The sequence below is a fragment of the Buteo buteo genome, chromosome 5 (genome assembly GCF_964188355.1).
Source record: "Buteo buteo chromosome 5, bButBut1.hap1.1, whole genome shotgun sequence".
NCBI lineage: Eukaryota > Metazoa > Chordata > Aves > Accipitriformes > Accipitridae > Buteo > Buteo buteo.
Genome location: NC_134175.1, coordinates 34,751,337 through 34,857,615, shown reverse-complemented (window position 1 = coordinate 34,857,615; position 106,279 = coordinate 34,751,337). Strand labels below are relative to the sequence as shown.

General features: G+C 37.1%; 3 protein-coding genes across 11 annotated transcripts; all 3 read right to left on the bottom strand.

The window, feature by feature from the left end:
- Positions 1-1,161: 1,161 nt before the first annotated feature.
- Positions 1,162-21,802, bottom strand: GCG (glucagon). 7 transcript variants are annotated; one of them, XM_075028572.1, is made up of 9 exons: positions 21,633-21,802; positions 19,324-19,463; positions 16,651-16,835; positions 8,487-8,587; positions 7,929-8,090; positions 6,980-7,033; positions 5,226-5,363; positions 2,912-3,055; positions 1,162-1,892 (listed from the first exon to the last, which is right to left on the bottom strand). In XM_075028572.1, exons 4-9 carry the CDS (start codon positions 8,582-8,584, stop codon positions 1,868-1,870), a joined length of 621 nt encoding a protein of 206 aa, XP_074884673.1. In that variant the 5' UTR covers positions 8,585-8,587; positions 16,651-16,835; positions 19,324-19,463; positions 21,633-21,802; the 3' UTR covers positions 1,162-1,867. The 7 variants fall into 7 exon arrangements, with proteins under 7 accessions (XP_074884673.1, XP_074884676.1, XP_074884675.1 ...); XM_075028571.1 differs by having other exon boundaries at positions 1,163-1,892; positions 16,666-16,835; XM_075028575.1 differs by lacking the exons at positions 16,651-16,835; positions 19,324-19,463; positions 21,633-21,802 and adding an exon at positions 16,884-17,120.
- Positions 21,486-64,694, bottom strand: FAP (fibroblast activation protein alpha). The gene is made up of 26 exons (XM_075028569.1): positions 64,486-64,694; positions 64,126-64,210; positions 56,764-56,859; positions 54,759-54,853; positions 54,535-54,609; positions 54,290-54,342; positions 53,074-53,146; positions 51,360-51,480; positions 50,651-50,805; positions 49,475-49,578; positions 48,418-48,553; positions 44,919-44,963; positions 43,089-43,193; positions 42,928-42,998; positions 42,269-42,322; positions 41,810-41,934; positions 40,536-40,583; positions 37,560-37,658; positions 36,760-36,829; positions 35,333-35,527; positions 30,936-30,990; positions 27,565-27,664; positions 24,481-24,545; positions 23,527-23,599; positions 23,195-23,268; positions 21,486-21,820 (listed from the first exon to the last, which is right to left on the bottom strand). Exons 1-26 carry the CDS (start codon positions 64,489-64,491, stop codon positions 21,719-21,721), a joined length of 2,280 nt encoding a protein of 759 aa, XP_074884670.1. The 5' UTR covers positions 64,492-64,694; the 3' UTR covers positions 21,486-21,718.
- A 787-nt stretch (positions 64,695-65,481) lies between these two features.
- IFIH1 (interferon induced with helicase C domain 1) lies at positions 65,482-99,309 on the bottom strand. 3 transcript variants are annotated; one of them, XM_075028564.1, is made up of 17 exons: positions 98,807-99,309; positions 96,865-97,021; positions 94,430-94,606; positions 88,517-88,597; positions 84,867-85,087; positions 83,802-84,012; positions 80,498-80,715; positions 78,850-78,966; positions 78,235-78,358; positions 77,912-78,145; positions 75,596-75,852; positions 73,974-74,123; positions 73,214-73,375; positions 72,689-72,879; positions 71,157-71,250; positions 69,888-71,049; positions 65,482-65,809 (listed from the first exon to the last, which is right to left on the bottom strand). In XM_075028564.1, the coding sequence occupies exons 1-16, from the start codon at positions 99,254-99,256 to the stop codon at positions 70,867-70,869; spliced, it is 3,027 nt and encodes a 1,008-aa protein (XP_074884665.1). In that variant the 5' UTR covers positions 99,257-99,309; the 3' UTR covers positions 65,482-65,809; positions 69,888-70,866. The 3 variants fall into 3 exon arrangements, with proteins under 3 accessions (XP_074884665.1, XP_074884668.1, XP_074884667.1); XM_075028567.1 differs by lacking the exons at positions 65,482-65,809; positions 71,157-71,250 and having other exon boundaries at positions 70,129-71,049; XM_075028566.1 differs by lacking the exons at positions 65,482-65,809; positions 88,517-88,597 and having other exon boundaries at positions 70,129-71,049.
- Between the last annotated feature and the right edge of the window lie 6,970 nt (positions 99,310-106,279).

Sequence of the window (106,279 nt, the reverse complement as noted above, 5' to 3'; positions counted from 1 at the left end):
CACTAAATATCCTGGACATAGTGGAATAAAACATTTTAAAGACAGTTGCTCAATCTATGGAAACAGAAGAGTTAGCTGTTTGTACCATTTCAGCCTGGACCATGTGGATCCAACTGTGTATAACTGAATCTTTTTCAGCTCCGGAAGCACTTGGAACCAAAGCACTGTGTACAAATGGGATTAAACAAACAACAAATATGTATACATTCTTCCCCCCCCCCCCCCACCTTTTTTTTAATCTCCAGTGGTATTTTGGATGCTATGGTGGTTTTTTTTAGTGCAAAGTTCTACTGAGTTGTTTAAAGTTGGAAAGTTAAAACAGCTTTCTGTTGCTGTGAAGGAGCTGTTCTAGATGCCAAGTTGGGTATGATCAGTCCTGATCTGAAATCAAAGAATACTGGTTCCTGTAGCATTTTGGGAGGACAATCTAATGTTATTTTTCCAGAAATTTTAGACCATCAGTGAAAGTTTCAGATGCCTTTGAAAAACAAATAAGACACAAAACAATACTAGTTATTCCTAGCAAAAGTTACCGGTGCTAATTCTGATTCAACAATGCTCCTGCTTCACATCAACTTCTACTAGATACTTGCTAAGCCCATTTGGCTTTCTCTTAAACCACTTGCCCTTTCGGACATTTTAATATAGATACCTGGCATATTGCTGTTATAGCAAGGGGAGAAAAGGGGGCTCAGGGAGTCATCAGAAGAGGTACATAACCACCTGTGGCTACTTGAGAGTTGCAGCTACTACCATACCTAAAAAACCGTGCCCTGGCCAGCTGAGAGTATAACAGTTTGAGTTGCTAGAAACACTGAGATCTGCAAGCAAAATGTTCTGTCACCATAATGGAGAAGGTACAGATTACTGAAATGACAGTTATGCTTGTAAGTTACAGTAGAATGTTGCTAGATGCAAGAGTTGATGGACAAAGCGGTTCTCAGAGGAAGAAGGAAGAAAAGAATACAACACAGATTAGAGTGACCCCAGGGCCATTTGAGTTGGCTTTACTTGGCGATCTTATGAAATTTGAAGACGCTATGTGGCAGTTTCCACTACTAATGGAGTATATTGTACTTAATGTTTTTCAAAGCTGTCCTCCTGCTTTTGCTGAGAAACAAGAATTTATGCTAATGAAGAATACTTGTCTGTTAAGTCTTGTTTCCCCCTCTGGCTTCATCTTACATGATTTCTTTTTCAACTAAAGATAATTCAAAGTTCAGATAGTTCTTTTCTGAGAATTATTATGGAGAAAATGTGACAAAACAAAATATTGAGTTTGTTTTATCATTCCAAACAAACCACTCTAAGATCTCAGTGACACTACAGTATTAGAATAAAATGAAATGGAGTGCAAAGAGGCACAAGTGATATACACATGAAAAGTCAACAGAAAAGAAGCTTGAAAAAATTTATTTAAGGCTATCATTTAATATCCTTAAAGCTTAGCCTTTTTATAACAAAGGTTTTAAGAGGGATATTCACTTCTCAGGCATTTGTAACTGCCAGCCCCTTACAAATAACACATATAATTGGTGATTGAATCCTTTGTGTGTAGAAGTCAACTTTTTAGAAAAATAATTTTATCATTAAATATAAATGGAGTTACTTCAGTCCTAATAAATGGAAAATATGAAGATATGGAACTTTCATAGTCTTAAAGCTGTTAAGATAACCATCCCTTAGACAATAAGTTTTCCATATATAAACCTTTGGCAACACTATAGTACAATTATTTCCTGGCATGCAAGGTGACATAGCTTTGTTACACCCAATGTAAATGACAGAATACAGATTTCAGAATCTCTTAATAACTGGCAGTTGATGCAATGAAGATCTTCATTTATCCCATTTTTATTCTGCATTTTTACTGGTATTCTCCCAAAAGGTCCCTGTAAAAGAAAGCAGCAGCAATTAGGACATATTATAAATCTCCCAAGATTTATGAAATATGTGTGGAACGTATTTTTTCTGTTTAAGAGTTAGCAGATGTTAGTTCCACAGACCCCTCAATGCCTCTGTCTAATAACAGATTGAAAACAATTATTCCTAAAGGAAAAGGTTTTTAATAGTTTCTAATAGATTGTTTGTTTCAAAACTGAACTACAAACACAAAAATATTAAAATGTTAATAAAAACTGTACTTTACCTATAGCTTCTAAATTTTTTGAGACAATGTTTTTTTTCAGATTTCCAAGATCAACTAGTCATTTTGGGTGCTTCAGTAGTCAAAAGACTAGAAGTAATTCATTTTTACAGAGTGGACATCCAACATTTTAAAAAATCTGACCACTCACATGAGCCTTGATTTGGCATTTTATTATTTTTGAAACGCTTTGTTAATGTTTACAAATAATTCTTAAATATTAACCTGCTCACAGAGCTCAGGTAGAAAATGTTGCAATTCCAACAGGATTTGCCTATATACAGGCAAGCTAAAGCAGGGTTCTTAAATAGTTAGCTATCAGGAGCTCAGATTACAGTACCCTATTGCCTAATGACAAGCCACAATTTAAGGCACTGTTTTACATCACGGTCTTGAAAGAAATAATCAAATTGGTGTAATTTTACCAATAAAAATTTCTTATCTTATAATGCCCATGCAAAGGAAAGTTTTATTTTTCAATAATTTAATATAACCTCACTTCTGGTAACCTTCAGTAACAAAACTCCCCTCAATTTAAATAGGAAACTATTAAATAGGTTTACCACTGATACAAAATACAAATTATATTTGGAATGAGTTCTGTTTAGTGTCTTATCATTGTTCAGTACTGTCTGTAATAAAGTTTGTAACACAGTTAGAGAGATGTCAATAGTTAAGAGAAAAATTAGCAATATTTTCCCTATGTGTGACAAATACATTTATAACTCCAGTATATTAAGAATAACACAATAAAAATTCAGGCACCTTTGAGTAACTTTTGTGTTAATCAGCCATTTTAGGAACTCTTTGGCAGCCATGTCATCAAGGACTTTGTTGATATCACTTGTGAAAGTGCCATCTGCATGTCTTCGGCCCATTTCTTCAGCTACAAGAGCTTTTTCTGGGAAACTTTAAAGGGAAGAAATTATCAAACAATTTGCAGATCAAAATAAACAAACTGTTTAAAAGGGCCTCATTACAGGATTCTAATACACTGCACATTTCCAGTGATTTTAAGCAGTTAAGCGTTGAGCATGATGTTATGGCTCAGTACAGTTCGATGTATATCAGAATATCTTTTGAGGCATTATTTTAACAACAGAATAAAACATGGAAGTCTCCCTTTACCAGATGAGGACTGTTACTTCACGTGAGTCTAAATTCCTTTCTAGCATTTTTTGGAAAAGCCATACAAGCAAAAACATATCTCAGTCTGTAATGTCTGTGCCAAGTAGACTAGACATCAATGAAACTCAAAGTAGATTTACTAAGAATTGCTATTTAAGAAATATCACTACTAAAACATAGTCAAATTTTCATACGTTTTTTCTGTTTTAATTGGACTTACACCCTAGTTATATACTTACAATTAGATTGCATAAGTATTTAGATATTAAGAACAGCAACTTTTGGGGGGGCTTAGAATAACTCAATTACAACACCTGTATAAAATCTATGTGCTTGTTTTCTGTACAATAGCATTTTATATTTGGAATCAGATCCTCATTCTTGCTCTATCATTTTTTGACCATTCGAATACCATTATGCCAAGGGCCTGGTTTAGAAACCTTTCCTCTCTTGTTTCCTCCCATCAAAACCAGGACGATTTTAATGAATTCCTTTAAGGTGGGCTGACACAGAAGCATGCTGTGCTCTGGGATCAATGACAGGCAGACTGGTTCTTTTCATGCAATAATTTCAGGGAAGGCTATATATAAGTTCGACCACAAGTAATACTAAATATTGGAAAGCAGAAGGGTAGTCTGCATTTAATTATCCATCTAGGTTTCTAAGCTTAGCTCATCACACCTAGGTTGTAATCTCTGTCTCTTACAGATACTGAAATACCCTATTTCTGCTCATGAAAATAAAAAATGACAGAAAAACAACTGCAAATCTGAACATCACTATGAAGTGGCAACAGCCTTTCCCTTCTCTATATAGCTGACCTCATTTATTTAACTCTGTTTTTTCAGGCAATTGTCATTATTTACAAAATTTACTTTTACCTATTTAGTCTTCCTTGACTACAACACACAATCTTGTCTTACAGATTATATTTTATTGTTATTGTTATTTATTATTTTTATATAGTGTGAGAGACTTACATAGTACTTTACAGCTGGTAGCATATATAATCAGAGGATGAACTGAAATCCCTGCCCCGAAGAGCTTACAGTCTAAAGGCATAAATAAGTACAGAACAGTTAAAAGGTGTGGAGTGGCATGTGCATTGTGTAGCCCCTACACATGCAGAGTTGGAAATATGATGAGATAGAAGGTGACTGCAGAGACTGAAGGTAAGGCCTTTCTAAGTGTAAGACTCTCATAAAAAAAGATGTAAAGTCATGAGTGAATAGATGAAGTGAATAGGCTTGAGAAATCTGCAATGAGTATGTGGAGAACATGATATTAATGGAAAAAATCAGAGACATAGGTAGGTCAAAACAGTGGAGCACGGTGTGCAGGAAACTGTGAACAATAGCAAAAGAAGTAGAGGTGTCTTAAAAAGGAAAATAAGTCACAGTTGTAGGAAATTGTCGTTATTTTGGCAGCAGCAACTTGGGGAGACTCTGGGGGCATGGGAAGAGGCAAAGAGGTCATCAGTTACTGCTGGGAAAGATCACCAGCACAGAGAGTACAGCTGATGACATTGGTACAAATTTAATCTTGGAAATATTGCAGAAGAAAAGATTGACTGTGAAAAGGAAAAAAAGAGAAAGTAATTTAAGATGACACTGACTTGAATCATTTCAATGATAGTTAAGGAGACTGTAAGCAATGTTATGTGAAGGGGGAAAGGTGGTAGAGGAATGCTTGGTTTAGTTTTAAATATATTCAGCTTAAATATAACTTGACCTTTTAGAGTGTAACAGCATAGTGAACAGGTTTGTTTTAATCTGTATTTGAACTTAATAATTTAAAGTGGTAGTCTAACACCCACAGAATATCTTCTATTACAAAAGAAAAACATGAAGTACAGCAAGAATGATCAAAAACACATCAAGGTTTCATCAGAGTTGATTTCTAACCTCAAAAGCAAGGCAAAATTTAATAATAGGAATGGATGGATTCTTACTCTCTTCTTCCTCGTCCGTTCACTAACCAAGCAATGAACTCTTTGGCAGCTTGACCTTCCAAATAGGAGGTGATATCACTGGTGTAGGTGCCTTCAGCATGTCTCTCGAATTCAGCATGACGTTTGGAGATCGCATTGCTGAAAGAAGAGCAATACTCTAGAAGCAGGCTGCATAATGACTTAATTTTTTTTCAACCTTTATTGATTTCTATTTCCCACCCACCAGACTAGCATTTCCTATTAGGGAGAGGGGTTTTTTTGCTTCTCAAATTACCCTTGATATTTTTTTCTTGATATCTTTCAGTTCTGAAGGCATTGTCTGTGCTATGCAATACAGTTTTGTGCAGAGATGCCTGAACTAGTTCTGAACAAATCAAATCAGGTGCTGAAAGCAAATATAGCTGCATTGGAATGGTCTGCTAGATTAATCAATTAGCTATGATCAACAAACTGTATTGTATTCTACAGACATATTTCTTGTTACCTCTTGTGTTAACCTAAAAATTTCCATTAAGCCACTCCTCCTACATTCATCTTCTTTATTTCTTAGCCAAACTGTTCAGACTTAATTCCTTTTGAATTTACATTTTGAATTGTTTTGTGAACACCCTTTTAATCATCATTCTGATCAAGTGATAATCTTGGAACAATTTCAAGCCTGGTCATCTTCTCAGCCTAATAGAGAAAGACGATTTCCTTCTCCCTCCCTATACCTTATTGCGCTTCTTTCTCTGATATAGCACAAAATTATGTCACAGTGCCCCTTAGTAAGGCAAGCTGCACTGAGAAGTAGACATATTATGGAAAATTTTCCACAAACAAGTTCCCTAGCATTTCTATTTCAGAATTTGCTAATTTCCACCCAATTTTCAGGGCTTCTAGCTCTTTCTATTATTTTTTATCTTCTTGGGATTTCACCATTCCTCCTAATTTAGTACCATCTGCACTCTTCATCAGCATGCTAACTAAAGTTGTTTGGAACATTATGATGAAACATTAATTTTGTTGAGATATGCTGTTTCATTGAAGCAGAAACTTTATTACAGATTTGTTACTGATATTGACTGTGTTTTGAATGGAAGGATCTTCGTGATCCGGGCTATCCTCTTTGAAATTTCTGACAAAAAGAAGAACGAATATAGGTATGTCAATCTGTTTTGCAAAAACACTGGGGTTTTGTTTTATTTGTTTCAAATTTCCAACTTCCCAACCCCGTCCCAAAAACATTGTCAAGAAACAAAATTCCGGCCTCCAGCAGGTCTTGTGCTCTCCTTTCCTGTAATGAGTGGTTTATGTAACATGGGACTGAGTGCTTAGGGCTGAGCATTGTATCATGTTTTATCAGCTCTCTGCAAATTGGTGCCTGGCCATTTTCCTTTCATTAGTCTTCTCACTGGTTTTCTTTTCCTCAACATAATAGTTTTTTTTTTTTCTTCAGCCTTTTCCTATACCAAGTTTTTCTTTTTATCTTATTCTCTACTCTCCTTTATTACTTGGAATGTCCTTTCCTGAAATCTATTCTCATCCTGTTGCATTCCTTGAAGCCATTGCACACAGCTATCGAACACAGGTACAGGAGTAAATAACATAGAGGCATTTCCTCTTTCCTTGTGAAAAGTAGGTGCGAGATAATTTCTTTTGATAGGTATTTTTTGGGTTATGGTAACATTGTAAAGAATACTAGTTTTCTTTCTTGTTTAACATAAAATGAGCTCAAACTGGTTTTGAGTAACAAGTTGTGGCAACTAGAATACCTTGAGAGCTGGTCCAGGATTTTGTCATTTTCTTTGTCCTCCTGTCCTTGTTGGCTGCAGTGGAATTCCACAGTCATTAGATCATTATTGCCAGTACATTGCAGAGCATGCATAAACTGATAAGACTTTATTGGTTATTATTTAAATATTATGATAAACAACCATGACCGATAGATGAATATTGCAAATAATTTTGGGCTTATAAATTTAAGTTAATACAATATCTGGAAATAATTACTTTAAAGACTTCCATAGGGATTTAAAAGCATTAATATAAGAGATTTTTGAATTCTGTGGAAATACCTTCTCTAGAACACAGGGCATAGACTTACATGCTTTTACATTATTCTTGCTCTCAGCTTGGTAGCTTGTATTTAATCAAAGCTTGTATTTTCAAAAAACATGCCAACTCATGCCTTAACATTATACTTGTGATACCAGTAAAGTATCCAGTGGTCAACAAAACTTAAACCTTAGCTCCCTTTTCACAAATGAAACTTCAAGATTAGAGTACCCATAGATAGGAAAGTTTTATTAAGGCCCAATGGCCCAGATGTTCAAATTGTATTTATATATCTTATTCCTATTGAACTTAATTCATTCACTGAAACAATCTGTCCCAAAGAAGCTGAGATAGTCTTTTTAGATGGCATATCAGCTAATACACTGATACTACACTTGATTTATCCAAATACTTTTGACTGATTTTGCATATATTCCCCATTTTTAATAACATATTAATTGTGTGTATCTATTATAAATTATATATTATTAAATTATATGAATATATATATTATTAAATTATATATAATTTTTCCTTAAGTACTTTACTTATTGGAGGGTTATGCATGGTCTGTGATGGGAAGCTGAAATTAAGAAACTGAATTCAGCTAGATTTTTGGCTGTTTCTGTATGTGGAGATCTATAGCAATGTGACCAAAATGCTTACCCATTTCTTTTAGTGCTCATTAACCATTGCACAAAGTCCTGAGCTCGTCTAGTGTCCAAGTACTTGCTGTAATCACTGGTGAATGTGCCTTGTGAGTGACGTTTCACTTCATTCAGCTGTCTAGATTCATCTAATGGTTCAGACTGGGAAGCTTTGAATGATCTGTGAAAAGTTTATAACTTGTTAATTGGCAGTGGTTATAGTACATTCTACAGGTGCATTGACTTTTCTTTTAAAAATACTGTTTTAGACTCTCACAAAGTAAAAGCAAGTGGCATATTGATCACTAGCTGCCTAGTAAAATGAATCAACATAACGGATTGGATACTGCACAATTACAAGGTCTTCTTAGGTAACTAAAGCAGCTATTTGTAATACCAAAAACTTCTATGCTATCCTTTGCAATATGAAAACCTTTTGCCAATTCCAATGGTAGATTAAGTACTGTGTAATAGTATACAAAAAAACTATCTTTAAGTCACAGTATGTTTTGCTTCAAACTATAAGAAAACAAAGTTCATGCCAAATGTTTCTAGAAGTTTGATCTAACGAATTTACCTTGATTTCTCCTCTGTATCCTGAAGAGGATTTTGCCAGCTGCCTTGAACTATCATTAAAAGAAGCCCAGCAATAAAATAAACACTTTTCATTTTCATTGCCTGTCAAAACAGAAATATGGCAACAAAGAAAAATGTAATCATCTTTACATATGTCTGAATCAATTACATTGAAAAGAGACATCCTTAATGCTGATCTAAACTTGATGATATTGAGAACCTGTGAGGACAAGGTCCATGTCCAGTGGATGGAAACTGTAGTGCCTTGGGTAGGCATTCAAAAGGCATAGTCTTTTCTATAGACTTTTCTAGTCTTTAGGCTCTAGTCTCTATTCTAGAATGCAAGGTGAGCTGAGAGCAACTGCATCCTCACTTTCTTCAGTAATACGAAGATAAAGGTCTGTATCTCCTTTGTTCTGTGTACTGCTGATGGCAAACATTAGATCTGTTTATACAATATTGTTTTATTGCAAAACTAGGGTATTGGTGTGACTTTTATTTTTTCCAGCTCATTCACTAGACAAAAGATAAAGCAAATCTGTCAAGAATACTGTCACATTAGCACCTCTCCATTCTTTCCTTCTGGCCCTCCACCCTCCTTTTAAATTTTTTTTTTTTTTAAATAACAGACATTGCAGCAGTAGGCCTCTGGACTTAATGATGACTTATGAATAGGTGTGACACCTTAGGAAAAAACCAACCACCAAACCACACACTGGCATGTGTTCAATTAATGACATGATATGTCAAGTTTTGCTTGTTGCACTATTGACATGATACTTTATTTCAGCTTAAGGGCTTCCATTATGGGACTATATGGGATATACAAGATGTGGGGTATATAGTTCATATTAATGGTAAACCAAAGCAGAAAACATTGTCTCCCAGATGTAATTCTTACTGTTACAGGTCATTCTGTTGGCTTCAACCATGTAACAGAAATGGCTACATTATTACATGTGTCTTCATCACACACACTGGAATAACTTCGACCAGTCTCACTGACTTTAATGTGAGATTACTCAATGTAAACTAGAGTATTACAGTCTGTACAAATACTTTGGTGATCCACAGCCAATCTGTGATTCCCTTACTTGCATTAATGACTGGTTTACTTATGCAAGTAGTACAGTTCTAACTTTTAGTGAATAGTTACCAATGGGAATAAGGCATTCTCTAATCCCCTAATTATGTGTGCTACAATTTTCATTATTTACTGTAGTAGTATTAGTCTATTGACACGTGATCCCCTATAGGACAAACTCTGCTGAACAAAGAAATGCTATTCACTTTAGGCTCACAAAACTCTATGCAAAAGGGACTATGAGCAGCTAATGGCTAATAGACTCAAAAGTGCTTTGCATAAACAGGAAATGAGAGGAAATCTACTTACAAAATCAACTAGTATATATTGTTTATTTGTAATTATTTTGGATCACTTTAATTTATGGAATGAATGTATAGAAAAGGAAAAGATTTTAAAATTTGGTTATGTACTTTTGACCTTGACAAAAAATTGAGCATGCCATTCATTCAATGGCTGAATGCTCGTTTGTTCTAACTTTAAATTTAATCAGTGTGGATCACAATTTTAATCTGCTGTAAAGCAACAGAAGTTGCAATGAGTTCACATCAGCAAAATGTCACTGGAAATAATTTCATCATGTACTTGAACTGATATTTGTGTATTTGAAAGACCTCTTCTGTCATCCATGACACTTTCCTATGGAGGTTTATGTTACAGTCTGAAAAACAAGGGGAGATAGGAAAGATGAGTGCATTGAAGTAAAGTGGTAGCTGGCAAGGTAAGACCCAGGAAAAACCACCCTCTCCACTAATAATCTCCACCAAACTCCTCTGGCTCTAATGGAGGAGTTATTTATTGAAATTCAATAATTTATAAAATAAGGCAGTCTCAGTGAAAACATATCTATTCTCTATTTTAATGCCTTGTCACAGTAGGCTGAATTTAAATATACTATGGCCTGGAGGAAGCCATAAGAAAGTTATGAAGGAATGATGTGTAGAGAAGGTGCAGATTACTCTGTCTTGAGATTTAGAGTTGGCTCTGCACTAAGCAGTGCGAATGGGGGATGGGTGGGGCTATATGAACATCTCTGAAAAAGTAAACTTCTGCATCAAAAAACTTACTGCTGTAAGACTTCTATTCTGCGCCAGTAGTCTGCCCAGTTTCAGAGCAGATTTTTTATGAAATCTCTTTCTTCCTTTTATTATAAAATAACTTATAGTTGGAGACGCAAAGCTTGACTGTTGGCAGGAATTTACTTATCGTTAAGAAGAATGTATTGCTTCTGGTACTTTGTAAGGCCTAATTTTTAAGAAAATCTTGATGAATAATATAAATATTTTACTAGAATACCTCAGTGTCAGTATCAAAATATTTAAGGCAATCAAAGTCTTAATCAAATCTTAATCAAAACCATGAAAAGAAATGGAATATAAGATTTTCTGGTGGATTGTACTATTAAGCAATGGAGTCAATTTCCTTCTCTCCACCAGAAGCCACTGTCAGTGTTGCTCATTTTTTCATCAGCATGTATGGAGACTCTTTTCTGCCTTCTGTATGTCCTGATATATGACATTTGATTTCTACACTTGCACATTTTCTGCTATAGTACCAATAAATACCGTGGTGGCCATGTAGTCAGTCCTATTGTAACCCTAACTATAGTATTGAACTTTACACTGTTTCATTTGGAGCTGTAATTTCGTGGTGCAACACTGACATCCAATGCTTATCTCAAAGAATGCACAATTTCACATTTCATAGGCTGGAACAAAAACTCTGCCTATTCTTTGGGAGATGACTCTGCTGTGGACAAAAAAATGGCTTGATTGTAATGTAGTGACCCCCATGCTAGCTGGTACAACTGTAAATGAGTTAACCTAGACACCGAATAAAGTCTGGCTATTGCACCATACATAAGTAAATTTGCCCTGCTTAATGGTATGCTAGCAGTTTGGTATACTTTTACTTAACCTGAAAAACTAAAGAAAAATAGTTTACAGCTGCCTGTAGCTTTGTTAAACCATGATACAGATTAGACATAAACCTAAAGCACTGAGGTGGAATGAAAGAAATAGTCTAGTCATTAATGCAGCCTCCTTATAGCAATATCAGATACCAAAAGCTATTCTTTTGTATAAAACTTTTATGAAAAAAACAAATTCAAAGCCTCCTGTAGTCAGTAAACAGATTTTTGATGATTTCAATATATCTTGGGTCTAACTCTTATGCGTCAGTCCTATAGAGCTTTCAGATGTGAACAGTCCCACTGGCTACTTTATGCCTTAAGAATATGTTTAAAGTTAAATGCAGTTTTACCTTCTTTCTAAGTTTTTCAGAATCAAAATCTGGGGACATTACTAAAAAGAAAGATGCATAAATGCAGTTTTTTGAAATGAATACAAATTTCAAGTAAGAGAATCCTTATTAATAAAATAAGTACTTTCAAAAGCTATTGAACTTCTGTCCAACATGTTCTTTTAAAAATTAGAATCAATTTTGTCTGTTCAACATTTAGTACTTCCTATTGGTAACCCAAACCAGCAACAGCAGTTTTCAACAAGTTAAAGAAGCTACAGTTTTTAAAGAAGAAATTTCTATTTTATCCTTGGGAACACAAACTTGTTTTGTAAAGAAAAAGAGATGATCAGCAAAATAATATTTGTTTAGTTTATTCCTGCTAATCAATTAATTTCCCAATCAGAAGAAAGGTTTTATTTGCTCTAAGTTATTAAGGTCACCAGTAGATACTGCTAAAATCTGTGCAATCTTATTGTCAAGGTGCAGGAAAATTAAGGCTAATCTTACACAAAATATTTTTGTTCATATGCATAATAGACTAATGGAAATGTTTTAATTTCTTTCTGATTGGAGATGAAAAATTAACACATCTTACTTTGAACCACCAGAAAGTATGTTAGAAATATGTCTCTCAAATCTTGATCGGAAACTTACTGGAATATTATTTCTTTGATCAACATGTTTTTGCTAGTTTTTCCAATATATATTACTGCAGAGGTCTTTTGTACCTATGTGCAATTTTAACTAGCTTAATTTCATTGAGTTTTCAAAAAAGAATCTTTCAAAGGTCTGATTTGTATCTCCAGTTTAAAAATACAAATTATGCAGTTACAATAGTTAAGGGAATATTTTCCTATGAAAAGGCATGAATGAATAATACAGATTTCTATTGACATGAAACTGTTTGCAAATAGCATTTATTTCTAATAATAAATATATTACTTTTTCAGGTAGATGTACTTTATATCTAATTTACCTACCACGCTGTAATGCCTGGTGGAAAATTCTGTAAAATATAATGGTTCTAGTCTAAGGAAATCCATAGTAGGATGGAAGACTAAATTAAATTTTATACAATAATCACAATAACTATTGAAAGGCTTTAATTTTCACTTTTGTGCTATGTAATTTCCTTTTCAGATCTTACAGTGATATGAAAAAAATAGTTGCTTGGACAAAATAATCTAAAGGTAGGGCAGTGGAGTGGCAATCTGTAGGGTGATGGAGTGACAATCTGCCTTGGACAGCTTTAAATCAGTGTCTATATAAACCCACTTAATTTGTTTGCATTCTGCTAATTTAATCCCCATTGATTCTTAATTAGGCAGTATCTATAAGGAGTGAATATTTCAAAAATCACATTCATTAAATATCTCTAGAGAAGATACTAAAGGAGATAAAAATACAAAAATCAGTAATTATGTATCTCACATTTAAATGCTTTCTACAATGCATGACTTTCATGTTCTCATGGCTAATCTTCCTTCTCTCAATTGCTTCTGCAACCCAAACAGTTGATTTCCCTTTTTCAGATCATTCTCTGTTGAACTAATTCAATACATTAAAAGATTTAAATGATGATGTCATTAACTGCAGACATGGGTGAGTACAACCACAGAAGAAAACACCAATTTGCCGCACCTCTATTGCAAACTTTGGGCAATACAATTCAGACAATGCACTCAGTTTTCTCAAACAAATTGTACTGGTAGTTCATATAAATCTTACCTTTTTATACTTTGAAGTGATATGTAGCAGTTGTAGAAAGACCTGCTACTCTCTCTTCTGGAACTATGGCAAGCCTTGAGGATCCTGAGATCTGCCTAGCTGCCTCTTTTGCACAGACTTATATATATACTGTTCAGCTCTAGTAAGCATTACGAGAGTGCATCATTGCTGACAGTTTCCTTATTCAACTTAAAAAAAAAAGTCATCATATTTGCTATTCATTTCATTTGATAATTTTACAAGCAATTTCACACATTCATTCTGCTTACTTTATGACATCAATGCTAACATGGATTTGCAAAAGGAGTGAGGTAGCAATGTCCAAAGAAGTAAATATCAAACAGAAGGGCATTAGGATGACAAAGAGTGGGCTAAAGGTGCCTGGGATTAAGGCAGCAATTTCTCCAAATTCTGATTTGCCACATTTAACATTTAGAATCCTGGTCTTGTTGACATCAATAACATCAACTTCACCTATCAATTTTAAATCAAGGTTTATAAATTTAATACACTGTTAACAATAACTAACATGACTTCCCCAAAGCCGTGAACGATTCTTCAAGTAATCTTGTGCCAATATAATGAATGTGGAGAGATGTGAAGTGCTGCAGTGATGGCTACCCACTACGAAAAGCCTAGCACAGGTCAAATTTAACAAAAATATTTGATTACCTTAGTTGTAAAATGCTAACTTTGTAAATTCTTTTCTATGAAAATTCATACTTACGGGAGAACTGTATGGCAAACATTCATTATAAATTGAGTTTCACACTGTGGCCTACAGATTTAGGCAAGATAAGACTTTTGGTCATGTCTCCATTCCCTACAAAGAAAAAAAATCCAAAATCCAAACCAGATTTGAGCTTTGTAGCTGTGTATGTTCTATGCAACTATTGTCAAGGTCCTAAACCATCCAGTAACAGGGGCAATTTCATAGCTGTGGTGAGGCAGCATTGCCAAAGAAGACTATGTTAAGCCATCTGGTGACTACAGGTAGGAGAGATTGACAGAAAGTTTGTCAATGGCCCTGGCAGCTGAAAAAATCTGCCAGTCAGGAATATGGGTCTTTTATCCTCCTATGAAGCAACAAGTGAGATATCCCCCTCCAAGAAAGTTCCGAAGTTTTCCTTTATGGACTTCTTCATACGTCATGATAATCCTTTGTAAAATGCAAAAGGGCACAAAAATGAAATGTGATTATTACATATGTAAGGTGCCAGGCAGTCCAGGAGACACATTAAATATGAAGGACTCCACCTTGAGTTTCAGTTCTGCTCAGTAGAGGGAAGGGTCTGGAATCTCAGTGGACATCTCACTCAACATTAACGACAGCCTGTGCTCCAGTCTGGAGTGGCCCATGGTCTAATTTGTGGTACAGAGCATACACATTACAGCAAACTCTCTTATTTCCCCTAACAATACTCCATGAAGCCAGCAAAGAATTTTCTTCAGTGAGTTTATTTTCTGCTGGCTGACCACAACCAGATTGGTATAGCCCATATGATACAATTGAGGCAGTGTATAAACTTAATAACCCTAGTGTTACAGTGGCAAACAAAATTTAATGGATCCTTCCTAGACTTCTATCCTAAATACATTGCTGTGGTACCACAGTATGGGTTTAGGGAAACATTAAGTCTCACTACATAGTCCACATAATCAATTTTAAATATATTTTTGGTGTTAGTATAATTTTTCTCTGCTCTTGGATCCATCTACTGAGAGTCATGGTCCATTTTTGTCATTTTTAGCTACAATGCAAGTGTCTACTAATGGTGCTACTGAAAACTTAAGAGCACAGCTTCTGTCCCTCTCGTCATTGCCTTCTGTTTGTACCTTCAGTCATTTCTGAGAGCCTTATTTTGCCTTTTTGTTATTCTCCTTTTTAATTACTACTTCTTTTCCCATCTTTTCCACATGTTCTCTTCCCCATGTCCTCTTTCTTCCTCCTCCTAATTGTATTTTTCACATCCATTCAAAGGCATGGATTCCCAGTCATTGATTGGCATAGGATATACAAACTTTCATACATATGTATCAAACTTGGCTTTTCAGATTTTTTTTTGTTTGAAATGACCGGAATTACCATCTCCATATACCAACCTTCTCTAGGCAAACAACTGTGTAACATCTAAGACATGGTACCAAAGGAGCCAAAATAAGTCAGGAAACAATTATACCCCAAACCTACTTATTTTCATGAAGTGCTGATTTCATTGAGATACTTTGTCATCTTTATCTCAGAATTATTTTAAAATCTACTTTCTACTTAAACTTTATGAGCATTATAAAGGGGATGCAAAATCACAGTTTAAATGTAAGTCCAGCACTAGAGCATTAGAAGGTACTCTCCATGAAGTTGGTCAACTCTGCAGCTCTTGCGGGAGAAGGCAGGCTGCCCAGCCCTGCAGTACCCCGACAGGACAGCAGATGGTGATCAAAGGGCCGTTTAGACCTTTTTTACACCAGGATGACACATACACAGTTGTTGAAATGGATTGCTACAGACAATTATCTCACTGCATGTTGAGTTAAAGATACATAGTTTTCTAAACAGGCAATACAGAATGTAAGACAATATCATCTCCTCCAGGAAACAGGCAGTTTTTTTCTTTTGTTTAGCTCTGTTTGTTTTTTTGTGTCAGATAAAGTTCCTTGTTTACAGTAGGATGATTTCAGAAAAAAATATATGAGATGGAGCAGCTCAGTGCACCTGGCTGGGCAGGTTGTTACACAGGCTATATCATCTAGCAGGTCATCTAGCATCTAGAAGGTGACTGATTATTTGTTTTTCAAGTGATATACAGACAATAAAAAGTACAGGAAAGAAGTGAACTGCCATCAAGAACCATGCAACCTACAGTTGCTATAACTTACTCTATAGTAATATATATTTCAAGAGCACAGCTAACGAGTTACCAAACAGAAGTAGAAAATTGTAATGAATGTATGAAACATGCATATATACTCAGTTTTTTTCCTCTCACATTGTAAAATACAATAGTTAGATGGCACCTTTTGGCAAAAGTCAAGGGCAATCTCACTCTCCTCTATATTATAGTTCACATATGAGACAGTACTTCTACTGAGGCAGACTAAGAGACAGAACCTGAAAGTGACCTGCCTTCAGGAAAGTTTCATCTTGATGTTTTTCATGATTCACTTGGAGTAATTAAAATTCTGTATCTTGGGTTCACTGTGTTTGGAGCTGATCAGAGTTTCCTGCACCATCATCTCAGCAACAGGTAATGGCTGCTATTAAGGACAGTGTAGAGCACTCACTGGACAAAAAATCTGTGGGGAAAGTTACAGAAGAGGTAAAATAAGAAGCACAATTCTTACCAGCTGCACACTGAACCTGATGCTCTAGCAGTGACAATTCCAGTTGGCATGGCTTTTTAGAAAAATAGGAGCAATGTATTTGTTATAACTGGCTAGCTTACTCTGAATATCATAATTTTCTGGGAGGTTTCTCTCAAGTCTTTAACTGCTGGTACAAGAAAAAAAAATTTAAAAAGTTTAAATTGTCAGGATTTGAACATTTCAATGAATTAGGAAGTTGCTGACTTTTGAAAGCAAAGAAGTAAAAAAATCCCCAACAAATGCTTTCAAAAAAGTGACACCCCCCCCCCCATTTTTCTATGTATTTCTTCATTACATATTTATTGCTATTATATTATTATATTTTTATCCATTACATATCTAAAGAACATGGGAGGGAGGAGGATGTTTCTTGGTGTATGACTACAGGCCCACACCCTTTTCTTCCTTACATTACACAGAAAGCATTCTCTCCCTAACTTGTCAACCATGAGTTCAGAGGCTGGGCTGTGCAGCCCCTTTTATTTTCCAATCCTTGCTACATGGTAATCAGTTAAAAGAGCCATGCATTCCCCTTCTGAGAATTAGTGCAACATATAGAGGAAGAACACGTGTACACACATACATACATAAAGCATATGCATCATGTTACATACGTACGTGTGTACATACACAAACACACAAATGTGTGCAGATGTATGTATCAGCTCGATGGCTAAGCTTGGGAGAGCAGGAATGGCTTTCTGAAACGGAGGATTAGTTTAGGGTTTCTAAGCCTTTCCACAGCATGGAGCTGCCGAGGATGCCAATGGGTTTGTACCTCAGGAAAAAGAGCTATTGTAACTATGCTGTAGCCCACACTGTCTGCTCACATAAATTGGAATTGCTCTATTTGAAGTCAATGGAGCTGCATCAATTTGCGCAGGCAGAAGATCTGGCCAAGTATGTACTAGTTACTTTACATTCTGAAAAGACAATGTTCATAATTGAAAGTAATACCAAATGCTCTTAGTGAATACTATGAATTATTCAGATTAAATATAGAGCCTTCAAATGACTCTATAAAATGTTCTAAACAGCTGTGCCTTGTAATTGGAACTGACTGGCAAACTGGAAAGTATTGAATGTAGTCTGAATTTTACTTGATATCTGAGTAAAATGAGTATAACACTAACCATATTCTGGAGCCTGGCTGGGGTTATACTTGGTTTTCTATTAGTGCTGTTTTCTCTTCAGGCCTTTTCTTCTTTGCAGCTGCAGTAATCCTAAGTGAAGCAAAGCATGTGGCTCCACATTTGAGGTATGAGGATTACATGTTCATTGGTATGTACAACTCACACAGCACGAATGAGGTAGACGATGAAAATAGGTGGTGAATGAATGGTTTGGAGTGGAACCAGTGGTTTTCTACTATTTATGTACACTTCAGTTCCTAGAATAAAGCAGTTTTTGCTTTGCAGCTCTATTTTCTAAAAGCTAAACAGGATTCATAGTGGAAAATGACTTGTAAACAACTGTATCTGTGGGTCTTTATCAAGGACCTGTCTACTTAATTCAGAACAACTATGTCCCATCTTCAGAGGCTTGTATACCTTGTTTATATGACAAATATTTGAAAACTAATTTTCATTATCTGAAGTGTTATTTTTTGGTATCTGAAGTGTGAGATTCTTATTCAAAAGAGAAAAGAAGAGCAGAAAGGGCTCAGCATTTTCTGAAAAACAGATCCTCTAAAACATCTGAAAGTGAGAAGCAAAACTTGGAAGATATTCATTCATCAGCTTAGAAAATCTTGTCACAAAAGCTATCATTTCTTAGTTTCATAATAAGCTGTGTCCCAGTGTTGGCTCTTACATACCATATTCATATTCCTTAGAAAGGAATGGGGCAAATAACTGTCTAGTGAATGTTTGTGGTGATGCTTGTAACATGGATTGTGATTGCAGACAGCAATGCAGAATGGAAAAAGTTCTCTTTCTAGAGAAGAAAAGGCTCGGGAGGATTTTTCACTGTATATAAATATCTGAAGGGACGGTGTAAAGTAGATGTAGCCAGGCTCTTTTCCGTGGTGCCCAGTGACAGAACAAGAAGCAACAGGCACAAACTGAAACATGGAAGGTTCTGTCTGAACATAAGGAAACACTTTTTACTGTGAGGGTGACCGAGCACTGGCAGAGTAGGCCCAGGGAGGTTGTGGAGCCTCTGTCCTTTTAGACACTCAAAAGCCGTCTGGACATAGTCCACCAGCTGTAGGTGGCCCTGCTTGAACAGGGAGGTGGGACAAGATGACCTCCAGAGTTCCCTTCTAACCCCAACCGTTCTGTGAATCTGTGGTACTGCGATGGTAGGTTTGAAGTGCCCTGCACCATTTCTAATGACTGACTGCAACACTACCTGTTATTAGCACAGGCCAGCAATTTGATGTTGTGGATATTTTTAAGAGGGTTTTTTTGACACTCACAGCATCCTAGGACATTTTCCCTCAGGTCATCAAAATACATGGTTGCCCAATCATAAAGTTTCAGGTTAGACATTATTCCAGCAACTCAGTGTAAATGTCACACTCTGCTGAAGACATATTCCCATTCTTTGGCAAGAACACTGTGTAAGGCAAATAAATTAACAATATGAGAAACAATGAAGCAAAACTGAAAGCAACATGATGCACTTATTTTTTTCATGTTTTCTCCCCACAACTGCTTCCTACAAGCCAAGGTAAAAGGTGGACAGTTTGGAAGATGTGTACTCTGATTGCCTTAGGAAACAGACATAAGGGCAGATGAATAATGAAACAGCTAATGCATCCCTTGGGAAAGAGGTACCTTCTGTTATTTTATGTGACACATTTTCCTGAAATGTCCCTTATTCCAAATACTTCCAGAAGCTTCTGACTACAGACCTGTGTGCAGGGTGTGAACAAAACATTGCATCACTTTATTACTTAAGAATCCACAAAGGGCCAATTTATCTGGTGAAATTTCCAGACCTTATAAGATTTTCAAAAGTATAAGTAAAAATAAAGGTGCAGAAATGTAAAGGGAACTTAACACATTGATATTTATGTGAGATTGATACCATGCTTTTTTAAAAATTGCTCTAGGTTCTCATTGACATATTCAGGTATCTAAAATCTTTAAGCATCTGGGATAAGAGCTTGATTTTTCTCTCTTTGACCACAATCTTGCAATGGTTTCTGTGGTATTGTATCAATATAAGAAATTGAGAGTTAAATCTCAGTAATTTCAGCTGAATTGTATTCCTTATTTGTAAAATAACCACATTACTGAGACTACTGTTGTGTGCAGCAAATGCACACAGGACCATAGAATCAACATCTAATTAGCCCCACTTCATGTCATATTTGCTTAATGTTAACTTTCTTAGAGCTATAATTTTTTCCTTTAACCATTATAGCAGTTGGATTTTAATTACATTACCAACAAAAAGCTCATTAACGTCACGTAATTGGCAGCATTTCCAAAAAAACCTGAACTAATTGAGTATTTTCTGAAGAGTTCCTATCAAAGTGTAATTTAACCATTACAAACAGCTTGGCAACTACATTTACATAAAGATGTGTCTGAGAATGTTCTCATGTGTGGAAAATCAGATTTGATATTGCCATTAACAAAACGAAGGAAGCTGTTACATAGCAAATCACTTCCACATTTTAATGATTTTGGCTAAACACCATGTTTTTGTCAAGAGGGTCAAATGAAACCCCTTGCTTTTCCACAAAGAAGCAGCAACTGATCTCTGACTGAGCATTAGGAAACAGCTTGCTTTGTGGGAAGGCTACTCCACAATCTTTTTCACGTTATTTTGTACTCTCACCGACTAATAGCAGAGATGAGATACTGTGTTAGACAGACCACGGTTCTTATGCAGTAGGGTAGCTCAGAATTTTTTAAACACATGACCAGAGAATCATTTCATCTACAATGGATGTCTTGCCAATTATCTTGTTCATATTCTTATATTATGACAGGACCGATTTAATTACTAATCAAAAGAATACAAGTATTCCAATCATTATTAGCCTCCAGCATTTTTTAAAGAGTCTCCTAAATAGTTTCATGGGAAACAAAGCAAAGAAAGCCTGCATAATCCTTTGATCCTTCCCCTCCAGTCTGGGATGAATGACATTGAGATTAACTTGAATGCTGAGGTGATGATTAGAGATTAAAAACAGGCTAATATGGCTCACATATTCTCAATACAGGGAGAAAAACGACTGAGATAAACCAGCTGTCATGAATGTCCTACTTTCATATTTAAACCTGAAGACTGAGAGTTCTGCAGAATCAAGGTTTCAAATAAGAGTTGAATAAAATTTGAACACAGCATTCAATATTCTCGATAATTATCCAAACTTCAGCTTTAAATATTGTGTGTTCCCATTCCTGCTTGGACTCTTTCCAAGAAATTGGAAATCAGTTTTGAGAAACTGGTTCTTGTTAGGATGTTAATTAGGTACTTGCACTGCTTGCTTTGTCCTTTCCCATTTTACAGTTGTAGTTAACAAATGCAAGCAGATTCCTCTGGCAGTGTGCCTTTGCAGTGGACCACCTATCTTTGGATTACAGAATGTAAACTTAAGCAAGATGGCAATAAATGCACATGGCATTTTACATTCTGATTTTATTTTTTCTATCAAACAAGTGTTAAATGTGCCAAAACATGTATTAGCATAACATTTGCTAATATACAATATCAAACATGGATGTAAACATCAACTTTAAAATTTCAAAGTTCCTGTTATGAATTCACCTGAAAACTATATAACCTGGGCACTGTTGCACATTGCATTCTCCCAGAGATGTATCAGATGTCTTAGCATGCTCTGAATAGCCTACTTATTCTGACAAAGCAAAACATTGTTTGAGGAAGTGGGTCATATGTGTGTAGAGATGTTTGCTGGAAAGGCCTGGAATTCCATGGTTTTGGTCAGTATACCACTGAAAAAGAAAAAAAAAAAAGCCATAAACCCCCTATGTTCTATTTTCAATTCTGCAATAGTTAAACAACACAAGAACTTTATTTTATTACCATATAGAAGAAAGTGGATGCCTCAAGAAAACAGAGAGACTTGCTAATCTTTTTTCATCAGTTTCCAGTATATTCACATTCTTGCTGAAAAAAAGTTTCTAAACCTTCTGTAATCTTCTGTAAGCATTACTGCCTCAATACTGACAAGTCAGTTGTATTAAGTCAGGCAAAAGAGCTTTGAGATGCCCTTAGGATTGAAATGCCCTCAACCTGCTGCATGGCCTTGGCAACAGGGGTCGTAGTCTTGCTTAGGAATACTGGGCTCTAAGCAACAAGCTTTCAGCTAAAAGTTGTGGAATTCTATTCAAAATAACCTGCATTACAACAGGGCCATGAATATTATGAATGTTATACTGCAAATAAAATACACATATGAATTATGCTAACTATTAGAAATAACTGACATTCCCCCATAGCTGAACTAGAATGACTACAACTGCATACAGTATTCCAGGCACTTGAGATATAACCTGGGTTTGTTAAAGATGAGTGAAGGAGGCAAAAAATGTGGAATACACAAAAGGGTCTACAAACCCTAACTATACAAGATCCCTAAGGGATCCCTGTGTGATCCCTTTTTGGGGAGTTCATGGCCCTCGGAAAGTGGACTGTGGCAGAAGGCCAGTACTTTGATAGCAGGCAAATACTTTGGCCATTGGCCCCGAGAAAAAAATGTGCAGAAGCAGAGCATAGCATGTAATTCAGAACTAATTTTCCCCTGTTCATTCCTCATTTATATCTTCTAACCTCTTGCCTATGTGTTTCTCTCTTTGCCTGCACCTGCTACCCCAAGTAAATTTTGCAGAGAACTTGTTTATTTTCTGATCCTTGATATACTACTTGGATAACCTATACCCTTTTTGCTTGTTTTACCTCATGCCTGTGGCACGCATGTCCAGTTCAGGATAGAATCCATCAGAACCAGTGATGGTTTTGGCCCCAGAAGCTAGCTCCTTCATCCTCCTCTCTTTTACTAGCTATCAGCAACTTTTATAAGGAAGCTGGATTCTCATTCCTCTCCCTGGCTCATTTTAAAAGCCTTTAAGTTATTCTTGACAAGAGAGAAATCCTGCTAGCATCCAAAGGGCAACAAGGAAAAAAAAGAGCAGCCAAATCCTTCGAGGAAGAAATTGTTTATGAAGAGCAACAAATGCACTAGCAATTGCCAGATTTTGAAGCATATTCAGTTGAATCAGGTTCTTAAAAACATTGCCAAATGTCAGATAAGCTTATTGATGACGCTATAAGCCACTGATCAAAATGAAAAATAGTGTGTTATTTACCATTGCCTGGAAATCCACCTGTGCATTAACCAGAGCTTTTGCGATTTGTGCTGAGTTCTGAAAATGTACATTATCTGAAAAAGGAAAAAAAGAGATTGGCTATTGAAACGTGTAAATACCACACAGCATAAAGTTATAGTGCATTAAGTTGTGTCCACTAATTATCAAGTAATAGAGTTGACATTACTAAGAATGAGTAAGCATCTTATGTCACATGGAAATCTACTGAAGATCTAAGTACTGACCCCAATCAAAGGCATAGAAAGATGCTTAATGTTTTTCAAACAAAGTGATACTGACTCTCTATTTGTACTGCCATTTGCAAACCTCACCATCTGCTGTTCCATGGATGAGAAGATACTCTACATTTTGGAAATTCTTTGCTCTTGCCATCACAGTTGAATTCTATGAGAGGAAAAATGAACAGTTCAGCAGCTTCAATTTAAACCACTCAGTCACAGAGCTGAAAGGCTTTCATTACCTAGTAGAACAACAATCAAACAGTTGGACTGGCATAATAATGACAGCAGTGACTTCATATCAATCTGAGATTATAATAGAAGCCATATATATTTAGTGCCTTTTCTAAGGGGCAGTTCACAAAAAGCACAGCAATAGCCATGTGTCATTCCTTGAACACTGTAATTCCTGGCTACCCAGACAGCTCTACCATGGCAGTTTGGTATTGAGCATTTCTGTTCTTTGAGTTGGGATGGTACTGAGAACATGATCCAAAATCTTTAACAGGAGTCTTTCCGCTGACTTCTTTGGGCATTAATTCAGGCTTCTCTGTATCCAGAGCTGGTATGTGTGCTGCTAGAAGAAGCTATAGACTTTCTATCAATGTGAAGAAAAGAAGAAAGGCAACCTGTTCCAGGTAGGGGAAGCTGTTCTGACCATTTAGTATGCTTATGATGTTATTATCAGAGAGCTAAATTTGCATGAAGCAGTTTGCGTACCACAGCTAACAGTACCAACCAAAACCTTACCAACATCAACATTTTAACCTCTCTCATGAGTTCTTTCCTAGGCTAATGGTTCACACTGGCAGAACTGTCTGACTAGTCCAAGTGAGAAAATAAGGAACCTTCAATTTAGCATATTTAGGATTGATAAATACAAAACCACAAGTAACTACAGAGATATGAATTTCACAGCAGTAGCTAGGCTGCTACAGGACTTCCACTATGAGAGCTGGTGGGTCATTTTCTTTCTTCACAGTTCTACTTGTCCATGGAAGTGTGATTCAAGTTTAAGGCAGATCAACACAGGAAGAGAATTCTCACCTTGTAGTGCTCAAGATTATCGGACTCTACAGGAAGACCCATAAATCGTTCTGTGTAGATAGATGCTGTGACATTAAGGAAGAAAAAAGCTATAGATAAAGAATGTGCCAATATTTTTCTGCCTCCAGTGACACATAGCAAATTAAATGTTTATTTTAACTTTATCTGTACTGCTTAGTTTCCTCATTATACACCAAATTTAAACATATTTAAAAAAATCAACTATGAAGGTTAATTAATAAATGTCCTCCAAATCATCCTTGCAGAAATAATGGTTTGATACTCATCAGCGGAACGAACAGAAGGTTGTGTGGATAAAGGTAATTAACTGATACTGCTTTATGCTATTGGGTTGAACTCCAGAAGTCAGTTGAACAAGCCAATGAGCCAATAAAGGTGCATGGTGAAAAGATGACACAGATGATTTTTGACACCTTAAAAAGAGAAGCTGAGCAGAATTCCAACCTGGGCATGTGTATGTACAGTAAATATAGATATATATGTTGTCCTTTTCCTGTTGAATGGATATATGCAGCAATTAGGGGGAGCAGGAAATGATACAGGCTTCCACTGAAAAAGTGCTGCAATTGCTGTTCAGGTCTCTGTTCAGTTCCTTTTTCTAACTACAACAAAGACTGTTAACAGATTTGACAAAACAAATGTGAATAACTGAACAGTATCTATCATCAAGAAATCAGTAGGAACAGCTATCTTTGAGCTGCCTGGGTATTTGTAATTTAACTAAGAGCTGTTATGAAAATTTGTGGAAAACTGACGCAGCAGCTGTCACTACCAGAATATTACTTTCTTTATGACCTTGCCTTGAAAAAGAAACTGACACATATTGAGCAGTCAAGCTGCAGTATTATGAGAATTTTATTTATTTAACGGAGTCAGGGCTTTCTGACAAAGAGCTGGGATCTTTCCCTCCCTTAAGAGAGGTGATGGCTATTGTAAGCAGTAAGGAATTAGGATTGTCTACCTTGTTGCCCAGTTTGGCACACTGCATTAGAATAATTTTGTTAAAAAGTAGAAATGAGAATCCTCCCAGGAAAGGAAAATGGCTCAATATACTCATGTTCCCATGGTTTATTATGTATCCTTCACATATGTTACCACCAAGTGCTAAAGATGTGTACCATGTCTCCCATATCAGCCAAGAAGGCTCCTGAAGATATTTTGTAATAAACCAAGTACCAAAAACCCCTAAGTAAGTATCCTATCTTTTATCAAAATCCTTTATCATTCACTGAAAACAGAAAATGTGCAATATCTGTTGTCAACACAGTGTCAAACAACCATATTGGGCTTAAGTTTTCAATAAAATAGACTCTTTCTGAATGGCTGGCATTTCTACAGTATTCTGAGCCAATTCTCCACTCTTTTACCAGTGTAGCTACAACAAGTCCACAGAGGTCAGCAGAGTTGCATTATAATGACTAAGTGGAAGATTCAGCTTGTCAATTACTGATGAAGGAAAAGGAGATAAATTGTGAATTTTAATAAAATGGTCACAGATCTAATGCTTTTAACTATACATTGTCCCCAAATGCAGTTTCCCTTGCCATCTTATAACTGTTTAGCTGTTACTAACTCTGACACAAAATGGAGGTGAGTGTGAGGATTTCAGAGAAAAGATTATGGTCCAGACTCTAATCTGTGCATCTAAAAGAGGGTGGGACAGAATTTAGAAGCTCTAGGGGCCAGTACATCCTCTGACATACTGATACTACTTAGAGACTTAAATATGTAGCATCCTGTCATTTTGCCCCTAACACAGTTCACCCTAATGTTAAAATGATCTGTTTGCAAAGCTTATGACTCATAACCTCCTTCTGTTTCCTTCCTTCCTTAGTGGAGGTACATTTGTCTGTTCTGTTTGGATTTTACAATGTGTTTTTAGCAAGATTCTTTAACTCCCTCCTGAAAATTCAGCTAAAGTAAAGATTGCAATGGTGCAGGTCTAATCTACTCTAACTTAAAAACTTCATTCAATTTTTAATGCTTGGACAATTTTTTATAACTCTTCTTTTATTGAAGGACTTTTGCAAAAATAGTGCTTTATGCCTGCATTCTGGAAATAATTTTGCGATCATGAGTGAAAAATGTATAAAAAAATCTTGATGCCAGTGAAAACATGTAAGAGTATGCTTCCTGCGTCATACAAATGTTTTGCCCTTTGTCTGCAAAACACCATATATACAAGGAATGTCTGTGCTAGCAGGGAAGGAACCTTTCCCATTTAACAAAAAAATTTTCTTATAACCCAGAATACTTAGCAAATAACTGTACGCTAAGTAAATGTGTTCAAAGTGCTAAATTTTGCTCATTGAAAACATGTATGCCATGATTCTTTTCAACACTAAGGTTCCTTTACACCATGCCAAATGCTTAGCAGGTCTGCAAGTAAGTATGAGTATGTGCCTGCTTTATTCACACAGTAAGGCCCTGGGAGTATACTCCTGGAGTTGTTTCCTCTGAACAGTTTGGAGCCTAAGTAAATAGACAAAAAGATGTCACGTAACACAACAACACAGGAGATGTGACTGAGAAACATCTAAAGGAAAAAATATTTAATTAAAAAAAAATTATATCAGACACAACTGGGTCCCTCTCTTTTCCACTGCTTTTGGGAAATAACTTTGCAGTCATCAGAGATACTGATTCCTGACAGAGATCGTCTGCAGCATCTAAAGTTGAAGTGCTCTGTGATTCCATTACTGGCAGAAAAATAATTTCAGCTGTTTCTGAATTCAGTGATACTTTTTAAACAGGATTTTTAGGGACATCACTCCTGAGTATAGCAGTTTATCAGGAGGGCTTTACACACTTACTGTTACAGATGTGCATACGGAATTATCTGGACGTACCTTCTATGTGACAAAGTCTGTTCCAAACTGCCAGTTGCAGTCAGTTTTTTTCAGCAAGGAAAACATTAAACTTAAGGTCTTAAGAGCTTTATGTCTAGGTAATTGCAATGTCTTTAAGTTTCATATTGCCATTCTCCTGCAATGATTTCATTTAGAAAGTCATTAAATGCTACATCTTGCTTTCCAAGTCAGTATTTATGACAAGTTTCCATACCGTAATATTCCCAGCTGGAAACAGGAGCCACAGCCATTCCACATTTAAATACTCCACTGCCAGATCCAAGTGCCAAAGAAGTCACATACCCACCATAGGACTAGGGAGAAATCACAGACAGTTTAAAATTATTGGTGAGGTGTCATTTTGTTTTCTGAATCAAACTCGTATAAATTAATTCCAAAGTAAATATTTTGCTTTGAATACATGGAGGACAGAGCAACAAAAGTTTTTAAATTTCTTTTATTTATTTATTTATTTCAGATGGATCTGATGTGATTTCTTGTGAGAGAGATTAGACAATTTTATTGAATCATTTCTTTTTTTGCTACTTCTTCGATGCTTATCACAGGATACTGCTCTTACTTAGAATGACCAAAAACCTTAAGTTGGTAGGGTCCTTCAAGGTAATCTAGTGCAACCTCTATCTCAAAACAGGGCTAACTTCAGATTTAAATGAGGCCGATAAGAGTCACATCCACATTACACAGCCTCTCTTCTCAATCTGACACTGATGACTGTCATTGTAAAAATTTTTCTTCCTAAAACATAAACAAAACTTCCCTCATGGAAACTTGTGTTCATTGCCTCTCATCCTTTCGGTGTGCACCTCCAAGAACAGTAACAGGTTTTTCCGTGCCTTAACAAGCTACCTAGCTTTTGCTAATGATTGGCATATTGAACCAAACCCATCATCAGTACTAACAGGCTCAGCTACTTGAGAACTTGAGGTTCGAGCAATTCCTCCCTACTGCCTGCCACTGTTCCATTTATTTTCTGGCCTGATTCCTCAAACTGGGACCCAGCAAGGAAGAATAAGTTCATAGCTGGAAGGTAGGTAAAGTAGTAAGTAAGCCTTGATATCAGAATAGATCTGTGCAACTGTGCGGGGCTAGTTGCTGAGACAGGAAAATACGGTAAATAAAAAGCATTTAGTTTGACTGTCCACAGGATGTGGAACTAGGGTTGGAAAATACTTGTATAAGGTCTTCAGCAAATAATGGGTTACTGTTTATTTTGGAATGGAGGGAGGGATAAATATATGGCGTGTATCATGAAGAATCCTGAAGATTATCAAACTCATCAGTAGCATATGAAAGACTAAGGGAAATAAGCAAAACTATGAAATATTTTTTTGTGCAAAAGTAAGTTAGTCCCTCCCTCCTCTCGATATTCTAGCTTGAAATGACAGTGGGGGATATGCTAATGGAAACAATAATTAGTACAATTTTTCCAGCTCATTTGATTGGCTCATTTGATCTTTTAAAAAGTCAGTCCACAAGGCTAAAAAGTAAAGGATTAGGATCAGGCAGATAAATCTATGCACCATAACAGGCAGAGAGATAAGAATTCAAAACCTGAATTGCTTTAGTGGTTATTTAAGAGCTTTTGCCATCCAGAAGAGTTTGGTGAGTCTGAAAGTACGATGAGCTGCATAGTTCATGCATACCTTCCAAGCTGCAGGCTATAAATAAGGAAACACCTTTCAACTCCTTTCAGAGGTTATGGACCAGGAAATGGTATAATAAACAGAAAAAAAATGGAAAAAAAGACTGACAGGTTTGGCAATAGTGCCATTATTTGAATATTATATCCACTACTGGGATACAATACTTTAGATGTGTGAAATCTCTTAATTGGTTCTGGAAACACTGTGGTGAAATAAAATATGATGTGATTAAAAAAATAAAATATTTTCATGTGGCCTTAACTGACTTAATGTCACTTTAGAATTACTCACTTGTAAGTGTCTGTGTCACTTAATTTCACCATATGGTACCCCATTTTATCCTCGTATTACAGCAGTGTCTGACCAAAGTAATTTAAATATTAGTTGGTAGAAGCTTCATAGAAAGATTTTAGCAACCCTGCTCATGTGCTAAAATCAGGCAACTTCTATAGTTACAGTTGAACTGAATCTTAAAAGATCCATCCTCTAGTGTGTTTCTGGGCAAGTCTCTTACAATGATACTGGGCCAATGAAAACAAACAAGCAAACAAAAACCAGCAAAAAATTAAACAAAACAAACAGTGACAGATCAGAATTCTCCTAGCAAAGACAAGCAGTTAAAGAGAATGAAATAAAAGGTCTTTCTGAATGATAATCAGAGAAGAATGAACATGTATAAAGAGAAAAATATTGGAAAATGTTTATGAGTGCCAACATACCAGTTTATTCTGTAAGCTTTTTTAGTTAGTGCTGCCTATTACTGCTGGATAGCTGATACTGGTTTACTCAGAGAAGGGGTAAGGGTGGCTAACATAGGTCTGGCCTCCAACCCCCTTTAGCATTCCTTACAGTGCTGTCCCTAATCCATGAGACCCTCAGGTGAAGCATATCAGCTTATTCTCCTGTTACGCTAAAGCTGCTGAAGCTGGGTAGGAGGCAGGGCTCCAGTTCTGTCTATGCATTCTTGATCCAGCCATTCATGATGAACATGAGCATTTGAGTCAGATGACCTAAATATCTTAAAAATCTCTATAAAGGGGCTGTGTGGCATTTGTGCTGCCACTGAAGTTGGCTTCAGCTCTCCCATAACACCACTAATAGGTCTGCATCTCATTTCCATGAATGGTCCTACTTTGAGGCTGACAGCACAGGAAAAAGAACCCCAACTATTCCAGTAATTTATTTTTCTTCTATTAGAATGCAGTGCTATCCTACACTTTGTACTTGAGGTATGCTACTCTATTGCTCGGTGCCTAAGGGTGGTGGAATCTGGCCATTTAATAATAAAGACTTGCAATACAACTGGCTATAAAAGGTTCTGGGAATGTTACAAAGCAAAGTACAAAAAAAAATCAAAAGTGAAAAGTAGACTGGCTAATTATTTGGAATGACTCCCATACTGTCCAGTTTTTCCACTTCTTGGAGAAGCTGTCAATGCTGTACACCTATCAGACCTACATTCATCCCTACTGACCATTTCAAAGCCAGCCAAGTGTACAATGATTCACAATGATGCAAGGGTCACATTTTCTGATGAGAGATAGGACTTTTCTCATTATTTTAAACTCAGATCAGAAAGGATAATACTTGAATTTTGACACCATGCCAGTCAGTTCCTAAGTTAAAAGTAAAGCCAATTAATATGTCTCAATTTAGCTTAACTTCAAGTCCAAAGAATATGTTAGGCATAAGCTTTTCAAAATTCCCTCTTGAGCTGCCAAAGATCCCATTTCGGGGGCTTGTACTGGTGCACTGTTGCAGTTGCATGTATATAGGCACTAACAGGAACTATTCCCTTTGGCAATACCATCAAACACTGGTAGAAGAAATTTTATACAGATTTAGGACAGAATAAGGAAGAATTAAAAAAATTATACTGCAGGATTATTTAAAGATAGATACAAAAAACCCAATCACTTACCCAGCCCCATATTGCTATTCGTTTCTCATCGATAAAACCCATTTCTATAAATTTCCTGTGGAAACGAAAATCACAGAAATAAATGCATTATTACAAAAGAATGCTAATCCTATAACAAATTAGAAAAAAAAAAATTTTCTTTCATTTTTTCCACACATCCCACCAATTTGAGCAAATTGACAATCAGCATAGCATGTCTAATTTCTACAAAGCATCAATTATTCAATTAATAGATATTTCAGAGGAAAAGGAAGAATTCTTCTTGAAAGAATAAAAAATGCTGAAATTAATACTTTCTTCATAATAATTTTTGTTCCAGTGGACGAAGACTCTGCCCAACTGGCTTCTTGGCAAAAAAGTTCTTTTTTCATATATTTAGAATCCACCTGGATATTTAGCCCAGACTAAATTAAACATCATACATTATACTCATGTTGTACATGTGTGTGTCGTTTAACCCCAGCCAGCAACTAAGCACCACGCAGCTGCTCACTCACTCCCCCCCACCCAGTGGGATGGGGGAGAAAATCAGGAAAAGAAGTAAAACTCGTGGGTTGAGATAAGAACGGTTTAATAGAACAGAACAGAAGAAACTAATAATGATAATGATAACACTAATAAAATGACAACAGTAGTAATAAAAGGATTGGAATGTACAAATGATGCGCAGGGCAATTGCTTACCACCCACCGATTGACACCCAGCTAGTCCCCAAGCGGTGATTCCCCATCCCCACTCCCCCCAGTCCCTAAACTAGATGTGACATCATATGGTATGGAATACACTGTTGGCCAGTTTGGGTGTGTCCTGTGCCAACTTCTTGTGCCCCTCCAGCTTTCTCGCTGGCTGGGCATGAGAAGCTGAAAAATCCTTGACTTTAGACTAAACACTACTTAGCAACAACTGAAAACATCAGTGTTATCAACATTCTTCTCATACTGAACTCAAAACATAGCACTGTACCAGCTACTAGGAAGACAGTTAACTCTATCCCAGCTGAAACCAGGACAGTGTGTGTATGCATATGTACAGATGTACACTCACACACATGCAGAGGAAAAAGTTCAAAAAGTGTACTCCTACTAATTACTTTTCATTTCCCATAGCTGTACTTTCCCACAGGCTATTATCATTTTCATTGTTTTAATGCCAAAGGTGCTGGATTAACATTAACTTTCAGACCTTATCCTGCAAGATGCTCAACATACTCATCTTACAATGAGTTGATCTCTCAAGAGGCACAGTATCAACCTCTAAGATTAGAGATTCCCTGGAGCAATAAGCTTTCTTTTTTATGTGCCTGAAAAGTGAAGAGCACATACTGCTACGAGGAAAATATCTTCTAATGCTCCAAATAGTTAATAAGCTTGCAATGGATGAAAGGTGCATCTTGTTTATGCACTCGGTAGTCTAACAGGTCAAAGAGAATCATAAATATTAGGTCTCCTACAAAAATCCTGCGTCAGAGACTGACGACTGTATTTCGAGAGCCGTATTAGCAACCACAAAGAAGAGAGGATGAGGCAAAAGACCACAAAGGTTCAAGAGTGACAGATAAACAAAATATGTTCAGATACTTCCCAGGACACATATTAGCCTTATTTTACTAGGGCAAGCATGAGTAACTGACAACACCCAAAATGCGGGATACTATCTGGGTGGGACAAAAGAAAAGCCAAAAAATGATTCAGCTTTGTTATATTGCTGTCTTAATCCCTGGGGTTCCTCCTACAGTAAAAGCCTCTCCAAGAACTTCCCACTAGAATATAGGATCCTCTCTAAAAATCACGCATCTTAAACCATGTGTTAGATCAGGAAGATGGAATGCAATACATTTAACTGAATAAAAATTTAGTCTAGGTGCCGACAGAAAACTGGGAAGTATGAAGTCTGAGGTAATTTCTTCACAGCCTGTCTCAGCAGATTTAGCAACTGCAGAACCATTTTAGGTTCCCTCTGTCCCTGGCATTTTATGTCTGAGTGACGATTCAGAGCAATAAAAAAACATTCTCTCATTATATTTTAAAGTATGCTGGTGCTGCTGAAAGTTTCAAGAAAGAAAAATCAAATAATAGATTAATAGAAAAACCTGACATGATATTGTGGAATAATTGCTGGAGGTGACTTATTGATGACTTATTGATATGTCCACCTTTTAAGGGAAGGTAAACCTCCAGGGTGGAATGCAATGGATACGCAAGGAATCTGTTCCATAATAATTCCCTAAGCAACATAACCTGCAACCTTAGATGTTAGCAACACCAGGGGAGCTTGGTATGCTGACTCAAAGAGAAACAGGGAGGGTAGAGAGGAGTGGGAACACTGTGGCCAGGCTCTGTGATGTTACCACACGTATGGGTAACTGGAACAAGAATGCAAGGTTCCTGCATTGAATCTACTGAAGCAAGGAGGTGAAACAACGAGGTTCTGTCAACGCTATTGCCTTACTTCTGATTTATACCATAAGTGTCCAGTTCTGGAGTAGTGTCAAGCAAAATCATGTCCTCTGGGTGAATTTTGCTCATTATATTCTCATTATAATACCAAAACACACCTCCATCCCTAAGGCTACCCACCTTCAAGGTGCGACTACACCTCACTGAGCACGTGCTGTGAATTTCTTTAGCTTATACCTTCAAAAGTAAAGCAAGGAGATTTTATACCAATCATAATAAAGGTATGTATGACTAGAGTCACTCAAGAGCCACCTAAAGATAAGAAAATAGTATAAAATGGCTTAAGAGAGGAGGAATTCTTGGGAAGATACCATTGTAGACAAGTTGGGAGGACATCGCTGACTGCTGGGATCAGCTGATGGGCTGAACCTCTCTTCCCCCTCGCTAGGGACGCCTATTGGGTAAGATTTGAACCTTCGGTTATACCAAGTGCTTCCCTGGGAAACTTCAAAATCTCTATAGAGTTATTCCATGATTTAACACGTTTGTAGTCAGCTGTATTATTCATATTCTTGGTACTTGCACGTGCTTTGCAGACAGTGTATTTATCACTGGCAATCTAAAAGAATCTGCACTTCTGTTGCTTTAATAAGCTGTACTATTCATTAATCTAGCCATGAGAGTTCTCACTGAATGCGCCCAAACTTCTTAAGTCTGGCCATGCTAGTTCATTGAACGTGACTAGACTGAAGTTACTTTGTGCTATTTGTGCCTCTGTGATTGTGGTAGTTCAATATATTGAACATGACCAGACTTCCAGTGTTGAATTGGGCATCACTCAGAATCTAAGCCTAGCCACCCCCAGCCCCTCTGATATCTGAGGACAAGCTGGAACACAAGGGGTTTATTTTCTGCCAAACATCTTTACCCTTTAATGCAACAGATATACAGCTATTCTGTTTCATTTATCACTGAAAAGGATAAAAGTGGGTTTATATCATTGAGGAGGAAATTAATTATCACAAAGCAGAAAGAGGAAGGAACAGACACCCTCCTCACACACACTTGTAAATACAGGCAGTGTTCTCAAACAAGTAGTGAAAGCTGTGGAAACCTGGACTGCTACATCCAATTTCTAGCTAAGCTACTCAGAATCAGGTCTATTACTTGGGAAAAGAGGGTATTTACTGTTGCACCTAGAAACCTATCCATGCTCTGATGGGCCAAATTCCAGATCAAAGCCTAGACTAAATTTCTTATTCCTGCCTTGTAGTCATCTCTGCGGAGTTCAAACTAACACTTCTTTAAATGCTCACTTTAGCACTGCTACTGCATCTGTAAGCTTAACAGGCAGCCTTTCTTTACAAAACCTCAGCTTTCACTCCCTCCCAAAACCTCTGCTTAAGGAATTATTTTCCCTTGGAACACTTTAAGTGCAAAGGAACAACTGTTGGAGAACAACTACCAGAGGACCTGGACGTCAGACACTCTGTTGTTCATAACTATCCTAAAATAGCATGGAAGGCAAGTTTATGACTAACAGACCTCTAGAAGGCTTGTGTCAGGATTCAGTTCTGCTACAAACTTCACATTTGACCTTTAGCTAATCACTGTGGTATATCACTATGGACCTTTGGTCACTGAGGTAAGTTTCCCCTACAGGAAAAACTTCAGAGTAATGGATAATACACTGGTTTACCTCTCACCACTGACACTTGTATTTCCTTAGGCCTAGGATTGAAGCCTCTGATGATGCTCTTATAAAATGGAAGTGATGAGGTCCAAATGTGGACTTAGTAGTATATGGACTTAATCAACCACACAAAACCTCACTGACATCAAGCACCTCAGTAATATTTTATTTCTACAAGTCTTCTTGTCTTATTTCCTGGAGACCTCAGTTCTCCAGAAGAAAGGCTGAGAAGTGTATTTAATATTTTTTCACATTACTTCTTGTAGGTATGTAAATACAACAGTTATACAGGGAGATATTCTACTTACTTCACTGCTGAGATTTGGTCCTCAACTTCATAGACTCCTAGTCTTCGATATACTGCATGCAAAATCTTGTCACCTTGATAAGCTGTCCCTCTGCCATCCACTAGAGCAACAATAATTCCCTCTTTGCTTGCAAGATAGGTTATCCAGCTAATGCTAAATGTTTCCTTTACATTCTGACTGCAAGGTCCTCCGTACCTGAGGATGAAAATTCACACATTTTCAACATTTATAAATTTATAAATGATTACCGGATACTGGACTATAGCTATGGGTACTTCTTAAATTTTCTCCACAAGTATTTTGTTATATGGCTGTGGTTCAGAGAGCTCAGTAGACAAACAGTTCAACTACCATTTTCATATATTTGTGAGATTTAGCTATCTAAAATCCATTTTAATCCTTAAGGTCTTATGCCTAAGGCAAATCATTAGTTTTAGCTCAGACTAAGGGTTGCAGCATCAGGTGCTTGTCCTAAGGTAAATCCTTGGAAGAGTGATGCCTCAAAGACTCAATTCTTTCCTCTCTCCAAATTCCTTAGGTATAACAGCCCTTTTTGGTGCTTTTCTGCATTTGATCTCCACATGCAGTCAGCAATGCCAAAGAAAACAGGAGAAAAAAGTACAGCTCCTTACACTTTCTGGCCATCCCTAGACCTTCTCTGTTTCAGTAGGGATCATTGTGCTGTTGGAGCTGTGGGCAGAACACACCCCACATAGCTGAGCTGTACAGAGAGACACTCCTCATGGGAATAGCCTAATGCAAATTACACATTTTACCTCAAGGACACAACTGAGTTAATCTTCTACTCTAAATTTCATTCAAACATACTTAGCATTCTTGGACCTTTGGATTGTCACTGATTAATAAAAAATGATGTAAGGTTTATTACATCCACTCAGTTCTCCTTTCTGCATCTCTTTTTTTTTTTTCACCACTGAAATTTTTGTTGCCTTTCCTGCCTGCAATAAATTAAATTCATGTCAAATGCTCTTTAGAAGGAACATTTGATGAAAGAAGCCACTCTACATGGTTTAGGGGTGTTTGTTTTTTTTTTTTTTTAAATGAAACAGGCTCTTGTATTTTTCATATTAGCAAAGCTGAAATCAATAATTTCAGACTGCCTCATGATAAACAGAAGCAGCAACAGAGCTACGAACTCCAAGCAATAGCTCACATGTTTTTATCCTTTTTCTTTCTCTGAGGAACTAATCTTTGCCATGCTAAGATTAACATAAAATCCTCATTGATTTCCATTGGGTTGAATGTCTATTCCAGAAATATATTTAAAAAAACACTGCAACAAACAAAACAGAACTAAGTGGTTTTGCTTTTGCTTCAATGTTGTAAATGTCCTAGGTTTTGTTAAATTATAAGAAATATGTTTTCTGACAAAACAACAACATTCAAAGAAAGGAAGTGTTACATACACCTGAATAAGCAGAGGGTACTTCTTGGATCTATCAAACTGTGGGGGTAGAAGCATTTTGTACCACAAAGCTAGAAAAGACATATTAAAATTATATTGTTAATGGTTAAAATGATTCCTCCAAGCATAATCCAGTCTGGTGTAATGGCGTATGAAAGTGAATCAGCACAAACTACACAATGCATGAACTGTGAATCACAGAACTGATGCAAGTAACTGTTTATATTCAGCTGTTGAAGAACAACTTTGAAGAAATAGTGTCCACTTTTATTTTAAATTAGCTATGCATAAAATTATTATTTCACATTACCTCTAGGTTCTGTTTTCCAGGTCCCTAGAAAAACACAACTAGGAATATAACTCTTGTTAACATCATGAGAAACACGTTTTGGAACTTTACACTGATTAATTTCCATTGAATATTGTTTGTAAAGTCACTAGTGAAAACAACAGTGTATGCAAGTCAATATAATGTGTAACAGATGAACAGCAGTTTACATTTCACATTTTATCACCACCATACTATAATGTTTTTACATGATATTTAAACACCTTACCGATTAAAGATTTAAAACAAAAAATTGCATTGTGAAACAGAGATGTTATTTTAAATACTACTCAGATACGCTGAGGCACAGACAAATTGGTTGCTGTCAAACAGGGCGGAACCAGGCCTATTCTTCCCAATCTGAGAGGCTAACAAGTTTGTTCTACAGAAAGACGATACTTACTATAACAAAATGAAGGCAAAATATTAAAAAGGTAGGAATAAAAGGTATAATAAAAATGTGTAATTCTTACTTATACCATCCACTTCAAGTTTATTAATTTCTTCTTTTGGCAGTTTGATCTCTTGCAAAGCAGACTGCAATTCCCAATTGTCTTCCAATACTCTGAGCTCTAAGTAAAAGAAATGCATGAATTATTAACTAATTTATTGTTAATTCCTCTTCATTAATTGAGATTCCTTTATTTTGTGTTATTAGAACAGAAAGGAAATCCGTGAATTTTACAAGCAGAGTAATAAAATCAACTCAGACATTTCTAACTGCGCTTGATCACATAGCTAAATAAAAGCAAAGCACTGGTATTATAGTGCACAAATATTAGTTAGATTTTTATAGGATGTACATTTTGCAATGCAAATCATTTCACATGTTGCCTCTGAGTGTTAGAGTCCTGGATGTTATGAAGAAACTCCTTTCTCCTGCAGAGCTCTCATCCCAGTTTTGTAATACGGTGGGAGCTGGAAATGTAAAATTCATCCTGTCATGCAAAACACAGTCCTGTATCTCCTCTCCTGCTTACCACAGTAACATCAGTCTAACCTCTGAGATACTTGGGCACTGTGGTTAAGCACATAGATGTTTGGGAATATCTTGTTTCTGGGCTAACGCAGGAAATGCAGTTTCTTAAGGGGTTGTGGCAAACCCTTGCTTAACCACTGTATCGTATACTCATGCACAAAGATACTAGACTTACCATATAACTGTCCCTAGTAACATCTTACTGCACACTTAGTGAACCTCTTTTGTTGTTTTTTTTTTTAATCTAAAAAGTATTTTACATTTTTGTTTTAATTGCTTTAGACCCAATTTACAGTTATATAACTTAAAAATTACTATTCAAAATTTAGTTAATTTCCAGCATAGGTTGCAGAACTATATATTATGAATCCACTGGATATTACTTGTTTATTTATGTGTTCTCCCATGAATAGTGATGGAAGAAGAATATTATACATAATGGAAATCTGTGACTTTTATCTTCACTTTCAAAATGAAAGAACCTTTTAAAACTGCAGGAGATTTTCTTTGTTAGTTTACCTTTTTTTTTTTTAATGCAGCCACTTCCTGTCTCTGGAAATGCTCAAAAAAATACAAGAAGTACTTCTCTCAGCACGTCTTGAGCTAGATAGTGGTCAGGACATGCCAGAAACATAACACTGGAATTTGTTCTTTCAAAGTAGTATTGACAAGTTTTGGAGATTCAAGTTGGTTTTTATGGCTGAAAGATCATCCTAGCTTTGGGTACTCACCTAAACTCAGCTGAACCCTTTCTATCCTTCCCCTCAAAACTCCTGAAACTTGCCCATTACCACAAATGAATTGTAGGCATGCTGGAAGGAGCTTCCAAACTGGTGTATGTTAGTTTAACTGCATGCCTCCTACTAAAATTAATGGATGATATATTTTTAAAATCCTGCCAACTGCAATGAAAATGGATCTGCTAAAAATAGCTTTGCACCAAAGAAGAGATTATGAAAGCAAGAGACTTAAGGAAAATTAATCCAAAAAGGTCATAAAAAGTCAGAGAAGCCTGAATTTGTTTTTATTCCTGAAGAATAATAGCACAGCAGAGTGAGACATCATGAAATCAGTGGTGAAGATCCACTAAATGAAACTGTTCTCCCCTACAAAGAGGTTAAGAAACATGTATTTGTAGTTGGGCATTTAGCTGCATTTAATGCAATTCATACTTTGATAAGGAAGTAGTAGGGGCCTTTGATACACAAGGTCATATTGAATCATGGAAAACAGAGAGCTATCACAATGGATTAAATATGAAAAAATCCATGCATTAGCAGTATTTAAACCTTTAAACCTATTTAAACCTTCCGCAAAAGAAATACCAGAAGGACATAGTGTTTTTATAGCACAATTGCAATAGACACATTGACCAATCTTTTCCATCTGCAAATATTTTTGAGTGGTTAAAAGCAAAAATGTACCAACTCCTATTGGAGTCAAAATAATCTTATGTTGCATTTTGTTGACTTCTACATGAATCATCACTGATCAATTTACCTTAACAATTTTGCTGCATTTTCTTCCTCATCCTTTTATATGTCTTCTGGTCAGACAATACTCAGTTAATAGTGGGTTATCAATACCGGCTGAACTGTAAGGACCCTGGTATTAGAACTACCAGTGCGTTTCCACTGATTATTGGGGAAGGAAGGAGGAATGCCAAATCACTGAAGTTTTTTACAGGAGCATGTTAGTTTTCATAACATTATAGGACTGAGGGCTTTAAGTTGGGGAAGAATTTTTAGGGTAAAACAAGGGACAGACAGAGAAAACTCACTGCAGAGCAATTAATATTTTCATGCTTAGCAAGTTCCTGCTTGGTCTGGTTGCAAACACTCCTCTCTAACAGGCTACTTAAAGGAGGGCTCTGAAAGTTTCTTGCCGGAGTTCCCATTTTGTATCAATAACTACACCTTGTCTGAAGCAGTTATTTGAACTGATCATCTAAAAGAGCTTCTGCTCTTTCCTGACATCTCTACCAATGGCTGAAGAGCAAGTCACTGATCCAAATTCTAATTAGTACAGTACAATACCTCAAACTGCAAACTCTGAACAATACACTGTTGCCTTTTGTATAGGGTAGGGCTGTTTCATGAAAAAACTCAGAGTGTCTTGTGTTCATCTGAATGTGAAAAGGAATAGTTTGGAAATCACAAGAATGTTTTCTACAAAGTTTGACTCAATATTTGGTAGACAAAGAGTTACTGATGTTCATTGCATCTATAGTATGTAAACAGGAAAAACCTCAGTATGCTATAAAAGTGCTGGACTCAGGAATAAAGATAAAGGCTTGAAATTGATATTTGGATTTTACTAATTAACAAATCTAGAAAGACACTAGGTATTTTAATAACAAACAAGACAAAAGGCTTCTTGATCACAATCCTAATATTGTATTAGAGGATCTGCATAGTGAAGATCAATGAGAAAAACAATTGCTCAGAAACAGGCAGGATATTTGCAGTACCTCTATCACCGTGGTTCTCAAAAAGAGTAGAAATGGGAATCCCGGGACCTGTCATAAGAATGATAAGAAGGCAGTTTACAGTTTGAAGCTGGAATTTGGTGATGGAGTGTGTATTACATTAACATTGGTAACTGACAGGTGTTAAAAAGCTCAAAGTTCATACACAAATCTGAATCTTCTCTGCTGTATAACTCACTAGTCCCTGCTGCACGAAATGCATAAAGTACTGTGTGTACACAGACTTGTATACATACAGGCATTGCTTAGCAAACAGAATAGAAGTAACTTCAAATCTACTAACAAACTCTTCCTCCCTAGAGATGAAGTGACATCTAGTTAATACCTGAGATGAGATTACATAAGGTGAATGCAGAATTAACAATGTGAAACATTCTTTGAGAACATGTCACATCGTATTTGTGAAGGTGAGTGGCTTTCATATGGTGACGACCTTACTGACTGTTTTGTGCAAGAATGATTGAAAGGTGTTATTATTTGCTACATCTGCTTCTCTGCTCAACGGAAGTTCTAAGGAACTCTTCAGCTGATCAGTCACTGCAGAATCAGAAGAACAGTAAACTTTATATGAAATATGCAAAAGGAAAACCCTGGATATTTTTCTTTCCTTTTTTTTAGATTGTGACTTCACTCTTCTTTGATTACAGCAGTGGATGAAACCTCAGGTCACTGAAATTACCTAACATTTCAAAAGAGCTAAGACTTCACTTAATACTTCTGTTACAAGTGGTTTCAGTGATCACACATCTTGATGAACTGAATTTTTCTTAGTTCAGTTATTAAAAATGTTCTCAGGTAGTAAAACCCCAGCATTTTGTGGCTGACATGGGCTTTAATAATTTAAGTTGGGAAACACATTGTAGTAGTTTCTCATAGCTAACTTTGATCACAGGAACTGCAAATCAGTGTGTGTTTCTAAATCCTGCTCTTTCTGCTGCAAGAAAAAGCATGACTGATAAACCAGATTACAGTCTGTTTTGTGCCATGAAGGACTTTCACAAATTTGTTCTTAATTCTAAAAATCCCAAGGTTTTTGTTGAAAAAGTAAAAAAATATAGAGTGAAAATATTTGTATTTTCTGAAACATCCTCCCAAGGTTTTTGGACATGGAAAAGTTTCTTTCTGGAAATCTCTCATGGTTATTGTGAAATTTCTATGATTCATCTAGCTATCATTTGGGATAATCAGTATTATCTACACCTCTGATAAATTTGAAAGAATAGCTGATTATATGTTTGCTTGCATGCTATACATACCATAACAGATCAAGGCATAATACTTAGAACGTTCGCTGAACCTTGCTGTATAATACTGGCATCTCTCTTTCCTTAAATTGCAAGTAATGCATTGTTTTCTGATAGGTTTACTTCCAATACTGATTCTAGGAGAAAAATAAAAAAAGCAATATTTATGTTGCTACAACTAACTTCACATGTGTCTGCCTTATATTTTAGAACATATGCATTGTACTTTCAGAACAGTTCAATTTAAAAATAAATGTTTTCCCTTTTTCTAATTTTTTTTCTCCCAAGAGTATATTTAAACCTTAGATGCTATTTCTCCTCAATTCTCAGATATAATCTAAGGTCAAGATTTAGTTAAAATAGCTTGTGAAATTACACTTTAAACATCTTGAAACTGAATTATTTTATTGACAAATCCAGAGCTATATTCTATCAACCTAGTATCATTAAGATAATATTGATAATACTTACTTGTAAATATTCCTTCTTCCTGGATAGCCTTCAAATTCATTGCTTGAATAGAAACTGTAAATTCATTTATATGTTAATAAATAATCCATAAAGTGATGACCTATGAACCAGCATCAAGATGAAAAGCCGTCTTGGAAGTTAATTTAGACTTTTTGAGATGTCTGCATGTGATGGAAGAGTAAATTAAGCTTATAAACCTTTCATCTTAATAAATCTTTGCTCAAACTCTCATTAGATGACAAATAAACAATATAAATAGGAGTTCTAGCTTAATTCTCATGAGCTCATCACTCCAATTATGTAAGCTGTATCTATCTATATAGTAAGCTGAATGAGAGACCATAAAAAGAGAAGTAACTGCAAATTGTATGAGGGTTAACCACATGATTAAATTTAAGTATTTCTAAATAAGTTTCTCTAAGATGGGTGATTGAAAATAAATAGAAAAATGAGGGCAATTTGTAAAGAATCTCCTGTAAGTAAAACAAGTTTGCAAACTCATGCAGTGCCTTTGCATACAAATTTGTTGTGGATCCATTCAGATACAAAACAAATTATACCTAGTTATAACTTGATGAATTAACAAATGGTGCTCAAGTGATTAAGTGTTGCTTTTACTGACACCACTCACAACCTGTTCACTTCTTCATGATACTTACATTGCATCATTTGTTACTCTGAAAATGTATATTGCCTCCCATTCTCCACTTGTAATTTGGATTGCATTCTCCTGTCAAGCAAGACATATAAGTTACTGAATATTGTAGAGTTATTTCAGGAACTTACAGTAGATCAATGCAGAACACTTTGCTTGACTTACCACAGAGTCATTGATGTAATGAATATGCTTATAACCATTTTTGTCACTAAAAATTTTGTAGTATGAACTGCTGTCTGATGTAAAATATGGTGTAGAAACAAAGAACTGAAACAATGGAAGAAAAATGGTAGATGAGATGTTAAGTAAGACTGTCCAAACTATTTAGCAGATTATAGTACACATACTAAAAATAACAAGAGTATTTAATCAGTTCAGATGGGACAAAGTACTTTGCACAAGTGTTTACTTGTGATGTTCAATCTCCCAGTCAGTACACATTACAATTTCTAACTTGTCTTGTCAGATTTCTTAAGCTGATAATATAGATACCTCAAGTACCCCACAAATGCAAGCTCTCTACTTATAAGTGGAATAATTTGTTTGTATATTGTGAATGACCTTTCTTTAGTTATTAAAAAATAGGTAGAAGTGATGCTTAAAAAAGAAGTTCCTGAGTAAAGTTAATGTTCATGAATGGTGCCAGACTGAAAATCTTGTGGACCACAGAGTCTGGCTGATTCACTGAGCAAATACAGTGCTAAGTAAATGGATATCTAAAGTTTCCCATACTATTCCACTAATGTTAAAAAACAGATTATCCCAGAGAAGACCATTCAACTTTTGCTTCCTTTCAAACCATCAACTCTTTACTAAAATTGTCAGTCAAGGATGAGTTACTGCAACTGTGAGTTTTATTTTCAAAACATGAACACAGAAGAATGACCTGCAAGCACTTCAAATGTAGCACCAACATTCCTGAGTATGACTTTTGAATAATACTAACCCAAGCTCGACCAGAACCTGTGAGCACAAGCTAAATTGTTCTGGAGCCTGCTTCTAATATTCTTAACGCTTAAAATCCCATAAAGGCTAAAGCAGGGATTTATGCATGTGTGCAACTTCTTTAGCTCTAATAAAAACCTGTCATCACAACGTCAAGAGAAGTGGCAAAAAAAGAAAGGGACCAAGTAAAAGAACTAATTCTTGTAAATGTGTAATCTTCAACTCAAATAAAAACACGTCTCTTAAAGGACAGTGTACTGAAAATCGAAACTTGGTTAAGTCCACGGCAGGATATTCAGGCACAGTGTAAGGTTGCCCACACTGAATTCTAGTAACTTCACCTGCCTGAAGAGTAAACATAAGCAATAATACATATTCACTGTTAGAATATATGTTTATAAATACTGATCTCATGCTCTTACAATTTTCTTACAGGTTTGTTTTTACTGTGAGTTCCCAAAGATAGGTGTTATGTCTCTTCCAAGATAAAGGTTACTGGGTAGAGAAAATTTATTTTGCTTAGGGGTAACTGCAGAGAAGTATCAACTACCTTTGTAAGTGGGGTATCTTATGTTGAAGGTTCCTCCCTAGCTGAAGGTGTGCAGCACTTGGCACTAAAACTGAGTTCTGAACAGACAGGTTTTATTCTCAAAATGCTATGGTATGACTGATCTTATCTCTTGCCCTAGTGATATCAGAGGAATTTTACATCTATTCTTTGCCTCCAGGATGCTTCTAAGAATTACATTGCAGTATGAATCTGTGTCTTTTCATGACTTCCCTCCCTTCAGTATAAGGGAGTATATTTTCTAATCAGTTGGTCTAAGATTTGTAAAATAAGACAGAGAAAGGGTTTTTAAACTCAGAAAGCAAGTAGCCAGATACTATGCCTCGCACAGCATTAAAAGTCTCAATCCTACAGTGCAACAGGTTTAAGCAGTAGTGTTGTATGACTCAGAATTGTGCTTCATGTTTCAAAACACTGCTGTAAAGATGCAGAAAGCTGTAGCTTTTCATTAGATCAAAATAGAGTACAAAAAAACTCACTCCGCCTGCCCATCCTGTTTGACTCTCTTCTATGTGCTGTTGGTTCTGAAAAACAAAATCAAATGTACACTCTTTAAGAAGTTCAAGAATGAGTTGATGGAGATTCAAAATCTTCAAATAAAAAAATCTGTAGTTGCCTGTAAAAGAGAATTTTAGAATACTTGCTATGAAGGTTCAGGGACTTGAAGGTTTTCTGAGGTAAATAATATTACTGTATTATCATTATGTTAGTTAAAATATTATTTTTAACAGCTGTCATCAGAGCTAAATAAAATCTAAAGTAATTGGTTTAACCTTATGCAACATTTTCACTGAAAGCAATAATTAACTACTTAATCTCATGATTTTTTTAGTAAAAAAACCAAGTAAAATAATTTCAGGAATAATAATTTAAAAAATCTGTGTTAGATTCTCAGTTGGTTCATTTGACATATTTCCTTTCTTTTCAAAGCTATGATGTTGATTTATAACAGTGGATAATGTGACTATTAGGTACTTCTTTTAAATGTAAACCTTAAAAACATTAAAAATACAAGCCAAATACTTTAACTAAGTACATAGAAATCAAGGGTCTCTATATTTGGTGCTCAGCTCAAAGATATTAAAGGGCCTAATTTTCAACACTTTAAAAAAATCTCACAAATAACATATTTAGAAAGAAGAATTAAGGACTGGCAAAGATAATGTAGGCAGCAAAAATCACCCAGATTATCACACCCTGAGACTATGAATATAAGTTTAGCAGGTCTTAACTCCTTGTAACATTCTTAAAGCTGATTTTAAAAAAGACTTATACTTAGCATAAATAGATCAGTACCTCCTGCAGCTAAGGGTGCTTTTACATTTTTGTTTATGTTTTACTTATAAAGTTTCTAGTGCATTTTCAATACTTTCCTAAGACTTTTTCATTGAAGAGTATATCTTGCTTGTTGGATGGAGCAAGTGATTTATTATTTAACAATTCTGCATTCAGTCAATGTATTTATTTATTTTTATCTTGCAAATCTTTCTTTATACTGTTCACTTAATACAGTGTTTCTTCACAGGCTGAAATAAATGCAACAAATTTGTTTTCTAAAGAATATTGTTTGTATTTGTTATCCTCAGTGTAATCTCATTAGCATTCAGAATGCTTTCCCCCTTTCAACTTAGTCCCTGCAAAGTGACTTATTTGAGCAAAAGTTGCAGGTACTTGCCCTGTAGAAGACCATTTTGTACTTTGTAAGGGCTCCACTGAGCTATTAACTCAGAAGATGGATTTTAATTCTTTTCATGATAAGAAAAACGGGATGTATTGTTTTATTTCTGCATCCTAAATTTATTTTCCTTTCTTTAAATTAAGGCTCAGATCTTGATGACTTAGTACATTAAGGATATATTTAACTTCTCTCATATGAGTAGTCCCATTGACTTCTATGGGATTTTTCTGTGTATTAAAGTATGTACAGAATTTAATTAGAGAACTGTCATCTTTATAGGAAATCCCAATTTCACAAACACATGCCCAGGTTTTAGTCACATGAATAGTTCCAATGAAGTCATATTAGTTTCTGTGGTCTACTCACATGAGCAAGACTTGAACACATGAACAGTTTTGATGAATCAACACTTTAGGAACATCTTGTAGATTATATTTTGTTATTATTTTCAAGTACATAAAGCCTAGCACATTTATTGTACATTAGAGTCTCGATTTATTCTGAAATCAAGAAGAGAACTATTTTTGCCAATGGAAATGTACAGAGATATACTTTCTAACGGCAAATAGAGCTAATGCAGCACTCCCATCTGTTCACACTCCTTCAATTGGCCATTTGCGCAAACTTTAATGTGATAAAAGCATTGTATCACTGTATAAATATAGAATTATAGAAACGTCAGTAGTGACTCCACAAATAAGGTTTCATGGAGAAATGCAATTAAACAAGGATCATGAACACAGTCCTGCAAGATGTTAATTGTTCTGGTCTGGTTCCAGCAAAGCAATTAAGCACATGCTTAATTTTAAATGCATAAATAGACCTACCGAAATAAATAAAACTGCTTACATGCTTAACGTTAAGCTTGTGTTAAAGTACTCTGGTGTATTGTGGTAGAATCCTAGAACACTTGAGGTTCTTTTCTGTACATTAAAATATTTAGTTATTAAAATGTAGGTTACTTGGAGGCAAGATAGAGATTCAGTGTTAATGTACTTATAAAGTGGAACAATTACTTAGGATACACATCAAATGCTGCTGTAAATATGTATTTTTTTCTAATAAATTAAGATATTTCTCTGTGGAAATTTACTTCAACAATAATGTTTTTGAAAGAACAGGACCTTAACTTCCTTTTAAATTTGCAACAATTGTCATATCATAGAGGAATAAAAATTATTTTCAGCTTGGAAGGGCTGTGTCAATACACTCTGAATTTACAATTTATCAGTTATACAGAACACTTTTATAAGTATTTTTGCCTTTTATTTCCCATTAGTTCAAGGTTTCAGCCTAATGCTAGTTTTTGTAGGTGTTCTGTATCACAAACTCTAAAAACAAGACATGCAAACAACATCAGTACTGAAAGACAATAAATGAGACATCTGTACTAGAGTTACTGAAATTCAGGGCTATCCTTTCCTTCAGGATCTATATGAATTTATCAGTGTCTACAGTCTTCAGGCTTTACAAGGTCTTTTAAAGAAATATTTCTTTCAGAAAGGCTTCCGTATGTAAGATCTGTAATTATTTACATATTGGTATAGATAGCTAGGCCATCTAAGCCATCCTTCTGCTCAACAGAGCATGGTTATCCCTCCAAAATGTCTTAATGATGGCTACTGTTGCAACTGGCCTGAAGTTTTCTTTTCAGATCTGAAAAAGGGATTTTGTTTCTGAAAACTTGCATGCTTTCTTCAACTGTGTGATTCGATAAGACAGAAGGATTTCTCCCTCCTGAAAACCTGACTTGCTTTTAATCTGTATGTTCTTTCAACTAATTTAACATTAATCATAAAGGACATAATTTAGTCAGACTTAGTATAAAATGTCAACGTAGTATAATAAAATTTTCTTTAAAAAACAATAAAGATCCTATGTGGTTCCACTTTTGAAGATGAGGAAACAAGAAGGAACTAAACAACAGTACTGAAAGCTGCTCAATAGCAGCCTTCTTATTTTTGTTGCCTTGTTTGTTATTTAAGCCTCACTAAAAAAATATATTAGTGATTTTATTTCTTGTTGGTGCAATTGAAATTTTTTCACCCCTCCCCCAGCAATTAAAATACTGAAAAAGGTATCACTAGTAGCTAAAAGATGAATGTTATCAAACACTGGAAAATAAAATTATGGCAGGCATGCAATTATTTTCTGAAAGAATTCAGGGCAAGATTAAATATATTTCTGCAAGTAAGTCAGAGCAACCTGTGCATGACCAGTAGGTGTTAAAATAGCTATGCAGATGGGATTAGCAAATGCTAATTTCGGCAATGTTAAATTTATATTTCCAACTTTATTACCTCTGGGCAGTCCCAAGTATTTGAATATTCTTTGAAGTCACAAATAGCTAAGACTGAAAAATTCTGGATTCTCTTTAGCCACTGCACACAGATTCGACTATCTGTTACCCAAGTAAGCCAAGTAAAATAGTGATCACTAAAAAAATAAAACAAAAAAAGAAAGAAATGGTGGTTATTAAAGAACAGGAATATAGAAGAATTGCTACAGGTTGTATCCCCCATATTTCTCTGTGGAAGACAATAGCAAAGCTTCCACTGTCTTAGAGAATTATTTTGTCCTTTGTAACTGTCGTGGTTTAACCCCAGCCAGCAACTAAGCATCATGCAGCCGCTCACTCACTCCCCCTACCCCCCCCTCCAGTGGGATGGGGGAGAAAATCGGGAAAAGTAAAACTCATGGGTTGAGATAAGAACACTTTAATAGAACAGAAAAGAAGAAACTAATAATGATAATGATAACACTAATAAAATGACAACAGTAGTAATAAAAGGATTGGAATGTACAAATGATGCGCAGTGCAATTGCTCACCACCCGCTGACCAACACCCAGCTAGTCCCCCAGCCACAATTCCCCGCCCCCACTCCCCGGTTCCTAAACTAGAAGTGACGTCCCATGGTATGGAATACACCGTTGGCCAGTTTGGGTCAGCTGCCCTGGCTGTGTCCTGTGCCAACTTCTTGTGCCCCTCCAGCTTTCTCGCTGGCTGGGCATGAGAAGCTGAAAAATCCTTGACTTTAGTCTAAACACTACTGAGCAACAACTGAAAACATCAGTGTTATCAACATTCTTCGCATACTGAACTCAAAACATAGCACTGTACCAGCTACTAGGAAGACAGTTAACTCTATCCCAGCTGAAACTAGGACAGTAACAATGGATCATATAGATAGACAGAATCAAAATACAACATTTCTAGTTAGCTTGTGATCCATCTAGGAGATGAATATGGCACTCCACTGTTAGAAACAGAAAACAACTCAGAGGTTCAAGCATTTAAAACAAATAGACAAAACCTTTTTTTTAAAAAATAGAAGACATATTTGAGGGCACACTACCTGGATGCTATGACTGCAGGAACTGGCACCTCCTTAGGACCAAACGCTTCAGCATTAACAGTGTCTACAATAAACACTTTAACAGTAGGATTTTTAGCCCCAGCCTTCAAAGAAAATGTATCAGGTTATTCAAATCAGGTTCTGAACAATTCAGATTGAGGAAAGTTACAATACTTTTTGCAGGAAAGGAGACAGGTTACAAAATATGTATTCAGTTGAGTATAATAGGGCAAATGCTGTCTTATAAGATCTCAGAGTGACACTACTGCAGTAGTACGTTACTTTGCATCATTTCATATATAAAGGAGAAAACCTTTTAACAGTCAAATTTAGTGCCTTTCTATACAGAAAACATGCCTGATGGGAACCAGTGTTCTCTTTGCAGTGTGGATCTTTGCAGTACACACTACACTTACTGTGGCATAAAACTAAAGGAGTATATTCACATGATTGCAATTGCTCTTTTACATCCGAGCTGTGAAATAAAATGGTTTAGCTTAAACTGATTTCATGCTTGCTTATTCATTGTATACATTATTAGTTTTTTAATTCTCCTCCATGTGTTGTCTAAACCATCCAGCTTTACTTTAGAAATGTAACCCAGCTGACAGGTGAGTAACTTCTTAAGATACATTAACATCATCACTTGCAGTGGTAAGAACATGACAAGAGTTGGGAGATGCTGAAGAAATGCCAACGCAAAACCTTGTCTTAGATCTTGCACTTGAAAGCAGTTAAAATCCAAAGCCCCTTGAGATCAAAAAGCACTATGAAGTGTGGAAATAAACTGAAGCTGTCCTAGCCTTTACTTTTCAAAATAAAAAATGTCATATAATTCATTTACTGTAATGAAAAATAACAACTGCATAGTTAACACATCACAACAAGTAAACTGAATTGAAAAAAGCAAGGCTTGATCATGCAAGCATATACTTTTGGACATGCTTTTTACTTACATGAGTAATTCCATTTATTTCACTGATATTATTAAATATCTACAGTTTTGTATGTACCTATACCTTTTCAGAACTTGGCCTAAGTTTGTTTTCTTTCATTAATTTAGGCCACAATGGATTTAACCACTGTAATACAACTATTCTTTGAGTACAGTTAATTTTATCATTGTCATAACTCATTTCTCATCAGAAAGTAAGTCAAAAGAATGAGAAAACGTACCTTTGGGTATGGGATAATTATTTTTCTAGGATACTGGTCCTCACCAAAATATGAATATTCAATAACTGGTATGTCAGAATCATTAAATCGTACATATGCTAAATATTTTCCACTTGGGGACCACCACAGTGCATATTTTGTTGCTAGCATTTCCTCTGAGGAAAAAAAAATCATTCATAAGAGTTTATCATTGTAATCTATCTATTTTAGCATTCTACTTTTACCAACCTAGACATGTAAAGGGAGTTACATTAAATAAATAACACCAATCATATTGCAATGCATGTCAATTCTGAAAGGCCTTAAGAACTCTCAGAACAAGGCACACAGATCCCATTTAACTCACTTGAATTTTTCCTGTGTGCATGTGTTTGTTTTTTTAAATTTTTTTTTGCACTGAAGTGCCAAATTTTCACTAAAATTAAAACTTCCATTAAAGCTTAATTCCCAACCACCGCCTGTGCAGCAGAAGGAGGCCCAATTTGTAAAGTTCTGATACAGCTTCAGTAACAAAAGACTCAGGATTTTGGTTACACACTATGAATACAAAATGCAGTCATTATATGGCAAATAATATATGGAAATGAAGTAATCCTTAGGGGTCTAAAAATAATGTATCATCACAGATATTTTAGAAAGGATTGTGAGAACCACATAATCTAAATAAAGCATTTAACATGTTAATTGTTGCCCTGCAAGATTTACTTACCTTCATAGACCCAATCAGGAATCCCATTAAATATTTCATTCTGTTTTCCATCACTAGTTAGTTTAATGGGTACCTCTCTTGGACTTTGTTTCAAATAGATATTATTCTGATATACATATACCTAAAGATAAGAAGTATTTTTTATGAGTATAGGCACTAATAACAGGGCTTAGAGTAAGATCTGCAGTAAATGCTCTTACATTACATAAACAAGAAAACGTAATGAATACAAACCAGGAAATAAATGCTACACTAAAAGCCCTTGCAAATTCTTCAAGAGTATCTACAGGCCTTATCCATTACAGGCCAAATTCTATGTTCAACTATGTCAGAATAAATCCTGAACAACTCCTTTGATTTTAATAAACTTCAGAGGATTCTGTGGCTAGCTTTGGTGTGGAAAATAATGGAAAAAAAATATATCTTTGAAACTCATTCAAATTGCTGTTTTTTAAAACACCCTCAGACAAAGTGTTTTGTGACTTTTCCTTCTGGTTCCACCAAAAGTATAAGATAAAAACAAATACACAGTGACTAAAAAGAAAATAATTGGACTTTTCTAAACCTGTCAAAAGGCCTAGGCGATGCGAGATGAGAGAAAAAAAGGTTTTACTTTGTCTGGGCTGGTTTGTTCCATTCTAGTACATTAGTTACCAAAAGAGAGCTCTTGCAAGAAATCCTTGCAGGCCTTGGGTATCTCTAAATTTCAATCAAATGGACCTGCGGTTAAGAAACCAGCATCAGAAACATCACTTTCTTAGAAAATTACGCCTTTTGAAGCTATAAGCATTTGTTAGCAACATCAGTGTAACATTTTAACTACTTTGTGCTTTAAATGAAAAACAAAGCAACTCCTAAAACTCTCAGATACAACACAAGGACTATTGCATAAAACCACCACAGACTATTAGTGCTAGGAAGATAGGAAACTATCTTCATTGTATTCTGTCTTCAGAATTCTTGATAAAGAAAATAACAATATTTAATTTAATTGAGAGAACTAATACTCTGCTAGAACATGGAAAAATTTTCCTAATAAAGTATCCATTCATATTTAGCCAAATCCCTGGGTGTTTTCTGAAATTAGTATGATGTTTAAAAATATTTTCTTGCACAAATATTTTGTAAATACTGGATAAGTAGTTAAAATACCACTATTATTGGGCTGATGCTTTGGAACCAAGAATAAAAAATGTTTATAAACTTGTTACTCTATGCAATAGGTCTATTATAATTACTGGGAAATACATATTTGGCTATCAAGTAGCTATTAAAAAAAAAGAAAATAACATTTTTTGTAAAATGAATCTGGTAGGCATTTCCTAGAGTAAAAATTTTAAAAAGGATTTTAAAAATTTCATCTCTGAATCACCATAGTAAACTCATGTGTTATGCTGTGTCAAAGAAAAACACATTGGTTTTCAGGCCTTGAAACCACATTTAATCCTACATACAATTATGTTGGTCAATTCTTGATAAGAGACTGGCTAGCGAACTGAAACACAACGTAGCTGAGAACATGGATTCTTCTATTGAGACACAGACAAGTTAAATTTAACAAGTTAAAACTGTTTTGTCATTCTTGCTCACAACCAAGGTTAATACACACAGGCCTGTCAAAAAAATGGCCTAACAAAATGATAACAAAAGGCAAATAAATGTCTTCTAGCCACACAAAGCAAAATCATTCTAGTGCTTCATTAACTTTACTGACCAATTTGTGTCCAACGGGTGACCAGGATATATACTGAATTTTATGTGGAAGCTGATTTTCTGTTACAAAACCACTAAAAAAAGGAAAGAAGTTGAGATGGCTTTTTGTGCACAGTGCAAATGGATCATTATACTGTACATTCATATAAAATTCATGAAGGGCTATATTTTCTAACAGCTTATTGTTTCTTGAGCAATGCAAAACTAAGGCAGGCAGTGAGACATGCAGTAATGTGATGGTGTGCACCAGTGCTGGTAAAGGTTGCAACTCAACCCTTTGAAAACATATTCAACAGCCTAAGAGGCAAGCCTTATCTCTTTCTAAATACTGGACAAGCATCTACAGTCATTTGCTCTATCTGCAGTCTGCATTACATTCTCAGCAAGTTATTGGGAAATGTGAATGCAGGATATAGCATGCTGAGGCAAGCATAAAAGCAGCAATTAAACATTTGTTAAGGATCATGACCCACATGCAGTACCTCTCTACTCACATTAGCTTGCAGCAATCTTTTCCTGTCACCTTGAGCCAACAGTTTCCCAAGAATGGAGCAGCTCAGTGCAGCCCCTGTTGCTCAGAACTAAGAAGCATTTGGTCATGCTGCTACTTAATGGCATAAGTATGCCATACATGGGTATGGGGAGTATATATAACAAGTATGGGGAGGCAGATGCCTCCTTCTGACTTGGGTGGAAAGAGTAATGGTTTGGGGAAGATCCTGGGAAAGAGACCAGATGCCAAGGAAGAAGCTGTAAAATTTCAAGGAACCCAGGATGGACTGTTACAAGATCACTGGAGCACTAAAGGACATGTGAGAGTTTTAGGAAAGTTAAAGATTAGATCAACCATAAAAAGGATGAATTAAACAAGAGAAGGGCATGGAGACATCAGGTGTGAGACTGAAGTGGACTCAAGCAGCCAAGACAGGGTGGGAGAAAATTATGCAAAGAAGAAAAAAAGATGAGAATGTTGAGCAGGGAAAGTTTTAGGGCATGAAATATATAAATCAATCCAGATACCTGGATGAGTAGATTAAAGGACTGTATGCTTTTCTTAGAGGCCATTTTTTTCAAGCAAACAAGTAACCTGATAGATTGAGGTAAAAGCAAAGCAGGGTGGTAGTCACATTACTATAGATTTTTTCAGTGGAAATGCTTGCAAGCACATCACTACAAAGTATTCACCACATCTTGCTCTAAGAAATATCTGGCCTTACCCATATATGAGATCATAAATGTGGTATGATGCTGTGTAAGAGTATCTCCACAGCTGCAAAATTAAGCAAGAAAATAATATTATTAACTTGGAAAAAGATAATCTAATTAAAAATAATCAGCTGCCTTTTCACAGCCTACACCTTTCTCAAGACACTACCAAGAAATATTTATCTATCACAACCACAATCAACAAAATACTAAATGAAACCAAACATTTCATTAAGTGATCTATTTAAATAATTACCTTTGAATAATTGCTTTCCAGAGCTATGAAATATTTGTCTGCTGACAACACATAATTTGAAGCATTAACTTGTTTCTGAAAGATTAAGAAATAGATTAGATTCTAGTAAAAAACCCCTCTAAATAAGGATTTGATGAGTCAGGTTTTAATCCACTCACTTTTAAACTGGTACTTGAAACGCAACTGCATTTTGCTGCCTTTTTATTAATTGAAAAGGTACGTACCATTGTGCTGTTAGTCATGATGGTAGTTGGATAGTTCATTTCAACATTGTAAAGAATAATATCATCTTCTGTGGACTGATGAAGATATTCATTATCTTTATAAACAAGATAAAAGGGCTGTTATCTTGCACAGAAGATACTACAGAACAGATCCGTTTATCAAAGTATTCACACTCCTGTCAATGAATAGATTTTGAGCAAATATCTTTTGGCATCTACATAAAAAATGTTTTTCTTCTAATGATGCCAAGGTACAGAGTTATCAACAAACTGTCTTCAGGGTTCTTAAAGTATGTTCTCAAGATTACACACTGCACACAGAATCAGCTAGTTAACTTTAAAATTAAATGCTAGATTTTATTCTCAGTAATGTCTGATCAAGAATACCAGAGACAGACCCATTAAAAGGTCAGTACCACAATGTAAATGTTTTAAAGAAAACATTTGAGATCTTTGCTTATAATTTCACCAGAACATTCTTATTTGTACAGATTCCACAGATAACAGCAGTACCATGTAACTAACATGACATAAATGATGCTGCCCTTACTCACACAGATGAGTGGCCTTCAATGAGAATGGAATTTAATGCTACCTGTGCTCAAGACCTGAGCCATAGTTTGATAGAGAATGAAGATCAGAATTTTAGTTTCACATCATTATTTTCAGTGCTATAAACAGAGAGAAGAAATTACACACTTGGTGTAGCTGAAGAGAGAGAGACTTTAACAGTTTAAAAGCAGCCTGAAATATTGTATAAGGTGCTCATTTTTAGGAAATTAGATCACCCTTGGACCTTTTGAGCACACTTCTGTGATTTGTGTAACTGCATTTGTGGTGATCTCAGGCACCCTTAGGAAGAGATATTAAATTTTAACTCCTTGCTTCAAAAGAAAAGTAGACATATGGAATGCTGTAGGCATGACTATCTATGGAATCTATGGCATGACTTTTGCGTGAGCTGTGTGACAGTTAAGAGGAAAGATAAGTCTAAGTGAGAAGGATATAAAGAGGGAAAGAGAATATTAGGTTTAGGTGATATGCTGCCTACATACTTCAGACATTCAGATAGAATTCTAACAAATGGTGACCTAATTTTTAAATCATACAAGTGATGTCAAGATACTTCAAATTGTTAATTGTAAAACTTGAACTGCTGCTAGCAATGTCCTGGAAGTCTTCAGTTCAGTTCCAAAATAGTGGGTTAAAACTAACTTGGTAAGAGTCCATGTGAACAGGCTCTATGTTTCTTGTCTCTAGTCAGAGAACAATAATTGCTTGAGGCAGTGCATAGATAGGAGCGGTAGTAGTGTGTGTACCAGAATGTAATCCAATCTAGCTCAAGCCTTTCGGTGCTGCTGCAATTCAATGATAACAAGACTAGTATTTCAGCCACACACAGACACATATATCAGCAGCAATTAACTTCACGTCTTTATATTCTACCTTAAGGAACGTGCTTAGAAACTCAACCTTATTTTCAATGCAATTCATTGGAACTCAGGAATTTCAGCAGTGTCAGCATTTCCTTAAATGAGATAAGAACAGCTGGGCTCATGGCAGAGCTAGGTACTACCGAAAACAAAGAAGAATGGGGCCTGTAAGACAGGCTGCCTCAATTATTACAAATGGTACATGAAAAAGTGCTGTTACAAACACAAAAAAGGAGATTGCTTCAGAAATGACTGATACATTGACATATTTCTTTCACTTGCTTCAATGAATATGACAGTAAAAGAAATAAAACACTGAAGGCCTCTGTAAAATTATAGTTTATATTTGACTCAAACATGTCTGTTGAAACATCAAATACCTAGAATTTCTAGAATGACTGACAGAATAGTAAATTTTAACCATAAGTTTTGACTAGCAGATTGTTTAATTTCATAGTTAGCATTTATTCATAGTAAAGCTGGAAGGAAAATACATTTCTGAGTCTGTGTAAACCAGTCTGGAAATGCATATTAGAAAGGCTTATGTACTTTTGAGAAAAGGTTTTACTTACCTGACACCCAATATGGAAAAAATGTTTTATATTGGAAGTTTCCACTCAAATAATCCTCCAATGTAAGAGCCCTGGGACCATCATTGGTGTTGACAACTAAGAATAAGACAGAAAGTTTCTGTTAATGCAGTGCTGTGAAGTGGGAAAAAAAAAAAGAAAAAAGAACTAGTAATTACTAGTCCAATATTTCCTTTTTTTCTATATTTAGCACCAGGGAACAGCGAGGATAGTATAATCCTGGAGGTATGCAGAGAGTAGGCACAGAAGAAAAGAAAGTTCTCTTACTGTTCTGATAAGGTCCTTTAGCTTCTGAAGGACTCACCTTTAGGAATAAAAAAATTAGAAACTAGACAAACTAATTTATTCCACTCAGTCATTTATTCACTCAGACATATTTACTTCTAGACTTGTGAGTCCAAGAAAAGCCTTTTCCACACAAAAGACAAATCAAAGTTTTTTTTAAAGCATGGGTTTCATGAACTTCTGTGGTATGTAGAGACAACTATTTTAATAGGGACCTGTACATATTCAGCAGAGAGTCAAACAACAGGATGTGCATACAAACCCCTACTGCCAAATTTCATAAATGCCTCATCAACCAGTGTTAGAAGACAGATATAAGGCTTGCAAAATAATCACCATCCACATATATTTCTTAGTAGCCACATGAAAAAAATAGATTAAGGTATGCAGATAAAAATAATGCTCAAAAGTAGTGAATGAGTGAAAACAAACATCAACATTTTATTTAACGCTGCAAAAGAAAATTGGCAATGATTCTGGAGAAAAGACAGGACAGAAGCCAGGTATTTGATTTCTAAGCAGATCAGAGCACTGCATAAAAATAATACACAAAATTGTGGCTGGTTTTGTGGCTCTTGTCTTGACTATGTTTCTTCCCAAAGCTAAACACCTTAAGCTAGGGCAGATTTTAAAAACAAAATTTAAGGACAATCAGCTGGATGAGAAGAGGGTAATGCTGAAAATGCTGGCTTGCTAAGTGCATGGAAATGAAAAATTCCATTATAAAAATGTAAAAAAAGGCAAAAAAGAGAAACAATGCAGTTCACAAGAGAAAGAGTACTCAAAATATTTAATCCTTAAAAGACACAGGAACATTTCTGATAAAGGCCAGTTTTTAAAGTTCAGTACCATAGTAATGGCAGCTTGTAAGTCTAGGCATTCTGGATTCTATACTTTTCTCCTTTAAAATCAAGGGGACTTTTGCCATGGTCTTCAGAGGTAGTGGAGATGTCACACTGCAGCCTAGTTGATATCTGCCACTTCCCCTGTTTGTTCCTTCAAAGCTCTCAGATGACAGTCAGATAATCAAGATGACTTGTTACCCTCAGGTTTCATATCATGCTCCATCACTTCCTCATTACATCTGCCCTCTCTGTTAAGATCACACTGACTTCCTTGAAATGTTTCTTCATATTCCCTTCTATGGTACTTTGTAATGATAATAAATGTTTTCTTCTGCTAAGTGACTATTACTTACTGTAGAATACACATGTCAGGTTGACTGTTGACACTAGCCTTGTCTGCACTAATGCAGAAGAAAGCTGTCATGAGAAATAAAATTGAATGCCAATCCATAGGCGAAAACCTATCAGTATAAACTCCAAGCTAGCAATATGTCCAGAAAATATCCCAAGAAGTTCAATAAGAAGTTAAATCCTCTTGCTAATACCATGACTGTATATTAGACATCTTTGATACGTTAATGATAAGCACAGAAGATGGCAAACTCTTAAAAAAAGGCATGGAAAATAATTCCAAAGAAGAATGCACTTCTATTTATATTGAGCGATGATTATTTATCACTAGCTTTCAGTTTAAATTCTCTAAGTGAATATGCCTATTAGCAAAAGAAATCCACTACTAAGATCTGTTTCCATGGTTGTGCGTATAGGAGGCTTAAATTTGCAGTCCTGTTTGACACCTTACTCTGGTAAAATTTCCTGGTTCCTTCTCTCAGTTTAAGAGGATTTTTTACTAAAAAGACAAGCAATACCACAAATGTCTCATCTCTGGTCTAATTTTCCTAGCTCTAATTTAAACCTTTACTCTGTTAGCCATCTCACCCTTACATACTTAATATTCTGTGATAATTTATTATGACTGGTAATGATTTTCAAAATGTGTCCATGCCTATCTTAATTTCTACCAGTAGACTGCAAAAAATCTGAACACAACTATTTCTTACTTGATTATTTATAATTTTGAATGGTTGTTTCTAGGCAACAGAAGATATCTTTAAAATGCTTTAATTAAAAGCAGCATCTTTAATTGTTTCCTACAATTGTTGCCGATTCTTTCTTTTGTAACTAAAGACCGGTTCAGCAATAGTATTCTAAATCTCTATTCGCAGAATAGACCCTAACATGAAAAGTACTTTAAATGTCTGCAGCACTATATAGACAGTTATTTGGATGGCTGTTGGTAAGCTTGGTAAATTCTTTAGTAGTGTTTCGTTTCTCTATGAAATAACAAAGATGAAAAAAGATGCCCAGGGACAAAAAGGAAGCAAACAGCAGAGCCAAATACAGAAATGAAAGCTTACCAAATTTCAGCTTTGCTTTTTTCCTTTCATCACCCCATTGTCTCAATTTTAATCCTTTGTGGTCTATTTGCATTCATTTAGAGGCTGCAGTTCTGTATTTCTCTGTGCATTGATTTAGTTATTTTGCTTCAGTGTAACTTGCTTTATATATTCCATGATCATAATTACTCACTCATGTATTTGAGTGTATTCAACATACATGTATAATTGTGGTGATAAAAGCCTGTAAGCATCTATTAATTGTCACTGGCTTTATCCAGATACCTTCTCCTTTGCCGTTCAGTTCAGTACTGTTATGAGGGAGCTTAATAAAACACAGAAAGCAGAACTGTCAATTATATTAAACTCAGATGAACTTTATGCATACCAATCTATCACTGTGAAATCCTGTTGTATTATTAGGATTATTCCCTTTAAAAGATTGGATGTGGGTAGACCAACACAACCCTTGCTTTGGATTTCAAAGCCCTATTGGCTTATTCCACAACATGGTTGTCCTGGTTTCGGCTGGGATAGAGTCAATTTTCTTCCTAGCAGCTGGTATTGTGTTGTGTTTTGGATTTAGTATGAGAACAATGTTGATAACACACTGATGTTTTTAGTTGTTGCTAAGTAGTGTTTAGACTAAGTCAAGGATTTTCAGTTTCCCATGTTCTGCCAGCAAGAAGATGCACAAGAAGTTGGGAGGGGATACAGCTGGGACAGCTGACCCCAACTGACCAAAGGGATATTCCATACCATAAGATGTCATGCTCAGCATATAAAGTTGGGGAAGGAAGAAGAAAGGGAGGGATGTTCAGAGTTATGGCATTTGTCTTCCCAAGTAACAGTTATGCATGATGGAGCCCTGATTTTCTGGAGATGGCTGAACACCTGCCTGCTGATGGGAAGTAGTGAATGAATTCCTTGTTTTGCTTTGCTTGTGTGCACGGCTTTTGCTTTACCTATTAAACTGTCTTTATCTCAACCCATGAGTTTTCTCACTTTTACTCTTCCAATTCTCTCCCCCATCTCACTGCGGGGGGGAGGGAGGGAGCAAGCAGCTGTGTGGTGCTTAGGAAAAAAGCCTCTGTCTAACTATACACTAAGAAAGAATCATTATAATCCCTTTCAGTTATCAGAAATTAAATTTTCAGAAAATATGTTTATAAAGAAAAGCTAGTATAAAAATTTACCTTAGGTCATAGCCGTCATACATTATTTCTAAGCATGGACTTGGAACGGTAAGATTGTTGTGCTAACCCCTTTAAATTAGTCCTAAACCAGAGTATTTATTCTGCCACCAGCATATGAATAAGCACAGAAAATTAATTGAGCCTGTTTTGGGTAAGCACTTCCTGCTGATTTAAGAATCTAAGCAACAAAGAGTTTCTTCAAAGCACTAGTCGGATTTGGAAAGAAAAGGCCCACCCAGACCACAGTCCTAGGAATATTGTCACAGACCACAGCTGCACAAGTATAGCAGAATGAACTCTGTTAAGGGAACATAAACTAATGGAGCATATTGGTTTTTGAATACTTATCTAGAAAGATTTTAGTATGAATTCCTACCATTTTTTAATGCAGTCTGAAGTACCAAACAGAAGACGTATGAATTAGTCTAATCCATCTTAATATTGGTTTTTATTACTCTGTTCTAATACCTTATGATAGCTCTCTGCCACCAGTGTACAGATCACTGTAGCTAGGTTTACACTATTACTTAGATCTGAGCCTGAACTCTTAGCTAAGACTGAACCACCAGATTTTGGTGGAAGCACACTGTCACAATAAACTATTGATTTTCAATTACAAGAAACTTCAGCAACAGCTGTAAGTTTATAATCTCTAATTGTCACTTGCCAATTTTGATAGATGGCCAAGAAGATGCAAATTTCTCTTTATTTCTGTTTTAAGTCAAACATCCAGGCACCCATTTCAATTAGAAAGCAGCAACTAACACCACCACCTCCAGCAGAATACAGTGCCAGCAACTGAATTCCTGACTGGAACCATTTTTCTTCCACTCCACAATGATGGAAGCCACCCTGTTTGACTTTGCATCGGAACACAGAGAGGCATTTATTGAATCAGAAAATGGATTTGGCTGGGGTGCAGCAAAGATCACCACCAGTTCCTAAGAAACTGGCTGCTGCTTCCTGGCTGAGAAGTATGCCCCATGACCTAATCTGCAACATCAGAGAACCAGGGTCTTCGTCTCAGGCCTAGGTCAAGTGTACAATTGGAACAGAAACATTGACAGGCAGGATTCTGGATAATCATTAAAAATAGCAGAAGAAAAGATTAATTTGTAGCCTAACCAATACATTTAGTTAATTCTAACTGTGCCTGTGGTTCCCCTATTGCTTTTCAATTGCAGACAGGTATTTTCTATCTTGTTTATGCTGCAGAAGAACAGGACTAGGTACACCAGTGTACAAGTGAAAAGAACCTTTCTGAAATGTTTAGAGTTTGGTTATCATAGCTGAGTTATCATAGTTAGGTAAATCACATAGCACATTCCTAACTCAAGGAAATGTCAAAAACCTGTCACTAATTTCTTAGGCATAGATGCCATTCCCTATATTGAGATTGCCCCCCTTGCTCTTCTGAGCCCCACAGAAATTGCATAATAACTGCAACTATTTCCCCCTTACTATCCTCTGCAAACAGAAAATTATTTTCCAGTATAACTTTTGAGAATTTTTCACATTTTTATACTCTTCCATTTGTAAACCAAAACCAGCTATCATATTTTGAGAAGCTTGAAGAACATGAAACTTAGCAGACAAACCAGCACTAAATATTTCTTCCAGTTCTTTCAGAATTACAGACAACATTTTTCTTTGCCGATTTCTTAAGCAGAAATTTAGTCGGTCTGTGTCTATGCATTTCTCATATGAAATGGTCTTTCTAGATTGCCACATCCTTTCAGTTAAGCACTAGTAAAGGTGGAATGTACAAAGAACATTCCATCTCTGTAGCTATTTCCTGTCTCTTTGACTTGCAAAATCTGTAACTGCAAAATTAATTTATATTTCTTCCATTTACAACTAGTAGATCAGCAGACTACTAAGAATTTGAAAAGGTTTAGGCATTCAAACAGATAACCGCATCACTTGCAGTTCCACCTGAGAATAAGAAGCCATAATCAGAAGTGTTCAACATAATTGTGTATTCCATAACTGTGTATTCCATAATTGTCTAAAATGCTCCTTCAAAAGCATTCTGTAAAGTAAGATAAATTCTTTATCGTCCTACTGGATCTAAATGTGATGTCTGATATGACTGGTTACCAAGTCAGTATTCCAAGAAATTATAGAGATGAAAAGAGATCTTGGTAATGGCTCAGGTACTGAAGAGACTCAGAATAAGACCAGTGAGCTGGTATGTGATAACTTCAGAAGGGAAAATTACATTCACTTCCTCCTACAGTACCTTCCATGATCTTTAGCAACTTCTTCAGGCTGCCAAACTGATCCTTTGTCTCCAGCCTCTTTGTTTCCTCACTGCTTTTTTGTTTAAATCTCATAAAAATATTCTGCCATCTTAACATGCAGACTTGGTATGAGTGAGTCTGACTCGATACCATACATTTATCTAGTAATCAAAGCTCAGATTTGACCATGCTTAAGCTAGCCAAAAAATCTGGTACCCCATCATTGACAGTAAAAGTCAAACCTGTCACTCTGTACTTCTTCCCAGCGCTGCCTCCCACCTTGATATAATCTGTCCTCATATTCACATGCTGCATATCAGAATCAACCCTAACTGCTTCAGAAACCTCCAACCCTTCTCTCTAGAAAACAACCCATGATAAACAAACTCCACAGAAATATCAGGTAGGAAAGAGATTTCACCTTTCACAAAACCTGCATATTAACTTCAGGACTTAACTTTCACAAGATTTAAGCAAATGGCTGATTTTATAACATTTAGTTGTAAATGCAAAACTGATTTCTTCATCTCAGTCACCCTGCCAACACATGAACAAAGAATAGTAATAGAAAAACAAATCCCTTTAAATAGATGCTGTTACTGGAATATAGGCTTTTTATTACTATTTTAATTATTTCAGAGGCATTCAATTAATCTGCTATAGCGAAAGGGCCACGTAAATACTTATATTGGCCTTACTACACCTCTCACAGTAAAAAAATACCATCAAGTCAGTACCACTCAGGCTCTAAATTTCAAACCACACTCACTTAAACTTTACCAGAGGACTCAGCAGACCACACCGTGTTGATTTACCTACAGCTAGCATAATAATACTAGAGCAAACTATGCATCCCTGTTTTATACAATGCTGACTTTAATTTTCAAATGCAATCTTAAGTATGTTCACAAACAATTCATCATACCCCACCTACAACAAAATGTTTAACTTGTAATTGGATAGAGACCTTCTATAATTATTACATAACCATTTAAAACCAAATACAAGTTCACCAAGCTAAAGGAAATTACTAACAGTTTGTGAGAGTCTCCTAACCCCTAATATAAAAAATAACATAATGTGAGGAGATCTGAGAATTATTTTTGCAGTCCTGTCTAAGAACATTATATATCATGCACAATAAAGTTAATTCTGGTGTTTTTCACTTCAAGGAGTTCCTTGTTTCAACATCTGCTGGCATTTCAATCCTACCTTCAGGATATTTCAGCTGTAGGTACATTTCTGTGAAGTGATAAAGCCATAAAAATTCTGACAAGACAATCCTAAAGATGATTTGACAAACTTTTGTGAACTTTAGAAGTCATAGTAGCTGTAAAGATATTGTGTTTTACAATACATTAGATTACAAATGCCTTACCTCTTGATGGAAGCAGTATAATACACATAAGTAATAAGGAAAGCAAAAGGCATATAACCACGCCAAATATGATTTTTAGCCGGGTCTGCAGGGCAGAAACAAACAATAATTACAGTTCTAATATTGCCTGAAGCACACTTCTATGGCTTGTAAATAATTAAATCCTCCCACTCTCTTTAACTGCTGTAATCCGTCTAAGCAACAAGCAAAAATGTCCCTGCAGTACATTTGAAAAGACTTCTCTTCCCTTTTTCTTTAAAACAAATACTCTTACATCTGAGCCTGGTCTTGTGCAATAGCTGACAGTTTAAAACAACAGATGTAAATGTTACCAAAAGCTGAATTTAGCAGCATACAGACCTTCATTTTCCTGTTGTATTCTAAAAGAATGTAAATTCTCTCTTCTGGGTGTTGGTCAGTGATCTAGGAGAGGAGTTTGAAAAGGCAGTGTCTGTTTTCACAGTCGGAGGCTAAACCTCTGGCAGACTTTTTTTTCCCCTACATACTTTTGAAAACTGTGCCAAATTTCAAAGGGTTTCCATAAAATTAGAAACACGCTTTCGGGGAAGTTCTTGGACTAGAAATGGACAGTGGGTGGCTATAGGGGTGGTGATTATATACTTCCCATCAATGTGAGCTGTAACCAACATCTGCTTACACTAACTTAAGGGTTTTATGACTCAACAGTTACTCGATATGTACTGTTTTTCTCTGAAAAGTTTCTACTGTGTATTTTGGCAATCCTCACATTCTCAGGACATAGTCATGACCTTATTTCTACTCTTTACAGAGAAATGAAAAGAATATCTAATAGCTTTATTGTTTATATATAATGTATGTATGTTTACTTTCTGAAATAATAAAGGATGGTGTAAGAATGCAAAACAAGAAGCAGAAACAAATATTGTTTAATGTCTTCCACATGTGAGAATTACTTTTTTCTGAGAAAACTATAAACTTGAGTAGCCTAGGTAAGAGAGCTTAGAGAAGTAAATATCTACAGGCCCAGCGCAAATTCTGAAACTGCTTAAACCACCAATTGCACATATTTTATTTAGCTCACTGAAATGAGGTCAACTGAAAACAGGGAAAACTTCTCTTGAGACCGCGGTGTCAAGTTACATAAGAGATCCCTCAGCAGAGAGAAGAAACGCTCGAAAAGGGAAGTAGAACTATGCTGTGCTCATTAGACTGGCTTTACCCAAATATCCTCACTACCGGTCTGCCCCAGAGCCGCTCTGGGGAGTGCAGGGGAAGGAGGGGAAGGCGCAGGCAGACCGCGCCCTGCTCCTTCCCCTCAGGAGGGTCTCCACACCGGCCATCGGCCCTACTGCGGGGAGCCGGCGGGAGGGGGAATAACGGCCGGCCGCGGCGGGCGGGAAGGACGGTCGGCGGGGAACAGGCACGCTGCCCCCTAGCGGCCGCGCGGCCCGTACCAGCGCGGTCCCGGCCGAAAAGGGACAGAAACGTTTAAACGAGGCACCGTTTTCTGGGCCAGTAGCGCCGTTTAGCCTGTCCCTGCACAGCCTGGTATCCCGCAGGTACCCGGGTCCTTCTGGAGCGCTCTGCGCTGTCGCCTCCTTTCTTCGCTGCTCGTTGCTCTTTCCCAGCACCCCCCCATGCTTTCGGGCTTGCTGGCATCTCCTGGCGAGGTTGGATCCTTTGTAGTACATCTCCACACACCCTGCAATGCACAACTGCTTATTAGCGATGTCCAGGTCTCAGAAGGATGATCTCAAAAAGGAAATCCTTCCAGTGCTCCTACCACAGAGACAGTAATCATTCTTTCAGATGATTAACCTGAGCATAAGGCTGGGCCAGGCATTTCAGATGTGTTATTGGGAAAAAAAAAAAAAAGTGATCTCATACCCTTTATTGTAGTCATCCAGCATGCTGGAAGCAAACACCAACCAAGGACTTGTGCAGAATGCTGTGCCCCGCAGCCATGGGCTCAGGCTATGTGTTATGTACAGAAAGGCACCAGGGATGGCAGCAGCTGAACTGAGCTACAAAACAAAGCCTGTCGTCCTCTCACTGCCTGTAGCTTCCCAGCCATTTCACCCAGTGCCCATGCCAGAGGAGACAGCAGTGCCTGGCCCTGGGCCTTCCTCTGCTTGGCCTCCATAGCCTGCTCAGGGCAGCCAGGCTCAGCCACAGACCCAGGCCCAGCTCAGCTTCCTTCTTGCTGCTGCCTCAGCCTGTGTGGTAAATGTCAACTGCCAAAGGTGGCCACAAACTGACGGAATATTTACTAGGTTTGACATGAAACTTAGACCAGTGACTAGAATTTGCAAGTTGGGCTTAGGCCTTCTTGATTTTCCATGTGGAGTCTGCTGAATCACCTCATCTTTCTCCCTGCACTAGTCTTGCATTTCTCTCCTGTGCTTAACACCAAGAAGGGAAAAATAAGAGGGTGAGGAAAGGAGTCCAGAATGGTGGTGCCTCAGTGTGTAGGTCAGGCACAAGGACTATGATTCTTCAGAGAAGGTTAACAAGGACTGAGTACCCAAATCTTACTGGAATTCAGTAGCAGCTGGGTGCATCAGCTCCTCTGGCTTCTTTGAAAATTGAAAATGTAGTAGGTGAGATAGGTTTCCTGCCACACCAAACTGTCCAGCAGAACTTGGGCTAATGTTTTACAGAGGAAAAACCTCCAAGTATTACCACCAAAGGTAGTCAAGTTACCACCTTAGCCTAACAGTACGGGCTGGAATTTGAACCCCAACCATTACACCAGCCTTGGTGAGGCAGCAGCTGATCTGGGCATTCCTTACATTAGTCTTGGTGGGGGGGATTTTTGAAAAGAGATTAAAATTAATTGTCTGGAAAAAACAGTGATATAAACCATGCCTTATTTTCCCATAAACTCAGTTCCCCTCTCTCCCCAGTTCTTGTCACAACAGTAAAGTACTTTATATAAGATAAAGTTTCTGAATAAGATCCATCCTGTTGACAGAAGCCATGGAGGAAAAAAAGGATAAGAAGGCTAAAATACTTTGTTCCTGATACACTGTATATGAAGGGCAGAACTGAGCTCAAAAACAATAGTGTTTCCTAACAAGATAAAACCTCAACTACTCAAAATTTCCAAAACAGAAAGGGATTGTGACAAAGAATTTTTTCCCCATGTAACTCATGCTGCTTATTCATATTTCCAAAGTGTTACTTATTTCCTAACATTCTGTGGTTAATGCCATATGTATTTTCAATAACACAGTTCAGAGAAATCCACTTTTTTCTATCAACATTGGTTATCTCTGACAACCAGAACATCACAAAACTGCAAATGCAGGTTTTCATCAGGCTAGGTTCCATTTCTAAATACACAGCTTCCTCTAATGAATGCAAATTTGAGAATGCCTCAAAGGAAAGGATTCAAACTCACATGATCTGAAAAGATTTTCCAAAATGACTCTATGCTGCATACTATGTATTTTTCTAATTTGGAAGTCTTAATTATTTAGGTATGTGCTGTAGTAAGATTCACAGAGGTTGCAGCATTAGAAGCAAAACAAAATTTACCTGGCAGAGAATGACCTTTACAAGCTTTGTTGACCTATTGCTCCTAACACCTGAACTCCCTTCTCTGGACTGTTTATATTAGTACCAGTGAAGAAGCAAACAGCAATTCTTTCAACAGCCAAAGTTCTTCCTAACTTCTGCAACATCAGAACCCCATAATGTAATATAGAAATAAAAGTGTAAGGAAGCTAGAAAGAGGGTCAATCAGTTGGAGAGATGGACAAATTATGGAACAGAAAACATATTTAGTTTGTACAGCAACTATCCAACCAGTTATGCAACTACTGTAGGGTTACTAAAGTATTTACATCTCCCGGATGAGGAAATGCAGATTTACAGATGTAGGTTGTGCAAGACGTCAGACCAAAAGTAGATAGAAAAATGAAAATGCAACTAAAGCTGAACTAGTTCTTAAGTAGCCACACACATAGCTAGACAAATCCCCAGTGACTAATACATTTCCACATTTGTGAACAAATAAAAGCTGTAAGTAGAAAATATAATCAGGATTTGTCACACTCCCTGGAGGACTTTGGGTCCATAAAGGCAATAAATGCAGAAGTAACTAGCAGATAATATATGGCAATTTAGCTTGTTTTTTACAACTTCACACTTCCTGGATGAACAATATAGGCACGTTTTACAACCCCTTTCAGAGACAGTAACTTGAAGTGGAAATTCCTTATCCTACACACCAGCAGGATTCATTTGAGGTTCATTACACATTATGCTGAAGTGAGATTGTGCAAACACTCTTTAAGCTGAACGTGGCTGAGTAACACTAGGAACTGGGAGTGTAACAGCAGCACATAGGTGAACTACAAGAAGCCCAGGCATGTTTCTGATATGGCCCTGTTGAACTCAACTATAAAAGAACAAAGAAATCCAGCTGCACATGCTCTTGTTGCTTCAGTAAAGGGAAGTATCAAAAGCTCAGATTTCAGAAAATCTAGTCAGCATGGAAAATTATTTGATTGAGGATCCAGCAGCAATCTATTTAATGATACTGTCTTTTCACCAGGGTTTTACACTTCTTTAAAGTACTGAATAAATTACTTCAGACACTTGAAAATGCTATGTACAGTATATTATGTTACATTTACATAACTCTAACAACTCATTAATACAGAAATCCAGAGATGATCTGGATTATGATTATTTACCAAGACAGACTATTCTAATAATTAATTTTTAGCATATTTTATGGCATCTCATCAGATACTGAGCACATGGACAAAATACATCTTAAATTACAATCATGTGTGATCTACGAATCTCCAACATTTTTAAACAGTCAGTTTCTCAGATCAATGTGTAAAAAGTGTAAAATTTGTCCTGCACTTAATGCTAAATCAGCAGATTCTAGAAGTAGCCAAAAGCTTCAGTATTAAGCAAAATAAAAGAAAGATAATAACTTAAAGGGTTTTTAAGAAAAACAGATAAGGGGAATGGTTTGATTTTTTTAACTAATGAAGTATCTAATGCTGAATAAAGAAATTGGTGAAGATTTCACATTTGTCTGCCCCACACAATATATAAAGGTAAGAATAGCATTATATAAAGATATACATGAATATAAAACACATACACTACAAACCGTTTACACTCCCTATCTCCCAGTAGCCTTTCCTGTTTTAGTTGTATCATTCAAAAATACCTGTAGAATTGCTGTGTTTTGAAACATCTTTGCATATATAATCTCTTAACTCTCAATATGACTGATTTTTTTTTTACAGCCCTAAGGTAGTAGTTTATTGGTATAAATTGCTGTTCTGGAATAATTTCAACCTATAAATAAACCACAATTTCTGTAAGTTTAAGCACATTGTAATCTACAAAACTGTTATAGTGAAAACTCATCGTGTGCATATTTATTTCATAATGCTATAATTTTTTTATAATTAAGTAGCTAATCCCAGAATGGCCTGTATCAGTTTGGTGATATCTGAAATGTGCTGCTCTTCTCAGTCAGAAATTAGTTTCCCCCCCACGCTGAAGCAAGGCCAGAAATACAACCACCCCTCCAAACCCCCTAAATCTGGTCCTGATGCAAACCTGAAATCAAATCTGATTTAAAATAACGTGCACAGTATTTATATTCCTTTCAAAGATGAGAGCAATTACAGATCTAGCCATAATAGGATTCTTTTTCGCTGGGATATACTTTTCAGCTATGTTGTAACTTAGAAATTTTACCTGGGGCTACTGTAGTGTTTACATGTCCATGCCAGTAAACATACCATTTTATCCTGAATTTGCAAAGCTGACTGTTATAACAACAAACAGACCTTCTTTCCGCTCTCCAGTATCTTACTTGCAAATAGGGGGGAAAAAAATCTGTCAATGAGATAAATATGGAGACACATTATGCTATTTTTACAGTCAGAATACCAATATCCTTTAAATTTCTAGGGCGAAATCGTGGTATTATTATTGTCAAAATACTTACAGTGAAAGAGAATAAACAGTATCACAGTTGGCAAAGGTTAATCATTATAGTAATTTATTGAAAAAAATACGTACCTCATTATATAGCCAGTTTAACAATCCTATGAAACTAACACACAGAAAGTCACTTGGTATTGTGCTTCTGGGACATTAAAATAATCAATTTCAAGTCAGGTTAAGGGCTTGATTTTTTGAAATGTCTTTTAAGGGAAACTTAATTTTAGTCTATCAAAATGTATGCGCTTACAGCTAAAGAGGGGAAGGACTCAGTCATGAAAACACTGACGAAGCAATGATTCAGAAATAACACTCAGCTAATCTGTTCTCTTTACATGGCTCCTGTTTTGAGACACTTTATCTTCAAAAGGGTTAAAGCAGGAAGAAAACCAGAAAATAATCACCATGGCATATCTCAAGATGTCTGTCCTACGTTCTGTCCTTGATGACAGGTCAACTAACACACTTTTGACAGTGCGGTCACCCCATGATGGACTGTAAGTAAGTAGAGATGGGAATTTGTTCCATGGATACACATGACTGCAATGTATTTTGTCATCTTTGTCCCAGAGTACCACTGCAAATCTGAGTGCAGACAGCAGCTGTGTGACTTTGTCCTTCTCCTTCCTTGTTTTTTTTTCCTCTTCAAGACAGTTTCCTCATGCCCCAGAGCTTTCACAGTGTTTATGATGCAGCGCTTCCTATGGGACACCGGAGCTTCTAATCAGCAGTCAGAGAAAAGTTGAAAAGGGATTTTATTTTCATTCTAAGTCCTTAATCTTCATCACTTGAAGGACAATGAGCTGCATAATCAAAATTAGGGAACCTGACAGGCAGTTCTCCCCATTTCTTAAACATTTGCTTTGTTGTTTTCTTGTCTTCAAACACAACCACAAAATTTCTAATCTTTAGACAAGGCAGGTCAAGACCTCGGTGAACCATCATATTTCCCCAAGCCTGCAAGTATAAGAAAATTACGTTTCAGATAAAATAGACAAGAACATTAGACAGAAATAAATACAGACATCAACAACATAAAAGTATGAAAATAAGTTGTTCCTCACTTGTCCACAATCTTTACATATAATTTCCCCATTTATCTGGTAATCGGCATGCTTATCTTGCAGTGTCTTATTTTCTCTTGTATGGTAAAGACTTCTGAAAAAAGAGTCAGACAGCGTGCGTCAGAATACATTGGTCATTCAATGCTACATACAGACTTAAACACACATTGACTACAACTGCTGAAGTCAGATATGAAACCTAAAAGGTTGTAAACTCTCTGTTATGCATATTCAGGAGTTGGAGAAAATGCAAGGTCATATTTTGTGCTCCTAAGTAATGGTGAAATACAAGTGCCTCCTTTTGTAGCATTTCAGGAGCTGCATCCTCCCTCACATATCTTAAAGTAGGAGCAGCAGGCTCTCTGTTATAATAGGGGATAGATCTAGCTTGGTTTTTTCAGGTGCCATGGAGCTGTCAAAGAAATGAAACCTGAAAGTTAGAGGTTTTCATTTTATTACCTGTAGTCCAACCTTACCCCTTAACAGAATCATTTGGTTCTGACTATCCAGACCTGCAGAGGGTGTGCACATTCTTAGATTGTTTAGTTTAGGGAATACTTGATCTTGAGGGTTACTATTAGCCTGTGCAGAGGGGCTATAAGAATTATTACCTTGTAGTTTGAATTGACTGGTAACATTATGCTGACAAGACAATTTCACAGTAAAAGCAGTTTAATGTTTAGGGCTGCACCTCAGTTTTAATTTTTTCAACATATGGGTACTAATTTCTCATAACTCTTCAAAAAGTCTTTACAAATTATACCAGTGATATGTCTCAAAGAAACAAGAACTAGGGAGGGCAGTAACTTGGTAGGATGGTGTCTGTTACATAATTAACAAAGCATGACTGATCTGTAAGGTACAATACCCATTACAAATTTAATGCAGTAAGCAAATGCAATTGAAGTTGAATTAAAACATTTTCTTGGACTCTTAATTTCCATTATAAGTGGGAAAAGAAAGTAACCTCCTGCCACCATGGCACTGAAAAGTTAAACACAGTTTAAAATAAATGTTTACTAAACTAGACGGCATCTCTTGCCATAAAGATTAAGCAGGAACAAGAACACTGGGAGAACTAAAAGGGGTGTGTCAGCAGTATGAACATCCTCTAAATACACAATTATCAATGCACAGCTCATGGCCAATATGTTGTCTGAGTCACTGGTCATAGCCAAACTCTTATCCTGGGTCTGTTACTGGTGTAAGTATGTGGGTAACTGATATTCATCTTTGGTTACAGTTACACTGTGGAATATATACTGTATTAATAAGTGACCTAGTTAATATTACTGCAGAAGCTGTACCTTTTTCCAAAGTTTCAAACTCTGGTCACCTTGAAATCAGGGGTAAGAACCAACATTTCCTTCAAACTCATTAACTGTAAACTCCATAGAGCCTAGGACTTAACAAGATTGGAGTAAGTTTTTTTTTTCCTTGCAGGGCCTAGAGGGTTACAGGCCCTGTACAACCCTGCTGAAAAGAAAATCTGTTTCTACCTGAAAGAGATAAAGTAGTTCATAAACACTTACTGGAAATCTTTTTTCACACTGACATGATGCATGTTTTCAATAACCTGTATGTCTTCTCCAGAACATACCAGCTTGTGGCAATTTTTGCATAAGAATGTTATTAGTGAAGGATTTTTGTTGTATGTCTTGCGCTGATCTCTCTTTGCTTTCATTTGTTTTTCCACTATACTTTGCAACTGGAAATTCTGAATCTAGAAATAGATCAGTAAGAGCACTGTAACATTCTGGTGGAATGACAGTAACAGTTTTCTTTTTCAGTTATTTTACTGAATTCACTGACAACATGGCTTCCAGTCAATTTTCCCGACTTATGTGTTTCCCCCCTTACCAATAGAAAAGCAGACTTTTCTAAAGGCCCAGAAAACATGGATTATAAATCAAATACTGGCAGAAGGATTCAAGGCCATATGTAGTAAATAATATTATTTTAAGTTTCGCTCCCCTAAGTAGATTTCAAATAGAAAGTATTTCTTACAATATAAGTCAGTCTTCTTTAAAGAGAAAGTACAGAGTTGCAGTAAATACCTTATTTAAATACTCTTCCTGCGGCATCTTTTGGACACGCTGAATGGCCTTATACATCATTTTCTCACGGAAAATATTAACATCTTCACGTTCAACAGCTCCTGAGCCACTCGAAGCCACAAGTGCATAGGTGCTCTCATCAGCTCGAGCTCGACCACGAGCCTATAATTTGCAAGGAATACAACATAAAGAGCACAGTGTTCCCTACAACACTGCACAACATTTTTTCTGAGTTTTGTAATGGAAGACATGTACTGTTCCTTATGCAGTGTCCCCACAGAGCATTTTTTTTTCCACTTACCGGTGAAAATAGTACTCAGGAGATTTGTGATTAGCACAGTATCTTCAAAGCAGAAACTGTATTTTGCCACCAAAAAATAAGCATGCTTTTAAATATTAAATATATAAATATTTGTGTTCACAAATTAAGTGAGAAGATGGACAAACTGGTATTCTGTTATGCAATTATCTCTTTTTAGCTGTTGGTGGTACAAATGCCTTTTATATCAACCAGTCTGCTAAAGGGCTTACTGTTTGTATAGAGCTTTAAATGGATGTTACACCATTACACATGGAGGCAAATTTTATATTGCATGCCAGCTGAGGATGGCAACTGGAAATGAACATTGTTGCAAGAGCATTTTGTCTTTTAGCATGCAAGTATTTCAAAATTATCTCCAAACCCTAGGTATATGATTTACCATTTGCATATTCCAAACAGAAAAGCACTTTTAAAAATATGTATGCAGTAAACTCATACCTGCACCATAGCAATTTCATTGGTGACGAGGCCATAGCGAATAACGATGTTACATTCTTTGATGTCTAGGCCTTCCTCAGCTACAGTAGTAGCAATAAGTAAATTTACATTTCCACTTCGGAATTTATCAATAACTTCCCTTTGCTCATTCTGTAAATTAACAAAAATCAGTATATTAGCTTTCAGTATTAGCTTCTGTCATTAGTTTCTTCTAATTAAGAGGTTTAAGGAATTATAGTCAAATCATTTCAGAATGGAGTGCCAAACACCAAGCGGCTTAACAACTGCATTTAAGCATCTTTCAAGATCACAAACAAGGAGTTCCTATTGAATATAATAGGTGTTCAGAACCTTTTTTGAGGGGGGGAGGGAGCAGAAGCCAATCTTAAGGTAACTGAGCTTGGAACTTTGCAGCCCATTTCATAGATGCTAGGAGTTTTTATAATATAGTTTTTCTATCATTTTCAAATTCTTTAAGTAGTTATTCAGAGGTTCTGGATTTCTACCATTTCAGTAATTTCAGCTGAAAGTATAGACTTCAGCACTTCCAAGTCAAGTTCCAAAGCAGTTAAAATTCCCCATAATAAATGGGGACCATAATTTTGGTGATCTGGGGAGCACCAAAAAGCACAGCAATAATATATTTAAAAAATAAAGCATCCAAAACACGGACTTCTGAATTAGCTGGATATTTCAAACAAACTTGAGCAGAGGGATGGAAACTTCCTATTTTCTATATTCAGTTTCAAAATACAGAGGCTATTGTTTTGTTTGTGCAATGTGTGCACAGATTAAATACCAAATTTTCATAGAAAACAAGCAACATTTTGAGGGAACAATTCCTAACTTTATTTTGAAACTGAGAGCAGCTGAAAGAAATGGACTCTGCCCAGCAGTAAACCACACCACTTCTGCTTAAATGCTGAAGTGGCAATTTTATGGGGAGTGAAAAGCAGATTAGAAGAGAGGTTTTAGGATACTGAAGCACTTTGTTTTGAAAATTTTTAATTTGGAGGTACAAATCATGAGAGAGATGTTGTGTATGAAGTCAACACAATGGTATGAGACAGACTCTTGAGTGATCAATTGTGGTATTTTCATTGCGAATTTTGGCAAATTCTCTTTCAATGATCATGCGTCACTGTGAAGCATGCATATAATTGGTATAAGTTGATTAAGCAATGACATCAGAAAAAGACAGGCATAATCAACATTGCAATTTTATTTTTCAATTCGGCAACTAAAATATAATTTGAATTACTGTTGTCCTGATAAGTATAAACTCATTTAACCATCACATTTTTGCTATTGCCATTTTGTTCCTTTTTCTTCCTATGCCTCACTACAACTTGTGTCCCTTTTGACTATATAGTCCTCTAGGAAATGGCTGCCTGTTACTCCTATTGCCATAGAATCCAAAGCCAAAAAAGCTTGTTTCTTGTGGAAATAAAATTATTCTGACACTGTTATTCACCTATCCTTCAGCTTATGAAGGTAACTTGCTGGCAGGTATGAAACCAGACCTCTGAGCTCCAAACTTCAGTTCGTTGTTCTAGTGCTGAAACAAGCTGTTTTCTTAAATGACGTACAAGATTTTAATGCTGTAGTGCATAGTTCTGTACCTGAGTCATGGGTTTAATTTCACTGTTATGTCCAGCACCGATAAGATAATGGGCCTTAATTCCCACTTCTTCAAATTTTGGGTTATCCTTAATCCACTGGAATAAAGCAAAGGCACTTAGCCGAGTCTTTGTGAAAATGATTCCTCTAGGTTCTTCAGTCTTCGTGAACTCCTCCATTAAAGTGTTTCGCAACTGTATTAGCTTCTCATTTTCATATTCTGGCTTTCTAGCCAACTCTTTCAGCTGTTTCTTTTTTGCTTTAAAAATAGCAGATGTAAATTAAGAGAAAGTAACCATGTAAAATAACAGCTCTAGAAAAAAAACCAAAGTGAAGAGCAGCTTTCTATATAATTCTCCCAGCATGGCTAATTCACATCCAGTTTGAAGAGCTGTGGCATAGCACTTATTTTTCAAGTGAGTTTATATTCATTAAAAACACACTAATCAATCAAAATAAATCACCATTAACTTTTTAACACACACTTTGCCTATATTTCAAGGGGAGAATAAGCAAAAGAAAAAAACTGTCTACACACCAGAAGTGGTACAGAGTTAAGTGCACTATATTCAAGAGCTAAATCACAGCTTATAGTATTTGCAAAACAGTTTTAAAACAATGGAAAAAGTCTTACAAGGAGAAACAGATTAATATGCACAGCCCTCAGAGCTGATAATGTTTTTATAAATTTAGACATAAATTGTCCTTGGGGCATTCATTAAAGTAGGAAACCTCACTAGCAACATGCAATGTAATAGACACCAGGATGGGTGCATTGTTATCAGTATTGTAGCTTTTAAAGACATTTCCATACACTCAGTGAAATGTTAAATGAATGACTCTCTTTGACAAGCACTATTGACCCCGACCAGGGAGGATTCCTCATGTGTTTTAATTTTTTTTAAAAATTCTAATATTTAAAAGCCTACGCCATTGTCAGATGATCGTTCAAACACAATAATAACACTTTAAAGTGCAGGCCTTGTACAGTCACTCTGATGTCATTACCCTGTGCAGATTATTGCACTGCACCTTGTCCAATGCAATGATAGTCAATGTATCACAAAATACTACACCACTTAGGCAGTGGCTTTCTGACTACAGTCTTATTCATATTTTAGAATGTAATCATATACAAATACATACAAAAAGTAGGTAGCTGTAACAAACTCCCATAATTTCCCCCCTTAGTTCAACCTGCACTAAGGGCTGCAGTGAGTTAATCACCCAAAGATGAACTCCACTCTTAAAAGCTGGAAAGAGAAATTTTAGATTTTGTTCCATTACTCCTGGCACCTTCAGTGGTAAATCAAAACAAATTGGAATAGAATTTATTTTTCACTATCAGGTTGTTTGCTTTCATTTCCACAGGTAAATGAAGTTCTATCTAGACAACTAAGTTTCATTTTTTAGTTAGTTTAACTTTTTGGTTCTCAGCAACAGCTCAATACTGAAGTTCTAAATAAGGGGGCATAAAGCGAGGTATGAAGAGTCATTAAAAAACACAATGACATTATCTAAACTAATCTATTTTTCGAAAAGTTTTTTAACGTTTCCTGAATTTCTTAATGATGGCATTCTAAATTTCTAGTTCATAGGATACATGAAGTTGGGATACATGCTGCAGTACAATCTATTCTCTTTTGCACTGCCCAGGAGCCATAGGCAATGGGAGCAAACTTGTCTACCTCTTCCTCATTGTAAAGGCAGTAAGGGGAAAAAAAGAGGTAAAAAAGATTACTGTGTCAAGAACTGAATAAATCCTATTCCAAGGTGAATGATCTGGAAAAAAGGCAACTAACTTTGGTGTTTGCAATTTAATCCTCTGTTTAATTCTCTTGCTAATTGCTTTTTACCAGAAACTTACTCAGGGTCATCACTCCCATCCCTTAGTATATACATAAACAAACTTTGGTAGAAAGAGTTGGTTAAAAACCTGTCATTTCATTACTTTTGTATTCCATTTGCTCAACTTTTTGCCCCTCAAGAGTGTCTACTGGAATACATATTCTATGCATCTACCAGAGTGTACTCAGCAACACTTCATTGCAGAAAAGCAGAGAACAGTTTTTACTTACTATCAGCAAAAAGAAAGTGCCCTTGGGCCAAAGCTGAAGACCTTGTACTACATGTTGGGATGTGATCACACTATGATGTTTAATGTACTCCACACTGTATGAACTGGGACATCCAGATACTGTCATAACAAATAACATGGCAATCTCTAGGATGTAATAATTAATGGACCCATGCAAATCATGTTAATGCATAATCTTTGGATTTCAAATATTAAATATCACAATGGATTTCAAACTTACCATGAAATAAAGCTATTAGAAATTCATCTGTTTCATCCTGTTTTGATACTGCTGGTTCATCATCATCATCATCATCACTCCTTACTGTCTTCTTACTTTTCTCCTCCTTATAAAAGTTATTTAGGTGATTGTACGCATCCACCATTCGGATGGTGTCATTTATCTGGAGAGCATCATTGTATTTCTTCAAGTGTTCTGCACACACACGTTCCTTGCGTTTTTCTTCTTTTGCAGCTAAAAGTGAACAAAAAATACAAAAACATGCCTGTGTATAGAATGACTCAAAGAAATCCAAAGCTGGGATATTTTTCCTATGCAGTTACCTCTTCTCTCTTCTCTAATCACCCACTGTTCATATGGCTGAGTTCCAAACTCAGATTTTGGATGGAGCTGGCAATAGTTTTGAATGTCTGTCATGATCTCAGTAATTCTCTCTCTAAATGGATCCTAGAAATAAATTGATTACCAAAGTAAGCAAGCATCATCTGGCAACAAAAACATTGGCTAGTACTACACTGAGTAATTTTTTTAAAACGTTAAACCTTACATTAAAAAACAAGTAAGGTTGCTAAGTGCATTTAGAATTATGGAAATAAATAGTTCAGAATATTACAAAAATTACACTGTGAAATTACACTGTATTTTTTTAGTGAATATAATGTCACTCCAATACAAACATTTCAATTGTGGTTCAGAAGATCTTTTGACCAGATACCTCAAAAATATAACTCATGTAATTAAAAATTTAGTTCTATTTGACTTTACTGATACTTTTCTATACAGAGGTAAGCAGCAGATAAATACACACATATTCAAATTAGCACTATGGATCACAATAAACCTATAGAAAGAGAGCATTAGCTATAAGTTTTTGATACCGTACAATACACTTTTAAGGGCAATATAACTTTAACACTCATTTGTTTGAAAAAACATACCCTTCTTTTGTCATCTGCAATCACAGTCTTCTTATATGGTTCCTTCACCTGATTCTTCAATTGGGAGGCATGCTCTTCAACAGTCATGATTCTACATGCATCAAGATTGGCACAGATCTGGGAGAAAACAAAATGTTATTTCTTTTAACATTTAATGAGTTATTCCACATGAAAACTGAATGCAACAGAGCTTCTCATTTAGATATTGGGTTTTATATAACTTTATTTTCTTCCTACAAAAATTGGATACAGACACTATCAGCATAAGAAAGGCCAAGTCTTTGAAAAGCATTTGAAAAGCTAAACAAGTTATTTTTAGGCCAGAAGTGATCCTTGCACTCAGGAAAAAACTTGTAGATCAGCCTGCAAAACCGGTATTTTGAGAAGGAAAATATACCATCAATACTTTGGAAGAGTAGATTTTGGAGCACAAAACAAATAAACAAAAACAATGGTGAAACAGAAAAAAAGAAAATAAATGTTAGGGAATAATTATAAAAGTAAGAGCTGGTCATGAGAGTAGAAAGTAGTTTGAAATTATCTTTCGTGGAACAGGAAGAAAAAGACAAAATTTCTGTGCTAACTGCACAACTGAACTGGACTTTTCTGCTTTTGATCTCTTCCGAGAAGAATATATGTACATTTCTGTCACTAAGTCTAAAGTAATAAGGGAAAACCTTAAAATTTTTATGAGCAGAGAAAACAGGAAAGGAAGTCTGGCAGGCAACCTTTTTAATGTCTTCAGCAGTAGTTATCTATTTGAGCTTGCATATTTGGATTACATTTCTTTAGATACAAAATCCAGCATCCTATCATTAAGATTTCAGAGCTGATGAAAAGGAATTCTCTGCTTTTTCCATTGCCAGAAAGTTTTTTGTCTTAAAATTCCTCGCAATTCTATCTACTTCAATCAGCATAAAAGCTTTTTGCAGGCCTCACCTATTCAATATTACAGTCTGTTCTTGTGCAATTTGCTAGTCAGGAGTTTTCACTCGAGTACTGGGCTAAATTCTACTTTTGTATTACTAATGTAAATCCATGGAATTTCAAGTAAAACAGAGGGTTTTTAAATATAGAATTTAACCAATTATCTCCAGTCAGGTGTTTATGCAACACTCCCCTCTCAATGAGTAAGTCTAACAGCTTACATTTGTAAGCTACCTGTACCTCATAAGTGGTTTCTGCTGGTTTAAGTATTGCACTTTGTTTTTCACTTTCTTGGATCCACACAAAAGCCCAGCTTAGTCACTCTAGAAATACAGATATAAAGTACTGTGATCTCTCTAGGATTTAGGAATACACAGTGAACTCTAATCCATCAATGGAAAAATAAGACTTTTATTAACTATAAAACCTCACTATTTTGTGGATTTCTTGCTTCTGATCTTAAGAATTTTTTTCAAGTGAGGCAATCTTTTAAATTCCCTTTTCAGTAATCCTACTTCCCTGTAAAGTAACCTTTACTTGTACATGGATTTCCATTGATTTGTAGTGGGTCAATTTGCTGAACGGCTGTGAGCTGAACTCCCATGTACACATGAAAAAAAACCAAACAGGTTATATATTTGGAGCCTAACACTGACTTTAAAAGTTTTACTTGAACAAGACAATATACCTTTGATGGTTTGCAAGTGTGAGGGCTACTTACTTTCAGAATATGTTCTTCAGCTTTTGAGTAGGATGTTGCACCTCCTACACCAGGTGAGGCTGTAAGTCCCAGAATCTGAGGCTGTGGGATCAGTGGTTTGTTTTCTTTTGCCAGCTTCCTGTTCTTCATCTTTTCTTTTAAGTAACGTCGCATTATATTGTTGTAGACACCTTCCTTTTGAGTGTGATGACACTCATCGATAATGATGAGTGAAAAATCTGGAAAAAAAAAAAAGGACCCCTAAAATTATTAATTTTCTTTCAACTGTAGAATTTATGTGACTAAAACTACTTACAGGTAAGGACACTGTTGAAGAGAACCCATCAGTTTGTCTGAGCCCTAACGTACTGGGAAATTTGTAGTGCTGGAGGAAGGCGTGGATGAAAGCTGTATATATTTAATGGACTTTGCAATCTTTGCTGCAGTCTTGATGTGTCAAGTAGTTTTACATTTCACGTAACATAAAAAGCTTTTCTATTTTTGCAAAACCAGTCTGATGGTATAAAGAATTTCAGAGAGGTATTTTTAATAAGCAGCGGTAAGAACATATCATAGTTTAACTCAATCCTATCTTTTCTATCCATAACTGTATCTGACAAACTATATATTGTTTGTTTCTGAGAAGATACAGAAAATGTTAGAAGCCTTTCAGACATTCTAGAAAGGCCTGTGCTGATCAAAATATACTTCCATTTTATAGCAACACAGAGATTTCCTCCCTATTCCTGTCCAATTAAAAGATTTGTATTACTTTATGGATGTGTCATTGGAAAGAATAAACAGATGGTGGGAGCAGTACCAATCATCCCTCTTTTGTGGCGGAGGAAAGCGATGAAGATTCAGACAGGTATTATGTGCTTTTTAGTCAGATCATATTTACATGCAACAAGTAAAGTACTATACAATAAGGAAAATTAAGATTATTTTTTGTTCTAAATTTCTCAAACATAGAAAACATCTATTGGCATATGCAGCCAGTGACATATATTTCAAGGTTGTGATTTGAAAGACTTATGAACATTTCTCTGTTTCTTTAACAGCAAAACTGGTTTACGGAGCTCCAGCTCTTCCTGGAGCTGGCCACTAACTCTCTAATTCGACATTGTTTCCTACAATTGGACAAATGTTTGTGGAAATGACTGTAAAGCAGATTACTGAAATGATCAGGGTGAAACTCTTTTTTTCCTTCTTTTTTTTTTTAACCTGGACAATTCCATGGTCTTGTTTACACATTAGCTTGCTCAAATTCTTGCATCACTACAAATGAGTTTGCAAGAACTGACAGCAGAAGCTGGAAACTAACACAGAGCTAGAACATTCTCAGCTGGCCTTTCTGCCAGAGAATGTATCATGTAATTTTGTCTTTGAAGAACCTAAAGAAAGGAGGAGACTGAACAAGGGAAATTTTATTTAAAGGCTAAACCAAAGCCTACCACTAGGAAAGCAAACCAGTGCTCCATGTCACTAGGGAAATCTGATTGTCTTCACACAAGTGGTTCAGGAAGCCAGTTTGGACTGATATGGTTTCAAACCTAAATTTCTCTTTATTTCTAAGACTTCTACGCACTGCAAAGCTTCAGAAGCAGTGCTGGCAGTTTCTCAGTTATTTTGCCAACATGAAATTACTCCCTTTGATTTTGAACATCATCTCTGTAATGCATACTCCTATCATTACTCAGGAAGAACCTAACGCACCAGAAGAGATATGCTTCTACTAAGGAAGCGATACACAGCTTTTAGAAAGTCCACGCAGTGACTTCAGCCCTTTGTAAAGAAGGTAAACATTTGGTAAAACACAATTAAGAGACTCCCCTCCATTTCACTGAGGCTGGAATTCCATGTTACATGTATGCAGACCCCCGTGGAAACAGATGAAAAATGTATGAACAGAAATTAGGAATAAAAAAACTTATAACTAATTAGGATGGTTCATATAGGCTGTGAGTAAACCAAGGCATAGCTGTAAAAATGGAGCTGGCTCTGTTCAGGCTTGTTTGGCTTTGGTCCAGTTGAACTTACTAGCACAGGTGTAATAGCAAGGAAACACGTCCCTGTTTGCAGGGCCACCTCAGTTCTGGAAAAAAACCCAGCTCCTTATGAAGGAAACTTTGCAAGGTGTGAAACCTATTCAACAAAACACTTCATTACACAAGCTGGTTGGGACTCAGTCCAGTTCTAATGAGGTCAGCAGTTCCCATAGAAATGTTCAGGTGCCTCTATATGGCATTCCCAAATAATTCAGGTTTGGGAAGGTTTATTAACTTAGGTGCAGTAGAAAGGAAATAAGTATCAGAAAATCTCTGGTACTCTGCCTAGGTTAATAAAAAGGCATTCTGAAGGAAGGGAAGCAATTCTTAAGTACCCAAGTGGCTCTGCAGGAGTTAGTTTGGATCAAGCAGTACTCCAGTCAGCACTAGGCACTGATAGACACAGACTGACCACTCAGGTTTCTCTGCTGTCTCTGTAACACCCAGATAAGTCCTTCTTTTATCTCAGATCCATTATTTTGAATATCGTAGCTCTCCCCTCAGCTACATCCTCCCCCACCTAAACAAGAGTTGACTGCATGCAGATAGAGGGAGAAGTTAACATCTCACTGAGGAGGGTCACTGTAGCACAAATCCTGGAGCTGATGTCATGGGTTGTTCCATTATTTGTGTGTCACTGGCAGATAATTCCATTTCCTGTCTGATCTCCCATAGATATCTGCCACTTTAGTATTCTGGGCAAACAATTGGGCAAACCTCATCTCATCTTGTATCTTTTGTTTTCTTCAACTTCCTTCATCTGTTGTATAAGACCATTATATCTGCCAAGCCCAGTGAGATAGTTATAAGTAACCGTATCTCTGTACGTTAGCAAAACTGTAAGAGTTTAAATACAACTTTTATAACAGATTGGCTTTTATCTTGTGTTCCATTGTATTTCTCAAACTACCAACTACATCTGAGTTATAATTTTTTTTCTCACCCTGTTTATGGCTTCTATGTGATATAACTCAATGCTCTACCAAGCTTGGAAAGTGGAACCGATACAGCTGCATTTGCACAAAGTTATGCTTGAGCTAGATAAAATAGCAAGCACAACAAATATTTAATACAAATGAACTGTAAGAGTCTAATTTGGCTTGAAAAAACTGATGCTCATTAACTAAGATCTCTAACTAACTCTCAGCTTGCATTTATAAAACCAGCCAACTGAAAAAACATTAACTACTGAATGTGGCACATTTTTACTCTGCAATTTTCCAGAATAGAGACATACTTTTAGGCCTTCTGTAAAAATTTCAGAATTAAAAACTTGCCTGATAACTGGACACCTTCTTCATCTTCTTTGGCTGCATTTAACAATGAATTCTCAAGGATCTGTGCTGTACTGATGATGACATCATTTCTTCTGACAACTTCAGGAAATGAGATTTTCAGCTGAGAATCGCCACTTAAACCAATAACCTGATACCAACGCTTCAGGAATGGATTAAACTCCTTTCGTAAATGCTGCTCTACCAATGGTACCTGAATAAAAGTTTCCAAAGAATTTAAACCAGAGCATACGTAGGATTAAAAATACATGCCTGTTTGCCAGGAATGTTGTTAGGTGAACGTACACTGTGCAAAATATAATCCTTTAAAAAAGCAAACATCCTCTTAGTCACTTCAGGGTAGGATTAAAAAAAACCCACCAAATGCAAAAAACCAAAACCAAGCATTAAAAATTTCCAAACCAACCCCTCCCCTCCAACGGCTCCTATGAAACCTTTTTGTCCCAAGAACTTTGGCTTAACTGTGCCTTAGAAAGAATGAACAAACCATGCATGCTCTGGCTCTTTAACTGAGCTTAAAACATGGTGTCAATTTTATTCTTATAGGAGGATATGGATATCTTTTATTATTTTAATAAAATTCTTAAATGTATTTCTATATTTTAATATTACAATACAAGATTACTTTATATTATATGTGCTAAAATTAACTGTAAAAATTACAGCAATTATCAGAAAATCTGACAGAATATTCCCTAACTACTGTGAGACTCATTAGGTGGCCTTCATTACCAAATCCAAACACAGAACGTGAAAAATATTTTTGTTTTTTAAAATATGATTTTAGTTTGATTCTCTTTAGCATGAAATTAATTTTTTCCAATAATCTGGTTATTAGGGGACATCTAAATTTGCACTTGCACTGGGGTAAACTAAATTGCACCATGATGATGGTGCAATGGAGATGACAGTCTAGAGCTGTATGCCTTTAAACATAGCTACATCTGGAGAAGCTGAGAAATGTGTTTATATTCATTTTACAAGTTCTGTATCAACAGTGCATGAGGTTTGAAAAATACTGTTTTTTAAAAAAATGGACCAACATACCTTATTAACAAGTACTATAACTTTTCCGGGCTCTGATGCTCTTTTCTTCTTATCCAAATGATCTTTGGTAATGTAAACAGCTACTCTGGTTTTACCACTGCCTGTAGGGAGACATATTATAATATTCTCCCCATTCAGTGCTGGCTTTGCAACTTCCATCTGGTAATCTCTCAGGATCAGATCTGGCTCAGGTGAAGCTCTGCTCTCCATTTCATCTTCATCTAAGGGTACAAAGAAATATAAGTATCAAACAGGAGGCACAGAATATTTATCAGAATATTGAACAAATGTCAAAGGAAAAAATATTAATTTACTATCAGAAGCATCTTCTGAATAAATAGAAACAGGGCATATTAGCCCAGGTAATGCTGCTCTGTGGACCTGTCCAACTCTGGATCACAACTGCTTACATGCAGTCACCAACCAGGTTAGGTGGAATAAGCCACTGTATGTCTTCACCCATCTATGTTGACATGACTATTACTATGTATGAATTCAAATGATACAGTTCAGTAGCACTAGGACCAGCAAAGGTTGTGTTCAGAGCTGCAGTATTTATAATCTAGCCAATCTTATGTGACGTTCTCTTTCATCAGCACTCAAATTTATTTGGTTGCAAGTGAGCTACCGTTTTAAATACTTCCCAAAGGATGAAAAAAAGGATGGAGCCATAGAAAGAAAAAGAGATAGGGACCACTTAAAAAATGATGGAGGGGGCTATAAAGTATATAGATCAAATAGATAAGAAAATGCAATTACCCATACAAGATAGATCTAACTGCAGAATGTATCACACCTATTCATGGTAGACTGCGCTGCTTCCAGACTGACTCATACATAATGCAATTGAGCTGTTCACTAAAAAGCCATACACATTTGCCACCTGAAGGCCAAAACCTTCCATCTATCATATAAAATGCAATGGCAGAGAGTTCAGATCTATGGCTCACAGATTCACATTCAAAATTTAAAAGTGGGAAAATGCTGTTGCATTATTTCAGGCAGTAAGAAAAGCAAATCAAGTCTCTTGAGTTTACATATATTTGGGAAGTCAGAAATTATATATATTAATATCAGAAGGATTTATTTCAGTGGAATTTTGGGCTTTTTTTTTTTTTCCTACAGGTATGTTTAAATCACCCTTCAAGTATTAACTGTTCTCAGTGAAGAAAAGGCACAAACTCATTCTACTAGACTAAAAATGAGGGAAAAAACCCTGTAGTTTTACTTCCTGATGATATCATTAAATGAAGAATCATGAGGATTTTATTATCACTGACACGTTACACACAAAATAAGTGTATTTTTCTAGTATCCCTGATTCCATTAAATAAAATTAAACTAACAAAAAGTAATGAAGCTTGATAAAATACTGCTGATGGAAACATCCAAATGCCATTCTTAAGTGTTTTTCGCTTGTTTTGCCTTTTAGTGTGAGTGCAGTACTACCTGGAACACAGGGAAATTCACACCAGAGAGTACTTGCTGTTACTTATCTGACTTCTACTACTCTCTTTTGAGGAAGAACGTTGTTTGCTTTCTGGTTGGCTAAATTCAATAGTTCAATCATATTGAAACTAGCACTTTATCACCCATCTGTTTGGTTAAATTTCAGTTCCTTAACATCCTCAATTAACTGTCCAGGCCTAAAAAATATTTAACTTGGCTCTCTCATACCTTCCTCAGCCCCTGTTTAGATAAAGCCTAATACAGGAATCTTTTCACAGGATATGATTCCATTAAAGAATTTTCATCATGCACAGTATAACTTCAGGGAAGTTGTCTGCCTTTGTACAAGGCTCATGAATCATTGCTCTGGGCTAAAAGAAACGTGGTAATTATTCTTCTATTGTCCTAATTCCACCATTTTTCTTAAATGTAAAATGATCCTTGCACAGAAAACTGCGACTAAATCCACATGATTCTTTGCATTAAAATTAAAGTCATATCAGTGCATTAAGACACTACCCAAACACCTCTGTTAATACAACAGCCTTACTGCAAAATTTCAAATTATAAAAGCCAAAAGATCACAAAGTCCATCTGTATCTCCTTAGCTTTTTTTCTCATAGTTGCTCTCACTGAGTTTACTAGGCATGATTAAAAAGCACAAATGTTTTTAAAAACATTGTAACTAGTTGTTTTAAAGCCCACATGAAAACAGATCATATGACAAGTAAACATTGGGAAAAAACATCTATTCTGCATTCTTCACATAACTGTAGTGATTTATTTTTTTCTGCTGGACTACCAGACACAGCTAATGCCCAATTTACTTAATGGGAGATTTTTCAGGAATCTTAAAGGATCAGGCCATATATTTATATGTGCTGCCACATACCAGCAGCCTGTATCAGCCTCACCAACTGATATAATGTGACTGTCCACATAGCAGAGAAGTTTCTGTGCCCAGACATTTCACATGACACAGTGAGGAAAAAAATACAATGTGACTGATGAGTCACCTCAGTTGATGCAGAAGTGCAAAGTATATTCTTCAGAGTCAGCAATACATAGACTAAAATCCTAGCTATAGGGCAGCAATTTAGACCTAAGCTATCCTGAATTTTTTGTGTACTTATAAAATACATGGATTTTAATATTTTAAAAGCTTGAAACTATTTTAAAGTGTTTATAGTAAATACTTTGCAGGCATATGACATATAACATTTACATTGACTTTACTGATCTAATACTAGCTTTATTAGGCAGAGCTGGCCTGAAAGGTACCCAGATTGTTTCTAGCCCTTGTACAAGACACAGTCCCAGCACAAACTTTATAAAGGCTAGATTCCAAAATGTAACTTGTTCTTCTAGAATTCTGTGTAGGTAAACACAGGCTGTTCACCATGGTGGAGAGCTGGAAATTCGTTCTGCCTGAGGTCTAAGATTAAAAAAAAGAAGGAAAAAAAAAAGGGATGTCTTTTACAACAGCAGTGTTTAACTGGGCTCAGAGTATATACATAGAAAGTTCGTATCTGTCGGCAAAGTATTATGTAAACACAGTCCAATATTTAGTTTAAAACTATATTTTGAACTTGCACATATGTTTAAATGTGAGATTTGCAAAGGTCTTCAGATAGTAACCTCCATTGATTATGTTGCTTTTACAAATAGGGCTACTAAATTACTTCAGTCCAAAGTGGATCTTCATTACTGTTCTGCAGGTACCCTGGAAATGCTTCTCCTCACCCTTAGATGCCTCTAAAGCATGTCCTATTCCCTCTCACCCTATGCATGGGCCAGACACAATCTAGCTCCTCTCTGGGAGCAAAAGAAGGACATATATGTGGCAGCATTATAAATATTTGTACAGGTGACTGCACTGGATGACTTCAGAAAGTCCCTTCCAGCCTATGTGTGATGCAGAATGATAGAATCACATCACGGACCATTTTGTATGATGATGATGTCTAGAGACCTATTCAGACAATCTCAGTAAATCAACTCTTTTGGGGCAGGGACTTAAGTACAGACCTATAAAAATGTCATCTGTTTTCCAACAAAGTAAGAGGAATTCTGGCACCTAAATATTGTGCACTAGAGTTCACAGTGAAAGCCTTCCATTGATTTTTGTTCTAGACCATTCACAGAGTGCTGACCCTCCAGAGCTTATTTTGCAATTACTAAATAACAGAAGGGAAACACACCTGAATCACTGGTTGTGCAGCTCTGTCCTAGGTTTTCATTCATGTTACTGACACTTCTATCTCCTGTGAAGACATCTGACTCTAAATGAAAAACACAAACAAATGTAGTATAGTATATTTGCTATACGAATATAAATAGCAAAAGCATATTGTTTTCTCTCTCGCTAAGTTGTTAAAATAGGCTAGACAAATGTCTGGCAGGGGTGGCTGAGGTACAATTTCCTTTATTAAACTTCTTCTTAGATAAAGAAAAAACTGTGAGCAATATAATTCATTTTCTTAAGGGAGAAAATATGGAGTGGAAGATGAAAGTCCAAAACATAGCAGAGATAAGCAATGTGGGTCACGATTTATTGTTGTCAGGCATGTATGCTCTGTTTGCTTGAAAGCAAGGGTCCAGACATAACTGCCTGCATGATCCCCTCTAGTCCTATTTTACTGTATCTTTTCAGAGGGGTGAGAGCCGAAAAAAAAGAAAGAAAAACATGTTGGTCTACTGGATACACAGCGCTGTTAGCAAACTGAAGACATTCTCTTTTACTCCCTGTAAGCCATGTGAGTTATATCTGTAGCAGAAAAAAATCAAAACCTGAACTGTGATTTTTTTTTTTTTTTTTTGAAAAAGGGCTTCTTCATGTAACACGAAAAGAGTAAACCATAGTTCCCAGGTAAATAAAAGCAGAGAGGGATTATTAAATCTTCCAAACTGTTTGCAAGTAAAAGCAGAGACCAACAATCCTGTTGCACCCAATAGAAGATTTGGACCCTGCCACAGAAATCTGGCAAGTTTACTGTAGATATTCTCATGTTAAGCTCTCCCTCTGCTGGGCAATCAATGTATTACACTGACTGTTTTTACAGTCACAAGTGTAATTTATATAGCTAGATTTTGCAAAACTCAGCCCTTTTAATATCTAAACAGATACACAGTTTTTCTGGAAAAATCTGCTGCAAACAGCCTCACCCTGCACTGTCAGCTTACCTGCGGCACTCTGCAACTAAGCTCACGGTGTGTGTAAGAAATCAGTCAGAATAATAGTGTTGACCTAAGTTTTGCTTAATTAGCTACTGAACTTGTCCTATCAAGTTTTTCATAGTTTTTTTCCAGTGAATATCCCATTATGGTCCATATCCATATTGTCCCCAACAAATAATTCATGAAGCAAAATAGATGCTGTGAATGAGAGTTTAGAACTGAATGGAAGTTAGTGTCTTAGAATGGTACTCCTGAAATATACACTACAAAATCTTGGTAAGTGGGGTGGAAATTAAATCTACTCTGCATTCAGTAAAAATATGAAGCTTTGACTTCCCTTTATGCAAGTTTTGCTCTCCTTGAAAGATGAATGAATGACAGAACTATTCTGCTATTTCACAGAACGAGTATAATACAGACAATTGAAATGAAGCTACTTTAGCTACCACTAGGAGTCAGATATTTGTTTAAGTCTTTACTTTTAGTTTTTCTAAGATAACCATGGAAAGTGATGCAAACATCTGTCTTGCTGTCCTACAGTCTTCATAATTTCTACCATGCAGACCTCAAATTCTGATCCAGCTATGAATCAACACCATCTGTAGGAAGTGTTAAGATGGGCAAGGGCACTAAAGACTTTAAGTGCCTAAATTAAAAGCCTAGTCTCCTAGAAATCAATGCAATCAACAGAAGGGCACTTACTTAAAAAATATATTCACAGCAGAAGCCTAATTTATATAAAATTTCCCTATCATTATATAATAGCATGCCTTTAATATCATATTAAAAGACAACAATGCCCTGAAAAAAGAAGAAAACCTCACCAGTTATAATCTGTGTTCAAAGACCTGTGACAAACTATTAAGTAGCATTAGTGGAAATTCCAGCTATGAAGATGACACTGCTATCTCTCGTTTTCACTTTCTAGGAATCCATGCTGATAGGAAAGAGAGAACAAAATTAAAATTCTATGTATCTATTCCATGTGGTCTCCCATCTAAAATGGCCTAGTGAAAGATGTATATGCAGCAGAGAATATGCATTTGCAAAGTGTTCTGTACATAACTATCTGAATTACAATGTGCAGTATGTATTACATATGAATCTCTCAACAGAAAACGTCAGTGGTGGAGTGAAATGCAAAATACTTGTCTTCCAAACAAAAGGTTGTCCTGGTTTCAGCTGGGACAGAGTTAATTTTCCTTCTAGTAGCTGGTATGGTGTTATGTTTTGGATTTAGTATGAGAATAATGTTGATAACACACTGATGTTTTCAGTGGTTGCTAAGTAGTGTTTATAATAAGTTAAGGATTTTTCAGCTTCTCATGCCCAGCCAGCAAGAAGGTTGGAGGGGCACAAGAAGTTGGCAAGGGACACAGCCAGGGCAGCTGACCCAAACTGGCTAAGGGGATATTCCATACCATGTGATGTCATGTCTAGTATATAAACTGGGAGGAGTGGGGCTGGGGGGATATCGCTGCTTGGGAACTAACTGGGCATTGGTTGGGGAATGGTGAGCAATCGCATTGTGTATCACTTGTTTTGTATTTTCCAATCCTTTTGTTGTTATTATTGTTATTTTATTATTGCTACTATTACCATTATTAGTTTCTTACTTTCTGTTCTATTAAACTGTCCTTATCTCAACCCACAACTTTTACCTTTTTTTTTTTTTTCTTCCCAATTCTCTCTCCCATCCCACTGGGTGGGTGGGGGGGGGGAAGTGAGTGAGCGGCTGCATGGTGCTTAGTTGCTGGTGAGGATTAAACCATGACAAAGGTGAATAATGTTCTCCTTTTTCAAACATGGCAACTTTCTTGAATTATTTAAAAATAAAAACAGTAAGCCTTTCCAAAACAATGAAGTTAAAAGAGTTGATATTCTATAGCTGTTTTCACCACTTTCACTAGTCTTTCCTTACAGTGCTACTTGCACATTGTAATGCAGCATATTCCACAGAAAGATTTTCAGTCACTTTGCACTGACTAGTAAGTATAAAGACAATGGAATGCAATTAAAAAAAAATGGATCTAGGAAACATTAGTTTAAAAAGTCTTTCTTTCCTGTCCTGTGCTACATTATGTCATAGAGTAAGTTTCAAACATCGGAAAATATATATGAAAGACCAAAATATAAACAGGCTATTAAAATTGGTCCTACTTTCAAATTAATGGGCAGTTTTTCTAACCTAAAGCATTAAGGGCCATTTTGTGAGATATTATTGAAATCTCCAGTTAATTACAGTGTAATTATTTGTTCCAGTCAAGTTGGTTTTTTTTATGAAACCAGCCTTGAAAAACAGAGCTGCTATTTAAATTGTTGTTTATACAGGTAACTGTAGCCTTAATCCAAGTGTTTCACTTCTGACCTTGCAAACTTATGGCTTTTGTGTTGTTTTTTGTGTGTGCAGTTTCTCATCTGTGTTTTTGCATGCACAATTTCTCTTCAGTTTTCTCTTAGGCTAAATGATCTATTTCTACTTTGTCTTTATGACCCTACTGCCCTCATATACCTTCTGACTCCCTCTGTTTCAGCTACTCCAAAAAAAGGGTCAAAGGAGGGAGGCTTTAGATACAATGCAAATTGCAGTAATTTCAAGTGACTTGAAAAAGCTTTTTTCTCCTTGAAATTTGTCCTCAATATATGAAGGAACGGTGGGAGTGTACTGCAAAACTGACAATACTTGACAGCATCAAATTGCAAATTAAGTGGGTTCCCAGCCTACTTGGAAGTAGAGTCTGGGCTCCAGTTGTATTTTCAGCTGCCTTGTCTAAAAATAACAGTCTTATGAGATCATGAGAAATGATGGAAATGGAAAAAGACTTGAGTTCGGGTAAGTCTGTGTGTACAAGTGCATAGAGATCAAAGCTTCCTGCACTTCAAGATGGCTGAATGTGAGTCAGTGCTTCTACAGCCATCTTCATGCAGCACTGTCTGCTGGCAGCCCTTGCTATGTTGCATCTACACTGCTGGTTTAGCTCTACTCAGAAGTGCGCGTTTACAGTGAATCTGTCAATTGTTCCCACTTATAATACTTTGGTTCATATCACAGAGCTGGTTTGAATCAGAAGAACTCCTGTCAGCTGAAACCAAATGAGATGTGTTCCGGCAACTTGCAGGCACACAGTTCACACCAGATTTAAGGCCATCTGAACCAAACTGCCAGAATTCATGTAGTAGGTACACCCTTAGCACCATTTGACTGAACAGATCCACCCAACTGCACAAACTGCTAATACCCCGTCTATTAATTTCAGTACTGTTCAGTGCTGAGAAGACCATAGTTTTCAGGCCAGAATTAGCTTATGGCAGGCCAGTTAATAGCGAATAGATCTAGTTACCTGTAACCCTCAACCTGACAAGAGTCAAGTAGAAGATCAGGCTAACAGCAGTGAAAACCCACCCTCGGTTGTACCTTCAAGGCTACAATTAAGAGTCTCAGCCTTGCCTTGAAAGGACCCTAAGAGTGAGGATAACTCAGTCTGATCCATTCTGAATCATCATTAAATATCTGGCACCTCTTCTTTATACTGCCAAATTACGTTCTAATCCAGGAAAACCAAGTTGATATTTTTGTTGTAGTTAAGAATTCATTACTTGCTACAAAACATTGTGATATGCTGTTAATATCATGCTAAATGAGAAATAGGCTACTACTGTTGCACACTGAAAGGCTGCAGTTTTCAGAGCCAATTTTTTTTTTTCTTTAAATTTATTCATATTTGATAAAAAAAGAGCAGCCTTAGCCGTCTTACTCCTTTGGCTGAGTAAGCCCACTAAAATAATTTCAGGCATGATTTATCTCAGTTGTAACTATTGTTTGAGCTCCATCTGAACTTGTAACACATATGAATGGTTCCTTAATCATACAGCATATGTTTAAATCATTGGTTCCCAGCTATGTCTGGGAATTGTTGCTGGTAATTGCTGTTGTTCATAATCAGGTCCCCAGGCATGTTTTTAAAAGTGGATCCATATGAACAGGCCACAACAATTTCTAAAAATTTGTACTAAAAAATGTACTTCTGAGCATGTGATGTGACAAAGGTTGTTGGATGCTCTGTAAATATAAATTATTAAAATAAACAGAAAATTTACTTGTTGGACATCGCTAAAGGACTTGCCAAAACCAAAAATGTTTTTCAATATAGAATTACCAACCTTGTAGAAAGAAGTACTTAATACAGCTGCAGTTATAGTGGTACAGAAACATTCCTCTTGATTTAAACTTTGTCAACACTGGGAGGAGTTGTCAATTGTAAACCTAATGTTTTCATTGGATAGTATAAACCTACCATGAACAGGTCTGAAATAAAGTATTCATTTAATAACCTAATATTGTTAATTAAAAATATTAATATGTTTGAAAATTACTCATTTCTTCACACAGTAAATTAAAAAAATAATAATACAAAGTTGTTAAAGTGCTATTTAAGAGGAAAGGAAGATCATTAATGTTTCTTAATTATAAGAAAATCAAGCAGCCCATGGTAGATAAAGCACCATCATTACACCCAGGATACAGAACATGTCTACATGAAGGCTGCACAGTGTGCTACAGGTTTTTGGCCATTTACCTCCTAAACCATGCTGCACTGTGCTAGCGAATTGGTTTCTAAACCAGCTCTTACCTTTCAGATTAATTAGTTCAAGTATGACGACATATTCTTGTCCTAGAGCAACTCTTTGAACGGAACAAATTTGTAGATCTGACCCTTAGAATTGCTATTGCTCTTAATTCATAGGAAGAAATAGAATTTACTGCTTCCAAAAAATTAAGAATTACTTTTTCCATGCATTCCCTTCACCTCAACAGTACCATATGTTCCTGAATTTCTGAGCAAGATGGGAGCTAATGCACCAAGAACGTTCCCTCAGTTACTTGCAGTTACTAAAGTTAACTGGTACCAGCACAAAATACCAGTTAGTGGACATACCTGAAACTACAGAATTCGTTCCAATACATGCTTCCAATACACTGTTCTCACTGCTGAAACTTTCATTCACATTTTCTTGCTGTTTCAAATCCTCCACTACGGCATATCCTGGTTGGCTTGTAACTTCTGTTTCTTCATTTGTACTGTTCTTCATCCCATTTTGTCTATTCTCTGTTCCTAGAAAATAAATAGAAATTCCAAGGCACTATAAAACATTTCATTCCTTTTAGCGTGGAGCACAGAAAACATAGAACTAACTTGTATTTATCATGCTCATAATGGCATAACAAATGGTCTTGGTCTTGACTTAAACATTATAGCTTGGAATTTTGATGTTTTTATAAATATTAAGAAAGTTGTTGGTCATAAATCTCAAATATTTGCAGTCACTATAAAGATCTGAATACTGAATTTGTGGACTAGACCACGTTTCCTACCTTCTCAATTCCATTGGTCCTGTAAGCTCATAAATGGATGTACCTTACAGCAGGACTAGAAAACTTGCCCATAAAATAGAAAACCTGAGAGAGCTTTCACAGAATGTTTTCTTTCCTTCCACTTCTTTGTCTTATTTCAAATAAGGAAATCATTTCCCTTTGACTTCTCTGTTCTTTTATTTTTATTAGACTCATGCAGAACTAGGCATGCTCCAAAGGCAAAAAATGCTGTTCAATAAATTATAAACGTTTTTCACAAAAAACTGCGTAAGACCACATGCCAGGGTTTTCCAGATTTGGAACTAAATTACTCCGCAATTAGAAATTAAATTTAAAGAAATTAATAGATTTAATTTACTTCAAGATTTATTTTTTATAAAGTTCTCAATGTCTGTGTGTAGGTGTCTGCTAATAACAATGTATTTTACTGTAACAAATCACTGAGGATCAACCTGGAGTAATAAAATGAAGCACCACTCTTCTCCTTCCCAGGTACCCAATGAACCTGTTCTTAGTGTTTCTTGTCTATGACCTTTTATCAGTGGATGCTACAACAATCGTACACTTTACATATCTACACATGTACAGGACTGCGTACATGGAAAATTTCTTATCCTCTGGTAAGAGCAACACAATTTACGCTTTACATATTAATCCATACAGTTTCTTTTAGGGCCTGCATTGCTCAAGATTACTGAGAAACTGTGGAATAAATGCATTCATTCAGTATTGCATTAAACAACTGAATTAAACTTAAGTTTTACCCTATATGGTCTGCACTATACTGAAAATTCAGAAATGCAAAGTTTGAAAAGAACTGAAAATAAAAATATGAAAAAAAATTAATAATTTGCATATTTGCTAAATATTTATTACTTTGTTTACCTTACTGACAGCAAAGTAACAAAGACAAGAATTTAAGCCTGACAAAGCTGCAACACAAAATGAAAATTAGGATCACAGTAGCTGACCTCAGCTATTCCCAGCATCTGAACTTCACTCAGAACTATCTTCTGAGCGTCTAACTTGGTTGCCCTTGTCCTGCAGACTGGAACACTCAAAGACCTTTGAACTGCACACTCAAATATGGCAGCTGCTTATCCGTGTCTGGCAGAAGACAGGTTGATTCCTGTCCTCAACTGGAAGAGACACCTTCATGCGCCTTTTATCCCAATCTTAATGCATTGTCCCATATGCAGCAACTAAAAGTACAGAGATATAGTTCTGGTGAGCTCCTGAAGCGAGAAGGCTGAAGCTGCTAAATGGGAAATCTGTTAAAAAAATTTAGTCTTAAAAATCTTATAAAACATATGTGGAGCCCAGTAAAAAATGAGGGATAGACTATTTGGGGGCTGCTTCCTTTTTCATATTTTAGAATCCAGGGGAGCACTGGGATAATTTTACAATATCATAATCATTGTATAGGAATAAAAAGTAGTAGCTGAAAACCTATAGTTCTTTTCATTTCATTTCTGTAAATAATCTCTTTACTAGTTTATTCTGCTACTTATAGTAAATTTTATACAATGTCTTGAGACTTATGACTGTCTTATCCTCAACTGCAGTGTACTTTAAAATGCCGCATATATTTGTAAACCATTCTATAAAGGAAACACTAGCCCTTGTGTTGAAGGAGAAATCCAGGAAATGTTTATTTTGTTTGTTCAAATTAATCTTCAGAATATTTGTTATGAATTATTATAAAAACATCACATTGAAAACCAATGGGTTATAAATGGTAAGGATTCAGTTTAATTACAACTACATACATATTACTGTAATTCTGATATTGCTTAATAAGGATTGTTAGTGTTTAAGAATCTATTGAATAAGCTGTTAAATAACTTGATTTTGAAATTCCCAGATAAGTGAAAGCATTAGTCTCAGTGTCACAGCAAAATCAATACGGTGAGAACCCTGCATTGTTTCTTAATTAACAGTACAAAAAAAGATATATTAAACCCCCACACATTAGTACTAGTGAAATAAGATGATTACCTCCTGTATTTCCGCTTAAATCATCTGCAAGGCCTCCATGTTGGGTTTCACGCAGAGCAATCAAAAAAGGAGAGAACCAATCTTTCTTATGCACTATTCTGCTCAGCAGCTCCCTTGCACCATCTCTGTTCCCACGATTGTCAGTAACAGTGTGGATCTGGTGAAAATAGAAAACAAACCCAATCCTGAGACAGACTTTGAAAATGGTTCAGGTAAGTTAGTAAGAATAGTGTAGGTAGAAGAGCATTTCCCTGTCATCATTAAAACATACTTAAAGATATAAAGTGGGCCCGCCACTCATCAGAAGAGACTCACTGCAGTTTTGTCCAACCTCATGTTTATCCCATATGGTTTCAGGAAGGATATATAAAACCTACAAGACCTGAAATTTAACTGAAGAGACTGGTAGTACTGGACAATGGTTATAATAATAATCGCTATCTAATAATTATTATTGTGGAATAATAACTGGTGTTCACACTGGTTTAGGGACTAGCCAACCTTGATTAAGGAGAAGTGATGTCATACAGCTTACCAGAGCTCAGACTTAATCTGTAACACGGAACATTTCCCTTCCTAAACTCTGGCTTCATCATCTCAATTCCAACTTAAAGATATAATCGCTAAGCCTCTGGAAAGTGGCTATTGTCTTCAAAGAAGCTATGGAAAAGTATCCCCAGGCTTTCATTAGCAGAACTTGACGTGTGATCACATGAGGAACAAGATGACCATCCCAAAAGCAAAGCAGCCCGAGACAGGTGTTCAGTCCTCAGGGGCAATTTTCGAGGCTCAGCAATCACCCATCCCAATATGCAAGAAAATGGGCAGGCATAGCAGCGGGAACTCCTGACTGAGATTGAACACTAAAAGGAAGTGCATGGGAAGTGAGGGTAGGAAGAGGCAAACAAAAAGGAATATAGAAGCACATTAAGAGAGCCTAAGTGCCGTTGGAGTTGAAACTAGCGGGATTGTGATGGGTAATGAAGGGCTTAAGGGAAATAGCAGCAGCAAAAAGATGACCCAGGGGAACATGTGAACCCATTATCAGGAAATGGAGCCATAACCTCCTAAAAGGCCCCTGCCTCTGCCTGCTGTGTTAACCATGCTCAGCTCCCCATCCACTAGGGTACAGCTGGCCCTTACTGCTACCTGACAGTCACCAAACGAAATTACATACAAGATTGTCATTTAACTGAGATGAAACATTAAACTACCTAGAAAGTGGATGGAAAAGCTCAGGGTGCAAATATGATGTAGTTCCACCCTCAGTTTGCCAGTCTTTCCCTTATTGCTATGGCAAGTATTATTTTAATTTCTTCTTCTAACACTGTTTCAGGGTATCCATTTTTGGGGGTTCCAAGTAAGTTGCACACTAGTCCAGGCACGTAAACACTGGCAAATGTTTTCATTAAAGGTTAACACTCTCTCTTTCTTGTCAAACTGGTATTTCTGCTCAGCTTCACTGTCTAGTATGATACTCCTTAGTGAACCTATGGCAAAAAAGGGGAGGGAAGGTCTTGCTTTATTTTAACTCAAGTATTCTCTAGGACTTTACAGGCTATCACTACTTCGGGGTATGGTTCAGGGGCCAGAAGACACTTAGTGATCTTCTGAGCCTAAGGTCTGTGGCAAAATGGTAAGTAACAGTAAAGCCAGCCATACTCTTTCCACTTAGACGGTGGCTTAGCCCAACCCTCCGTTCATGGTATTTTTCTTTCCCCGGTTCTCAGCTGACATCCCACCTGCTGGCCCATTGCCAACAGTCTTCGTCGGCTTACTTGGAGCATCATTTCTCTTCTCCCCCAAGCTTGGGTAGTCCCCTTTCATTTTTGCACTTACAAGGCCATTTCTAGTTGTGGCTTCCCACGTACCCCACAGCTCTCGGGGGTGGCCAGTGTCTGTGGCGCTGCCTGGCGCCTGGCCTGGCAGATGGGCCACTTACCCGATCCAGGTCCTCGTCCTGGAAGATGCCCATCTGCAAGCACTTCTCGGCCACCTGCATGGTCTGCATTTTATCCACCAGCGTGCCGTGGAGCAGCTGCACCAAGTGCACGCAGAGGTCGTGGTCGGCCTCCTCGGCCGGCGAGGGCAGCTGGCTGAGGCTGGGGTTCACGTAGCAGGCGGCCAGGCTGCAGCCGCCGTGCTCCAGCGCCTGCAGGAACTCGTGGAACCAGCCGCACCCGCGGGGCCCCCGCTCCACGGCCCGCAGCAGCTCCTCCGCCCCCTCCACCTCGCCCCGCTGCAGGGCGGCCGCCCGCACCTTCTCCCTCTCCTCCGCGCTCAGCGAGGGAAGCCGGTCCAGCACCGGCTGCACGCGGATGACCTGCTTCAGCCGCGGCCTGAAGCAGGAGATCATGTAGAGGAAGCGCTCGTCTCGGGTCTCCGCTGCCATCGCCGCGCTGCCGGCGCCCGCCGCTCCGGGACGCCTCTGCTGCCCGCTGGAGGACGGCGGTGGGCACGGGGAGGACCGGGGGGGGGGTGCGGGTGTGCCTGCAGGGGCGGCCGGGGTCGCCAGAGGCGGGGGTCCGGCTCGGCGTCAGCGAGAAGCTCGTCCCGCGTCCCCCGTCCCGCTCGGCGCCTCCTAAGGCTGCCGCCCGGCCGGCCCCGCCCCGCTTTATCCCGGCCCCGGCGCCGGTTTCGGTTTCGTTTGCGAGTTCGGTGTGTGGCGGCGCGGCCCTGCCGCGACGCGGCGGCGGCGGGGCGGGGGGGGCCGCGCCCGGCTCCCGGCGGGAAGGGCACACGGCTCGGTGTTACTCCTGAATATTTGAAAGGGAACCTTTAACAGGAACCATGAGTTTAAAAAAACAAACACAAACTGAAGTGTATCCTTCACCTTCCAGCTCGTGAGTTTCTCGGGCCGGTCACTAGCGTGTCAGGGTTTCTGTGCTGGTGGCTCTCCAGGCCTGCAGCGAGAGACGTGAGGCACTTCGGCGGTGGTGACCCCAGGTGATGGGAGTGGGCCGCAGTCAATAGCAGGATAAGCCTTTTTTGCAGAACACGGACCCACAAAAGGCCACCTGGGAAGTAAAGCTGACCTGTATATTGTAATGGTTTACTTTGGGTATGTTCTAAGAGATTGTTTTTGTGCTTTTTCTTTTTAGTGTGAAGAATTGCACCTTGCATACAGAGCAGGAGGCTGTGACGCATGCGATAAACTTCCTAGAGGACTTCGTTGGATAGTCTGGGATGTTGGAACAGTCTCTCCCTGAGATGTGGTTTCACCCATATGGTAGATGTCACCGAGCTTCAGAAGCAGGCCTGGTTTCCATTGTGGGCTTTTAGGGAACCTCAGTGTGATTCTGGGGTAAGGCAAAAGATCCTTGACTCAATTAAATGTTTTGTAGCAAAATGATAACTAGAGAGCACCTGAATTACTGTGTTCAGTTTTAGTCCTGGACAGGTCAAGGGAGAGACAGAAAAATTGGAGAGGGTCCAGTGGAGGGCCAGCACCATGCTTACAGGATTGGAGAGCTTGGCATGTATTTGAAGGAACTGGGTTTATTCAGCCCAGAGAAAAGAAGGCTCAGGGGAGATCCAACCACAGTTTTCCAACTCCTCAAAGTTGGATCTCTCTTCACAGGGGTGCACAGGACAAGAGGCAATTGGAACACGTTTCTTCAGGGGAAGTTCTGCCCAGGTGCAAGAAAAATATTTTCCATTGTAAAAAAAATCACACACTGAAATGTATTTCCCAGAGAAGTACTGGGAGTTTCCTCAACAGAAAGATTCAAGACTTGGCTTGACAGGGCCCTTGATTTAAGGCCTTGCTTTTAAAAGGAAGCCAGATATCTCCAGAAGTCCTTTCCTAGCCTAAAATTTCCTGTAATTCAAATTGTGCCCTCAGCTGCTTGTCATGCTGAGATGTGCTACCTCATTCTGCTCTCAGTGGAGCTTCCTTCAGTTAGAGGCTTCTTTTGTAGAACTTAATTGGTTTTACTTTCATTTCACTGTTGTGTGTTCACTCTTATTTCGTCATTACTTTTTTATTACTGCTTTATGCAAGCTTCCTTTGAAAGGTTTCTGAAGAGAGTCTCACTGCTTCCCCCCACACACTACTTTTTCTTCTGTTTTCAGCACCTTATTTGGATGACGCATCAGTCTTTCTTGTAAGGCCTCAGGACCCTGCGGGAGTTACTCCAGTGCAGTGTGTGTAAATACGTTGTTTCTGCGTTTGCTTGGTTTCCCAAGTTGTATATGTAGCAGCGGTAAATCAGGCCCAGTCTATTTATACCACAACAATCCTTTACAGGTTCTAAGAGTCTGCAGACATTAAAAGGACACTTGTGACTTCCAGAGGGGAAAAAAAATAATAATCAATGCTACTTGGTTATTCCAGCTACTGCTAGGTTGCACAGATGATGGCTGTGCTCCTACTCTGTCCATTGATGATACAAATATCGCGACTCTTGCTCTCGTCTAGCTAGATGCCTATGCTCCTCATAAACTCAGTGATTTTCGAGGCCTTCGTCCCTTCCAGGTGTGACTGAAGTTAGTCACTGGGCTGATAACCCGGGGCAGGAGAGGGGCACAGGGCCTTCCCCCCCGGGGGGAGCTAGGCAGAGAACCTGCGCGGTGCCAGCTCCGCTACAGACGTACCGCCCCCCCTCCCCGCACGGCCAAAGACCCCGCGGGCAGCTGGGGAGGGGGCTCAGACGCAAAGGCCGAAGCGCAGGCAGAGGTAGCGCAGGCGCTCCAACGCCTCCCGGAGCTACATTTAGGGGCTCCTGCTGCCAGAAGGACGCCGCCCGCCGCTCCAGGGGCCGGAAGCGACGGACGCGCCTCAGGCAGCGCGCCGGAAACGCCCGGCCGGCACCGCGCACGCGTCCTCTCCCCCTCCCGCCCTCAACGGCCGCTGTGGGCTGGCGGGCCCGGCCGGTGGGCGGGGCTTCGGCTGGCCAATAGCAGGGGCCTCCTGCGTGTCCGCCGCAGCCTCCCGTCTTCGCGCTCGGCGGGGCGGCCGCCGTCGTCGCCGTGCGGCTCCGGTGAGGGCCGGGGGCGAGTGGCAGGGAGCGCTCCGGCCGCCCTTCTCTGCCGCGCCCGGGGGCCGGCTGGGCTGCGGTGGAGGCGGCAAGGGCTTCCTCCCGGCGCTGGCTGCGGGACCGGGCTGCTCACCCGCCGGAGCGGTCGAGGCGGGGATACCTGAGGGGAGGCGGCCGGCCGGCCCGTGCCGTCTGTGGTGGGGCAGGTGCCGTGTAACGAATAATCCCGGCACGGGCGGAGCGGGGGGCCCCGGGGGGACCGGGGCCACTGCCCGCGTACTGCCCGGGTCCTGGAGCGCAGCTTTGGGGCGGTCATTGCCCTTACGGAGAGAAACTTGGGTCGCGTTTGGCGTTTCTTGTGCCTGGCGGTGGGGCTGCAGCCGTCGTGGAAACTACGCTGTCTTTTGTAAAAATAACGTTCCAGGACGGGCTGATGGCACAGCCGGGAACGGTAGCAGTAGTTGTTAGGAAATGTGGAAGCGCTTACAACAGCTACAGCAGAAGGAGAAATGTCTAAGAATTGGATGCTCTTTGGGTTACATGTCCTTGAGCAAAAGGAAGCCTGCTCGAGTTGCTGCGTAAGAGATGAAAATATTTTTCTAAATTGTCTAGCTACTCAGTATAAGTACAGTCACTACAGAGGCTTCTTATTTAGCTTGGTGACACCAGTGTTCAGTAGCTTCCATATTGCTTAAACAAACCGGACCTTTGTGTGCTTCTCCTTTGTTGTTAGTTAAAATTAAATATCGATACTGTGTATTTGGGGATCCTAAAATCTCTTCTGTTCCTTTGAAATTGCCTTGTAGTGCTATAGCTGAAAATTATTCTTCTAACAAACTGGCACAGATGATACTAGTGGCAGTGATGGCTTATTGGGCTTTGCTTCTTTCAGGACTACAAATCTGAGACTGCTTCTGCAATATAACAAGATACTTTTTTGTACGTGATCTGCAGGAGCCATTTGCAGCTGTGCTAAGGAGTAACACAGGCAACTTGGGACAAGAACCATGCCTCTTTCTGTTTTCCCAAAGACTTGCTGATCTAACTAGGTCAGTGTTGTGTTTATTTTTACAAGGCCATGGGTTTTGTGTTCTGTCACATTCTTGTTAGTTGCTGTTACTCCAAAGTTCCTCACAGGTGATGGTGTGGCGTGACAAGCCTTGTGTTATTTTATTTGATAAACTTCAACTGTGTGATTGTATTTTATTTTGCTTAGTGACTTAAATGCTTACATAAAACATCCTGGGTTTAAATATAGGTAAATTAAGCTTTACTTTGCTGTTGTAAGTAAGGGCAACATATCAGTGCAGTAAAATACGTAAGCTGCTCAGCCTGAAGAAGGGAACCCCGGCCACCTGTTGTGGTATCTGCATAAAAAGAAAGTACTTTGAAATCCTGGCATAGATAAGTGACTGAATAAACAGTTAAACACTGAAAAGGAGAGACTGAGCCAATAGCAAATGCAGGGAAAATGAGATGATTAGCACTTAATGTTCAGAACTGCATTTTTAAAAAAAAGTAGAGTATCTAAAACAATGACTGCAATGTCCTGTAAACGGTATCACTAATGCCCTTAAGGTATCTGTTGAAAAACAAAACCACCTCCACCCCCAAGCTGCCAAAGCAAACCAAAACCTAGCAGTATAATAGTAACTTCCGTTTTTTTCTTGGAAAGCCTCTTTGGTAATGTGGTCAAAGGCATGTGGAACTCTTTCTGGAGTTGTACTCTTCTGTTTTGTCACCAAGTGTTGTCAAAATTCCTTTAAACGGAGGTCATTTAACAATAAATCCAGTTGTAGGACTGAGTCTGAAATTGATTTATTTTTTGAAATGTTGCAACAGGTATTTCTTAATCATACATAAGGTACGTTTTCATTGTAAAATTGAAGTATTTCAGGCTATCAAGGTGAAGATACTGAATTTTTTTTCTCCCCCCCCCCCCCCCCCCCCGCCCCCATCCCAAAGTTTTGCAGTTGTAGATGCCTTGAATGCCAGTGACAATGGGACAGCCAATGCCAGGAGCAGTACCAAATATGCCTCATGGTGCATGCTCTGGATGTTCTGCATATGCTGGTACTTACTCTGCTGCTGCTGACCCCGTGTTGACTTGCTTCAGTGCTGTTGCTGGACAGATAATATAAACAGTATAACTGTATAATCAGCTGTGAATAACAACCCTAGTAAAGTTTTTTTCATGCTTTTTTTCTTCAGTAGAAATATTTTAGCATAATGTTCCCAGTGATAATCATTCCTCTTCAGGTAAAATGTACAGTTTTCAACAACAATTGTAATTATAGTTGACAGTAGAGTTTACAGTACTACAGACTTGATAGACATTTTACTGTTTAATAACATAAAATTAATCAAAATACGTTGGCAGTTCACATTCAGATTCTCACTGCCATCTTGAAATAGTGTTTCTTCTTTAGGTTCGCTGTACCTTATTATACGTGTTAGTGCTGTAATTCTGTATGCAGATAACACAATCTTAAAAGCCAGTTGTGAAACTTTGGAGACTAGGATTTTGTTTAACTTTGTTCTGGACTGCATATGGAACTTGGCTAGGAAAGTATAATGCAGACATATAACCTCCCAGGTCAGCGTCCCAAGGAACTGAAGTCTCCAGAATGGTTAATGTGTGTTTTGCAAGGTATTTCTTCTGGCATGAGCTTCTAAATCTGACATTTATGTTCTTTGAGATCACACAATTTTTAGAGTGGAGGGCAGGCTCGTAAATGTTGTGAGACTCAACCTACTTTTTGTAGATATGTATAGGATGTTCTGGCTTTGAAAAGTTACATGGTGTTTTTTTAAAAAGTGTTACATACTGTAGATATTTTTATAGTGTTGTTAATAGATAGTGATAGGAGTTGTTGTATTCCAAGAGTCTGCATTAACGTTCATATGACTTACAGATGGTAATATGACCACTGCAATGTCACGTGTTAAAAGGAGTAATAGTCAGGGAATTCGGTAGTTCAATGTGGAGAAAAAGACCAATGGAAGGTGGCAAGGATTCACAGAGGTCATGTGTGCAGCCCCACAGGTTATGAGATGGTTCTGGCTGCTGTGGTGCTGACATGCACCTTCTTAAGAACAGAGGTCTGCAAAAGCAATGTATTGGAAGATCTCCAGTTACAGGTGAGCAACCTTCTTTTTTAGATTAGAGTGGCTTCTTTTTTTCTCTTTGTATTTTAAATTGCATAGGCTCTGGGCCACAGTGCTTCTATTTCTGCTTCACATCCCTGCACTAGGTGAATAACAAGAGGAGATTTGATTGGTAAAAGCATCTATTAATTATTTCAAAGTGGAAATGCTAACAATTTGGATACCAAGTATTGAAAACAAAGGTGTCATAATTTTAATCAACTTGCTGATTATCTTCACATGTAAATTCTACATTAGAAAATGCTGTAATTTTCATAGTGTTTTTGAATACATTTAGTGGATGTTTAATTACCTGTTTACCTGCTCACAGCCATTGATATGCTTTAAGCAGAGAATTCTGCTTACTGCTTCCAGTTTAGATCAGGTGCTCTTCTCTTATGGTGACTATTTAACAATATAAGAACATTTTAGGTGTTGTACAGGTAATCTAGTGCATTAATAATTACTGATATTTTTTGCAAGTTAAATGTGAATTGTCAACGGTGACAAATGTGTGCATTTGTTCTACAGGATGGAGACGCAGATGCTGAAAAACTGCAGAGATACCTAATGCAGTCTGGAATCAGCAGAACCTATTATTGTAAGATACTGAGTGTTTTGCTATGGCAGCCAGGCAGGTATAGCTCTATGTTAAGGAGAGGTTACCACCACTGCCTCGCCTTCTGAGGTGCAAAGTTGGGAAGACTGTGCTTTAATGCCTGATCTAATTCTGTCACCCTTCAAAATTAAACGATGATGTTAAGGAGGCTACTACAAGGTAGTAAGTTAATGTATCGGTTGGTTCAGTAGTAGACAGACTGAAAAAAAAAGGGGGGGGATATTTTTAGTGTCAGGCTACTTGAATGTTTTTTGTTTCTCTTTTAAATTGGATTAAAAAATGAATTCATGGTCACTGTCATTGCTGAAACTAATTATTAAAAATAATACAAGTTACAAACTTCTAAGTCTTTTTTTTAAAATGACCTTTCAGCATTCAGATTAGAAACTTGAAGAGTTATTCATGTAGGAGATATACTTGTACATATTAGGAATTCAGTGGAATCTTGGCATCACTTTGAAGCTGTTGGTGATTATGAGAAAATTGAATTTTAAATTGTCTTAAACTGATAACTTTTAATACTCATTTTGTTTGAGCGTTTATAATGGGGTGTAAATACTGATTGTGGAGATGCATTATTTGTGTAACTGCTTTATTTGATTTGCATGTCTTGCACTTTTTAATTTTACAGAGTAGCTTCATTCATGTTAAGCTGACCACTAGCAGTATA

Coding starts and splice junctions, on each gene's coding strand:
- GCG (XM_075028572.1), bottom strand. CDS start 8,584: ATGAAAATGAAAAGTGTTTATTTTATTGCTGGGCTTCTTTTAATGATA. Junction 7,034..7,928: donor ATGAGCACTAAAAGAAATGG/GTAAGCATTTTG, acceptor ATTCCACTGCAG/CCAACAAGGACAGGAGGACA. Junction 5,364..6,979: donor ATCCTGGACCAGCTCTCAAG/GTATTCTAGTTG, acceptor CTCTTCTTTCAG/CAATGCGATCTCCAAACGTC.
- FAP (XM_075028569.1), bottom strand. Junction 42,999..43,088: donor ATTACATCAATGACTCTGTG/GTAAGTCAAGCA, acceptor CTTGCTTGACAG/GAGAATGCAATCCAAATTAC. Junction 36,830..37,559: donor ACTTGAAGTGGATGGTATAA/GTAAGAATTACA, acceptor TGTCTTTTCTAG/CTTTGTGGTACAAAATGCTT.
- IFIH1 (XM_075028564.1), bottom strand. CDS start 99,256: ATGGCAGCGGAGACCCGAGACGAGCGCTTCCTCTACATGATCTCCTGC. Junction 73,376..73,973: donor ATGAAATTGCTATGGTGCAG/GTATGAGTTTAC, acceptor TGCAAATTATAG/GCTCGTGGTCGAGCTCGAGC. Junction 71,251..72,688: donor AGTGTGAAAAAAGATTTCCA/GTAAGTGTTTAT, acceptor CTCTTTTTTCAG/AAGTCTTTACCATACAAGAG.